This window comes from Haliotis asinina, chromosome 4 (genome assembly GCF_037392515.1).
Source record: "Haliotis asinina isolate JCU_RB_2024 chromosome 4, JCU_Hal_asi_v2, whole genome shotgun sequence".
In the NCBI taxonomy this organism is placed as follows: Eukaryota; Metazoa; Mollusca; class Gastropoda; order Lepetellida; family Haliotidae; genus Haliotis; species Haliotis asinina.
In genome coordinates this window covers 78,600,578-78,744,756 of record NC_090283.1, presented here as the reverse complement: position 1 = coordinate 78,744,756, position 144,179 = coordinate 78,600,578, and the positions used below count along the sequence as shown (strand labels likewise).

At 39.1% G+C, this 144,179-nt stretch overlaps 2 protein-coding genes across 5 annotated transcripts in view; one reads left to right on the top strand and one right to left on the bottom strand.

Moving 5' to 3' along the window:
* Positions 1-20,879, bottom strand: part of LOC137281940 (uncharacterized) — a 23,538-nt gene extending 2,659 nt beyond the window's left edge. Inside the window, exons 1-14 of the mRNA XM_067813669.1 lie at positions 20,504-20,879; positions 18,121-18,208; positions 17,771-17,902; positions 17,319-17,386; positions 15,901-16,034; positions 13,413-13,473; positions 13,023-13,111; positions 12,224-12,358; positions 9,752-9,811; positions 8,910-9,080; positions 7,801-7,868; positions 5,881-5,923; positions 4,762-4,828; positions 2,169-2,248 (exon numbers count right to left, since the gene is read on the bottom strand). Coding sequence (XP_067669770.1) covers positions 2,169-2,248; positions 4,762-4,828; positions 5,881-5,923; positions 7,801-7,868; positions 8,910-9,080; positions 9,752-9,811; positions 12,224-12,358; positions 13,023-13,111; positions 13,413-13,473; positions 15,901-16,034; positions 17,319-17,386; positions 17,771-17,902; positions 18,121-18,208; positions 20,504-20,600 — 1,293 coding nt within the window. The 5' untranslated portion in view covers positions 20,601-20,879. The remainder of the gene's footprint in view (positions 1-2,168; positions 2,249-4,761; positions 4,829-5,880; positions 5,924-7,800; positions 7,869-8,909; positions 9,081-9,751; positions 9,812-12,223; positions 12,359-13,022; positions 13,112-13,412; positions 13,474-15,900; positions 16,035-17,318; positions 17,387-17,770; positions 17,903-18,120; positions 18,209-20,503) is intronic.
* Positions 20,880-35,708: 14,829 nt separating this feature from the next.
* On the top strand, positions 35,709-143,251 carry LOC137281942 (phospholipid-transporting ATPase IF-like). Of its 4 annotated transcripts, none has more exons than XM_067813672.1 (30): positions 35,780-35,927; positions 96,515-96,634; positions 100,676-100,765; positions 101,169-101,249; positions 105,311-105,418; positions 112,911-113,039; positions 114,015-114,234; positions 116,483-116,564; positions 117,493-117,628; positions 120,283-120,364; positions 122,945-123,060; positions 123,466-123,621; positions 124,000-124,184; positions 124,737-124,879; positions 125,716-125,819; positions 126,221-126,334; positions 126,674-126,796; positions 130,596-130,744; positions 131,470-131,623; positions 132,239-132,341; positions 133,060-133,205; positions 133,708-133,767; positions 134,058-134,185; positions 134,778-134,836; positions 135,402-135,481; positions 135,610-135,675; positions 136,038-136,144; positions 136,897-137,062; positions 137,716-137,808; positions 142,291-142,363. In XM_067813672.1, exons 1-29 carry the CDS (start codon positions 35,865-35,867, stop codon positions 137,806-137,808), a joined length of 3,363 nt encoding a protein of 1,120 aa, XP_067669773.1. In that variant the 5' UTR covers positions 35,780-35,864; the 3' UTR covers positions 142,291-142,363. The 4 variants fall into 4 exon arrangements, with proteins under 4 accessions (XP_067669771.1, XP_067669773.1, XP_067669774.1 ...); XM_067813671.1 differs by lacking the exons at positions 35,780-35,927; positions 137,716-137,808 and adding exons at positions 66,682-66,757; positions 71,382-71,442 and having other exon boundaries at positions 142,291-142,560; XM_067813670.1 differs by lacking the exon at positions 137,716-137,808 and having other exon boundaries at positions 35,709-35,927; positions 142,291-143,251.
* Positions 143,252-144,179: the final 928 nt, after the last annotated feature.

Here is a 144,179-nt window from a genome sequence, read left to right as displayed (position 1 = left end):
CGAGACCCTATAACCGCTAGGCTACCCCACCGTCCCCATACGGCGAAGTTTCACACCACCGCAATTTATTTAAGAAAATACTTGCTTTCGGTATGGTCATAGACACTAAAGAAAAGCGACAAAAACATCAATCTATCATAATATATTCGGTAGAGACAGCGTCCAGTCTGTATGAGTATATTTCAAGCAATGTTATGAGTCACAATCAAATACAGATGATACAATTTCATATCAAAACGGCGAGGGCTAACTGCTCCACAAACACAGATCGATATTTCAATGGTTATCAATCATTTGTAATTACCTGAAATATTATCACCACTATCGGTTACCAGCGATTGTGTCCAGAAATACAAACTATAACTCTTAACGCGGTATGAAAACAAAAGAGTAATATATCGCATCGCATACATTGTTGCCAGGTCATCAAAATAGTTTTCAATAGTCACTTAATATCTTCATCTAATACATCATAACGTCATTCTGAAAATAAATTAAACTAAGGAACGTATTAGATATTAAAGTATTTTTATCGAAATGGAATCGGACAAAAATGCCTGCATGAATGTTACTATTTAGCAAATACTACAGTACCTCACAAGACCTATACGTTTCTCTGGTATATTTATTGCACTTAATACACAACGATAACAAAGGTGTTAGTTTGACTTGATTTCAGTCTTGGACAACCAAAATCAACAATCCGTCAAAGACAAGACAGCACTTCCAGGCTATGGGTAACTTGACTTAGGATTGAAATAATTAGGAGATAAACGTACTATGTTGGGAAATTAAATGAATGTTATGCAGAATTGATAATCTCTAAATTTCATTTTGAACCGAAGCTGTTTGGTCTTGTTTGTTTGATCTTGTTTGTTTATGTGTGGACCTGTCAATCGTAATTGAGTTTGAATATTTTTTTATTAGAATGTAATATGATAGTGAGTTTCCCTAATATTACCGGACGAAAAATCACATAACTGAATTTTTCATAACTGAATTTTTCGAATTTTAATAAATGTTTTGTAAACATTAACATCACGTCTGTTGTGTTGATATTAGCCATGTCGGTGGTCAAACTGAAGTAGTGCGGCAGTGTTGTATACGTGCTCAGTGAAGCGCCATGAAATCAGACGCATTTTCAATCCAATAATACTGTCTGATTTTATTAACTGACCAATCAAATTCAAGCATTTCACGTAGCCATAGTAGAATTATGGATATTTCACATTCTACATTAATTTGCTTCGGCGGTGTGTGGACAGAGTGGCAGACAGTGATGAGGAAGGTCTGTGGTTCGATCCTCAGTCATGTTATACCAAAAGGAGTATTTGTAACTAGTGCTCGACATTTCAACAAGGCCTGGTTGGCCGAGAGCCAGTACAGTTCATGTAAAACTAAGATGTCCGAGGCATGCCACTTTATCGGCATTAGTCCGTCCCGTCATGAACATTGCTATTGTAGCCGGGCATGAAGTCATCCCTCATATGACATCCTTACCTGTCAGTGTGGCATGGCGTGAAGTTATCCCACAGAAGCCATCCTTACCTGTCAGTGTGGCAGGGCGTGAAGGTATCCTACAGAAGCCATCCTTACCTGTCAGTGTGGCAGGGCGTGAAGTTATCCTACAGAAGCCATCCTTACCTGTCAGTGTGGCAGGGCGTGAAGGTATCCTACAGAAGACATTCTTACCCTGTCAGTGTAGCAGAGCGTGCATTCATCCCACTTCGGATGTGACCCGGAAATGTTATGGCCGCTGAGTTGGCGCTCAGCGTGGACTGAGCACGTGCATAATGTAGCTGAGTAAAATAGTCCCCAATAACCTGCAATGCCGTCCGGGACGTGAAGGGAGCGTGTCTAACTTTGGTCACATAGACAAAGCGCGCGACTTCGGTTCAGAAGGTCCGTGGTTCGAATTCCAGCTCGGGACTTTGAAATGTTATGGCCGCTACAGTACGATCATGCAATGATCCTAACTGATGTGTTACCCTCCAGTTTACCTCAGTGACTCCAGTCACCGCCATGGGGAGCATAAAGGGTAAAGCGTTCGCTCGTCACGCCAGAGACCAGAGCTCCTCACATGGGCGCAACACGTGAAGTCCATCTGTGGTGTCCCCTACTGCTAAAAGCGGCGTAAAACCATACTCACTCGCTCACTCAAACCTCACCTCTGCGACGCTGAATTCTGTACCGCTGAGAACACCTGTGTTAGCAAGGAAGAATGACAGGTCTATGGGACGAAGTTTTCCTGCAACATTCAAACAAGTATGTGTTGATTTTCGAAGAGTGAGATAGTTCTCGGTTAAAACCACACTGACGACATGAACACCGCTGCACATATTCGATACACACGCACTCAGTCAGGTACGCTTGGAACGAACATTGTTTGTCTCTTCTGAAACGAAGTCAACTATAGGCCTCAGTGGGTGAATAACTCTATCTTAGCGCCCACAGTCCAGGTTCGATTCTTCACTTCAGTACAATGTGTAATGCCATCGAGTGTTCCATGCCATCAAATTGTATAATATTGCTAAAAGTGGTGCAAAGCGATATTCATTCAAACAACATCATACGATTCCGATGAGAGCAACTAAAGACTTATGTTGTCGAGTTGTCGAATAAATATGTATGCAGAATTAACGTCTTCTTCTACTGGCCTTTTGAACTCAGCGACTGTAGAGACGGAATGTTGCGTCAGACGCAAAAACATAATACTTTTGTCTCCCTGCCTGGAGCACGTCATACCTAGCAAGGACCTCTTACCGTCCTTCGTAGTCATTTCTCTGAATGTGATAATCACGATAAACTGATATCTCAGAGGACTCTCACTAGAAAACTAGACAATAGTTCAGAACTGAAGAGAGTAAACACGCACGCATGCACGCACGCACGCACGCACGCACGCACACAGTGTACACACACGCCCACCACGTCGCGGTGTGTATTGAGGGGCTCCTTTTCACGAAGCAACCGTTACTAAGATTAACCTTAACCCTGATGCTTTAACACTGCACGAAGGTTACCTTCGTGACTTATGATCACCTTCGTGCTTTGTTAAAGGAGGATCAGATTAATACTCGATTTTCCGCCGAAAAATGAAAATGATTCCATTCAGAGTGAAAGTCAAAATAGCGGAATTTCTACGACAATACACCATTTCAACCCTCTGGAAAATTTACATGAACACATGACTTATGACTTATGACTTTCTAGTATTCTATACCTGCATACAAAAGACGTCAAACATATTTCTGCTAATAGGTATTTGCTGGTAACCCGAAGCCGGCATAAATGTCATTGGTTCTTGTCTCGTATAAAACGAAAGTTCGAAATCGGCATAACGTTCTGTCCTTTAATCAACACAGGTTATCTAAAACTGGGCAACAGAATCTTGGAAATTATCAAAATGGCAGCACGTCTGTCTTTCTGCTCTTTGACGCAGCGGAGTAACGGCTTCATCAGTAACAACGTTCTCGCGAAGAACAACTCACTCGGCATGAAAGCTAAACGTGGGTGTTCATAATGTATGAATCACTGAAAACCTTTGTAGAACTGGGAAAGGGTAAGCATATTCTTTAGTGAGTGAGTGAGTTTAGTTTTACGCCGCACTCAGCAATATTCCAGTTATATGGCGGCGGTCTGTAAATAATCGAGTCTGGACGAGACAATCCAGTGATCAACAACATGAGCATCAATCTGCGCAATTGGGAACTGATGACATGTGTCAACCAAGTCAGCGAGCCTGACCACTCGATCCCGTTAGTCGCCTCTTCCGACAAGCATAGTCGCCTTTTATGGCAAGCATGGATTGCTGAGGGCCTATTCTACCCCGGGTAGACCTTCACGGGTCGCATATTCTTGAACATATTAACAGTAGTAATACGTTACTGTCAGAGAAAGGAATTCCTTTTACACCAGCGAGACATGCAGCGAGGATAAAACTACAGAGTGAAGAAAACACGACCACATACACATACACACATACACATGTACAGATTGAGAAGGATAAAGCTGCATAAAAAATTGAATGTTTCTTCGCCACATTGTTTTTAAAAGCGACGAGGGTGGTAGGACTTTTTTTTAAATTTTGATAGGAAAGGAGTGACGCGGGAGGAACACATTTTTATTTTTTCCTCTCAGAAATGGAGCTTGGGAAGTTTAGCACGTGCTATTGAGTGGTAGATTCAGTGACACTCGTTCTTACAGACTCTCTGTCTTGTAGTGGACAAATGGATGATCGGGACGAGGCCAAGTAAAACAATTTTTTCCAAATGGCAATAAAAAATTGTCACGCTCACAAATAAGAGTGACGCTACGGTGCCAAAGAAACATTTCACTGTTTTTATTTAGCTTAAACAATGTCTGCTGTAAGAGACTAGTAGACAAATACATTAAAACTGTGACTTGGTCTAACATTCATTTAAACGTTCAACGCTAGCAGGTATAAAAGATGCCTTGGACTAATTTGTGTGAAATTTAGGAATGAGAAATCTACGTCCAGATGGAAAATGTTAAAAACAAGAATGTAAATCATGAGACGGATCGGATAAAATTTTGTTCGCAGACATTAACACATGACTCTGATACACATAACATACAATTCATGCCGACAACATTTTGCAGTTTGTATTTGTTTTGAAGAGACAGGGCACCGAATCAAAATGAACAGATCAGTAAAACAAGCTGGACACATCAGTTGGAAAGACAGCATTAAATCGTGTTGTCAATGGAAAAGGATGGTTGTAACTCTCCACGACCTACCATCAAGTTCCTGGACAACGAAGCCATCTTTCCCAATGCCAAGTATGTTCGCCAAATTTAGTAAATCCTGAAAACATAAAAATAATCTCATTGTATAGTCTTCAAAGCGTTAGTGAGTGAGTTGAATATTAGGCCGCGTTGAAGGATGTTCCCGCCATGTCACAGCGAGTCAGCTTAGAGAGGGACGGACGTATCTCTCTCTCTCTCTCTCTCTCTCTCTCTCTCTCTCTCTCTCTCTCTCTCTCTCTCTCTCTCTCTCTCTCTCTCTCTCTCTCTCTCTCTCTCTCTCTCTCTCTCTCTCTCTCTCTCTCTCTCTCTCTCTCTCTCTCTCTCTCGTGTGTGTGTGTGCACACAATAGCATAGCAATTGCGCCAACATCGTCCTTCTACTCTGGACGAGACAATCCAGCATGTGCTTCGGTCTGCGCAATTGGAAACCGATGACATGTATCAACCAAGTCAGCGAGCCTGACCATCCGATCCCGTCATTCACCTCTTACGACAAGCATAGTCGCATTTTATGGCAACCATGGATTGCTGAAGGTCAGTTCTACCCAGGATCTTTACGGGTCAGGTCAGTATTAAGACTTACTGTGAAGGGATTCGTTTAATTGTATAGTTTCTCGGCAAGATATCAAAATATTGTATGATACATTGACACATACTAGCCTAAAACACTAAACAAAAATAACAAAAACGACTTACTATGACAGGAGCACCTTTAGAACACGCACCTAGCCCCCGGAAAATATGTGGTGATTCGCGGCATTATTTTACTTATGCTGGGGAGCGTCTGTTTGGTCGGTCCTTAGTTTAACATCAAATTTATTCATTATTCCAGCTATGCCATCCTCTTTACTGGTTGATACGCAAAACTCACACCACTGACATCTCTTAAAATATATACGTTTTTACTGACCATTAGAAATATGTAATTTGGTTACGTTGTTGTGTTGAGGGAAGCTAGTGTTCTGGTCGGGCACCAAGTAATGTATCGTTCGACTACGTCACTGGACACATTGACGACAAGTGAACGTATTACGTTACCCTCACCCTAACGCATTTCAACTGATATCATGCTCATGAATGGTGATGTACATAAAATACTGTTGTGGGGTACCTTGGTCTTGCCGATCTTCGAGTCAGTGACAGTCACTACTGATCTGAAAGTACAACAGTATTTCGGTCAGTGGCACTTTAATATGACGGGGACTGGTGAGGACACTGGCTCTGGTGCGTGTGTGTGTGTGCGTGCGTGCGCGCGCGTGCGTGTGTATGTGAGTTCTTGTATCTTTGAGTGATAGGAGATAGAAGAATATGTAGAAATGATTTTACTGATGTATAACGCTGACGGTTACTATGGAAACGAGGGAGCTGGCAGTGCGTGCATGATTCTTTCACGTCGCAACATTGCCAACTATATCATAACCACGCCGTCAAGATGCATGAAGAGTCAAACAGACAACAACACTCTCCCTCGACTTCAGCGCGGACATAAACATTCACTGTCCTATAGAATTACAGTGACTGAATGTTGTTTAACGCCACATCAAAACACTAGCTCTGCCATGGTAACTTGACACAAAGAAACGGAAATGCAGTCCAAACATTCGGTGGACTCCATGTAAACATTCACAGGGCCTGGAGAGACGGCTACTTCATTAATGACTGAGTCGTATTTAGATTTGACTATATATTAGTCCTGAGTTAATTGTATATAATCGTAAGTAATCTCATATGGAACATTCTTTGTTCCGCGTGTTTGTTCAAACCGCACTTAGCGTTGCCCCAGCTGCACGAGTGTAGTCCGTTGATAATAGTGTCTGGAGAACTCCCCCCAGGATCAGTCAGGTCACCGCGTGTAACAACCTTATCGTTAAACTTCTTCTAACCAGCTAAGTGACCAGATCGTGAAACCAAGACCCTGTAGGACACCAGAATAGCATAGGTCACATATATACTGGCGTTCCTAGGCTCATAGCATTTTAATCTCGATAATGTACGATACTTAAAATACAAACTACAGCTTCTTTGCCGAAATATCTAGATCTTTATTTGACAATTCATTGTAATACACTTAACATTTAAGAAACTAAGCTTCTAATTTAGGACGCCCTCTTGAAAACTGAATTTATCAAATTTTGAATTAAAATATCGGCTGAAGTCGTAAGTTACCTGGACTGAACTTTCCGTGTTAACCTGCTGCTGTTTCAGAATACAAGCTGCCATTTTCAAGGCGAGAACATAATGGTTCGTGTCCTCATTGGGCATCCATATATAACGACTGGGTTTGTGGGAAGAGGTGACTATATTGGAACAGGGGTTCCGTCTTGGTTTCTTGGGTTGCACATAACTGTTTGTCGGATAGTGGTGGCAATATGCTTGTATGCCTCATCCTGGCTCAGTTATCACTGTATGCCTCAGGACAAACGCCGTGGTGCAATGATGTTACCCCTGACGATATCATGAGATCAGGCTTGGCGCTTTAGTTGATGCATACCGATCGACCTAGCATACCGATTATGTAGATCGATATTCATGATGTCTGTCATTGGAATGCTGGGTCCAGAATCGATTTTTAACAGATTCCCGCTTAACAGCTAGGATGTGATTGAGTATTGCGATAAAAAATGCCAATATGCAAAGTCGTTTCAATAGAGTGATACAATTACTATTGATTCTGTTAACACCAGTAATGTTGATACCTTCAAATGATATTTTCCACTCAGTCAGATGACGATTTCTCTTTTTGAAACAGCACTTCATTCTGGAATGACTGAGAGTAAGTGAAGTGGTATAGAACAGTCTCCGTTAAGGATCCTAGGCTATAGGGTGATGCTCGAGTGTGGGGGCAGTATGCTGTTGGGAGGATTGTGTATCTGGTTGTCAGGGCTGCGTGATCTGGTACATTGCGTTTTATTGCACCCCAGCTTTGGAGTTGCTCACATCATCGGTCACCGGATTGTCTGGTCCAGACCCGGTTGCCATCATACAGCTAGACTGAGCTGAATATGCGTTTAAACAATGTACAATTACATACCTGAAATCAGCCACTCTGAGGTAAAATAGTCTGTCGTTAAACACAACTTTTATTGAAATGTCCAGTTCCTGAAAAAGTAAAATATGTTTTAAATAAGGACAACGCGGTGAACAATTCTTACGGTAAATTTTAAGAAATATGTCACAGGAAATTCGTCTCTTTTTCTCATCTGACTTATTCCGATTGCCTCTGCGAATACCCTGAACAAACATCTGGATGGATTGCCATGTTGGTAACACTGAATATTGAGGAAGTTGACTTGAAAGCTGTAAGTACAGTGTCGCGAAATGTGCCCGTTATAACAGACCGTTGACGTCAACGTGGTTGTTGCTGCTGCCGTCCCTGCTATATATACCCATGATGGATGCGAGTCAGGATGTATGTCTCATTATAGCAGGTGCCTGTCGTTGCATTTCATGACTCGTTGGTAAAAACATGTTAGTGCAAATATACCATCCTGTTGTCATATCTATTTATCAGACCCATACATACCAGACTACAATTCTGTATATACCGATATATATATAGCTGACCGGGCTGGGAAAAGGTACGTCCGGTGTAAGCAGAAGTCCGGATAAGCGAGGTTATATAGAAAAGGGAATAGGGCATAAAGGTAAGATATAATCAATTAGGTTTTCTGATGGAGTAGGGAACTTAGAGCCCATAGTATAGAGTGATACAATTACTATTGATTCTGTTAACGGTAAGTCCGGTTTAGGCAGAAGTCCAGATAAGCAAGGTTATATAGAGAAAGGGAATATGGCATAAACGTAAGATATATTCAATTAGGTTTTGAGATGGCCTAGGGAACTTAGAGCCCATAGTATTTGAGAAAAAACACCTGAGACATTTACAGAGCGACGTGTTAAGAGCCACAGTGCATTGTGGCTGTTATGAGGCTGGAACATGGTGACCTGAGAGTCGAGCCGCACTGCATGTTAGTGTCTAAAGAAAATCAAGAATACGCAGTACCTGACTACAGGTAATTGATGATAGTATTGTTAGCTGTTCAGTTCCCTACAAAACAAACTACACGCGTAGACAATACTGGTAATAAGGAGTCCGATTTGCTTGCTTTGACGTTTTGCATCCATCAAACCGATTCTTACCACTTCCAGAGAGAAGAGAACATGGTCACCACATGAAGACGAGACTGTGTAATTCATCTTTGCTGCGACTGCTCTTAATATGCCATCTTCCTGCAGTGTTATAGGGCCTGCTGGTTCGTCCATCGTGAAGACACCTGTGTAACCGGTCTCGCCTTGTAGGACTGACGCTGCCTGATAGAAGAACAGAGCTACGTGGTAACATTAAAACTGCACAAACTCCATGGATAACAACTTCTTCCATTTCGTGATGGCTTCGTTTCTATAAAGGTTACTGTACTGTTGTCATGCAGAAATCTGTAACGAAACATCGCCCTCACTGAATTAGAGAAGTTGTTATCCATAAAGTTTGTTCAAAATGGTTCTTCCTGTTAAGGTCAGACAGTTTGTTTAATCCATACCCACTAGTATTCACCGTATCTGAGCTTAACTATCCAGTGTGGACAGGAGAACCTAACCATCATTCTATATTAGGTCGACAAAACCGTAAAGTCTGTAAGCTTACAGCTGGAATATGGCATCAAACAACAGTCCACCCAGCACTTTAAAATGTGTACCTGGGAAGCGGATATATGGAACTGTACACTCGTGCTTAGTAGCAGCTTTGAAAGTAGAGCTCTGTCAGGGTAATAATGCAAGCCCAGAGAGCAGAATTGCGTTGGATTCTTGGCGCGATTACTATTACCAGATACACACACCAAACCTGCCCCACCATCTAGGCAGTTAATGAAGTTCACACCTAGGCTATTAGTTAGATGACCAAGATGACCCAGTCCACCCCAGTAGTAATACAAGTGATTGTGCCACAAAACAATTATTAACCTCTGGCTTTAGTTTAGTCCTACCTTTTCGAAATAGGATCGTAGATTCCGAATGCTGAACCGGAAGTTGATTATTTCAAGAAACTGCAATAAAAAAAGAGTAATCTTTAGTAATGAATACCAAAAAACACACATGAAAGTCTGGGTTTGTACAGGTCTGAAATAACGGGATCGGATTGTCAAGCTCGTTGATTCGTCTTATAGCGAAGACCGATGCTCACGATATCAGTCACTGATTGGATTATTTACAGACCGCCGACATATAGCTGACATCCTACATGTCTATTTAATCTGGGGGCGTTGGGGTAGCCTAGTCGCTAAAGCGTTCGTTCGCAGCGTCGACGAAAAGGGTTCGATTCCCCACATGTGTGAAGCCCATTTCTGGTGTCCCCCGCTACGATGTTGATGGAATATTCCAAAAAGCGACTTAAAACCATATTCACCCACTCACTCTCTATAATCTGGACGCAAACTGTATATTCCAGAAAACATCCTCCCGTCCACCTCGAAAACATGAAATCGGGCTCTTGATCAGCTAACCCGGACAAAGAGTTAATCCAACCCAGCACAGTCGACTCTATATTTACGACTATGCAAATATTGATCAATTACGTTAAGAAAAAGCCCAGACAAATGCACAATATTCGGATAGGATGCAGCCAAGGTTGACAGCGCTCACTTTTCTTTGCCATGTAATAATGTGTTCTGTGTCTCATATGGGTAGACTGTGTGAATAAAGGTGATAACACAATCTAATAATCACATTCACTGACCCCATCTTTTTCTGGTCGGGATATTAGATATCAATTATTCATTTCTTTCACAGGGAACGCGAGCTGAGGGGATCGCGAATGAGAGTATTTGTCTTTTTGCAATTGGAAATTTACACTGAATCATTTAGATTTCAATAAACTATTTTAAAAGGGATACGTGGGAATTACGTTTACGACTGTGGGTCGTAGCATCCAGACACCACCCAAGGAAGAAGGCGACAGACGAAATCGGGATTACAACCACCTGCTCATTAATCACCATTGAGTTGTCATGGAAACATGCTTTGTATGGGAAAACATGCATATGCAGTGGGCTGTGGCTTCGGTCACAACACACGCAAAGACACGTCAACTGTTAACCTGAGAAATGAGTGATTAATATTTCTGGTCACATCGGCAAGTATTTCAGCCACATAGTGACCAAAGCAAGATATGCATTCAAGATACGTAAATCGAGAATATGAAAACATGAAAAAATCACTTTACTTGAAACAAATACGGGGATACGTGGTACAAGAGCAGAAATTCCATACGACATGTTATACACTACAAACTGCATCCCGACACGTCACGAAGAGCCGATTAGCAGGATCGGGTGGTCAGACTCGCTGACGTGGTTGATGCATGTCACTGGTTTCCAGCTGCGTATGTCGATGCTCATGCTGTTGGTGACTGGATTGTCTGGTCCATACAATTATTTACAGACACCATATTGCTGGACTATTGCTGAGTTGCGGCTTAAAAATAAACGCATTCATTCACTGCAAACAACGACGCATGAAGCAGAAGGTTTATGGAAGGAATTTCTTTCTCTTTTCTCATGTTCAAGTCACTACCAATAAAGATGATGATGATGATGATGATGATGACGACGACGACGACGACGACGATGATGATGATGATGATGATTACAGAGACAGGAACAGCATATATTCTAATACTGTCCAAAACAAAGCGAACCCAACATACAAAGTCCAGCTAATCAAATGAATCTGGATTAACTGGTAAAATACACATCTATTTCAATGATGTACTTATGAATTACTGTGATATTTTACGTTCCATCAAATAATGGACACTGTACAAACTTTTTCTGACTTGTGGAGAAGATTGGCGCACTGTCATTCGGAAGCTTTGTGGACCTTTCACATTGGAGGAGGTTATGTTTGGCATGGAGGACTCGTGGAAGTTGGACTGAATGTGTCCAAAAGCGGCATATTTGTAGGGTGCTTCAATCACTTCATTTATCATAGAACATTTTACAGCAGTAGCTTTAGATATCGTACACTCAGAGAAATATTATGCACAAAATAGAGATGATTTCCTAAGTACAGTCCCGCAAAATAGATCCCCTTGAACTACCTGACATGATAACACAGTGATACCGCCATAGGAGACGATCATCGTCATAGGTCGAAGCAGGATTCGGGAGACAGTGATTAACATGATGCGCATCGACGAAATACGATGGCGTGAAATCATCTCACTAACCGAAACTGATCCCATTCATTTTGGATCCAGGACACATTCAGGCTGCTTACAACTCGGGATCCTCACAACCCAAAACGAAATGTCTTGTTTGCTTAGTGACAACTCTTCTCCAGGATGCTCACGAGGCTTAGACGGCAAAGAAACGAAACTTCTTTACAAATACTAGGGATGGAAAATAATGACGAAACTTACAACTTCTTCTTCTTTTGTACATGTATGTATTACTACTTACCCTCGATTGCAGGACTTCGTCAATCACGTGACCAATCGTGTCAAACAGGAAGTCACTGGGGTAGTAAACTGTCAGCATCGAGCTTTCGGGAACTTCCGGTAACACGTTTAAACTCGACAGTGGAGCGGAGCGAGCCTGGTTTTAAACAAATCAGAATTCCGTGTTACAAAGCACATTAAAAGCAAATGTTGGTGTGGGTATTTTCTTCTTGAGTGCAATAGCTAATAGATAGTCAAACTGCAAATGGGTATGTTTTATCCATTTACATGTTCTGTTCTGATTCGGTGTTTCCCTCTCGGTAAGCAGAATTATTGCCTTTGGTTGAGTCAGGATGACGGTAATCGAGATTCCAGTTGACCACGATTCTACACTTGTTTATATGTATACGCATAAAGAAGGCCTGATAGGATATGAATTGAATATTTACTCCAACACCAATAAGCACGACGGTGTATCTTCAAAGTGCAGGAAAAAAAGTCTAAAGGTTGACTGCTTTCGAATTCGATCACCCCATTTGTTGATTCTGGCGCAGCTAAGGGACATACTTCTCTCTAACGACTGAATCATCCTCTGTACAGGGTCAGAACATTTACTAGCATGGTACTGAATGGAATTGTCCCCTGATCAAGGGACGCAACTCTGCATAACGAACCGCGGCGTCTTGTTCGAACCACTTGAGTTTGGTCAATCAGTGTATGAAGATAATTAATGTCCGATCCCTGTGTCATTATGCTTACAGAGGTGTGAAACTACACTGATTCACGTAGCATTCCGCAGGTCCACACTGAATCACCTTTACCTGATATCCTATATATAGATGAGAGTTCCTTATCTCCAGGGCATATGGAACCATGGTGCCTCCTACAGTCATCTCAATTCCAGATTTTTCTAAAAACAAGATATATCATTATTTTTTCATTGACTCCAGTAATGATTAGCGAGATTAAGTGTACAGAGCCATACCCACACTACAGCATCACACATCGCTGTAACCTGAATTTATAACCTTACGTCTTTTGGACATGAACAGTTTCACCCTTCTGGTCGAATGCCTGGTCTATATCAACTGATTTATTCATATTTTAACGTGTAATAGGAAATTGAGAGGAAATCAATTTTCTAACGGTCAGGTTTATCATTCAGTAAATCATTGCAGAGAAATTGTAACATTTTCCTAAATGAAACATACCTTTCACCCCAAACATGAACAATGGGTTCCTTGCGTGAAGTCGTGTCATTCCATTGCATATCTGAAATACGACAACTCGTTTACATTCAGTTACGTCATTTGGAAGGTGAAAGTTGTCAAATTTTAAACGCAGAGCTATGTAACCACTTGTTTCCAAAAGTACACGTGGAGTTAACATGGGTCGGCGTCGCCACCGTTATGGAACAAGTCCTGGCTTACACATGATTGTTGCCAAAACGTTTGGACACGCCCTCAGTACTACCTAAATACATGTATGGAGTGTTGCTACCTCTCAGGCTTACACGAACATTGGCTTCCAACTATTGCGTGTTCGTGCGTGCAAGCTGGATACGCTAGTAATATGACGGATCTGAATATTACGTTTATATGTCACAGGCCTAAATAATCGAGAGAGAAAAATGAAGAAAATATTTTATTACAGTTTAGCACACTTCATAAAAGTATCCGGCCAATATTGACCTACAAGATACTAAATACATGCAGGACATGTTGCATATACAAATATGGTTATTACTGTACAATATCAATAAAGATCAAACATAAAATACAGCACGGCCCAGTGAGGTCGAGTTAAGTGGCTCATTTGTGGACTTTCCTATAGGAGAACATGGGAAAAACACTGCGGCTATGGATTTTATATGACATTCGTTGGACAATATGTCACTTTAGCAACTGAACATACGGCATTGACGGTATATTTATGTCTAAATGTATCATTTATGTCTTGTTTGTTAAAGAGCTCATATCTGATTTCATTATAGAAACTGCATTCAGCCAGAAAATGGACCTCATTCTCGACAGAGTTACTGTTACAAAATGCATGTGCGATTTTCTAATGGAGTTATGGGTCGTGCAAAACGTTCAACTTCCACTCCCAGAGGCAGTGATCTGCATCGTAACGTGCTGAGGATACTTCGATGTGAGCGATTAAGGATAGTTTTTACATAATATTTAACACAGAGGGTGAGCTTGAATAAGCGATAGGTACGCAGTTTGCTGGCAAAGGGGAGGTAACGATCATTCTACAACCCAGCTAGTTGGTCATTGTGGTGCTTCTTTTACACCATAGATGTCAGTACATGTGAACTGCGGGCTGTAGTCTGTTTGCCGTGAAAACATATCGATGAATTTCACTTGAAACAAAGAGGTAAATCGAATATAGTGTAATTAAGATTGAGAATACTCATAATTTTATCTTTGAATCTATGATCGATTGTTAAAGAACTTTCATCCTGATTTGAATAAAATTCTAAGACTTAAATTTTCAATTGGCAAGATAAAATTATGAAGATTCGCAATATATTTGGTTTACTTTATAGTTTAAAGTGAAATTCATCGGTACGTTTCTAATGCAAACAAAGCATAAGTATCAAGTTTTTAATTCTGTTATGCCATGATTTGCGAAATTTACTGGTCGATCGAGTATGGACCAGACAATCCAGTGATTCACACTGTCACCACAAATTAAATGCCGTAAACACATATCACGATGCTACGAAATAGGATATATCACGACAGCCAACTGTGAATTAGGACATGTCACAACTGAGAGGGTACGTAAGTCCACTAACATTCACAGTAAATTTAAGTCTACCGGGTTTTTAATCGTAGTATTCATGTTCTTTTAATTTTGACTAAATTTTCGTACAATCGCCTGCAGCTGAAGGGATGGTGTAAATCCAGCCAAGGTCCATGTAGGTAGCAAAGGTACTGTAAGTCCCCATGGTCCCTAGTGTGGTGATCTACCTTCTGTTGTTGGCGATCTATAGTCTGTTTTTATATTGTATTGTCTAAATAGTGCTATTAGTTTTAACTTTTCATGCTAGGTTTAATTGAAATTGTGATCTTCTAGTTGTTTTACTGTCCTTCGTTGACAGATTTTACCACATGCATATATTTCATTTAAATGTTCTCGTCACGATATGGCTGAGATAATGCCGATGTGACGTAAAATATTAACTCACTCACTCACTCACATGTCACAAACTGTCAATCAGGATAAATCATGATACTGTGAATTAGGATATATCACGATGTTGTGAATTAGGATATATGAAAATCTTGTGAATTAGGGTATATCACTATACTATTAATTAGGACAGATCATGATGTTGTGAATTTGGGTATATCACAGAATTGTGCATTATGACATATCACGATGTTTTGAATAAGGATATGTCTCGATGCTATGAATTAGGATATATCAGGATGTTGTGAATGGGATATATCGCGGTTGTATGAATTGGGATATATTACAATACTGTGAATTAGGATATACCGCGAGGCGGTAAATTGGGATATACGTTAATGCCTTGTATTAGGACATACCACGATCTAGTTAATTAAGATAGGTGACAACGTTGAGAATTAGGATATTTTACGATGTTCTGAATTAGGATATTTGACAATGCTGTGATATATATATACCATGGGAAAGATAATAATAACTAGAGACAATCTATCTTACCGCAGCCGCCGGCATCCGAGCGAACTGTTGCTGAAGCACCGACACAAAGGACTGTAGATTCTGATTACTGAGGATGATGCGGTCGATGATGAAGCTAAAGCCGCATGATGTTGCCCTCAGCAGTCTGTCTTTGTCTAACGAAAGACGTAGCCTTTACTGAATTGCCATTTTGTAGTTATTACCCGTCTGTTAGTCGAAATATTGTTTCCTCTCACTTCTTTGTATCTAACAATTAATGTTAGGGAAATTTCCTGTTTTCAAACAGTGAATGGAATAAGAAAACCACCAGAGACAGTAAGTTATGACAATATCATTATGTATATTGGTATGCATGGTGTATGTGTGTATACAGTGTATGCATGATGTATTTGTGTACACGGGGTATTTTTATGTATTGTGAGGTATATACAGGTACAAGGTATCTGTGATGTAATTAGGAGATATACATACTGTAATGGAAAATCAGAGGTATATAATGAAATTATAATAGCTCTAAATTTGATTTAAAACCGAACGCGTAGCATCGCGTGAGGTTTTAAATACAAAATTTAGAGCTATTATATTTTGATTTAAAACCGAAAGCAAAGCGTGGTGTTTTAAATGCAAAATTTAGAGCTGTTATAACTTCCTTACATACCTCAAACGTATACACAATACGTTAATCTCCATTCTACCATAACCGTGTTATTCAGATTTTTAAAAAATAGATAATGTGTTGGAAAATCAGAGGTATATAGCGTGATTATATACCTCTGAATGACTTTGATTAACCAATCACAATCCAGTATTTACTGGAGTCATCGTAGAATATGCATTGTGTTACGCACGTACATTATATTATATATATATAATTTAAAATATTCCCTTTTTACAAGATGAATACTGCTGACGCCATGCTGCGTAAAGCTAAAGAAAACTTTTTTCATAAAAGAATTGTGTCCACCGTTAAATCAGTAACGCAATGTATTGGAATTATACAGCTACCGGACTAATTGTATTACTGTCAATGTCCATTGTATTTACAGTCTATGTATGTTGTCTTTATATTATGTACAAAATGAAAATTATTTGTTTCGAAGAAGATAATACAAAAAACACTTTATGAGTGAGCATTTAATTGCAACAAGGAAAATTAACTCCAACTGAATGCTGAAATCTTAAATGAAGAAACTTTGGAAATACTCATGTCGGAGCCGTGTCGAAAACATTTCAAAGTCATCTGCAGGACAATTGGGAACGATTTCTTTCTTAATACTGAGTACTAAGTATAGTTATATTATCAGTAAATCTCGATTCAGCAGGAAGGTGGGTGTAGAGTATTTCATAATACAACCAGTTTGAAATCCCACAGTTTGTAGAATGGTCGGAATCGCACTATGTCCTCGTAAGTCGTTGGTGTTTCTATTGGTGTTTCTTACCTATATTGTACTTTAGGAACAGTGTAGAATCCCTTAGGATGATCCGAGAGTCAATCCGAAATTTTAATCTGAAAGATGAGTGAGTGAGTGAGTTTACTAGTAGCCACAAGTCTACTTCGAATCGCGTAAATCAACGCTCATGCTATTGACCACTGGATTGTCTGTTTCAGACTCGGTAATTGAAAGACCGACGCCATATAGCTGTAGTGCGGCGTTAAACCACAAACTAACCAACCGGGTATACAATACACAAACTTCAGTTATAAAAACATGCGAATGAAGGACAGAAAAAATTACGTTCTTATCTATGTTGTAAAATGTTCAGGATAATATAATTTTTAAGTAACCCAAAACTTTCATTTTTTTTTTACTTCGGCGGAATCTTTGAATGAATATCATAGCCACAATTGAGGACAAAAAGATTTGCATATATATGAAATTGCTGCACTCACACCCCAACGGAGGCCTGTCCCCTGACGTCAATCACCATGGACTGTACTCTCCATTCAGCGTTGAACTCTCCATCAGTGACCTTTGACACCTCCACGCGTGACGTCACACCACTGGGGGAATGGAGGTCAACGCTGCAAAGCAACCACTAGAATAAATTCACTTGCGTAATGAACCGACTGTTATAAAATATATATGTGTTGAAAATACATGCTGTTTGTTTGAGTTTAAATCCCAAGCTGTAGAACTGTTTTAATTATAAAAACGGGGTTTTTTTTTTCAAACATATAAAAAAAATATAATTGCTCATTAGACGCCACTGCAACAGAACATGCAAACTCTGCCAACGTACCCATATATCTGCAGCTGTGAGGAGTTTCGGATGAGGTCAGAAAGGTCAAACACACGTTGGGGGTGCGTCTCCACTACTTGTGTGCTGACTGAAAATTATTTATTATCATTATTTTTATGAGATTCTTGAGAGGCATTTAGAAGTTGGTGAATATAATAAGAGTAGTATATGGATGACAACTTCTTTTATATAAACGTTATATAAAAATGATAACCGGGAGATGTAAACACAACTCCTGTCTCTATGACCCGTCGAAGGGGGAAAAAGTAGCCCAGAAACGTCGTGTCAGACAATAACAAGAAGATGTCATCCATATACTCGTCTTATTATATTACTTTGATATTGAAATGAAATACATTTCATGATTTAAATTCCATGAAACAACTAAAGACTGCGGCAAAGTGAACAGTGAAGGCAAGCGACGAGTCTTTCCAGACTGAAAATAGAGATCTTTACCATTTGTAAACAGAAGACGTCCATTTAAATAGCTTTCTTCTCGGTCAACCTAGATAAACTATTTCTGCTGGACCGTTTCTCTATTACCCTTGGGTTCGTGTTTCTCTGTTCCTGCATATGTTTGTGAAACATGGAAGCGAGGAAAAAAACAGAATTACATGTCCATTTGTCTTTCTTGAAAGATTGCCATTTATCTTCTGCAAGGTATTTTGCATATAGATAAGGACGGAGACATAACGACTGGAACAAACCGAACCGAAGAACTGAGGCGAAATGGAGGTAACCATAACATTACAGTGAACTGCACATAATACATCCATGTCCTTGTCTATGTGGCTGCTTGTGTTAGCTACAGTTTAACATGCAAACGTTAAACAGCGGTGTATCCATCAAAAAGGTACACACTGATGGGTGCAGACACTGTTCAACATGGGTCCAACACTCTTCAACATGGGTACACCTCTGTTCAACATGCGTACACCTCTGTTCAACATTGGTACATCTTTGTTCAACAATGATACACCACTTTGGTATGGGTACACATCTCTGATGGGAACACCGTCATTCATTATTGGTCCACCGTTCTGAAAGAAACACCGGTGTTCAACATGTGTACACTTCTCCGATGGGAAATGCGGATGTTCAATATTGGTACACATGAGATGTGTACACCATTGTTCAGATGTGTACACCCCTGTTCAGATGGGTACACCCCTGTTCAGATGGGTACACAATTGTTCAACAATGATACACCACTTTATCATGGGTACACCACTCTGATGGCAACACAGTCATTCAACATTGGTCCACCGTTCTGAAATGCACACCGGTTTTCAACATGGGTACTCTTCTCTGATGAGGCTTACACCGCTAATGAGGTTTACTTATCACATCAGTCTAAGTAAACCTATCCTCAGTACTTTTCGTTACCCTCCACTACTGGAGTGTAACGAATTACAGCGAGACTAAGTTTACTTAGACTGCTTATCACATAGGGTTTAGCATGTCAAAGCCTTTATGGGTGTTATGATGTGGTAACTGGCTCCACTGTAACCAACCCTGTGTATACAAAGCGTATGCATGTGCACCCACGTTACAATCTACATCCTTGTACAAATACCCGTGAACATAAGTCTCCTGTCGGAAGGGCAATTAAAAAGATGCATACATGTCTTGCAACCTCAAATACTAACACAAGAGGAATGCACCGTCATATTTTGTAACACATGTATATCTGCAGAATGGGCAAAGATCCCAAAGCTTATCCAAATTCTATAAGCTAAGTATGAGCAGTTCCTGATACCAGTGGTCAGCTGAGAACGTCAATGGAACCCTATGCATGGTACCGGTACGTTCGATCAGGTCATGTACGCGCAGGCGCGAACGAAGCTATTTTTTTTTGTGTAAGCCCGATAGGTTGCAGAGCTTTATGTTTATTGTGGGCTCTACCCAACTGTCACAGCAAAAGCCAGGGCTTTTTTGTCAAAATGGTAGCTACGCCCCTGATACCGTAAGTTTGAGCACGTTAACCTCTTACAGTCAAACGTTAGATAGTCTAATAGATTAGATAACGACTGGTACTATAAACGAGCCGATAGATATATTTTTCATAAAGCTTATTTTATTGTGTACTACATTTTCAGAAAACGTTCAGTTGGGCCCTGACTGACACCGTGCTTTCTATGGACATTTGTCAACGGGTCGTGTATGAAGAGTTTGATTTAAGGGTAGGCCCCAGTTGGATGTTTTTACAGGTTAGTGAGTGAGATCAAACTTTTATGGGTTAGATCGTACCATATCCTTGATGGTAGTTTAACCGACACGGTAAACACATCAGGCTTTCCCCAAGCAAATCTTTGACGCTGTAATATACCAGACACACTGTTGCACCATTAAACCCGACACACTCCAGCATAAATAAACTTACTTGTGTTGATCCCTTCCTCCGACAACTTCATCCACACCGTCGCCCACGTTCCCCCCATACACCCCAACAGCAACACCACCGACAGCCGGACATCCATCACGGCGACCAGCTCTTCCTGACTTGGCGATCTGTTACAAGTCCCCGCACACTGAACATGAATGACCTCCCAGGACAATCACAAATTCGAGTCTATCATTAGAGGTAAATGAGTCTCACTGTCTTCATTAAAACGCCAAAACACAGTCGTCCCGCCCGAGGTTGTGTCAATAACGAGCTCGGACTAAGCCGTCCTAAAGCTGTCTGAGAGCTGTTCGCATACATGGGCTCGACAGCGCTGAGAGTGATACAGTAACTACTGACAGCTACTCGCTAATTTGGTAACTTGGTAACAAATAAAAGTCTATATTTTCTGTTTCAACGCTTATTTGGAGTTTCCGATTCGACAGGAGTGACGTGAGTGTGTACGAAACAAAGGTTTTGTTATCTTCGTTGAGAAAGTTAATGAACTTGCCAGTATTTGCTCACGTGGCGCATTCTTAGCGTGGGAGAAAATACTTCTAGATGTGCTGCATAATGCGTTTATATTAATCATGTGTGTGTGTGTGTGTCTGTGTGTCTGTGTGTGTGTGTGTCTGTGTGTCTGTGTGTAGTCGCCTCTTAAGACATATATGGGTTATTGAAAACTAAACGAGGCATGGCATGTAGATAAAGAAATAAGATGGCTACTATGTGATGACTGGCGATTCGTGTTGTTTTATTAGCTGCCACTGACCAAGTTGTAGATTTGTAGATTTCATCCTAACTATTTTTCTCTTTGAAATCATGGCAATACCTGTTTCAGTAACAGTTTGCAAGTGATTTAACTGTTGTAACTGTAGCTCATTTACAACAATTATGTTATTTTTTGATATTCCTAAAGCGTTTCTTCCTCAGAGTTTTGTATTTGGTCACTCTAGGTTACTCTTTCCAAGATGGCGGCACTTCCGGTAACCCTGGCGCCTTTCTCCAAGATGGAAGCTTTTCCTGTTAAGGGCCAAGTATATGGTGATCGGTTATTTGACCGGATGCAGGGCCATGTGTACGGGATCTCGCTGGTAGAGACGGGAAACAAGAGGAGTCGGACGGGGGAAAGCGACAGCCAATGGGCGGAAAGAGGAAGTGAGTGAGTGAGTGAGTGCATAGGCAGAGATGATCTGAAAATGCCCTGTGCAGTTGTTAATCTGCCTTTTTATCATTCCCCAGTGTATGCAAACGAAAGACAGGTGGCTGCTGGCACAACATGGAACCTATTGGTACTATTCGCAATGTGGCAACCAGTACTTGCGAGTGAGTGAGTGAGTTAAGTTTTACAGTCACTTGGTAATATTTTAGCCATATAGTGACTAAAACAGGTTTTTAATTCACGATTACTGCATAAATTATAAAAACCCGTTAACGAAGGACAGTAAAAACAAAAAGACCATGAAAGATATCAATAATGTTAACAGTCTAGTTTGTATCTCTAAAATATATGACCACCGACTAATTTGGTATACGTAGTAGTGTAGGGCTCTTGTAATCCCATGGGAATTGCATGTTAATTGTTGGAACCAATACTAACTGTAATTACTGTTGTAGATTGATTTAGAGAAAAAATTGTTCCATTGTTCTGCTATAGGTGAGGGGTGACTGAATATGAGTTCCCCAAAATGCCTGCGATTTCATTTCGAGACAAAAATAACTTCACCAAATTATCAGAACATAGTCATGTAGGATATGTATCAAGGCACAGCTTATGGTACATGATATAGAAACAATATAATATGCTTCTAATTCAATTTGATGACAAAAAATATTGCGTAATCATGTAAAGTAATCAAACATTTCCTTTCCTTCATTGGACTCTCACTTTGTGAGTATTGGCCTCTATTAATGGAAACCATTTATTCAGTTAATGTATTCTCCGATATACTACCATATACTACCATTTTACTGCCCCTTTTACTTAACATTGCGATTATTTTAAAGTATTTCTGTGTATATGTACATTAACAGACAATCTTAAAAAAAACCGTAACGGAACATGTACTTTGGAAATAAGTATAAAACGTTTGTACTCATTATGTCAAATTTAGCATGTTTTGATGGTTGAAAATTGTTGTTGATATGGTGTAGGGCAAACGTAAGCGAAAGAAGCCATGAACGATTTTGAATGGTGTTGTCAGTCATGATTGTTATAATAAGCATGACCGTTATGGTACACAACCAAAATTCTCAATTACTGCTTTTCAGCGACTGCAAAGCGACGAATATCCTACCAGACAGTCAGGAACCGTCTCCAAGAGGCAGGTATGCGAGCCAGACGTCCCCTTCTCTGACACGATTCCATCATCGTCCGCGAGTCAGGTGGCGAACATGGTTCAACCATGGAACCTTGGAAACTGGAGGCACAAAGGATTCGGTGCTGAATGACGAAAGACAACACATCCACAGACACCGCAATGAACGTTTTACACCCAACTGCATCAGGCAAGTGGTCGGAATTTGAGGAATGGTCTCATGATGTGGGCAGAAATCTCATACACCTGCAGATCGGAAATGGTGCCCGTCCAAGGCAATCTAACGTCCGCTCGATATATCGACCAGATTCTTTGTCATCATGGCCTCGTCGATCACCAGAGGGAGCAGTACCAACAGGACAACGCCAGACCTCACACAGCACATGCTACAGTGGACTACCTGGCCAGTAACAACACCAATGTCCTCCTTTGGCCATCCAGATCCCTGAATCTAAGAAAAACAATTGATAATATATGAAATCGTTCAATGTTATTTTTCTTTATTTGCTTTTTGTTTGCTTATCTCTTTGCTTTTCTTTCTCTTTTTGGTTTCACACACACACACACACACACACACACACACACACACACACACACACACACACACACACACACACACACACACACACCATCTGCAACAAACTGTCGGGTTTGCGAGAGGCAGTTATAGTCAAAGTAGTTATTATGCATTCATATGTTACTGAGATTCAGGATAAGTATACTGGTAGTTGTGAAACATCCATCACAAGGCCATTCTGACTCACTACATGCCTATATTGTGATATAAATATGCTTTTCTCGCATTAGTGTCACAGCTCGATTATGGGTACCGGTGTTCAGTTACCCCATAGCAGTCCTTTCTGAATCTATATGTCATACTTGTTTTTCAATAATCAATAATTAAATTTTTATTGTGTTCATTAAAATTCTGGCAATCTGATTATTAACTAGGAACATTTCTTTTGAGTTCATTTCCCAATGAATCTACAAAAAATAAGCCACGCCCACCGAACCGGCCTACTTTCGGACCTGAGGAATGTCGGGGAATACCTCTACACACAGCGGGGGAATTCCCTTGTACTCGGGTACCTTAATGAACTACGCTGATTCATACAGTTTGCACATTGGTTTTTAGTTTCATACGTCAATGCAACGAAAGAAATACACAGTCAATCCTTAAGTGGTTCCCAAAATTAACACGCACTTTCTACGGAAAGCATATCTGCTACGCCAACCCTGCACGTTTTTATTTTACATACGTGTTTGTTTCTGAAAATACACCATAGACAATTTAGTTTATTGCGTCAGTTATTCTGCATATCAACTATCAAGTACAATGCGGTATAAATAGCATCGGTATTGACATTATGAATGAAAACAACCTACTACTCCTCGACCAAATACACCGTGATCAAACGACAGGGCCCAAACAGGGAGCAAATTACTGTTACCCCATGGTCTCAAGGATGCTGACGATCAATAGTCCGTTTTGTATACACCGAAGAGCAAAAGAAACGCAAGCTTCGAAAAAAAGTCTCATAAAGCGTTCGTGTTTGTTTTCTGTTCAAAAACTTAACAAGTAACTTAAAAGTTGTGTTACTTTCGTTTTTCAGAATATGTTGTATTTGGTGTGTAAGTAACAATAAAACACTTCAGACAAATGTTGAAATAACGGTTCAAATAGAATGTTCGCTGTACTGAATGAAACGATGATAAAATATTTCAGCTCAAGGGAGATAATCTCTTACGGACTAATTGCAGAAAAATGTAATTTCTTCTGCTGAAATTTCTGTTTTGCCTCAATAATTCTACTTACCACAACTTCACTAGTTGTACAAAGGTGTTGTCTTGAAACAGTATATAAATTTAATGAAAACTGGGGTAGTGAGTGTAGGTAATATTAACTGATTTGTGAACAAAGGATGATAGAGTGTTTCAACTAGTGGAACGTCAATGTCGTACTGGACACAGATGTAGATGTGTCTGTAAAACCTCCGTGTACGTGTCTCTAACAGAGAATGTCATCCCTCACATGGATCTACCAAACAAGACATGAAAGATTAGCAGAAGTTCTGCATCCTGAACAACTACCATTCTAAACAATTAATATTTAACTATTAACAGTGGGGCAAATGCTCAGATCAAACATAAGACAGGCCATTCTTAGATTCAAAGTAGCTGATCAGGTGGGAGGTAGGGGGCGCAACTGTGTGGAATGAGGTGTACGGTCCTAGTTGGCGGTACAACTTGCCACATTTGTACTTCCATGTGACTACCGATTTTATATCAGTGTCCGTCAAAACCATGACATGTCTCGGTATCGAGTTATAGTTAGGACCAGTTGTCACACCAGGTATGAAAACAGCCCCCAGCAACCAACGCAACCCCGAAGACAAGTCTCCATAGATCGGGCTTTCGGCGCCCCTGGCTTGTGCTGTTGCATTGATTGACACAAGCCAGGTATTCCTGTTGCGTAGACGGGTAGTTATGCCGTTGATCACTGGATTGTCTGGTCCAGACACGATTGTTTAGAGACTGTCGTTATATTGCTAGAATATTTGCTTTTTGTTAAAATCGCAGTAAGTGTAGCAGTAGGATCCGAGATTGAGTCGTGTTGTTCTTTCGTTAGATGCAAACAGGTCCTCGAACAGGTCTGAATATTGATGTATACGTTATCATGGCCGTCCTATAATTGTTGGCGAATGATGATCCGTTTCAGGTAACATTTTGTATATCCGTCATTGAGAGGCTTGTTAAACGACTGTTCGTGTGATTTTACGGGTGCTGAGGCCAGTTTGTGTGGCGTGTCGCGGTCTCACACGGACAATGAGCTGCTGTGTGACGACGTGGTGTGATTCATTAAGTCGGGACAATGCAAACTGGGGTGTGAAAACATGACAAACGACCCGTTACATTAGAACCGGAATGTATACAGTAGTATTTGGGCCATTGTCATACAGTTGACAGATACAGTATCAATTACACGTGGTCACAAAAATTCACTTTCGTATACCGGTAGATGCTATTTTAGATAGGTGACTGAGATAGGTGACTGAGATAGGTGACTGAGATAGGTGACTGAGATAGGTGGCTGTTAGGTGCTGTATATTACTGTGTTGTAACATGAGTTTTGTCTGAATTGTTAGTGGGCACCAGGCAGTGCTGAGTTGCACCTGAATGTCTGTAGGTGCTGTTCCACTGGTCGTTTGTCACCCCTTGATGTGAAGTGTGAAAATAGCGCAATATCACATGTTGGTTTCTTAAACAACTTTTTCCATGATCGATAAAAAAAACGTGAGATTTCAGATCCTGTTGGGTACAGGGTTTTAGGACTATGTGTCTTATTAATGTTTTGTGTACTTACACCAATTTCCAGATATTGAATCATTCATCGTTCTCATCTGAACCCAAACGGACTTAGTCTAAAATATTTTTCCGATATATGTATGGGCTCATTAGTCAACCAAAGCTATGTGACTTCATGCTTCATAGAGATGTGTCTCGTATGTATGGTATGCCTTGGGCGTCTGCAGTATGTGACCTGCCTGCGAAACAATTACAGGTACTGCAAGTGCCAAAAGCCACAAGTATGGTGAGTTGTTGGCACCAAAAAATAGTGCTGGAAAGTATGGTGAGTTGTTTGCACCAAACATAGTGCTGGGACGTATGGTGCAAAGGTAAAGTAACAAAACAATTTTAACCTTTAACACTTGGTTAAAAGACGATCCACACAAAATTAGTTCACGGTCGAACGTATATCTTAAGTTAACGTTTTAGAATATGTGAATCGCACTTAAATACAATAACTCTGAAAGTCGCAGATAATATAGTTCTGTAATTACCTCGATCGTGAAAATCGGTTGAAGCTGAAAGATAAGAACAGTTGTAAGTTAGAGAAGTTATAAAGAGTAAGTTCTTTCTGTATCGACAGAATGGTAAACATCTGGATGAAACATAAATACACAGTCACCTTTCACTTCCATGCAGACGAAACCAATAATAGGTCAAAGTGACATTTCAGTGAAACGTATGTGACAGGTGGCCCACATCATACATTTAGGTTTATGTGTCGGCAGTCTTTGAACTATAATATAGAATTCAAGAAGTCTGTAAACCAGGTCACGTTGACCTACGATACACATCTTGATGACGTCCACATGCCTGGTCACGATGACCCGCACTATACCTCAGGGTAAAACCGATATAGTAGGTCACGACGACCTGCGCCTTCCACCTTGATGGAGTCCACCAAGACAGAGTGACCCATGGTACACGCGTGGAAAAATCACACATTTCAACATGACCTACTATTCAGCGTCTGTTTGTAATGTTTATAGACAGTATATTCAAGCTATACACCACGTCAGTAAGCTACCAGACAAAGCACCTATTCATGTAGGTACAACGCCCCGTACTGCTGATGTACACTGTGACACAAACACCCACTGTCTTCACCTGCTACTGAGTGGCTACGCCGTACATATTTGTCACAATTATATGAGTTTTGCTGCCTGGGAAGTCAGAAACAGACTGCAACCAGATAGGAAATGCTTCTATAAAAGCTTGTTTCAAAGCTTAAGACGTCTCTGCTCTGATAATAATGATGCTGCAAAACTAGCCATTGATGCCTCAGAATCAAAGTCGTCTCATTTCTGTCATTTTCAGTGCTTTTCGTCAACCTGGTATAGCGCGAGTAATGATTGTTATTATTGTTGTTTACAGCCATGATTGTGTGGTTTCAGTAAATTGATAATGTTCACGTCTTTGAACAGTTACCGTCTTTATTCCAGTTTCATGCAGTCTCAACTAGTGTCAGTGAGGGGGCCACCCAGAATATAAGCCTTTCGTAAACTGCTACAATTGCCCCAAAGCCAGATTTAACTCTTTCTTACAAATCCAAACAAAAACAAATCTGCTCGGACAAAATCTCGTTTCCAAAAACTCTGGGGACTCTGCTGTCCAGGGGTGTGTATGGAAATCCCACTACCCTGACTCGGCCATGTATCCCGAACTCTTTCATGAATTACTTCTCATGGAAACATACGAAAAGTAAACAAATAAACGTGAGCGGGTGAGTTTGTTAGCTGCTGTTAGCAATATTCCAGCAATATCACACCAGAAATAGGCTTCACACATGGTACCCACGTAATCAAACCCGGGTCTTCGGTCTGATGAGCGAACGCTTTAACTGCTGGACTAGCAACCATCCCGTGCGTTTGCTGATACAAAACCTATGGCCACCAAAAGCTTCGCACAGATATATTATAGCCATACGTTCTGATCCCATTATAGAATTCTAGTCAAGGTAAGCAGACGAGGGTGATCGTTCGAGTTCTGTTTTTGAGGTTGCAAATATTTTACAAATCTGCTCGAAGGACAAATTCCGCAGTTTCGTAAACATTTGCGGATGTTTGAGGTGGAAAGTTATTATATGTATGCTTCACTGAAATTTTGGGGCCCTTCTGTGTGATGGCATTCTTTAGGTGTCGAGGAGGATCAGGTTTAGGCCCCAGAGTTTCAGAAAATGTTCCTGGACACCTCAACATCAAACACATGCCTGCCCCTTCCCGCTTGGGATAGGCGTACACAACACCTAGGACACTTGAGTTGTATGTCCGCAGAATCTTAGAAGTCTTTCCTCTATCAATACAATATAATACAACATACAATACCAGGCGGCGCTGATGCACACAAGTGCTGTACCAGTAGCACTGGTGTTGCCAGCTCATCATAGGTCGTTCCGAACTTCGCACTCTGAAAGAACGTTGACTGTTTGGTTTATGAGCGAGTGGAACGCTTGTTTCATCCACGTTCTTTAATATTATGATTTGTCATTCAGATCGTGCAAAACCAACTGCTTCTTTTAAACTAATGCACAAAAGAAAGTATACACCTCTTTGATTAGACATTAAATCAAAACAGAAACAAACATCATTGAAATTATTTTGAATTCAAGAAGAGTATTCAGTTGCACATCAAGCGTCCATACATACAGTGCATAAAATAGTGAAGGTTTGGTGTGATGGTCAGTGAAAGAGAACTGTTGTCAAAAGAATATTTAAACATTACTAAAAGTCAAATAAAAACATGTCTCTCTGGAAATGTCATTGAAATCAAGCTCAATAGCGTGTATGGCCTCCATTGGCGTTGATGCAGTCCACAGCACGTCGCCGCATGGACGACGTCAGGGGACGAATGACGTCAGGTGTGATTCGTTGCCATTCCTGTTGGAGACATTGTTCCAGATGTTGTACGGTCACAGGTGGCGCTGGCAGTCTTCTGACTTGTCTATCCAGGTAATCCCATAAGGGATCAATTGGATTGAGGACTGGAGAACATGGTAAGAGATCAATGTTGGCGTGCTGCAGAAACTTGTTCGTCAGTCGCCGCCGTCGATTTTGAGGTGTCAGATGAGCTCCACGGTAAGGTCGACGTGCCCTAATACCGTGTTGACGTAGTCGACGGTAGACGGTGTGTCGACTTATCTGGTGCCCTAGTGCCGTCGCCGCCGTTGACGTAACGAGCCGATTGCGGAGGTGAATGGTCCGGATGTGCCGATCTTCAGGGGTTGTGGTCACGCGTGGTCGACCGCTCCTAGGTCAGTCAGATGTGCTGCCTGTCTGCTCTTGTGCATCCAGAAGTTCTGGCGATGGCAGCGTTGGTCGCTCCTTGCTGCGCCATTCCGACAGCTCTCTCTCGTTGAACTTGGCTCACGTGGCATACCTCTTGTGTTTCTCTGATCACTGTGTCCCTAACGTGTCCCATCGACTGATTTATACCGCCAAAATGCACGTGCATTACGTGTTACACACGAAAATGCCGTTTTTCGATTTTATCCTGCGTTTATGCGAATCGTATTTTTTTGGTACAGTTTGTTCTCTGAAAGGATGGGTCTTTACATCGGTAACATGGCTCAGTATGGATAATTTCTTAAGTTTTCACTTTGCGAAGTTTTTATGTACTTGTTTGGGTGTATACTTTCTTTTGAGCATTAGTTTATATTGAAATATATTTTTGCACACATTTTTCGTTGCAGTTGACAGTGCAGTGGAGTATCTCAGTTTCATCTCCGGGTTTCCTTTCATGAATCCTTTCAAGTCACTCTCTGCCTAGCACGCCATTCTTATTCTTAGTCCGTTGCATTTTCTGACAACTTTAACCAAACGTCGGTGTCTGCAAATACCAAAAATTGTGTTTGTATGTTTACTTGGGAGCGTCGGAGGTGAGTTTAAATCGGGCCACAAGGAGGCATTAGAAGACTGTAATTGAAACGAATAAAACATGCTTTTAACATAATCATTAACCTGTTAAGATATAATGTTCTGACGGCAGAACACGTAGTGTCTAAATCAGAACACTCCGATTGCGTTCTAAATCTGTTACAGGAAGGTTGTCCTCATATTATATTGTGTTCAGTAACAGAACAATTAGGTTTAGAGTGCAGCTGAGTAGAACGAGGTTCAAGCTGTTGATCACTTAACTGTCTAGCCAAGACACAAATATAAACCGCCGCCATATTGCTGGAATATTGCTCAGTGCGGTGTAATACCAAACCCGCTCACTTTTTCAGAAAATGACTCTTCCCAGTGACACGAGTTGCATGGCACATATCCCTTGGCCTATTAGCTGTTACAACGTTAATGTTAAGTCTTTGAATGTCATTTAGAAGTGAAAATACATAAGAATGAAGATTTTTATGGATATCAACTTCTTCTTATGAGAGAACACAACGTTTCGGAGTTAATGCTTACTCCTTCATCAGGTGATTGAGAAAGGGATACAGAGGTGTATTTATATGTACAGGTAAAACAATAACAAAGTAACAAGTGGAATGAGTTAACGAAAGCTAGTATAAACAAGCACTGATAGGAAGCCGATAGTTAAGATAACAATGATGGAAGCCAATGGTAATGCATTACAGTACATGATTGGGGATAAGGATGGAAGCCAATGGTGATACATTACGCATGATAGGATGATGTACATAACACACGATAGGGGGTGAGCATGCTTACATGAGGGTTGGTGATGTACAAACACAAGTATGTACTCGGGTAGATAGGCTATACATGAATTACATAGATAGAATGTACACAGGTAGATGAGATTAATTTATCAATAAGTCCCAGGCACTTGGTAGGTACACTCCTTGGTCGCGGTTGATGGCTGGTTTCTGTCTCCGGATCTCGATGGCCTCTTGCAGTTTCCTTTGGCGCCAGTTGTTGTTGTTGGTAGATAGCATCCTAGTGTCCTCCCATCGAATTGAGTGTTCAGGGTTCTTGAGAATGTGTTCAGAGATGGCCGATTTCTGGTCGAGTTTCCTGACTGAGGTCTGATGTTCCTTCATTCTGGTGTTGATTGGTCTCAGCGTTTCTCCAATGTATAGGTCGCCACAGTTGCAAGGGATCTGGTAGATGCATCCTCTCGGGTAGGGTGTTCACAGCTGGGTCCTTTACCGTTGGCTTTTAGGTAGGTCTTGATGGTCTTGCCACTGGAGAAGGTGACATCGATGCTGGCTTTGGTCTTGATGAGGCGTGATATTTGATGACTGATGGGGCCAAGGTAGGGTATGGTTCACCAAGTTCACCCAGTTACAACGTCCTTCCACCTCCAACATTCCCGAAGCTGACAACAACAACACCAACCTCAAGACAGTCATCAACCTCAGCAGCAAGCCTCTCACACCATCTCAGACATCCCTCCTTGCTAAAGGCCTGAAGTATGTCCCAGTCGCCGCCAAGATCAACACAGATGCCTTCATCACCAGCATTGAAAGTGGACTTCAACAACTGGCTCCCAATGGCAACGTAGACTACCTCCGACACCAGATTATAGACACCATCAAGCAAGCTCCCAAGGCCCGCCCCAACCTCACGCACCAAGAGAGACAGGCCATCACCGAACTCAAGAAGGATGACAGCATCACCATCACCGAAGCTGACAAGGGCAAAGCAGCAGTCATCATGGACACCCCGGAATTCCTCCAGCTCGTCAACAACAGCCTCTCAGACACCACCACCTACCTCAATATCAAGAAAGATCCGACGGCCAGACTGGAAAGACAACACAAGAAAACGCTGAAGGACCTCCATGAGAAGAGAGAAATCAACGACATCATCTTCAACCAGCTGAACCCTATCAACTCCCAAGCCCCATACGGAAGATCCACCATCAAGATCCACAAGAACCCGCCCAAAGCCCGGATCCTAGTCTGCTCAAGAGGTTCAGTTTTCTACAACACCGCCCAGTTCCTCACACGTCTCCTCGCTCCACTTGGCAAAGATGGCAAGTCCTACATCAGCGACTCTTCATCCTTTGTCAACCAGCTGAAAGAATCCAACCCCACAGGCACCATGGTCAGCTACGACGTCGTGGACCTCTTCACCAACATCCCACTAGAAGAAGCCCTGGACATCCTTCGCAGCAAGTTAGCCAACCGGATAGATGACTTGGACACCCAGCTCACCATAGACAGCATCATCAACCTCGCCCGCAGCTGCTTTGACACCTCCTACTTCACATTCAATGGTAAGATATACAAGCAGATCCACGGTCTCCCCATGGGCTCACCTCTTTCTCCTCTCATTACAGAAATCTTCATGACCTCCTTCGAGGAAGCAGCCCTCTCCACAGCTCCGTTCCAGCCCCTCTGTTGGTACCGCAAAGTCGACGACACCTTCACCACCATCGCCCATGACAACGACCCCAATGAGCTCCTCAACCACCTCAACGACCAACATCCAAGAATCAAGTTCACCATGGAGACTGAGACCAACCAACACCTGCCCTTCCTTGATGTATCCCTCCACACCACAGACGATGGACTTAGAATCTCAGTTTACCGCAAGCCGACGCACACCGACCAGTACATCCACTACAACTCCTGCCACCACCCTCAGATCAAGCAAGCTATCATCGCCACCCTTACCAGACGTGCCAAAGCCCTCTGCCACCCCGATGCCCTAAACAATGAACTGGACCACCTCAGAAAGACATTCACCACACTCAACGGTTACCTTCCCCAGCTCGTCACAGCCACCATCAACAAGACCCTCAAGGACCGAGAACCCCGCCCCAAACCTTCTCCATCACCCATCAGAGTAACCATACCCTACCTTGGCCCCATCAGTCATCAAATATCACGCCTCATCAAGACCAAAGCCAGCATCGATGTCACCTTCTCCAGTGGCAAGACCATCAAGACCTACCTAAAAGCCAACGGTAAAGGACCCAGCTGTGAACACCCTACCCGAGAGGATGCATCTACCAGATCCCTTGCAACTGTGGCGACCTATACATTGGAGAAACGCTGAGACCAATCAACACCAGAATGAAGGAACATCAGACCTCAGTCAGGAAACTCGACCAGAAATCGGCCATCTCTGAACACATTCTCAAGAACCCTGAACACTCAATTCGATGGGAGGACACTAGGATGCTATCTACCAACAACAACAACTGGCGCCAAAGGAAACTGCAAGAGGCCATCGAGATCCGGAGACAGAAACCAGCCATCAACCGCGACCAAGGAGTGTACCTACCAAGTGCCTGGGACTTATTGATAAATTAATCTCATCTACCTGTGTACATTCTATCTATGTAATTCATGTATAGCCTATCTACCCGAGTACATACTTGTGTTTGTACATCACCAACCCTCATGTAAACATGCTCACCCCCTATCGTGTGTTATGTACATCATCCTATCATGCGTAATGTATCACCATTGGCTTCCATCCTTATCCCCAATCATGTACTGTAATGCATTACCATTGGCTTCCATCATTGTTATCTTAACTATCGGCTTCCTATCAGTGCTTGTTTATGCTAGCTTTCGTTAACTCATTCCACTTGTTACTTTGTTATTGTTTTACCTGTACATATAAATACACCTCTGTATCCCTTTCTCAATCACCTGATGAAGGAGTAAGCATTAACTCCGAAACGTTGTGTTCTCTCATAAGAAGAATCCATTGATATCCATAAAAATCTTCATTCTAACGTTAATGTTATCTTTTACTTGATCAGATTTGTATACCATCTCAACAATTGTTTAATATTCTTGTGAATCGTTTTGTAATGAATGAAGACTTGAACATTATTTACTTTTTTAGCCTACATCAAGCAGTCCAGGGGACCGCCACCATGGACAGAGAGAGTGAATTAAACTTGAATAAGAATATATTGCTTGCTATGTGAATATGTGATAGAATTGCGAGATTTGTACAGACATTTCAGGGCAGGTATTATAAGAGGTATTGCATGATCGAGGAATCAAACAGATGTTAAACCCATCGTAGGGCCAACATTTGTTTGCAAACGTTGGGCCAATTTAACGTAACTGGTGAAGTTGGGCCAACGTTGGGCCAATGTCAGAATGCTATCTGGGATCGAGGTACTATATCTACGCACTGAACCTAATTCCGCTTACTCCATTAATTGAATCCAAATGATATGTTCTTCATTTTTCTGGCAAGTTAATGTTAAATTACACCAGAAATTGCCTGTGGTAGTTTATGTGAATGTTTCATAAGCACATTTGCAGAAAATAAATTTATGGAACATTTGGAGTTTACAGCGCGTCGAGAATGTAAAAATTATGAATCATTATAACTATTAAATTTAACAACTAGAAGAATTTCTATGATGTAAAATGATATATATGACAGCATGTGCAGCTCTTACAACGGCTCATAGCCAGTGCACACAGCTGGTTCGTTCAACACTCTCACTGTCCGTCATGTGCTTGAGAAATATATAAGGTGTGATTTTTTTCAAAAAACATAAGCCACTGTTTCTACCAGTCTGTGTCGATGAACCCACAATGCAATGATGCAACGATACCCATCGTGTACTTCTCAATATGTGTATATGTGCATACCATGTCTCATAGCTATAATCGAGATATTATATATTACCTTGGATGTCCGAATTCAGTATAGCATGGTCAAATGTATGGGTAACCTTATCTATGTTATCCATGACTCGTTATTTTTTGCACTTGTTTGAGGTCATTTTTCGCAAACGCCACCTTTATAGTGCATGCGCAGCCTTGCAACAAACACTACACTACTAGGTCGGCTAAAATACTTGTCATGCAGGTTCTAACCAAAATCAGCATTGGACAACCTGTAGGTCAGCATCAACTGTACTGCTGGGACTACGGGCAAAAAGGCAAAAAACAAAACAATAACCCTGGAATTAAACAAAATCAACATCAACACAATAGGCATTTATAAAAGCCAAACAAAAACAAAAATACACAAAACTATATACATAAATGTATCTGTGTTTTTGTTTTGGGTTTGGATTTTATGACTCTTATGCTGATACTGTATTTTTTATTTCGGGCTTGTTGTGGGGGATTGGGTTTGGGGATTTTTGTTTCTAATCCAAGCAGCACTGTGGGCCTACTGAGGACAGTAGATACCATTCTGACTGTCCCACTCGTTGTCCAGCATGTTGTTGTGGTTGTCAGCATGGACTAGCTGACTTACTCTTCAAGATCCATGCAGTCATATATCGTTCTCATGCATGGTAGCGGTTAAGCATATTGACTAGACTGTCAATGTTACAACGCATGAGCATGTAGTATACATTCCGTCTTCTCCGTGTGTTCGTGCATGTGCCGAGTCTGTGCCATAGCAGCCGACAAATGTGAAGCACCTGTTGCTGTGTAGTATTTTACTTACAACTAACTAATATTAAGTAAGTAGAGGTATACCTGAAAATTATGCCCTGTGGCGAACGATATGTCAATGTATATGTCAAATTAGCTAAATATTGAACTAAATAAATAGTGACTTTAAACATACTCTTATGTGTCCAGCAATTAGATCTAAATATTGTACAGAGCGAATAGATGTGTTGTTAGTTGTTCATATAATATGTTCTCGGTTAATTGGGACGAAAGTGTGGCGATCTTAGTTCAGTGTAAACGGTAACGTGTGTTCAGCGACAGTGATAATAATTCGGTTTCTACAATCGGTGATGTTCATATTGAATGTGCTGAAGATTCCCTTGAAAGTACAGAACAGAGCAACATGTCTTCCCTGGGTTACCGAAGATTTGGTGGGAGGCCCACTTTCCCCTTTGAGTTTGACTTGGTAGGAAACTTGAATTTCACTACTGTACAAAAAAGCTTAGTCAAGTTGTCACTGCTAAATCGACGAGTTAATTACACTATATTTTTCCATTATTATATTTGTCAAGGAGAACTTATATGCAATGTCTTTGTTCCTTATCGTGTCTTAATTGTGCAACAGTGAGGCGACCTCATTCTACCTGAAGTGTAAACAAGGGGTTAGAATCTAGACGGAGAGTGAGGAGCTTTTCAAAAACACACCGGACTTTACTAAACTTTCTCAAAATGCATGGTCATGTATTAGAATTTCTCACTTTGTTTTGCAATTTCAGCCTGACAACTTGACTGATTGTTCTAGAGGACATGTTTATTCATGACGATTAAGGGATAACCCATGTTTCCTTTTCAAGGTTTCGAGATGACTACCCATATGAATGTTGCAACCAGGATGTGTTTTGATTAGCCAACCATAACGAGATCACCTCAGGGTGTATGAATTAGACCTACTAATGTGCAGCTGCTGTTGTGCAGAGATATGGCTGTAGTGAAATTCCTCCAAGGCATCTGTAGAATTACTCAAGATTCGATTAAGGTTCCTGGCTGGGAAATGTTGTTTCTTTAGTAGACAGAAGGCTTACGGTCAATACATGTATAAGAAAGCAGTGAACCTTTTCTGATGCTTTTCACTCTAATTGAGAGTATTCTTTTTGCATAATGATATTTCTCTAGCAATACTCCCCAACTTTAGGATGTAGAGTATGAGTTGCTTCCCTTATGTGTGCCAGTATTCTATGATTACTGGTTATATCTAGTCTTGCACGAGTCTATAAGGTAAAAATGAATAGTTTAAATTATAATTTCTAAAAAATACTAGATAACTGACTGAGAACTTGAGATACTGTCCACTTATCAAGTGTCAGATTTGGGAGAAATTTTGAGTGGGTCCAAATTGATGAAAATAATGTTTCTGGACCCCTTCCAATGTTAAATAGATGGGCAGATTTAAAATAGAGGGGGTGCTCACTGAATTTGTTGAGTCAAAACACTCCAAAACCCTCTCTTGAGCCAACACTGCTTATCTAGACTTGCGTCTGCCTCTATACATCCGTAGGCTCAGCATTCAGTACTTGGTACATTCAGTGAGCCTTGGTGGAAGGCTAGGATTTGTCATATCTCCATCCCTCCACATCCTACATTAAGGCAATAGTGAAATCATTGACTGTTGTTTGTTATCGCCAGCAACGCGTTTTGCAGGGGGTATTTAAATGCACCTTGTCTGTGCGTGCATGCGTCTGTCCATCCATGCACATTTATCTTTTCCGGAGCAGAACTCTAAAACCATTCAATATTTCTTCACCAAACTTGACATATAGATTGGTCTAATGGTGTAATGGTGCCTTTTGATAGTTTTGGAATTCTGAATAAAATATTTTTGAAGTTTCCATAGCAACAAGATTGACTTTGACTGAAGTTTGAGGTAAAGCGGGGGATATTGATTATTGTGTCTACTTGTTTGTTGTTTTATGCTACTCTTTACAATGCTCCAGCTATATGATGGCAGTCTGTAAATCAGCCAAGACAGGAATATGCAGTCCAGTGACTGATATGATGAGTATTGATCTACTCAGCTGTCTGTATTCATTCTAACTCACAACTAGTCACTCTGCCACCTGAGACTTATGAATCTTGCCAGAATTAGCCATGTATGGTATCAAATAATGTAGTGGTATATTGTATTATCTTGATGAGGCTAAAATGTTTCCTTTGTTGTTTCTAGATGCTATGCTGCAAAATGCCACCAGTAATAGTGTTAAAATATTGCTAAGATGTTAATTTTCATCCTATTAAATTCTTGTAACACTCTGAAATGAATGGCCTATCATAACAAATGAAACCAGGAAGTCTTTTCTTTCCGTCTAAGTTTTTCCTAGTCCCAAATTTGTCTTGTCGAATTGGATACCATATTACACACATATGATTATGATTTTTGGTTTGAACAATTTCAGTTCTGACATTTTATTTCAGTTGTGTTAACCAGGCAATTTCAGTTATCACTGAAGCATGTCGCAAGTAAATATGACATTTGATTTCTTGTACAGTAATGATATATGTTAGAATTTGTCTTTATGAACCCACACCTATAGTAAGAAGTGACTAACGGGATCGGGTTTGCAACTCGATGCACTTGCCTGAGCATGTCATCAAATCCCAATTGTGTAAACTGATGCTCATGATATTGATACTGGATTGTCTGGTCCAGGCATGATAATTTACAGTCTGACGCCATATCAGACCAGACAATCTAGTGATCGCACTTCTTTTGATGAGTAGACTGAATATTTCCATTCATTGTCAAGATAGATTTTAAAGGAGGGGAAAAATGCTCTTTCTGTGAAAAGAGGTTTGTCAGTGATTACACGATGCCATTTAGAAAGTGGTCAAATGCAACATATGTCATATTTGGGATTTCACTTTCTTAGTAAAGTACAAATTCTAGTACTTTTTTCGGTTGAGTCCCATCCGGGATTCGAACCCGCACCCTCAGAGTCAGGCACCTAATCGCCAGCACACAAAGTCAGCCGCCTAGCCCGCTCAGCCACCGCGACTTCCAAGGTGGCTGAGCGGGCTAGGCGGCTGACTCTGAGGGTGCGGGTTCGAATCCCGGATGGGACTCAACCGAAAAAAGTACTAGAATTTGTACTTTACTGAGAAAGTGAAATCCCAAATATGACATAGGTTGGTCAGTAATCATAAAAGAAAACATATGTCCTCACTGAATAAAAATGCAATATCTGATGTACATATGGAATCAACCTACTGTTGTATCCTGCAATATGATATATGTGGTGCACAGATGGCAAGCAATAACGGTCGTGCTGTACTGGATATGTGATACAAAGATACTCCTCAGTGCACTTGTAGTGTTTGGTGGCAATACTGTCTCTCCTAGTGATATTGGTGAGTTCATTGAACACATTTGCTGGTGTCATTCATTTGGAATCAATGCTGATCATGTGTTTTGTCAGGCCATGTGTTGTATGTACACAGTGAACACTGAACAGCTGTCTCTGTCCCAGGGGTTAAAATGTTATCGGTGTATGGACACTGCGGGCGTGGCCCCCTCACTCATGCTCCAGTTGTTGACATTTTGTCCAACATTGTTTAATAGCTTCCATTAGAACTGATGATAATCTTAAAATACATCCTTGATTATCAGATAAAATATATATCCCCATTTTAGTTGAAATTACCTCAGATCATCCCTCTACGATATCCATCACGACTTATTTTTTCGTTACCATGGTAACATTCTGTTTTCGTTCACACACGCACTGACTAGCTTCCATATTGCATTGAAGTCTAATAGAACTTCTGATCCTCGTTTCTTGAAGATACTGTTTTGTTTTGATGCACATGCATTTTTACCACATTTTGTGCTAGGGTGTGCTTGGCGTTGTCACTGCCAGAAGCACTCATAAAATGTCTTAATATTATATGGCTTTGAGTTGCCCTGTGTAGTATTTCTATGGAATGACTGCTGTCTGTAAATATCTGAGCCAGGTCCAGACTATCAGATTCCACTGAACTGCATCATATGCCACTGGGGTACATTGATAAGCATTGAGCCTGATGGCTCATGTTCATGAACCAGATACGAGCATGTGTGAGTTGTCTCTTATTGTCAGCAGAGCGGCAGCAAATGTACTGCTGAAGCAATTATGTTTTGTATCACGGGTATTGGGTGATGAATACACATATTCATTCATGAATACCTTATGTTTTGATTTTAAGGAGTTATGCTACAAAAATGTCTTGAAACTGCTTTGTTTGAAACAATTCAATCATTCAGCACAACAATGTATCTTTTACACAAAAGGTTTCAGAACAAATATTTCAGAAAATCAAGGTTATACGTTCACCGAAGTAAAGACCTCCCATTACTATTTTCAAGGTAATTAGTAACTATAGGAGCTTTATAAGTCCTACAGAAAATAACAGATCATGAAAATTAATGAAATGTCACAGCCTGTTTCATCATTTCTTAGATCACATGCTTTTTATTTTCCTGGTCATGAATTTAATACAGTGAATATTATTGTGCATTTACCAGATGCAGTAAATGCATATTCTGTTTACATATGCACATAGTGGAGGCACAGGTGTGAATGAGAATAAGAAATATTTTGGTTTTTGTCGGTGTAAGTCTTTGAATGGCATGTAGAAGTGATACCCGTAAGGAAGAGACGTTTTCATGTTTGTCAACTTCTTTGTTATGAGGAACAGAATGTTTTGGAGTGTAACCATACTCACAACAGGCATGTGTTCCACGCAGTAAACAAATTGACATCCAGAAAAACACTTTTCTTAGTCACTGTAGTTGGAACTACTTCGATGTCATTGTATGGGTAGTACTGTGTGTCTTGTGTTAAACCTTCTACCTTGTTTGATTGACGACAGTGTTGCTATACAATATTGAAGTTATAAAAATATGTTAACATCTGAGCCTGATCCAAAAGGTCCTTGTTTATGACAGCATAATTGTTTTGTTCAGTATGCATTAGTTCCATGTCCAAGGTATATTTTTCATCAAATGATTTGTCGTGGACACCTCTTGATTGTCCTGTCTTCAATCATTAATCACGTGCATAGTTAGCATAATCAAGGCGGTATTCATCGCAGAGATGAGTGTAGGCGACATGGATGATCTAGTCTTACTCTGCTGTTTACACATACCATGTTTACTATGCGTGTCCCATCTTTTATCTAAGTGGGACATTGTTTCTGTCAATATCGGCAGGTTTCCAAGGTTTCTCACAAAACAACTAGCAAGACATTTTCAATCAATTTTAACCTTTTATGCTGTAATTCCTCTCTTATCAACATTTTTTGTTTTTGAATTTCCAGAAATCTTTTGGTTAATGAAGATATTTTTAGCATGACATGATTGAAGAATAGGTACATACATGTGCTTGGTAGAGGAACATTTTTAATGGTAGTGTTAGTGAAAAATTTTTTCGTAATAGTGGTTAAATTCATTAGAAGAGGGGAATATCAGTTTTATTGACCAGGAGATAATACATGACATTACCATTATGATGCAGAAAGGATTGAGAAGTGCACTGTCTAGTGTGCAAATTCAATTTTGTGCCAGTGAATGTTGTAGAAAATGCAGGGATTGAAATTAATTTATTTTTTTCAAGTGTTGTCTAGTGGGAACTGTCATGATAATTTAAGCAGCCCATTTCAATTTCAAGAGTGTCATAAATTCATGGTCTATTAAACTGAACTTCAAAACATTACATGACTTGAAGTGAATGTAAACGTTGTACTTGTAACATTCAATAATAAATCATGAGTAATAAAACATTGCTAGGTATGTATTTTTGTTTATTTACTGACCTCAAACTTTGGAAAGACATTGATGAGTAGCTGTCTGGCTGACCTGTACACTTTATCATTAGTCATTATTTATAGTGTCACCTTAAGTCATGAGAGATAATAACGATAAAAACATGCTTTAATGCACTTTCGGAAACAAATCAAGTGTGGCGTAAGGGCATGCAGGTAATAATTTAACTGTGCCATGTCAATCTTAGTCGTGCCATATGTACGATGGTACTAGTAATTTTGATCCCTGAAATGTAATGGGAATTCTGCATTTCCTCAAGTAACAAATGCTCACTATTAGTAGGTTTTTTGGACTGACATCCTGAAAGATGCAGTGTGTGCGCATATCTTTAGTAGGAAGAAATTATATTTTTGTCTCTGGTAATGTGTGAAAATGCATGTTGTGATATGATGAATTTTACACAACTCTACCCTTGTCAAGTTAAGTATAATATATAATGGCCGAGATGGGGCACCAGTTGTCAACATGTCATGTTTAAGACCTGAGTTTAAATCCTATGATGGTACAAAAATTGAAGACCATCCTTTCTGTTTTTAGTATATAAATAGTATATGTTATAGCAAAGAAGGATATATATTCCATAGTTTTCAATATCTTTCAGTGGCATTTTAGAAGTGTTGCAGCTATGGCCATAGAGTATATTTAAATTGTATATTTAAAGTTTTGTCACAACCACATGCAGTTTGGGGGTGAATTTACTTGATGTATAGTTTAAGTGATTACATTAGTATGAAATGTTGCATTGAAAGGAAAAATGTTAAAATAATGTCAGCTTTATGTTCTATACTTTTTCAATACAATCATTATCCGGAAGCTCTTGAATGCAACAGACCTTGAGACACGGCTGCAGAACACACTAAGGAACAAGAAGTCAAAAGTGTCCAGTACTGTCAGTAGCAAATGCTGGTTGGGTTTACACAGTGATAAGTAGAAGTATATTTAGGGTGAGACCTAGGGCTGACACACGTGGAAACTAGGGGCCGTTTCATGAATATTGTGGGTCATGTAGTACATGTTCATACTGTGGTAATGTCTGTCATTAAGAAGTGTAGGTTGTCCTCTGCGCTACTTACTGCCCACACCGGACTTCTTTATCATGTTTGTGGTCCCCTTTGACCTCATTCATCCTGTGTTGTATTTTAGCCTGATTTGTTAGTGCTGCATCATGGCTGTTGATTGTCTGTTCTCAATGTGTTGCCTGCCCTCTTTTTGAAATAACTCAATATGGTATTATGATGTGATAGTGTGAAATTTTATGCTGCATGTACATAACATGCCCTGGGGCGAACAGTTATATTAGACATATCTGATATCTAATGGTGCTGAGATTGTGATTCCTAAAATGTGCTGAGGCCAAATGAAGATCCAATTATGGTAGCCGGGCAGTGATTAGTTGCAGCTCCTTAATACAGTGAGAACGGTATTTCGTACTGACAGTCTTGGCAAAGGTATAATGATGTTTACTGATACATCACTGTTCTAGTGCAATAGATAAGTTGTTACCCATGACATTGCATTATTGACACTGGCCACTCAGTACCCGGGCTGAGTGTGGTATTTGAAGTATGTACATCCTGTTCCTGGTGCCCGACACACCTCAGGGTGTTTAGGTCAGTCACTACAGGTAACGCAAAATGGGCCACAGGGGTCTGTGGGTCTATCCATTGAACCTCAGTCATGCAGTCTTGTAGTGTGTCACACACCTGTTAGTGTGTACACTTGTCACTGTAGACACCTGTTAGGGTGTATTCTTGTCACTGTAGACACCTACAGAAATACTAAAATACTAGTACAAGCAGCCACTGCAAACACTTAGTAATGCATGTTGATTGCTAAAAAATGTGCAATAATCATTAATGTCGCCTTCAAATAAAATGTTTCCTTCCAAAACCCCTCCGTCCTGTGCACCAGTTCACCAAAACCAATCACCAACCCATGCCATCCATGAACCATTGCCTCTTCAGTGTTCATAAGTTGAGACCAACGTCTTTTCTTGCAACTTTCTCCATGATTCATCACAACAACTGAGCTTGGGTTTTAATCCATTTTGACATGAGGTGAAAGAGCCTTTTCACCAGAGAGGGTAGAAGGGTCACAAAAAATCCATGTACACCTCATGAAAGTGTCACAGATCCCAGAGTGAATCTTGAGTTTCAAGTTCCAAAATCTATTAGTTATGAATGATTGTGTTGTAATCCTGTCAGTTGTAAGTTCCTGTGACTGTCATCAAATTCTCAGCGGATATCTGTATCTGTCTGTATCTGTATCTGTGTTGTGACACTGAAGAAACCAAAGATGGTATTATTACAGCAGATGAGAGAGAGTAAGATCTTAGTCGCGGGAACCACCTGCATGTTGAAATCCCTTGACGCTTATACTATTGACAGTGTTGTCAGGCAGTTGATTTCAGCTGATGCCAGTTCTTAGAAAGAAAGATTCTCAGTATTGGTCGGTCCTGGAGTTGGTGTTTGTGAGGCTCTATTGTTGTTGCACATGTATCTGTTGATGATGTTGCTGGCATCATTGTCATACAAGGTGGTAGCTTTGACGTTCCGGCCTGGTCTTCTCGGCTTCAGGCATAGTTTGTCAAATGGAATTAAGCTGGTACTAAACCCTCAACAACACTGTACATGCAAGCAAGTATGATGTCAGTATACGCTCAAGTATGAATCATCATGATCATGAGTTTGTGTCCACTGAGATATCGTGCAAGCTATTTATTCTTTCCAGCTGTAGTAGTACAGTGTAGAACTAACTGACAGTGAGGGCTGATAAATCATCAGAAATACTGGTTCACATTGTGACACCACATTGTGTATCGTGCTGCTTTTAAGGTACACCAGCATACCAATTAATGTCACACCTCTAATTCAAGTGGTTTATAGTGAGATAAGATAATGATTTATCTTCTGGACGCAAGGGTAGGTCATTCAGGTACAGACTCAGGTACTACTGTCTGAAAGTGTGGGGATTGACATACCATAATATCTGTATTGTAAGAACTGCATAAGATTCTTCCAGTTTTGAAGTTTTTTATAAATATACAGCTGAAGACAATTTATGTGTGTTCAGAGTAACTTGTCATAAATTGTTTTTGTATTAACATGAATGAAATCATGTGTCAATGGTTACGGTCAGATCAGTAAATCAGGAAGTCAACATGGTTAATACAGAAGATTTTGTCTTTTTTTTTAAATGTTCAAATGTGAAAACCTAACAAAAAGAATATTTGTTTTATATGTAGAATTTATTAATTCTTTATACCTTACAATCCCAAGGTATGAGATTTATTGGGGTAAATAAGGTAGTCCCTGCTCTCATGCATATGTACGGATAATGATAGGTTTCCTGAAAAGGCCCAAATAATGGAATGTATTAGGTTAAATATGGTAGTCCATGCACATTTGTAGACATGTGGATAATGATAGGCTGTCTTTACAAGGCCAAGGTACAGGATTTATTAATGTAAATACAATAGTCCCAACTCACATGTAGACATGTTGATACAAAGATACAGTATAAATAAGGGTCAAAATGGTAATCCCAACTCTCATGCTCATCCAGGGATAATGATAGGCTGTCCTTAAAAGGCCAAGGTTCAGGGTCAAAGTTACTAGTCTAGAATGGTGAAACTGAAGATTGGTTTATCAAGACTTTTAGTGATACCTAATTGAAATATCCTGTACCAGTAGCCATGTGCATGACAATGGACTTTTCACTTCCTTGAAAACTAAATTAAAAATGTATTTTTGAGAATTTTCATAGAATTATTGAAAACAGCATGGTTTCTTTTTTTTCTTTTTTTCTTATTAATTAACATACAGTGGTGTTACTTGGGAGAATAAGGATATGTTTGAAAGTAAATTTTGATTTTTTTTTTCTTTTGCCTTAATTTTTGGTTATTGAACATAGAATGCCTTCATCCCTGTTACAGTTTATAGTTATGACTCTGGAAACTTAAGCATTGTTGGGATTAGGAAAAACTGGTTTTTCTTTTCACATTTATCGCTACAATTTATGTAGTTGATGTATGAAAGTGTGAAATATCTGTTTAGCTGAGTTCAACCTAACCACAGTTCCATCTGGTAGGGAGATAGGAAACACATTAAAGAACAAATAAACTCAATTTTTTGGTACTCTTTTTATCACTGCATATGAAAGACTTCTGGTTAGTCATAAACGGAACACCAGTTTTTAAAAAAAACAACTTGTTAATTAATACCAAGCGCTCAAAAGTTGCTAAAAAGCCGTCTGCTTCTCTCTCGCCCGCAAACGAAACCGCAGACAAGACTTCCTGATTTCTTGACGTCACCAAAGATATGCCGAATTGTTGTGTTGCCATCAATTTTTCCTCGGGGTCAGGTGGTGGTGTCACTATGCACAGATTTCTACCGGACCCTGTTGTTTGTGCTTAAATTGGTTGTTAGTGTGTGCAAAGTGAGTGTTGTGGAAGCCTGTGGTATATACTAAATTTCTTCACTTGCTAAATTTACTTGGTTTGTAACGTTCACTCATCAGTATGTAGACACTTGTCAATATACGTCTTTATACTTGGTCTTATAATCCTGATTACTTTATAATCATAGCTTGTATGCATTTTGAAACTTAATAAAAAGAAGCGATCTGCGAATGTATAACAGGAATGTAATATGTAGACATTTCATAGTTTGCCTATATGAATCATACTTCGCACACACACCCTAGTGTATGTCTGCATTATTACACTTCACGACGAAAACAATGATTCTGTTGAACTTAATAAAAACAAAAATGCAAATATTAAAATCAAAGTTAAAGGAGCATTGTCAGGTTATTTCCTTGTTCGAGGAATGTATCCACCAATATCCACAAAAACGAGTGATAATTATAATCCATCTGCAGATTTCCCAAGTGATGTGTCTTTTAATAGTCTAATATACGAAAATGTGATGTATCGTTTCAGGTTTTTCACATTGCTGTATAGTTTCATTGGTTACCCAAGATAGCACACCTGGCAACTAATTGCATAATGTGCGTCATTCTTTTTAAAAAGTTATTTAGTTAGCCAATAGTGAGCAATCAATCAATATACTGGAGCTTAATCCTTGAAAGAAGGGTGTTGTTTGTACGTAGACACAGACATGACAGAGTGTATTCAGTATAGATTATTAAATTTACATACATAAACACTACCTTTTGACAAATCCTCCATTTAAATCCGCGTAAAACTAATTTATTAATCAACGTGTTATCGGTTAATCCTTTGATCGATCCAGACACAAGAAATGCCAAATGGGGGCCTTTGTCAGGTAATCTAAGTGGCGTTACCACTAATTATACCTGTTATAAATTCATTGACTGAGCATCAAGTGAATGATGACAAATAACATGTAGGTTTATACCACCTAACACAGATTACAAGCTAGCGACACCAAGTGATTTTGACAGAATTGTCTATGAAAACAAGGGTTGTAACTCGAAAACTAGGCAAAGCAGGAGGCAAAACTAAATGATAGATTGTGAGAACATGTAGCTTTCATTTTTCTCAACAGCTTTCACGATTTCAGGTTTGTTCAAACCTGTAAACAAAATAGTTAAACCCCTGAAATGTAGATGAATACTGCACAGACCCTCATTTCTTGACCTACAATAATGTCACATAGACGCACCACTCTGATTGGTTGAAATTTTTCGTTTGCGGCTGAGAATTGTGCATTGTTGACAAAGGTTGATTAAAGTTAATTAAAGATCGAAATGAGTAGTTTTAATGGCGGGTTTCATTTATAGCGATGTCAGCAAGTGATTTTGTGTTTGTACCCTACCAGAGTATATGTGATCTTTAAAACAAACCATATCGAAATTAGACTTAGCTTCATTATAAACGATAGCTGACATAAACAATTTTAACTTTCATGCGGAAACTCATAATTAAGGATTTAGCAACCATGGAGTCTCACTATCACAGAGTTTATAAAAAGAAACAGTCAGGAGGGGTCATCTCAAGAACAAAACCAGGATGGATGTAGGAGACGATGGTTGGGATGAAGATAGACATGTCAGCTAAGATATGACAGTCCTTAAGGGGAATTCCTGGGGAAGTACACAGCAGATAACAATTTACAAATAATATCCAGTCCTGTCTATCTTCTGGTGCTCATGCCATCAGTATGTTTTAAGACGTTATCAGGGTTATCAGGTATCAGACTCTGTAACATATCCCAGCATAAATTTTATTAAAGAATTACTTTTCAGATCTTAATCAATAGGTATATGTCATATTCAACACACATGAAAAAGCACAAAACATCTTTTAGATGACCCCTTGTGCCTGTAGGCAGCAGATGCATCCCAATGAACACCCAGTTAGGCTGAAGTGGGTTATTTTGAAATATGGTATTTGCAGTTGTGTAAATTTTAGGGATGCAGAGTAACAGTCTTAAACAGTTTTTGTTGTTGTTTTTATCTGTTTCTGACAGTACTTTGGTTGGAAAGTTTATCTTAGAAGCAATAATTATTACCCTGGTCAATGAATCCAATGTACAGTATTCAGTTGCCTTTCAGCTCCCTGCAGTATGTGGATTATGGTTCAAAAACTTCAACTCTGTCTGGTCTGGAAAGGTCAGCTGACACTTAAATAAAAAAAATGTTAATTATGTCAAGAGCTCCTTTGAGGGTAATAAACTTTGACGTTTTGATCAATGTCTAACATAAAAGCATATTATTCTTTTCACACTTAATATTAATATTATATGATTGTATGACCTTGGTAACTGTATCAATATGTTTAAAATTAAAATATATACAGGCACTACCTACTATCTGTTTTGTTAATAGTATATAAAACAACACTATAGGGGGTCGGAAGTTGTTGAGGTTAGTTGTGGCATCCCCCAAAGTGGTGTAGGCCTTAAACCTCGCTCCCTCCCTCCCTCCCTGCCTCGCTCGCTCACTCACTCACTCACTCACACTCGCTCACACTCACTCACTCACTCACTCACTCACTCACTCACTCACTCACTCACTCACTCACTCATGCTACAAGAGCAGTGGCCCATTGTGTATGACACAGTGGAGTTCCAGGTTGGAACAGGTCCTCTCTCCAATGCTGGTCGTAAGAGTAGACAACTGGATGTTTAGTCCATGAATGTATAGTCCCTGAATATGTACTTGTGATAGTAACAATTGGATCCATTTTATCTGAAACAGAGTCAAACTAGCCTGGGGATTTCTCTGTATTTGTGTAACTTTGACAATGTAGAAATATTTAATAAGGAAATGTATTTTAGATTTATCGTGGTACAATATTGGTCAACAACAGGAATTTGAAATTTTCAATAACAGGAGTTAATTGTCCTCGATTCCTCCTCAGTGAATATCTGTGTCTTCAACGCAAATCAATAGAATATATATGTTAATGTATCTTTTTATTACTGATGATCATAATGCACATTAAAAGATTTTTGTATAAAATCATCCTATATGTTCATTTGTAGCATCGTCAGTGGAACCCCTTGAACATTGTTTAGCAAATATTTGATATGTCATGCAGTGTGGGCGGCACAATAGTGTGTGAAATTAACCGTCACCAGTTTTAGCCTTGAGTTCCTCAGTGTTTATAAATGTTTGAGTGACATTTCTGTTAGACTTGTTTGTAGATATACAACTCAGAGCTCATCAAGATATACTGGTATCCTGTCACACTGGGTGTTTCGTGCTTGTTCAATGCTGGAAAGGGCAACCAGCAGGCATCCATCAAATGTGAAGTTTCATGCTTTTAATTGAGATTCATTATAAGTCAGTCTGATGTATTGACCAGAAAAAGTTTCACTGACACGTGTCAGTGTAGAATGTCAACACATATCTAGCTGTCCGTCACCAATGGCCATGGCGATAACAGAAGTGTCCAACTTGAGATAAGATTATTGGCTAGATTTAGTATCTGTCTCAGTTAACATCAAAGCATCTTGATGTAAAATAGTCCCATTGAAGTTGTGTCCATGTGAGATTCGGAGCGGACTTAACAAGACATGTGCATCTTGAAGTGCAGTCATGCTACTTCCTGCTTTAACTCGAAGAAGAGAGGCAATGAGTTCGTTTTCCGTAACGTGGTAGGTTTTGATGAGGAGGATGTCTCTTAGACTTTTATTTTGCCTTGTTCTCTATGCTACTGTAGTTTGGTTAGGAAACAAGTGATGTGACTTTGCATGTATTTATGTAAGGTATGGGGGTAGAATACTACTACTGATGTTTACTGTCACTTTCGACAGTGATTCATATACATACTTATTATTTAGTATACTCTGATTTGATATACCTGTGATGATCTGGGTGAGAATTCATCTTTAGCAACCCATGCTTGTATACCAATGTTCATGATATTGATCATTTGAGTGTACAGATTTGATTACTGAAAGACCTCTGCCATATTATTATTGCCAAAGTGTTCCGCGTTGTCATATTATTAGAATAATGCGAAAGGCAGCATAAAACTCACGCAGTAGAAGCTTTGACAAAACAGACAACTTTATTGATAACAGTTTCAGGTTTATTTCATATAATATTGCTCTGAAGTAGATTCTCACCAGCTGGTTTATGTTTTCCTTAAAAAAATCCCTTTAAACATTCAAAACTGTAAACAACAAATATGCAGGCACGTTGTAATTTTGGCTACTAACTTTCATATCACTTCAGTGGTTTCTATCAAATGACAATTAAACATTCCGAACTGAAAGCGGCAGTTTTGAGAATTAGAGTAAAATCTTTTCCACTTTATGTACATATTCTGAAAATCAAGTTAAACGTTTTGACTGGACAGATAGGCTGATATTAGATTTCTTGCTTTCAAGTGTCCTCATGTAGTGATCATCAGGCTACACCTGAAAATTAGGTCACATCAGCAGTCACAGGACCACATTCTGGACATTCAAAATGAAATCTTTGCTAGATAATCTCCTAATTGGGTTCAGTGCTAGATAATCTCCTAATTGGGTTCAGTGCTAGATAATCTCCTAATTGGGTTCAGTGCTAGATAATCTCCTAATTGGGTTCAGTGCTAGATAATCTCCTAATTGGGTTCAGTGCTAGATAATCTCCTAATTGGGTTCAGTGCTAGATTATCTCCTAATTGGGTTCAGTGCTAGATAATCTCCTAATTGGGTTCAGTGCTAGATAATCTCCTAATTGGGTTCAGTGCTAGATAATCTCCTAATTGGGTTCAGTGCTAGATAATCTCCTAATTGGGTTCAGTGCTAGATAATCTCCTAATTGGGTTCAGTGCTAGATAATCTCCTAATTGGGTTCAGTGCTAGATAATCTCCTAATTGGGTTCAGTGCTAGATAATCTCCTAATTGGGTTCAGTGCTAGATAATCTCCTAATTGGGTTCAGTGCTAGATAATCTCCTAATTGGGTTCAGTGCTAGATAATCTCCTAATTGGGTTCAGTGCTAGATAATCTCCTAATTGGTTTCAGTGCTAGATAATCTCCTAATTGGGTTCAGTGCTAGATAATCTCCTAATTGGGTTCAGTGCTAGATAATCTCCTAATTGGGTTCAGTGCTAGATAATCTCCTAATTGGGTTCAGTGCTAGATAATCTCCTAATTGGGTTCAGTGCTAGATAATCTCCTAATTGGGTTCAGTGCTAGATAATCTCCTAATTGGGTTCAGTGCTAGATAATCTCCTAATTGGGTTCAGTGCTAGATAATCTCCTAATTGGTTTCAGTGGGCTATAAAGAGCAAGCTAGGTCAGGGGACAGGTCAAAAGAAAAATGTCAGGAAAAAACAGAATCACTGAACCTTTAGACATTCCCTGGCTCACCTTGATCTATTGTTGAAATAGTGTTGAGATCAACATGAAATTATGTAATATTTACGCTAAAGATAGCATCTGTGCTTAGTTCATACAGAGTGTTGAGATCCAACATGAAAGTCCTTCTGAAATATACTGAACATCATTGAAAACGCACCACCTGTAAATTTTGAAATAAGGCAATAGAATCTTTTGGAAATGGAAAATTAATGGTGGGAATTTTGATAATAACACACTAGATCGTAAATAACGCTCTACAGTAAAAAACGGATCGTTCGAACACATCATCGAACACATCACATGAAAACAACAAAATTCATGCACATCACACACGAAGGGCACAAATTGCATGCAGAAAGCATGCTGTTCAGGGGTATAAATGACCTTCGGCACAAAACCGTTCTCATTTTCGCAGTACTTTCGTAAGTAAAGTTTTTTCGCCATGCCAAGATTGTCACCAGAGGAACGAGAACAGGCCTTGGGTATGTTGCAGGTCGGCGCTTCAAGCAGAAACATTGCACGACGATTTGGGTGTCATCATTCGACCATTCTGAGGCTTGCTAACAGATACCAACAAACAGGAACCAGCAGGGACCGGCAACACCCAGGTCAGGCACGTGTTACCACCCCTCGTCAAGATCGAGACATTGTACGGCGCCATATTCGGGATCGAACCTTGCCCGCTGCCAGAACCGCCAACGCTGTCCAGGGTCGACGTGGTTTGATCAGCGCTTCCACCGTCCGACGCCGTCTCCGTGCGACAGGGTTACGTTGTCGACGCCCTTACGTTGGACCCATCCTGACTGACAGGCATCGCCGTGAACGCCGACAATGGGCTGAACAGCATCGTGTGTGGTTGTTACGACGTTGGCATGGTGTGGTGTTCTCCGACGAGTCGCGTTTTCACTTGCGAAATGCTGACGGGCGTCTACGGGTATGGCGTCGACGGGGTGAACGTTATCATCAGGATTGTGTTGTGCAAACCGATCGGTGGGGTGGAGGCAGCATTATGGTGTGGGGAGGGATAAGTTATCACCACAGAACCGCTCTGATTGTTTGTCGTGGCAGAGTGAATGCCGTTTACTACCGTGACAACATTCTTCAGAACAACGTCGTTCCCTTCTTTCACCAGCATCAAGATCTGCACACATTTCAACATGACAGTGCACGAGCCCACACTGCACGTGTTTCGATACAGTATCTGGCTAACAACAACATTCCTCTACTTCATTGGCCTGCATTGTCACCAGATTTGTCACCCATCGAACACTTGTGGGATTACATCGGCCAACGCCTCGCACGTCGTCCGCAGATCAACAACCTTGGGGAACTCGACAATGCCTTGCAGCAAGAGTGGAATGCAGTGCCTCAGGACTTTATTCAGAGACTTATCCGTTCAATGAGGAGACGTTGCACAGCTTGTGTTGCTGCTAATGGGGGTCATACACGCTACTGACTTTCCATTTTGACCCCATCTTTATTTCATTGTCAGCTGCATTAAATCTTCACTGTTTTGCTTGATTGTTTTTTGCTTCTTTTCTTTATCAAACATTGGTCTACACAAATATGTAAAATTTACATAGATTGCTCACTTCTGCTCTTAGAAATCCAAAATTTTAGGGGTGGTGCGTTTTCAATGATGTTCAGTATATATACGCGAAAGATAGTTGAGTGAGTGAGTGAGTAAATGAGTTTAGTTTTACGCCGCACTCAGCAATATTCCAGCTATATGGCGGTGGTCTGTAAATAATCGAGTCTGGACCAGACAATCTGGTGACCAATAACATGAGCATGGATCTGCGCTATTGGGAACCGATGACATGAGTCAACCATGTCATCGATCCTGACCACCTGATCCCGTTAGTCGCCTCTTACGATAAGCATAGTCGCCTTTTATGGCAAACATGGGTTGCTGAAGGCCTTGAAGGACCTTCACGGGTTACACAAAAGATAGGACTGTGCCTAGTTCATGCATAGTGTTGAGATCCAAAATGAAATTCGTTCTGAAATATAAATGCAACAGTACCATCTGTGCATAGTTCATAGATATTGAGGACAGACAACTCTACTCATTGTGTTTTAGCAGTTGCAGTAGTGTAATGGGGGTCCAGTTTCTCATGTACAATGTAATTATACTTTACCCCACCATGGACTTCTTTGATGGACATTTTAGAAGTTGAGTTGACAAAGAATGAATCTCACTTTCATGTATCTTCTCAATAACGACAAGAGAATCTTTGTCAAAACATCTCTTCCACAGAATATGAGAAGATGTATATACAAAAACATTGTCATCATTCCCCACCTTTGACTTTGAATAACGAGTGTCCTTAAATGTTTTATTGTCTCAGAGAAGTTGTATCTTGGGTGAGTCAGAATGGGCGGGTGAGTCAGGATGGGCAGGTGAGTTAGGCCAGGATATTTTCCCCTGCCATTCATTTAGTGCTGATTGGGGGATATAGTATGAGGCGCTGTCTCTACATACAAATTGGAATATCTTAAGAAACATGGACTGGATTGGTTTCTTTTATTTGGTACCTAGATTCATCACAGTGTAAGAAAGATTCCAGTCGGCTTAGGTGGCCTTGACCTTCATTTCAATGTTACACGAGGTCTTCAGCGTGATATCTCAAGAACCGTTGACAGGATTTTCTTTATGTTCAAGGCCAAGCTTTATCTAGGAAGGGCCTTTACTTAATTTTACGGGTCATGGCGACACTTTGAAGATTTTTGCATGTTAAGCTGCATGTTAGGCTTGTCAGCAAGATATCTCAAAAACTGTTCACTGGATTTTCTTCATATTCAACACCAATTTGTCTTTATCTAGGGAAGGTGCAGGTGTCATATACTTTTTTTTGAATAATGTACCAGCAGAATTACATGGACACCAGGAATTGGCATCACTGATTGTGTCCTCAAGTATTCCTAGCCTCAAGACTACGTTCAAGTACATCACAGCTAGTAAAGTTGTATAAAGATCAGTTTGTGAACCTGGCCAACATGATAAATCATCCCTGATACTGGACCTGATATGTAGCAACATCAGATACATGTTGCATAATACACATGTAGGAGTGGACCTGCGACAGTCAGTCTGATATCTCACCTTGCTGGTGTTGGAGTAGGTAGTGACAGATGCGAGATAGGACTACTTCTGACTGTAGATGTACACAGTTTCATATGGAGACCTGGCCTCATCACATCCATGTGGAGCAAAATATGGATGCATTTAATGCAGAATTTGGCAATTTGTATTATGTCTGTGACAGAAAATGATTAGCTTGGTGTGTTATCTGTTCATTGAGATGAACAATGCCTGAGGCATTTCTAAAAATGAGCATTATGAGGTCAGTTGCAGCAGAAATTGTGAATCCTCTCCATGTGCTCAGGCTTAGTAATTTGTGTACACATGCCTCACCTGTTCTTATGCATAATATGAATTTTCACTGTGGATGTTTTCAAATTCAGCATTACTGCATTGCTAGTGTACATCTCACTGATAACACAAGCGTCCAGACAGTTAATTGGTTATTTATGGATCAAATAGTTTTTTTGTGTTTTTGTTGTAGCAATCAAGACAGTTTACAAAATGAGGGTTATGAGTGTAGTTTTGAAGAGAACGTAGCCCCATTTACCGTGCCATATGATTTACACACGCTTGATGACAGAAACACCCAACATCAGGAAACAAAGGTCTACAAAATGTTATGCAAATCATTTGCATATTTATCAGATAGCTATACCAAATTATGAGATCAGGTTAACCTGGTTATTGCAGAGATAACATCATACATTCTCTCATAATGAAGGCAGTTACCAGTCACATTTTGTGTGTTGACAATGTTTTTCAGTTACTTTTGATATTCGACTGTTGATGTACTCAGATATTACTCCCAACACAAATTTATTATGATTACAGAATCCATATTTCGATATTAGCTTGGTACATAGCTCAAGGACTGGGATCAGGACCATCATGTATCCACATCATGAAACCACACTGACTTGTGGTTACCGTATATCACCAATCCACATCATGTAGACCACACTGACTTGTGGTTACCGTATATCACCATAGATAAGCTGACCTCCTAGATAAGGTGGTGTCCCTTAAAATCAGTATCAAGAAGGTATGTTTCGTACAGAAGCCTAAGTACAGGTTCTAATCGGCCAACTCAGACCAAAGACAACACAGTTACCAGTAATTATACCTTCGGTCTACATAATTATTTCACTGAATTACTGGCTGCTTTTTTAGGGGGTCTTCACCATGCAACCTATCTTCAGTAATATACAGTACTTGTTTCATATCATTTGATGACAACAAGAATACAGGTCCATGGTTGCAACAAAACCTAAAGAGTTTTAACATTAAGAGGTAATCAGGTAGATCCAAGCTTTGTAAACAAAATGAAAATAATTATGATTTGTCCTGAGTAAAGACAACAGCACTAAAACCACTGTTTACAATTGTTAGGGTAATTGATGTCAGGGAAACTGTTTGAAGTTCGTTTTGCCCCGGATCTTTGCAGCAGAACCAGTTCGTTGACAAGGATGACCAGATTAGCCTGGTTGTCCTTGTCTATGTACACCGCTCTTGGTCTGTGTGTTTTGATTGTTATAATGAGCTAATTTGGTGTCTGTGCCAAGCATACAACTTGTGCAGGTACTTGTCAGTGTCCTCACACAGCACCAACGTTTTGTGAATTCTAATGGAACGAGCACAGATGTGAAATCAGTGAGCCAGGGATAGTGAGCAGCATTGTTTTTCACCTGCGTGCATATTGTGTGAGTTGAAATACTTGTATGCTTTGTTTCAGAAGCCATGTGGCTACTGTATCCAGGAAGATGATAGCAGAAAGTATGTTCTCCAATTTCCACCACATCGAGAAACACAGATGTTTCATATGTCTCTGACCACATTTGTTGGCAGCCATGATGTCATGGTGCTGATTCTGTATCAGATGATAAAATGAATGACTGGGATGATACTCAAATAATAAGTCATCATTCCAATTTATCCAGTCTTGAGGTGCTGTCAGTGGGCTGACTATCACATTTTCTGTTGTTAGGTTATTGCTGATGTTTATGTTTTATGACATGATAAAACATATGGATATGGATAAATTCATTGAAATTTTGTGAAGCCTGATGAATTTTATTCTTAAAGAGGGAGAACAAGTATCCAGATTTTCCTTTGGTCAGGGTTCCAGGGAGTCTCCTGCTTGGTGTTAGTGCTGACAAAACGGGATTATTTTGTATATGATGCCCACTTCATAAGAAACACATCCCAATGTCGAGTAGGACACTCTTCCTGTATTCCGTGCCACGTTATACTGCCTCAGGCAAATAGAATGGTCATCTATTCTAGACCTTTGAATGCAGGGGTTAAAAAATATGTTGAAAAGCCACAGGGAAAGGGACTTCAAGAAAGTAACTTGTCCTGACTTATTTTCCACTTGCCCTGATTTTATGACACAATGTGTGATGTTAATGCTGACTGGACTATTTATCGAGGAGTGATACTATTAATCTCTACGTTATTGTCATTGCAAACTTTAGTAGTTTCATTAATTAATTAATTAATTAATTAATTAATTAATAAAATTAAATCCAAGATTATTTGCTGTTTGAAACCATAAGTGGAAATTATCTAGTAGTCCACGTAAGATTACCACTATTTGTTTGCCTGAAATGAAAACTGACTTGTCCTGGGTGCTAGGCGATGGGTTTTTTGAAACCCTGGAATAGTAATGAATGCAAACTTGATTTCATCACTATATGTCTGCAATAATGTCGATGTGACGAAAAAAACGACTCAGCTGAGACAGATAAACATCAATGACGTGAGCATGGTCATGGTCGATGAAAAGGTAAATAAATAGAGAATCTCACCCAAGGGTCTTTTGATATCCAATATGTCGCCATGGGTTGGTAAAGTACAAATATCTGACGCTTGCCAAGGATATTTTTATTTTTATCAAAGAGTTTTGTTACATTGCGTATCAACAGACACTCTGGTTAGATTCTATTTATTTTCAGTTGTGATGTCATTAAGCTGATGACTTCATAGCATTGTCAGGTCAATGTAGTTCTACAAAATCTACTGTCAAAATGAGGAGATATCATTTGATGTCACAGAAGCAGTATCTCCAGTGGAACACAGTTTTGGATGATAATTATTGTTTTGTAGAATTTTGTTAATTTTATTGTAAAAGTTTCAGAGGAATTATCTGTATGTGTTCTTAATACTGTGTTATATTCAGTAATATTTGACTGGATTATAAGCCACATATAATGGTTCTAATGTCTGTGAAATATTTGTCACCTCTACAAGGCAGTAACATTAACAGCAGAAAGCTTCAGCTGTGGGATACTGACATCTGCTGCAGATCTAGGGCCCATGATCAACTTATTGGCAGGCTTGGCTAAACACCTCATACTTGTCATAATTCAACACCTAAGCGAAGACTGCAATCATCAGTGTTTTACAATCATTTTGTTGCATGGGACGCAGATGGTTACAGTGAGCATTGGTGCAGTTGATGAAATAATTGGCCACTTCATCTCCATAATACACAAGTGTGCATGTGTTATAATGCTGTGTCAACACTGCATGTTGCCGAAATAGAATTTAAAGTCTGTGGTGCAGGTCAATAACTGGTCAATAAATGAACTACCAGGAATGTCAGGTTAATGCAGTGGTATATGTAACAACTTGTTTTCTTTCAAGTAGATTGTCAGTGGGGCCGCCTGTGGTAAAAGCATTCTCTTGTCACACTAAGATTTGGGTTAGAATTGATCTGCAGTAATCCATTTTTGTCATAAGGTGCAACTGACTTGATCGAGTGGTAAGGCTTGCCGACTTGGTGGATATATGCGTAGCACAACTGAGTAGATTGATGCTCATGCTATTAATCACTGGATTGTCTGGTCAGTTTTTTACAGACCTGCACCATATAGCTGGAATATTGCTGTGTGTGATGTAAAGCTAAACTCGCTCACTTACATGCCAAAGACCGAGGTTTGATTCCTCACATAGGTACATTGTGTGAAGCCCATTTCTGGTCTCCCCTAGGGAAGATTGATGCAAATATTGTGATCATGTAGAGACATGTTCCCTTGCAAAGATCCTTACTCCATTTTACCACAGGACTGATACATAACCCTAAATTATTCTTCAGAACTAGAAAAGATCTGAGGACAAGTTAGCTTTTATTCAAGATTTTCAGGAACTGAATATTTATAAATCACACCTACCCTTCGCTACCAACCCCATCATGTGCCACCCCTATCCCAGCACTACCCCCACACTCTAGTCCCACCCCATCCCAGCACTACCCCCATACTCCAGTTCTACCCACATCCCAGCACCACCCCAAACTCCAGTCCCACCTATATCCCAGCACTATCCCCACACTCCAGTCCCACCCCCATCCCAGCACTAGCTACCTCCATACTCCAGTCCCACCCCCATCCCAGCACCACCCCAAACTCCAGTCCCACCCCCATCCCAGCACCACCCCAAACTCCAGTAACACCCTCATCCCAGCACCACCTCCACACTCTAGTCCCACCCCCATCCCAGCACTACCCCCAAACTCCAGTCCTACCCACATCCCAGCACCACCCCAAACTCCAGTCCCATCTCTATCCCAGCACTATCCCCACACTCCAGTCCCATCCCCATCCGAGCACCACCCCAAACTCCAGTCCCAGCACCACCCCAAACTCCAGTCCCACCCCCATCCCAGAACCACCCCAAACTCCAGTCCCACCCCAGGAGCAACACCTTCTCACATGTTGCCCTTACCATCCACTACCACCCACTACCACCCTCATACACTACACCTACCAATCACAAATCCAGCACCCTTATATTCCAACCCTTTCACCCGCAGTAACCACCACCCTGACACAACAGCCCCACCAATACAAATGGCCCTTACTTAATTCCAATAAGTTATGATTAATGTACAGCTTAGAAATTCTGTCTGACACATTAGTACTAGTGGCTGTGCCCTCAATAGTGTGAAGATTTTTTACTTTGAAGCCAGGAACACAGTGATTTATTGCCAAGCAAGCAACAGACACTGTACATTCTACAGTAACAGTAGAATCAGAGTACGTCGTTTTAATGGCTCACTTTACCTTTGTAATTAGAAACATTGCTTAAATATTAGTACTATTTACTCGCACAACTGCAGACAGCTTGAGTAGCCTGCAGCCATTTGTCATGTGACAAGTGCGAAGTTCTAGCAGCAAAGAAGATTTATCTTCAAATAGTAATTACTGAGTTGATAATGGAGATTTAGTGAATACTGTTTGGTAGGAATGTTACTGTATGATGTTCCTATTGACAATGGCAAGTGCTCTCACTGCCCAGACCTGCCTGCAGTTGGCTCAACACTGAACAGGGTTAGCTCAAGAGTGTTTTGATTCCTCTTATGAGAAGATTGTGTAGAGCCTATTTCTGAAATCTATGCTATGATATTGCAGAAAATGGTATTAAAGCCATGTAACTCTCTCACTCACTAACATTGAAGTATCACTGGGGATTCCATTTGTGTAGAAGTTTGTATTTTGTGTTGTTTAACGATTCACTCAGTAATATTCCAGCTATATGGTGGCAGTATGTAAAAATAAACTCTGGACTAGATAATCCAGTGATCAAAAGCATGACATCGATCTATATGGTTGGGATACAATGAAATGTGTGAAGCAAGTCCACCCATTTATCACCTCTTATGACAAGTATGGCTTGATGAGGACCAATACTAACCCAGATCTTCATGGATCTTCAATAGAAGTAAAGTCAATGGCTACTAATTTTGCTGGCTACATAAGAGCCTAGGTGAATCTAGCACCAGAACTCCTTATAAGTTTATTCACAATTAGTGCTCACAATTCTTGCACTGTATTGTGGCAGCAGGGGTTACTCATAAATGCCCATCACTGGTTTTTCTGGCACAGATTCCGTTATTTTCAGGTTTTGGGTGGAAATAAATTTGAAATTTCTCATGTATTTTGGTACAGTGACACATGTAAAATCACTTAAGCTAATACTTTTTCAACTACATCAGCCGATTTTGTTGTTGATTTTTTTAATAAACAACATAATTAACTCTGGAAAAATCAACTGGACACCAGTACAGTGTGATTTACTGACAGAAAAAACAAAGGATTTGGACATTAGGCAATCGGTTATTTCCACACTTGCAGGTTTCTGTCATGTAGCTTGAATACTACTGAATTCAGTTTTAACAACAGACTAATGATAGGAGGTTATGATTAATTCAACACCATCATAGCAGAGGACAAGACAGCTTGTAGTCTTAAGTCTGAACAATATTGATCTCTGATGTGTATGGAATGTGTCTGTTGACAGAGCACTCATGAGATGAGAGGATTGTAGCACCTGAACCAATTTAGACAAACTCTGTCAGCAGTGCCGAGCCTGGATTTGATGATCCTTAACAACTTTTTGTGGGAGCAGTTGGGGATTGAGAAGTTGCCTTCAGTAACCGTTTGGGAGTCCAATGTCAGAAGTTCCCTGAGGAACTTAAAGGGATTTTGGTGTCAGATGTGCACCTAGCAACACACTGCTGTTATACGGCATGTAAGTCTTGCAAGGCACTACTTCTGGCAGTTCTAAGCTGGTTCCCAGCTTCCTTGCGATATGCCAAATTGAGATATGTGAGATGATGGCCAGCTTACTTCCAGGACCAGATTTTCAGTGGCATGTGTATGTTCCAGAACCAGTTCTGGTTCCAAATTGAGTGACCACCAAATATGACTTTATTAGGCTGGAAAAAGGGTACAATCATACATGGATGTTAAAGCTGTTGACAGTCGTATTAGTTAGCTATATTGGGGATAGCCTGCAAGGATTATCGGTTCGTTACTGTCAACTGACAGCATGAGACCTTTTGAAAAGGTGTGAAACTTTGTCAGCAGAAGTACTGAACAACTTAAGGTTTTGTGAGGTGCCTTGACCTAATTATGAGCCCACTTATTGGAAAGTATCAAGCAAAGTTTGCCCTCAGATCTTTTCACATGTATTCACCTCTGATAATTTCCATGAAGTATTGCATTCTCAGATATAGACTAATGCTCAGTTTCTGAAAATATGTTTTCCCCAACTGAGATGGGACATTCTGAAGCTGATAGAAATCCCAGACCTGGTTCATTTAGGGCTATAGTGTTAGAGTAAGTTCTGGGTAGAATGGAAAATGATATAGTTCAGGGAAAAAACTTATTTTTAAATAATACAGACAAAATGATACAGTCTCTGATGCTATGGGAAACACATCCTACCACCCTATTTTAAAACAAGTGACAGACAAAATGAGAGGGTCCCTGGAGCTATTGGAAACCCATCCTACCACCCTATTTTAAAACAAGTGACAGACAAAATGAGAGGGTCCCTGAAGCTATTGAAAACACGTCCTAACACCCTATTTTAAAACAAGTGACAGACAAAATGAGAGGGTCCCTGAAGCTGTTGCAAACCCATCCTACCAACCTATCATTATCCTTCCCTGAGAGTGCAGTGAGGTTGCAATGTGGTCAAAGCATTCACTTTTCATGCTGAAGGTCAAAGTTCTATTCCTCGTGTCCCTGACCATGATATTGCTGGAATACTGCTACGAAGGGCGTAAATCACAACTCATTCTCTCCTTCTTTGACAAGCATTTTAGAAGTTGGGAAGTAAAATATTGACAAATGTTATGGATAACAACTACTTATTATTTACAGATTGCGGTCATAACAGTGGTATATTCACTGAGAATAGCTTTGAACACAATTAAACAAACACGATCTTTGAATCTGTGTTTGGAATTGCACAAATGACTCTACTTTTCACATAGATTTCCTATGGTTGTAGACATTGTTTTGTCATGATCACTTTTATTTAAAGTTGATAACAGTGTGGACATTTTATTGTTTTGGTACTACTATCACTTGAAGCTGTGTCTGGGCCATCTACAAGTTTGTTCTGTGGCAAATATTAAGTGGCACATGTGTAGACAAAAAGGGACTTCAGCTGAGGAAACATTACTGAACATCCTCTCTAGACTGGGGCTTTTCCATGCTGTGGATTTTTAAAAATATTTTCTACGTTTTCCATCTCTCTTCCACCCTGAAATTTCCTTCTGATTTCCTCCGTGTGATGAAAAAAATAATCTAACCCATGTACATTCATCTATAAACTTCATTTTTTTTTTGCTTCTACATTTATTAAAACATTATTTCCAAAGCAAAGCGACTCGATCTAATTGAGGAATTGTTTAGAAGACCATCACCAAGTCAATTAAGTTTTACACTTTCATAAAATATACAGCACAATAAGTAAAAGTCATTTTGAAATATTTTTTATTTCTAGTTCAGTGTTTTAGACCACCCAATCTGTTGTTGGTTGAAGTAACCCATAAAAAAGTAGGGGTGGCCTAATGAAAGCTTTTGAGCTGGTGCAGATACATTCATTGACGGTTCTACATAAGGGACATGGCAGGTCCTTGATCCTTCTCTTTACAAGATCACTTGAAAATGGCTATTATTAGTGAAGGCCATTTGTTTGCCGCACCACAACACTTACCTGAACAGTCAAGTTCAGTGATACTGACGGCAATACCTGATGTTTATCTTTCAGTCATGAAGCTGGTTTTCATTCCGAGAGTCAGTCATGCAGATCACTGACACTCGTTAATCTTTGTAAGGTCACCCGAGGTCAAGGTAAACCTACCGTCTCAAGCTGTCTATATTCTCTCAGGTCTCACATGAGAGAAAGAAAAAAATGTTTATCTTGTCTCACAAGGTACATTTACAACATTCAAAATGCAAACTATGAGTGGGTAAAATGTGATAGCCACTATCATGATTATTTACACCAACACAAACCATGAACAATGTATAAATATATTAAACTGGAGCACAATGGAAAAGTCACTTCATCAACCATGACAGTTGTCATTATGATGTTGAAGCATTTAACTCAGAAATAACACTTTACTATTTGTATGTGCGAATGTCAGCATAGATTGACATTTTTTATTGTTTACATTACTTGATCTATCTGTATTTTCACCACTGTCATTGTAACAGAGAGCAACATAGTTAGATGTGTTTTAGAAAATGCTTTTGACTTTGTCTATGTTTGTATGTGTCAAGTTACAAATCATGTAGGTGGTGCAGGCTGAATTCTTCATAATTAATCAGATAAAAACAATTTCCTATGTTCCCTTACAAATTGAGTGAAATGTATTTTCCTAGAATTTACTTCAACATGTTTCATGCATCAGACTGTGCTACATGAATATCATCTATAAGGACTTAAAGATTACTACAGTAATGTTATTCATGACACTTGATATTGGGAGTATGATATGTTTATATACACAACATATTCCTCCTGTCACTCAGTGGATGGAGATGTTGACTACAGCCATTATTTTGATGTACAAATTCATCAAGCCTTCCCATCGTCATTGAACTGTCACCTTTGATGTATTCAAACAACTTTAATTTATACTACAGTTGCCTGCCTTCTAAATCTCCTTTTTGTTTCCATGACAACAAACAATTGAACCTGACAAGGATATAAACTGAAAAATACACACCCTTGAGGCTGATCCAAGGAAACTATATTAAACATTTAAAAAAGTCAAAGGTTTACAAAGACCACAACACATGCATGTTGCTTAACGTCTGCATTGAACTAAATGCAGGAAGGATATCTTATGATGTTACAGGCTGTTGGTTCTTTTGACAGAAGACATTTGCTGTCAGTAGATCTGAAGATAAGCTTTCAGTACATGTGTTTATTTCTTAGCCACTAGGAAGTGCATAGTCAAGGCTGGTCTGTTTGTTGCTAGCAAATAATATGTGTGTGGCTGTATCGTGATGTAATGTTCAACGCTGATCGCTGCTTACAAGACATAGTCAGTCAGCCACTATTTATTCATTTAGTGATGAAGTCAAAGACCTATGGTCACATAGTCGGGATGTTACTTTCTAAGCATGACAGATGAACATTGATACATTTCTTATAACTTCTATACTGTCACATATCATAAATACTTATGAACCAGAACACCCTCTGACTGGCCTGATGAGCTTTGATTTACATATTGGAGATATATTTACTTGCATCAACCATGTCAGCAAGTGCCTGTGCGCAGCATTGAGGCCTGTTGGTTGCCTACTACAGCTAGTAGTCAGATCAGGTAGACACTGGTGAGGGTTTCTGTTGCCAGAAGCCATTATCTCACAGTTGTACAGCATGTGACTTTTTATTTTAGTGAAAAAATAAGCCACATAATTGATCAGCCAGCAGTCAGCTCAGGTACACACCGGGTAGGGTTTGTGTTATCAGAAACCTGCAACTACCCCTTATCTCACAGTCATACAGTGCATGACTCAGATTTTTTTGTGTAAAAAAGTAAGTTCATCAGACTTAATCAATAGATTTAAGATGTTCTTTACCACATTTTATAATTTGAGAACAGGCAGAAAACTGGAATCAACTTTATTATGACTCACAAACTGGGGAATATAATTGAAAATATGTCACAACAGATTTCTATATCAATTTCTCTGTTATGCTAAAACATTTTAACCCAGTCATCAGTGCTTCAATATTGGGGGTAGCCTTATGGTTAAAGCATTCACTCGTTACGCTGAACTCACCAGTTTGATTCCCCACATGGGTACAGTGTGTGAAGCCCATTTCTGGTATACCCTGATTGTATTGTTGCAGGAATATTGCTAAAAGTGATGTAAAACTGAACTCACTCACTCCAATGTTAAAAGAACTCACCAGGAACCAAGGTTGACAGAACATGTATGGGTCAAAACAGTGTCTTGTTCGGGGGTATACTGTACAGACCCAGACGACTGTGGAAGCATTGTTTCTACTAGTCCTTTAGATAAACATTCAAAACAAAATCTCCAGGGCTCAATATTTGTCAACAAATCAGTTAGTCGTATTTACACCACATTGCCACATAAATAATTCTGTTTCCCTTGGTCTTGTTGCGAAACGAGTGAAATAATGCAATCAACATTTCAAGTCTTTGAAGGGCATTTAGAAGTGAGATACATAAGAATGAAGATTTTATGGATAGCAACTTCTTTATTATGAGAACACAACGTTTCGGAGTTAATGCTTACTCCTTCATCAGGTGATGATGTAGGAGTGAGCATTAACTCCGAAACGTTGTGTTCTCATAATAAAGATTAAATTAAATTAAATTATTCATAAACTTGTGTGCACAACCAACCCGACCTAGCAAGATAATAGTTACATGAAACAATGGTGTTCTTAGGTACTTTGCAATCTCTTTGTAGTGCAAATTTCATCCCGAGGACTACTGTCACATTCAAAGCACTGATGATGATGAAGGAGTAAGCATTAACTCCGAAACGTTGTGTTCTCATAATAAAGAAGTTGATATCCATAAAATCTTCATTCTTGATCAATATTTCCATAAAACGTTTATGTTATTCAGTGCTTTGAATGTGACAGTAGTCCTCGGGATGAAATTTGCACTACAAAGAGATTGCAAAGTACCTAAGAACACCATTGTTTCATGTAACTATTATCTTGCTAGGTCGGGTTGGTTGTGCACACAGGTTTATGAATAATTTAATTTTTATGACCAGTTTAGCATACAGCTTATTAACACTGTTCATAGTTAAAGGATTGTTGTTTTATTCTCTAGAGATGATTTTTGTAATTGCCATGTTGTTGTATATCTCAGATTCACCTGTCATTTTAGAAAATAAATTGAATCAGCAGAGACTAGTTCAGTACAACTAAACAAGTCTCAATGGAGTTTTATGTTAAAGTTTGATGTTAAATTTTGATAGTAAAGTTTGATATTAAAGTATTCCAGCTGAATGTGGCATGATTAGTTTCTTCATTTTGGGTGCCCAAGAATTTTCCCAGGAATTTGACTTCTACCAGCACATACAGTGACATTATGCATATATTTAGCTCTTTATATGAACATCAGGATGTAATCACACCTAGTGGAGCTTTCCAGAAAATAATTTGTAACATATGGTCGTGGAGGCCTGATACCAGATTTGACCAGTAGTGTAGTTATTTCTTGTGTTTATGATGTAGGTCAAGTGCACAATGCTTGGAGAACACGCTAGGTGGGTGTGACCCACTGTAATCATTACGCTGGCTAACCACGATGGTTTAATCGCCCAGTTGAAACCGCGCGAATAGTTTGTCAACAGGACTTCTATTGAGAATTCAGCCAATGCAGTGGTAGGGAGGGCCAGCTTGATCAAGGATGCTGAGCGCACGACTAACTAAAACAGAGCTCCACGCATGACAGGCCATCATTTGTGCCTGTTTTAAATTTGTAAATAATTTGTGACGTGTTGTGAATTGGATCCGTTTGGAGTATTTTTGGAGTGTTAGCAATTGACCACACGCCTACCTGTGAGTTCACCTGGCCATATTCGTTAAGGATGTTTATAGGAGGCAGATAAGATCACATACACACAGTGACACGCAGTTGCGGACGTGCGTTAACAGTGGTGGTTGGTTGTAACAGTTGTGTTATTATTCAGCAGGACCTTGTATATGTTCTGCAGGGATATTCTTTACACATTCTTATTTAATGTTCAGTGATTAAGGTAAGAGTTTTGTTAAAGTCATTAATGAAATGTATGGCTAGATTTAGTTTTGTGTAATATGTGGTTAACTGAAATAATATTGTGCCAACTCATGTATGTGTGTTGGATAAAGAGTCATTCAATCATTACACCTTCATATTTACGTATTCTTTCGCTAACTTTCGTCACATATTAAGGTATCTGAATAATATACATTATTTGGTTATGATAGAGGTGTACTTTTAATTTACAATATTTTTTTATGAATATATTTGTGTGATTGTTAAAAAACATTTGAGCCTGCTAGCACAATGTAGTTTCCGTGTATCAGTAATGTTTGGACGCCATAGTGTTAAATTATACACATTTACCGTCTCATAATACAGGCCAGTATTTTAGTGTTGTAATATAGACAAATTTAGTTTCGTAGTTTAGAATTTTTATGGTTCTGATAACAACTATTTGAGTTAAATAAGAGAGAATATTTTAGTTTTTGTCATGAAGACTGTTATGAAGTTATCATGGACTATTTTTGACCGAGCTTGCTGGAGAAAACTGACCTAGGACTGGTGATTAAGACAAAGATACATAATGTAGGAGAGGTTTTCCAGAGATAAATGTAACTGAATTGTTCACAGCATAAGAATTCAATTTCAGTACTGTAGCTTGTAATTCAGGAAAAGTTTCAAAATAGGTGATTATTGTCATGACATCTCTAAAGCATGTGTCTTTGGAAAAAAAATTTCTCAAACTGTCTAACTGTCTAAAAGTCATTATTCAACATTTTAATTCAGTTATTTGGAATTTATCGTGGTTCAGAAGTCTCAGGTTTTAGACTTAATGCATCTTGGCACAACTACCCATTATCTCTGTACAAGAAATGTAATGATTTCGGTTTAAGAATGGTTAACTACCGGGCTTAGTTATCACCTGTGAGACAACATGGGTTCGATTTAATACAGGTGAGAAAAGAGTTCAGCTTAACATAGAGCTTAGCTGAAACTGTTGGTACAATCTGCAATTAGTCTAACACAGGTGATAAAATCAGGGCTTAAACAACACTTGTGATACAACCTAGGGTTACTTATTCAGGAATGGAAAAGGGTGTAGAGTAAGACAGGAATTAGCTACAACTGTTGGGACTCACGACGGGTAGTGAAACACAGATGAGAACAGGGTTTACTTTAACACAAAGGTTAGCTAAACCTGTTGAGACACTCTTGGGACAGTGATAGGGTTCAGTAGTTGCTTTGTTAGCTCATGCAAGACTGATTTAGTTCAACATATTCAGTCAACATGGGGTTAGATAGCTTGGCGTAGGTTTGACAAGACCTTAAGTTAAACTTAATAATAATCCAAACATAGCTGTTTCTGATTCAAAGCAAATCGTAGTCATAGGTAAAGGTCAGAAATTAGTTTCACAAGACATTTTCCAGTTTAGATAAAGCAGGTATGTTTTTATCAATCTTATCAGCACCTTTCCCAAATAGCCACGTCAACTGCAGAAGACAGGTAAAAATCCCACACCAGTAATTGATGGCAGTCAGTTGTAATAGCAGTCCTTGTTATCCAAGTTTAAAGTTATTATGTAAGTATTGATTAAATGCCTGTTAGCTCACTGTGCGGAAGGAAGTATAGTTTGACAGAAAGACAGCTATAATAGCTATCCTGGACTATTTTTGATGGTCAGGTTCGGGTGACATAGTCATCACTTGTGCTGCAAATTGCAGAGTTGCTTACCCTGTTCACATCAGACACCGATAAAAGTTGGATTCGAACCCCCGGTATACCTTGGTTATGTTTCTAGGTTTGTCGACATCTTTGCCTGTTTCTACTAATCTGGTAAATATGTGGGACCAGTATCACCTTGGGGTTTCTTCCTTACGATTAGCTGACATGAATGAGCAAGTTCTGTCACATCAGCAGTTCAGACAATTATCGACGAGGACACACCATGAAACACAGGGAATACTTTTCTAAAGAGCATTGAAATCCAGCTCACTATTTGATAGTAAGTTTCAAACAGTACCTTGCAGTCCTTTTGAAAGATTTAGACAAAACTAAAATGTAGGTCTCATACTTAAACGCTGTGCTCACATGTCTAAGGGATCCTGAAAACCTGACCCATAAATCGCAGACTTACCATTTTTTACCATGTTTACCTAATATTACGCTCTGGCAGACTGGCAGTCTTAAATCAGGCCAATAAACAAAATATGTTCTTCTGCTGACATATGATTACAAAATATATTTGTTTGATAGTTTTATAGAGTTTATGATATAGCACTGTGAGACATTTGTAAGATCACTACCATATTCTCTGCATTACACACCCTGCATCAAAAACTGCCCCTGCCCCTAATCTGTAAGTAATCATGGCTGTATTTTCTGTACATGGCTGCCCCCTGATCAACAACACCAATCTATAAGAAATCATGACCACAAGCTGCCTTCTTCAGGCAAGTATTGTAACTGTGTACATATTGTCCTACATAACAGTAGTGTCAGTGAGCGAGGTCTGTTTTACCCAGCTTCCAGCAGTATCCCAGCAATATCACAGCAGGGGATACCAGAAATTGGCTTCACACATTTTACCCATGTTGGGGATCAAACCTGGGTCTTCACTGGATCAGTGAGCACTTTAACTACTGAACTACCCCACAACCCTCAGCAGAGAAACATAGATGCGTTGAGGCTTAACCAGCTCGGGCAGTTTAACTTGCTAGCAGGATCCTTCAGACCTGGAGTATTTATCCAGTTTATCTGCCCTGAGGAAGTTTACAAAGCCATGCAGTGACTGGGAATAGTTAAGGATGTGATGAAATAGGATGTGTAAATTGTATCACATTTAGGACTTTTTCTTAGAAATGAAACCCTCCTTAGGTAAGCATTCTTGGAAGAGAACTGCTTGAATGAAGTTTCATTCATTCATTTTAAACACACGATGCTGGTCTGCCAGCTCATGTTATGATGTTCATGAAGCTGATGGTTTAATGTCACATATATTGTTTTACAAACTGCTGATGGTGATGCAATAGGAACTATTTACGTTTACAAAATAACATATGTTTGTATGAGCAATTGATAGTTATCACATCAGAACACCTGTGCATTTTTTAATTAATTTTAGAGTGTATGTTTCAGTTTTTGTTATGAAAACCTATGTGTTGCCATATTATGTGAGAATCTTCTGCCAGCAAAACAAACCACACTTGTTTTCCCCCATGACCCAGAAAACTGACATTATCTGTTTTGTGTCACGTGTCACATTTGTCACTGATGAGACGAAGAAACCTAATTTAACAAGGAAAGCCAAATCAAATTATGTTTGCATGTTATTTATGTTTTTCTAAACTGGTTCACTTATTTTCATATGATGTAATTACTAATCAATATATTTACAACTGTTTAAAAAAATCAGTTTATTCTGTAATTGCTAATGTAGACTGATTTTACCGACTTAATTAAGTGAGTCAATAATTTTTGTCACATTTGCCTGAATTTCCATCTTACAGTAAAGATAACTAGCTTTGGATTCAAAATACACATGTTTCATATATATAATGACAGTTTGTCAGATTTGTTTACCTGAGTCAGTATTATATGTTCTGTCTGCCATTTTAGGCAGTAGTCTAAAGGCTGAGACTAGTATAATTTTGTTGGGTCAGCCAGAAGCTCAGCTAATCATAGTCTATTTAATAACACTAAACACTAATGAAAATGTTAAGAGGCATGTTCAGGATAACAGACTGAAGAGTTCCATAATGTCTGCAAAGTTCTGTTTTATCTTCTTATCAGTTGACAATGTAAGAGAATCTTGTACAGTCATGCTATTTGATGGTTATCGTAGGAGGACATCAGGTGTGCAATTAGTGTTGTCTGTTTCCTACATAGCATGAAAACTGACAAATATCATGGGACTGTTATTGAACACAGCTCTAAAGTTCCTGTTTAGAGTAGGTTCATGTGCCTCATGGTTGTTGTAGGAGGCGACTGTGGATGTATCTGTGTCAGATGTGTGACTTCCCTTTACTGCTGAAGGAGCCTTGATCATGTTGTCAACAGTTGTTTGTTGAATAACACAGTGACCATGCTCTCAACAACCAGTTTTGCTGAAGTACTGATGACGCAATGTTGTCAATCACTGAATTCCTGGAAGTTTTGATTGCAGCAGGCTCAGCCATTATTTTGGTTGAGGCGCCAATGGTGCTATGATAAACCCAATCTCTGGTTTGGGTTGAAATGCCAGTCACACCATTTCCATGCTATCAAGTACTGCTGTGGCTAAAGGGCTATGTTGTCAACTACGTGTTTGATAACAGTGATTCCAGGAACTGGTCTGGTGGAAACGCAAATAACTCTGTTACCATGGTATCAACAACTGGTTTGGCTGAAGCGATGATGGCACTGTGATCATGGTATTAGCCACTGGTATAAATAATGATCGAACCATGCTACTGATGACACGTTTGTTTCATCTGATTCTTTACGTACTGATGTTGTGGTAAACTGTATATAGCGGATTCTTATTCAGTGTTGCAATAGACAAACAAATCAATTATAAGTCAATCTTAGTTCTTGTAAACAAATCAATTTTCATCATATGTCATGTGTGTGTAAAGTGGATATATTTTGTGGTTTCTAGCTGCACTGGAATTCATTGTGGAAGTTTTGGTGATCGGTCTACATGATGATTCGAGATGTTTGTAAGTATTTGTCAAGTTACCATGGTTACCGTGCATCTTGCTGATTATTTACCATTGGTTTGCTTGATGTAATCCTGCCAAGTGTTTTTGTTTGGTCAGCTGTATATGCATTGAGTCATGTACCCTGATGGAAAACAAACTGATCATGATTCATAACTGTCATCAGTGTTATGTCACAAACCAAACTGGAGATAAAATTTAGAAAAATCAGTTGTACTTTAAACAAAGAGCTTGTAGCTAATGGCTTTTTATTTTGAATGAAAAGGTGGTGAGGTAATGTGTCAATTCATCATTATTCTAGCTGACAATGAAAAGTTACTTACTGTCCAAATGAGTTCCATTTGCAGGCCTTGAAGCATTGAGATAGTCAACAAATATTTGACCACCTGGCTATTTCTAGCATTTCAAGGTTGATTTATATCTGAGGCAAAGGTTCATGTAAAAAAAAAGGTTGTTTGGTTTGGGTCCACCAAATCAGATGGGTTGGTAACAAATGTGTTAAAATTACTTTAAAATTTATATATCATTTAGTTTTTGGTTCATTTGAAATGTTAAGTTGGAAGGAAATAATATGTGGCATTATTTTGTCGGGGTCAGGATTTTTATTCTTTGTTTCGGGAAAATGTTTGGTTAAATGAGCTGTGGAGTTTCAGGGTGTCCTCATAATAGTTGATTTCTTTCTCATCAAATACCATATACCTAAAGAGATGTGAGTACCAGGACACACCCTGGAGCATGTTGTCCGTAGTGCTTCAGGATGCTTTCACATACATGAAGCTAAATTCATCTTAATGCAGTCTAAGTAAACTTAGTCTCGGTGTATTTCGTTACACTCCAACACTGAGTCTAACAAAACCTAGTAGAAGGTCGCGTCAGGTAACCTTTGAGCGACCAGTCACTGTCCAATTAAACGCGAGATGGTTAAATAGATTTAACCAATCAGACAATGGCTACTATTTAGGGATCGGAGGGACTTTCAAAATATTCAGGTCACTGACACAGATCTCTCCACAAATAAAAATCCACATATAACACAGTTATTTGACCTGCAGTATATACGCTTTGGGGTTTCTGTTGACACGGTTACCATTAGCCAATATTTCCACCAGATAACATCCTTGAATATTGCCAAAAACATTATTTTCAGCGACTGTTTACTCACCGTTGTGATGGTTGTATGTGTGCCGTGTGCCGTGAAGCGAGCGTACGCTAAATAGCATTCGGAATCGTTCGGGTATGAACCTTTTTGAGATAAAAAGTTCAAAAGGTATGTGCGAATGTGCACTTTCGCGATTTGGAATGCTGTGTTCTGATTGGTCAATCTCAAAGGTTACCTGATGCGTCCTCACTTAAGGTTTTGTTAGACTCAGTAGTGGAGTGTAACGAAAAGTACTGAGGATAAGTTTACTTAGACTGCATCTTAACCTGACATTGATCTCTGTGAAGTGAAGCATCCTTGAAATGGATGTTGCATTTAAAATGTTAAACTGATGGTGTTGCTATGCTGTGATGGAAGGCAGCGTCTCTATTGTAAAACTGATGTTGTCTCAGTGTTGTTATCTTTAGTCTTGATGTTGTTGCGTTGTCGTTAGGTTTTCCATGTTTAACTATGCATTTTGTTTCCGTATGCTGTACATGTTGTTTGAATGCTTTTGAATTGTTGTTTTGTTGAAGGGTTCCTATTCAGTGCTGCTACTCATTTGCATGAAACCAAGTATTCTTTTTATGCTGTTGTATCAGTTTGTGTCAGTGTGTCACAAATGTGCCCTGCAAAATAGTGACTATGGCTTGCCTGTTCCCCATGCTCTGAGCAATCTCATTTAGCCATTCTAAAGTTTGAAAGAAATTGTGTCATCACATGTAAGCCAAAGTGTATTTATTATTATGACAAAATATTACTTCAGTTTACAACCTGCTGTATCCATGTGAGCTTTCACCCATGTCCTTGTGTCAGTGAACTACCCTACCTGGGATAGTGTTATTGGAGGGTTCTTGAAGCTGTAGAATAGCAGGTCACCTGTAGTGGAACCAGCTCCCATGTTGTAGAAAGAACAAAATGCCAGTGGGTAAGCTACACTGCCAGGGATAGTGTTATTGGAGGGTTCTTGAACTGTAGAGAAGCAGGTCACCTGTAATTTTATGTGATCAAGAGCAATGTTGTAGCTTGGACACATGGATATAAGTAACATGTTGCATTTCAATTTGTCAAGCCATTTTCTTTTACACAGGGAAACCAGTAAAAGCAGATCACATTTTCTCTAAATGATGTTTTTGCCCATATTCCTATTTGTCTCAAATTCAGAAGTGTTTTTAAGCCATCACATTCAATGCAATGGTGAAATAATATAAAACTTGTTCTGTAGCACATCACTGAATATTTATAATAATAGTTACCTTTTGTATGTAGAATTAGTGGCGTAAAAGATCATCCAAACATGTATTGGGACATCTCTTAGACTTGGTTCTTGTGTTTGTCTACTCATGGTGGACAGTTGACAGCTTTTCTTCAGAATTGATGTGACAAATATGTAATGATTGATGTGATACCAAGGTCTGGGTTAAACCTCTGTAGCATGTCGTAAGGGTCAATAACTTAGGTTCAGGTGTTCTGGCTCGGTGACCTGGTTGATGAATGTCATGTATCTCAGTTGCACAGATTGTTTTTATGATGTCAGTCACAGGATTGTCCGGTCCAGACTTTGTTGTTTATACATTGCCGCCATGTAGCAAGCAACCCATGTCTATCTCTCTCATTAGGTCTGCAGCGATTCACTAAGACCTTGACTTGATTCGATTTTCAAAACTTGACCCTCAAATTCTACCATTTTATCAGATTCGATTTTCCATGAACAAATCCATTGTTGCACCCCAATCTCTTGTACCGACAGTTTGAGACCATTTGACGGCTTGTTCATCACTAGGTATCCACCGTCAATGCATCCTTTAAACTGTAAAGAACCACTAAATCATTTTAAAACTGTTATCGAAGATGAGTCAGGTGATGACATTAATACACCTGAAAGTAGACATTTTGTGTTCCTGGTGGAACATGCAAATTTTATAAGGCTCGTAGTTTACCACTCAATCTCTTGAGGCCTCTCTATTGGGGGCATAGAAGATTTATGACTAAAAGACCTGTGTTGCATTTTCACATGTTTATTGGATCTGAGCTGAGTGTTCAGGTTGCTGGGTGAGACAAGTCGCACAAGATATTTCTGGTTTTTTTAAAGCAAGTTCAAGATAGAGTGATATTCACCTACCTGTAACCTATCAACCTTATGTTCAATATAAAGCCCTCATATCTTTCATGCAATTTAATCTTTAAGAGGACATGATGCAATAATGTAATAGACTACTGTACTATGTGGCAACAACCACAGCTTCTCAGTTTTAGCAAACAGAGAGAGAAGTCAGCAAGTTCTGACATGGAAGCTACTTTTGATAGTTTTTGTATACATTGTATACCTGCCAATTTTCACTAAAAGCTGACAAGTACAAAGAATGTGTGTCAGCAAACAGTACTTTTTGGAATTAGAAAATATGAAAATCAAATGGGATTCTACATGCATATTCCAGAAGCTGTAAGGAAAGAGTCTCTGAACAATTCTTAAACTTGCTTGACATTTCGATTGAGAAGACTGAAAACACTTAAGCATGAATATGTACAGATAACATTAAAGAGTGTGTCTTGTTTGCTATAACACATTGGCTTATAGAATAATTCAGGGAATGTTCTGTTTACCTTACAGCTACAGACTTTGACCGTCACAATTTCAGAAAGAAAAATCAGTTTTAGATGATGGATTGAAAAGGATACATGCAAATTCAGGATTTCTAGCTGTATGATTTGAATTATATAGTTCACAAAGATGTGCCATGTCCAGATGGTGTTTATCTAAAACGAAACCAATTTTATCTGAAGGTTACTATTGGTTGGATGGAGGAACATGTTAGTGTCAAAGTATTTTATGCTATATTATATACTTTTCGTATCAGAATTGATCTCCATCATGTTTTCAGATGTCATACTGAGGCTACTGGTGGTCCCTGTGGAGTGAGTGAGTTTAGTTTTATGCCGCACTCAACAATGTTCCAGCCATGTGGCGGCAGTCTGTAAATAATCAAGTCTGGACCAGACAATCCAATGATCGACATCATGAGCATCAATCTGCGCAATTGGGATGACATGTGTCAACCACATGAGCAAGTCTGACCACCCGATCCCGTTAGTCGCCTCTTACGACAAGCATAGTCACCTCTTATGGCAAGCATGGGTAGCTGAAGGTCTATTCTACCAGGATCTTCACGGGTGGGTCCCTGTGGAAGCTGAAATACTAAGTGTATTTCCAGCCTAATTATTCATTGAAAAATTTGCCTTGAATTGGTCTTCATTCATGCTTCTCTGTCTCAGTAACAATCCAGGTTAGAATTGGTCTGCATGAACTCAAGCGTTGTCTTCCTAAGTAAGACCCAGGTTAGAATAGGTCTGCATCAACTCAAGCGTTGTCTTCCTAAGTAAGACCCAGGTTAGAATTGGTCTGCGTCAACTCAAGCGTTGTCTTCCTAAGTAAGACCCAGGTTAGAATTGGTCTGCATCAACTCAAGCGTTGTCTTCCTTAGTAAAACCCAGGTTAGAATTGGTCTTCAGCAACCCTTCCATTTCTTTCTGAGAGACAATCCAGGATAGAACCAGTCTTCATCAACCTATGCTTGTCTCCCTCAGTGATGACCCAGGTTAAAATTTGTCATCAGCAGCTCATGCTTGTCATAAAAGGTGACAAGTGTTATTGAGAAGTTCTCACTCAACTTGTCTGATGCAATATTAACTCATTAAGGCCGAGAGCTGCATATATGCGGCAAATTAATTAGCTTCTCACAGCGAGAGCCGCGTATTGGGGGTAATAAAAAGCACCTCTTATTCAGCGAGAGCCGCATATTGGGGGTTATGAAAAGCACCTCTCATTCAGCGAGAACCGCATATTGGGGGTTTTACATTTTAAATTCGTACTGTACCTATAATTTCAATCAATTTAGCAGTAATGACCAAAGATTAGCCTTTCTTACGAGAGAGGTTACTTTCTGTGTTAATCAGAAGAACTATTAATGTGTTTTGATAACAATTGCTTGCAATGTCGGGGGCTTATACAGGCAAATGAACACATGTCTGCGAGAAAAGGGATTATGAGATGTTGTTACAGGAGGTAAGTGTTTGTTACTCGTCACTGGGAGTGAATACTAAGATACTATGTTTGCACATTGATTGAATTAACGGTGACAAGGTTACAAAACCTTCTTCTAAATTAAATCATTCATTCATTCGTTGTAATAGTTCATATAATGAATCGTAGACATAAATAGCAATACTGTATTACACTCATGTTCGTGTATGTTTGAAATAAACCAAGTTACTAATTTAGACCTAATTCATTTGCGACTATTGATTTTTAAAGTTGACAATAATACAATAATCGAATATGAAGTGATAACTCTTGCTTCTACTCATAATATACATATATAGTACACATAAACCATACAAAGGTAACTGGGGTATTTTGTTCAAGATGTTTCATGCTTATTTGAAATGTGATTTTTCAATGCAATTTACATAAACATTGTGTAAGAAACGTTTGTATGTGATCTCTGTAATTATGTTATCCAGTGTAATGATCATGTGTATCAGATCCATGGTCAATAAAAGGAGGATAATATATCAGTTACGGAATTGATGTGTATAATCATTCAATCAGACTACACTAAATGAGATATGTGAACACCTCTTTCAACCTCAAAATAATTGACTCTGGTCGAATGCATGTCCAGGTAAACTTTTGTCCCGTGACAAGTGTAAAACACACTTATGCGCTGTTACATCATTGGACAACCTGATTTGTGGAGTCAAGCCCATTGTCAATCTTCTGAACCTCGTTTGTTTTCAAAACAAATATAAGTATGCCCATCTTCATAAATATTTGGGGATATTCAACTTCAAGTGTATACATCACAATAAATCAGTATTGTGTTACTTTTTTAATTCTATAATACATGTACTTGAATTATGATATTTATTCGTAACAATGTGCCGATTATATTGAAATGTTCAGCAAGCCATTATGTTTGATGTACAAGTAGTGTGCACAAAAAGTATATGCAAATAAATACTATCTCTACACAATGGTAACGGATTGGGTTATTGTAGCGCTTTGAGCACTAATTAGCACTAATTAGCCTCGTCGCAGCAATCAGACAGTCAGCGAGGGGTCCCAGGTTTTGGGCAGTGGGCTCCAGGGCTTAATGAGTTAAAGAAACTGTACAGACATGCTCATCATGTCAATCACAGGATTGTCTGGTCTAGACGTTCATTTACAGACAGAGCTAGAGCTAGAATATAGAGCTAGAATATTATATTAACAACAAACATAATAGATTACTTGTCGGCAGTATCAACGTAGATTTGAATCACACAAACTTGCATCTCAGAAATATGTCAAACGGTCACCTCTCTTGATCTCATGATTTCCACCGTCATTTCACTCATACAGTATTGTGCACCCAGAGTGTGACACGTGAGGACGTGTACAGTAAAAAGCGATACACTGATGCATAACATATACCTGGTTTGATGGATTTAATTCCGTCGTTCTCTAACATCGTTCTTTCAGCAGCAACCTTTGATATTTATCCAATGATTGATTAAGTTTTAAGATCAATTTAAGCATAGAACTTCGTCGTGCAAGTTTGAAAAAGCGACTGTATATGTTAATTAGTTGAACTGATGCAAGTCAAGTATCTGAACTGATTCAATACACTCCAGGGAATGCATCAGTGTGTGTAGCACCTCCCATTATGACTTCTCCCAGTTAGATTACTCATGAACATGAGCATATAATGGAGCACCCCAGCACTTAATAATGTACTGTACCTGTCGTGCTGATTAATCCCAGTTTGACTACTCTTTGACATAAACCTGTAAGGGAGATTCCCAGGGCCTCCCTGTAATGATTGGAAGCTAAGGGCATCAGGGATGTTGTGATTACTCATTGTTTATTTTGATATTAAGAGATAGCTCCTCTACGCAGATTAAAACTTTGTAAACTTATAGTACAGGTTGTTTCATAAAAAAAAAATTGGACAATCCCTCCAACTTCCATTCAAACTATTAATTTTGAATATATTCTCAATCATTTTTATACCAAGCATGATTATGTTGTGGAATTCATTGCCTGCTGGAGCTCGGGTAACACTATTTCGCAGAATCAATTTAGAACCATGATAAACCCAACAGAAACTCACAATTAGTTTGACTAAATTTTGGGGGTTATCTAATCATTTGATCTAATCATCCATTGTTGCCTCAATCTCGATTGCAGTGATGTAAACAGAGGCAGATTTTAATCAACATATTTAAGAAACATCCAAGTGTTCAAGGGGTCATTATAACAAAGACGTTATTCACTACCTTTTTACATTTGGAACTATCAAAATTTAAGAACAACGGTGTATTTTTATATTCAAGGATACTATGTGAAAACTACTGTATACAGTAATAGGGTATTGAATAACTCAACAAATGGTGACATAATCAACTCATTACACCATTTCATTTCTAAAAGTAAGCTTTTCCGGTGATTATCACCTCTCTATATATATTTAATTTAAGATGTTCAAGATGTTGTTTATAGGATGTGAAGGAGATCTCAGCAATTTATCTAGACTTTCACAAAAATATACACTTAAATCTGGGTCTATTCAGGGTGGCAGTATATACAGGAGGGTGGTATATCCAGGGTGGCAGTATATACAGGTGAGTGGTGTATCCAGGGTGGCAGTACATCTGTTGGCAGTGTATCCAGAGTGGCAGTATATCCAGGGTGGCAGTGTATCCAGGGTGGTGGTAGATCATGGGTGGCGGAATATTCAGGGTGGCAGTGCATCTGGGTTGATAGTACGTCCAGGGTGGTGGTACATCTGGGATGGCAGTACATCCAGGGAGGCAGTGTATCCAGGGTGGTACATCATGGGTGGCGGTATATCCAGGGTGGTAGTACGTCCAAGGTGGCAGTATATACAGGAGAGTGGTGTATCTAGGGCGGTGGTACATCCAGGGTTTCAGTGTATCCAGTGTGGTGATACATCATGGGTGGCGGTATATTCAGGGAGGCAGTTAACATCTGGGGTGATAGTACGTCCAGGGTGGCAGTACATCATGGTGGCAGTATATACAGGAGAGTGGTGTATCTAGGGCGGTGGTACATCCAGGGTTTCAGTGTATCCAGTGTGGTGATACATCATGGGTGGCGGTATATTCAGGGAGGCAGTTAACATCTGGGGTGATAGTACGTCCAGGGTGGCAGTACATCATGGTGGCAGTATATACAGGAGAGTGGTGTATCTAGGGCGGTGGTACATCCAGGGTTTCAGTGTATCCAGTGTGGTGATACATCATGGGTGGCGGTATATTCAGGGAGGCAGTTAACATCTGGGGTGATAGTACGTCCAGGGTGGCAGTACATCATGGTGGCAGTATATACAGGAGAGTGGTGTATCTAGGGCGGTGGTACATCCAGGGTTTCAGTGTATCCAGTGTGGTGATACATCATGGGTGGCGGTATATTCAGGGAGGCAGTTAACATCTGGGGTGATAGTACATCCAGGGTGGCAGTACATCATGGTGGCAGTATATCCAGGGTTGCCATAGATTCAGGGTAGCCGTATATCCCGGGTACAGTATATCCAAGGTTGTGGTACATCCAGGGTGGCAGTATATCAAGGGTTGCGGTAGATCCAGGGTAGCCGTATATCCAGGGTGGCAGTATATCCAAGGTTGCGGTAGATCCAGGGTATCTGTATTTCCAGGGTGGCAGTATATCCAGGATTGCGGTACATCCAGGGTGGCAGTATATTACTATATAATAGACATATAGACACAAAGAGCACAAAGAGTCACAAAGAGCAAACAGTCAAAAATACCAATCATGATGTGTGTTGCAGTCTAATAACATCATACTTTGTACAGTTTTCTGCTAAGATGGCATAGACAATTCATGACACTTTATCCTCAAGGCTTGACATTGTGGGTGGAAGGAAACGGATTTAGTAGCTTAGTAACCATAGCTGACTGATGGTGAGCTTTACTAGAAATGTGAATTTGATTGGAACTTTTGTTTCTAAAAGTTTTGTGGTGATCGTATATCCAGTTGGGCAGTATATCCAAGGAGTTACATATATATGTTCTGGCAACTCCTGGCATAACCAGTTGGGCGTTATATCCATTGAGTTACATATATGTTCTGGCAACTCCTGGCATAACCAGTAGGGCGTTATATCCAAGGAGTTACATATATGTTCTGGCAACTCCTGGCATAACCAGTAGGGCGTTATATCCAAGGAGTTACATATATGCTCTGGCAACTCCTGGCATAACCAGTAGGGCGTTATATCCAAGGAGTTACATATATGTTCTGGCAACTCCTGGCAAAACCAGTTGGGCGGTATAACCAGATGTGACTGGATGAAGGGAACATGTAATGACATTATCTTTGATCTCACGATGTACAAGTATCTTTACACTTAGTATATGTACATGAGAGTCAACTCAGAGGAAATCTCAGGATGTTATCCTCACCAGGTCAGATACCAATATTTAATAACAGTGACATAAGGACACTTATATACCACTGAATTCCTCACTGCTCAGTGTTTGCTCTGAGTGCATTCAAAAAGATGGATTAACTATTGTCAGTGAATATTAAACAGATGGGTCTCTTGGCGAGATTTAAAAGTGATCAACTGAAGAATGGAATGCATGTGAGCTGAAGGGAAGAGAGTTCTACATCACAGCAGCAGTGCTGGAAGGACTGGGCACCAAATGTCTTCATTTGGCCCAAATCTGCAGCAAACGTCAGTACTCTGTTTTACTGGTGTTGACGTAAAAATTATATCATTATCATTATTATAATGGATACATTTGAAATTTGAAATAAAAGGAGTTCAAAAGAACAACAGTTAGACATATCATATATTTTAATTAAGAGGAGATCAACAAAATTGTGCATGTTTAGGTTTTGCAGTCATTTGGATAGCACATGCTTGAGTTTAAACTCAGAATTTATTGTCTTCATGTAAAGTAGACACACACATGTACACAGAAGTAGTTGTAGATATACATGTGCACAGAATACCACAACATACAGGATGTAAGTGTATCACAATCTACTTCAGCTTGATATATACAGCTGACATGTTGTATCTTCGAGTGGCATTGACAGGATGTAGCATCAATAAACACTGAGGTTATCATGACTTATGATTATGAATTTTTATATTTTCAAAAGTAACTAATGAGGGTCACCATGTTTAACTGACAACTGAGGACATTCCTGGAAATGGGTCACTTGTTTACTCTTGTGTATTTTATGCCAGTGACCGGGCACAATACTATAAATACCGACCAATATGACAAATGTAGCAAATCAGACTGTGAGGCCTCAGGGTTTGGTCAGTAGTTTTGCACATGAACAAAACGATAGTGATGTGGAAAAAGCACTGGACCCTGAAAATTCCAGTTCAGTTGATTTCCACTCACTTGTTGAATATTTCACTGATATCTATCATTATTTGTCTATGAAAGATTTGTAGACAGCCAGAACACCTGACAGTATAAGCCAGTCAGACTACCTGCACTTAGGAACCAGTTAAATTCAGTATGTTTTTAAGTTCACATGACTGAAAATTTGAATGCTCCCAGCTGTGGTATTTCAAAAACCACAGACTTTAGACATTTTGTAGAGTGTCAGGGTAGTCTAATTGTTAAAGTGCTTGCTCAGCCTAGGTTAGATTCCCCACCTGTGAAGACAATTTCTGTTGCCCCCAGTCATGATTATATAAATCCTGAAATATTGCTAAAAGCTGAACTAAAGTAAACTAAACTAAACTCACTCACTCACTCACTCACTCACTCACTCACTCACTCACTCACTCATAATCAATGGCCAGTCGAGCTTCAGAGGCTCTGTCTCTTTTTCAGATGCAACATTATCCTCTCATAAAAACCTTAAGGACAGTATCAAAAGACTTAGTGTATATATAATCAGATGTCATAATTCATATGATAAAATAGCACTTTGTCAGTTCTGATCAGTTTGGATGGTTTTTTTTAAGTGAATCAGCCCCACCTTGTGGTAGGTATCTGAGCATGGCAAGCATGTACAAGGATATGTTGGACAATGCAGGCCCATCAGGTGTTGCCAGGTCAGGTATCACATATAGTATAATGGGCTATAGGCAGGTTCAAATACAGCTGCCCTTTTCATGTATGTGACGCCCTTCATAGATAAAGGAATGTGTCTTTAAAAAGCTTGACATTTTTATATACCTTTTAATTCCATATATGATGTATTCTATCTAGAAATCTGAAAATATTTCATTTTGAAATAGAGATATCAAATTGCAATAACCACATCAGACAATTTGTTAATACAGAACTATTGAAATATTGTGAATGTAAAGCACTTGTTTTTATGTCATTGTTACATTGACATTTGTAAACAATATAACTGTGCAATTCTGGCTTCAGATATACATATTGATAGCAACATCATTATTAAAGGTCTGTGGCAAAACATTTTGTGCAGACAACATAACTGAGAAAGACGGATTGAGTATACTTCCAAGTTTTGATGTAACAAATGAAATGAAATTTGATGGTAATCATTTTGTGACGTTTTGTGTATTTAATTTGTTCATAGCATTGTGAGCAATATGAACTTGTGTTAGTGACGTAGGGAGGAACAAACAAAACCTCACAAGCACTGCTTACTTCAAACTGGCTAACAAACTAGAAATTCTACACATTCTGCCATAGAGAAGAATAAATTATATAGATTGAAAACAGTGTTCAATACGTAAATAGTAGACACAAAAAACTTTCCACACCTATAATAGATCTGTAAATGCAGGATCGACTGTACAATTCCAGCTGTATCAAGAGCGTGTGTTTATGAATCACTACCCAAAAGTCATGATACCAGATGATCTTAGAATATCCTGCCCCACTGGAGCCTGGCCCCTATATAAACACACACAAAGTTGTTCACCTAAAATAAAGCAGGAATGCATGTTAAAAGTCAAAACTGGAAATTGCATCAAATCAAGGTATATTCAGACATCATTTGTTTTCACTGTTGCTTCAAATTTTGAAATTTCCTCCACATGGCTACCATAGAACTTTTGAAAACTTTACTCAAGCTCATATGTTGTGAACTTGATCAAATAACATCTTGACAGAGATCATTATTGGCCAAGCAGCTCTTATTGGTGTTCCCTGTATTGAATCCACCTTTCCCACCTGTACCCTTACCATCTGATATCTCTGATAACACCAAGCAGTTCAATTTTGTCATGGTCGAATGGAGATAAACATACGGAGCACTTCGGTTACAGTTAAGTTCAGCTGAGTTAAATCTACAGGCAGTCCAGCTCCACGCTGGAATCACAGCAGGTTCGTGTCCCAACAGAAATTATATCAACACAACTCTTACAGTCTGTAATTTCTTAGATAGGCAAGTGCCCTGGCCAACAGTCATGCTCTGATTAATATTTTGAATTGAATAAATGGGTTATGATGCAAGGTGATACTCATTTTGGTATGGAGTTGTGTACATACATGATAGCTATGCAGTTGTTAGATACCAGATGTGACCAACCATAGATGCCTGTGAAGATCTGGTTAGAACTGATCTTCTCAACTATGCATGTTGTAGTAGGTGACTAATGGGATCGAGTGGTGAACCTCGCTGACATGTCATTGTAGATCATTGCTTATGATGTTGACCACTGGATTATCCAATCCAGACTTGATTATTTGCAATCCATGGTCATGTAGCTGTAATTTTGTTGTGTGGCATAAAGCTGAACTCACTCGCTCACTGGCTCACTCACTCACATCACCTAAGTGGTCTCTTGTCTTGGAGAATATTCAAGATAGGTCAAGTTTGTTAATATTTTTAAGAGTATGTTTAATGTGTATGTAAATGCTGTTATGTTTTGGGGGAATGATTTGTTTGATTGTTGAAACCTTCGATTCTAATATGGTATTACTGACAGACACAGTAGTCACAGAAACATATACCAATACAAAGAATCATTCCGTTGAAGTGTTTCTTCGAGAAACAAGAGCTACCTCCCTTTTCATATAATTTACTGAAGCGAGACTGATCTTATTCCAATTAGGATATTTTGTGGCAGTGAAAATATGTTCTCTTGGGATAATTTGGGTTACTTTGACATACTGACATACTGGTTACTCTGTCATCCTGTCCTGTGTGGTGTTGTAAACACCCCAGGTGCTGCAAATTGAAGAAAGGGTGTTCATACCATAATCACTAGTTTACTATTATTTTCTCCATCTGTGCAGCTATTTTCAGTCATAAAAGAATGTATTAACAATCTCTCCAGATTAGTTAATTATGGGACTTAATGGATCAAAACCAGTAACTAATTGGTCTTGAAATTGGTAGGGGATATTATTACCCTTTGCCAATCACCTATCGCCATCAGTTAACTGCTGGCATACCTCAGTTGTTAAGCTATCTAATATAAAAATGCTCTCTGCCTTATATCATTCATTCACCTGATTCACGAGCAAGTATATACTCTCAAACGTTGTGTTCCTTATAATAAAGAAGTTGACATCCATAGAACTCTCTTCCTGAAATGTTGAGCATTAACTACAGCAAATTCAATAGCACATATAGTAATAAAAAAATGTTACATTTAGTGAGACTGTATGATAAATGGACAACCTTGAACATTCACTTCTTGCAACATAATCAGTTAAAGCTGCAGACAAATCTACAATTCATTCTACAAAACACACTAAATACACCTTTCAGCTGTCTGCATACAACTGACAAAGTTTGTTTATCATAGCAACATGCTCGTCACATGTAGCAAGGAATGTGACCCACCACCCACTGTTTGCACAGATCAGTTCAACTCGTCTTTGTACATTGCAACATGTGTAGTAAAAACAGGTATTTATAGCCAGGCGGACATGCAGTAACTTAGGTCCAGTAGGAACAATTGACTGGTAAATCAGTGACAGACATGAAACACTATTGTCCCATGTTTACTCAGCTTGGTATAACACAACGTATCACAAGGTGGAGCAGGTGCTTGTATATGTACAGTACAGGAAGGGTATATGTACAAATGGACTGTTGTATTTCTGTCCTGTCTATAAGTGTATAGACTGGTGTATAGATATTTATATTACTGTATGGTTGTTAAATATTTCCTTGTTATCCCTTTCCCGGAAAACCTCGTGATATCTTTCAGTAGATCTTGGCAGATGTATGAGACAAATCTTGAAGTAGTGCCTTTTGCACTTTACAGATATATGGCATTTATGTTTTTCATGATTTCTATGAAAATGATGCAAACTTAATCTAAAAAAAAATCATGTGACTGACAGATGATTTGTTCTTTCCAATATATGGGGGCCAGGGGGATATGTCATCTTCTGATGACCATTGTTTTAAAATTTCTTTATATTTCAAAAGTAACAGAGTTTTTGAGTTTGAGTTTAGTGAAGTCTTCACAAATTCTGTCAGTGTTGGATCTTACCCCATGATATCACTTGTTCGCCCAGTCCTTACACAGTCATTTATCAGACAAGGTCACGTATCACGATTGTGCTTGAATATTGAGAAAAACAAACCCACATGAAATATATTAGGAAGCTCCTTGTGAAAAAACAACAACTTGTATTCTTCATTCGCTCACAGCTTCCAGAAGGTGTATCACACAATTACATGAAATATAGCGTATCGACCATTCTGTAACAAGAGAGCCAAGATATTAATCATTTTCCAATGAACAGTTTTTTGGGGGTATTTTTTATAAAAAGACAGCATGCTGTAAATATATATATCATATTTTATTAATGTTCCCAATGGTTACTCAACTTACTGAAAGACAAGCAAGCTCATATCATGGCATGTTTGTCTGGCATTGGAGTGTCATCTAGCATAGGCATATTCTTAGCATCGGAAGAAGACCAATAAAGTTTAAATGTAAAAAAATGTTTATTAATGACATTCCAGTTTCTTCAACATGTCTGCAACAGCAACCATATTGAATGAGCTTTCAATGGCTAAAGGGGCAGGTCCAATGGCCAATATTGGTAAAATAAGTGACACCTATTTTGTGTGTCTCCTGACACTTCTTAAAAGATTAGTGCTAAAAGCACTGTAAACCCAACACATTCATTCACTTCCAGCAGTGTAAAAACCAACCAACTCACTTCCAGCAGTGTAAAAACCAACCAACTCACTTCCAGCAGTGTAAAACCCAACCAACTCACTTCCAGCAGTGTAAAACCCAACCAACACACTTCCAGCAGTGTAAGACCCAACCAACACACTTCCAGCAGTGTAAGACCCAACCAACACACTTCCAGCAGTGTAAGACCCAACCAACACATCTCCAATAGTGTAAAGCCTTAGTCACTCACTCCTAGCATTTTAAAAGCCAGCTCACTTACATTGTCCTAGCAACAGCCTGCTCGCTAGCTCTCACTCACTCACTCACTCACTCACTCACTCACTCACTCAACTATCATCATGGTGTAAAACCGGTCCCACGTCTAAACCTCTCAATGACAAGACCATAAGCGTTGACTGCAGCTGCCTGTATCCTGTTGATATTTTATGACACTTCAGTCATTACCCATCGCTCAGTGACCCTCACCAATCAATCAAACATTATAACTCAATTTCCAAATCAGATTCTAATTAGTGTGATCATGTAATATTCATAGTGTATTGCTTGTTAGTCATGTTCTTGAATATTTTCAATAATTTAATCAAAATCAAATGGATTGACAAACAAGATGTTTCTGTTCAAGGGGTTATCAATGTGCTTGGTGTCCAAGATAAATAGAAACATAAAATTATGAGAGCCCTTTTTATCCCCCTTGGCATGTGATGTTTACAGATATTTGGCATTTATATGTTTGATTATTTCCATGGAAATGATTCGAACTTAGTCTTAAAAAACAGCAAGTAACTGTCAGATTATTTGTTTTTTCGAATATGTCGAGGCGGGGGAATATGCCATCTTGTGATGGCTTTTGTTTTGTATAACAGAACAAAGGTGAGTATGAGTTTTGCAGTGTTTTTACAACAGGGTAAGACGGTACAACTCAACGTGTCATCAAACTTCATTTCAAAAACTAAAACTGTCCCAAAACAAACTGAAAGAACAGGAGATAAGTTAAAGTGTCATACTTACAGTGTTGTGCATCAATTGCATTTGGTCTTATTTCTGGGAATGTAGGGGTTTTAAAATCCCAACGCACGACACCTCGGACAAGTCAGTTTTCATTTCGAGCAATCAAATAAACTAAATTAACTTGGATTTCATTCCATATCAGCACAAAATGTAGCCCTTAAGTTTCACATTAATAATAAAGTAGGGTATCTACTTTGCTATTTGTCACTTTTCGATAAATAGTTCAGTAGACATTAACACCGTTGCTTTATTCTTTTATAATTTCATCATCATCATTATGTCCTAAAAATCTGGGCTGGTGGAAAATTACCACAAATTAAACTCTTAAAGTCAATTGGGAAAAAAAAATTGAACCCCTGGAACGAAAAAGGCTGCCATTAGAATCTGTCTTGTCAGCAGATCAGGAAATCAGATACAAATTAATCAATATCATTTATCAAAGATGAGGCAAATAGAGCTTTACGTAACTTTGATATTGTCATCAATATGATTTCTGGGAATGAAAAAGGCTGCTCTTAAAATCTATAAAACAAATAGATAATTTCTTTCGTCGGCAGATCACGAAATCAGAAACAAGTAAATGAAATGTTTACCAAAGATGAGGCAAATAGCTTTTCATGTAAAATTGATATTGTCATCAATATACAGCAGAGAATTCCCTAACAACGGCAACGTATGCAGAATGTATTGGAGCATAATGACGTCCTGCTTGCCGGTCGGTTGCCATGGTAGATAACAACACAGACCTGGCCATTGATTACCATTTCATCAGATCTGTGCAGGCAATGGAGGCATGGACCTTCCAGTTGGACAGGACCATTTGTACTTTCCTTTGTAGTATCTGTGAAACAACATGTGGGATGATAAAAAGTCATCTTCCATGGGTCCAAATGTGTAGCATCTTAGTTTATGTCCTGAATGGAATTAGTTCTTCCTGGGCGGCCCATTATCTGTCTCATGTTTCACATAGGCTACACATAACAGGCAGATTCACCAATCTGTTACGGTCTGTAAATAATGGTACCTAGATAACGCAAACCAGTGATAGACATCCTGAGCACCGATCTGTGCGGTTGGGATATGATGGCATGTCAGTCAATTCAGCAAGGCTGACCATATGACTGTGTCATCTCTTGCAACCAACCTGGGTATCTAAAGCGTCGCTCTTATGAAAACATTGTGCCTTGTTCAAATCAATGTGATTTCTATTGCAGTGGATATACAGACCTATACGTTTGCGCTTAGCGCTTCATAGCGGCTTTGAAAGTATAATTTCACCAGGGTAATGATGTAGGGCCAGAGAGAGTTGGATTCTAGACGCAAAAAATACCATTGTAATTATTATTAATAATAATAATAATAATAATAATAATAAGAAGGCTGCAGTGTTGGGGAGCCTTCATATTCTCCGGAAAGTTCTTGGTGGGTTCGACTAGGCAGTGTTTCCTGGGAGAAGTCCCATTCGCTGTCTGGGCTGCGTGTAGAGGGGGCGAGGGCCCTGAGCTGATGATGAGCTTGACCAGCCTGACTGTGCCAGGATCACCCGAACCCTCTCTGCTGCATTTTCATTCTAATCTGTAAAAATAATAATAATATGTGTATTTATAATGTGCTGAATTCCACACATAAAGCATGCTCAAAGCGCTACATATATTTTTCCCTTGATCACCGGATGTCAATCTCAACAGCACATTGTATTTCAATCTCAACTCCCTGGGGAGTATACAACTCATTGCTGCCACTAGGCGCACCGAGTTTATTGTGGCTCTCTCATCCTAACGAGGTACCAAATTGACAGCTGGGTGGACTGGGACACATAGTCACAGCACTTTGTCCAAGTTTACTGCACGTTGCTGTACCTGCAACTAGGTGTATGCACGTGTTCATGTGGCCACCATCTGGTCATATACCAACGGATTCGTGGGTTCTTTTAAGTGCACAGGGTTGTGTACTGTACACTAGGGGTTGTGACAACACTTAAAGAGTCTGCACACAAAGTTGACTCCAAGGTTTTTACACCCGGTCACAGGTGGGCTCGATCCCGAAACCTCAACCTCACTGGATCACTAGCCTGGCGCCTTAGCCAGCTCGCCCACCATGCCCCCATATTAGGCTTGTTCTGCTTGTGCAGATAGCAATGGCCAAGTGAATATGTATACCTTGTTATATTCTGGAAATATAATTACGGCCATATTTGGAAATTCTTTTCACCGTTTTTGCAGTAGGGACAAATTGATGTTGTGCATATTATCCCTGTCTGTATATGTCTGTATGCAAGAGTGGAGCGCTCTACACATGAACCTGGTTAATCATCTGTGTGAAAGTGTACATATAGTACTTGTTAAATACATATGTGGTGTTAATTCATTATAGACAGACAATAGACTTGTAGGAATTTTGTACAGCCTAAGTAGTACATATCTTTATATCATTGCCTGAACATTACTACACTGGCATCCTTGGATGACTATGCTCGTGCAAAAAGATGTGTGGTGTTTGGTCTGGGATATCGAGCTCATTGGTCACAAGTCAGTTGAAGTTAACCAATGTTGGTCACATAAAGTCCTTGGATGGATGACTGTGTTTGGCAGCTTGACCCCTGAGAGTTTTAGGATTTCAGTCCTGCCCCGTACCAAGGCACATGTGATACACATGCGTCTCACCTTGTAGAAAATGGGTACCCGGTGGGATAAGTCATGTAACCATTAACCTTCTAGCGCTTCACAGGCAGCTAGGGCTATCGAGGTAAGGATAATCTGATTGTTTGGGAGCTTCGAGTATGCACTGTGCATGAAGAAATGGACATGATAAATGGATTTTTATCAATTAGATATATATCTAATAGAACAGCTGGGGCCCCTTTTAGATCACCAGTTGTCCAGATGTTGCAGCGTTTGGCAGCAGTGTACAGAATATCATGTGCCTAGTTGATTATGCAAACCTACTCGCCCGTGGAAATACTGCAGTGTAATATTACTAGTGTAATACCGCTAGGCGCACAACGTCATATCACGTCACAGATATGACGTCACAATACTAATGCCATTATAGCATGGTACTAGACCTTAGGTGACTTGCAGAAAGCGAAGAGTCACCACATTATAGGCAGTTTTGCTATAATTTTGCCACAGTTTTTATCAATTAATGATAGAGAGTAATAAACAGAATACTAATAACTCGCTTCCATGATATACCATTTTTATTAAACTCATGAAAGATTTATTATCAATCTCGCTTTCGCTCATTTGATACCAAATCATTAACTCATTTAATAAAAATGGTATTACACTTAAGCCTGTTTAATATCCTTGATATAAGTCATAAAAGACAATGATATTATAAGCATTGATTGGTACTATCTGAATTCTGCTTCAGTTGGCATTTTGGTTACCTGCAACTGAAACCAAGAACAGTTTAAAATTTTTGATGCAATGTGTTAAGGTATCTTATCATTCCAGTCTTCATGTGTTGACTGGTAGGCAATCAAAGTACACAGAATATTTTTCAGAACTTGGCTGGGATTAAAAGAATAACTGAAAAATGTCTCAGAAGGTTGATGAAAATGTTCTGATGCTACTTGTGTTTTTCACCAAATTAAGAGGCAGGAAGGGAAGAGTCTGATAAATATTATATGATGACCTTTGAGAAACTGTATTTCCTTTCTATCAGCAGAGATTCCCATGGCTTTAGATGTGTCTCCTGCATCTATCTCTCCTACTTAAATTTACATTTTGCAAATTATGTATGACCTTTGTTGAAGAACAAGACATCATTTGTTTTCAACATTTAAAGTGACACATGATAATAATTTGTTGAAGTCAAAATGCTCTGACAGCAAAGGTATGATAATGAAAGATTTTCTGGTTTAATGTTTTATGAGGGAACATCACAAGAAACAAGCACCTGTTTCCTCATGATTTATTTAATACCTGGACAGCATTGAGCTTCAGATGAAGAAGTACAGATTATCTGTCCCAAGTGAATGAATGCTTTTTATCTTAATCCCTCGGTTCTCCACTTAAATCATAGACTTTTTATGAGATAGAATACAGAAAGAAATGTGAAATGTGACTCTACAGAGCCTTTGCTGCAGCAGCTTATTGTTCAGGTAACTTATTTAATTTTGTTTACATGCAAAATAGATGACTTTGTGTCATGTGTACTCATGGAAATATATAGGAGAACTCTTGAAACAAGTGATCCTGTATTTTGGAAATAGTGAAAGGAAGACTGGTACTTTCACATGTTCCCTTAATTGTTTCCATGAGTATATTATCTCTGAGACCCATGAGTATATTTTCTCTGTGATGGGTGTAAGCTTCAGTTGTGAAACAAAATGCACATGTACACAGTGGGGGTGTTAAGTGAAAATGTTCCTTCGCTGTCCCTGAGGCTCCAATAACAGTACCAAATGCACATCAGTCAGAATTGGTCAGAATTTAAGATGGTAAGCTGTCATCACCCCTTGGAAACAATGTAAATCAAACACACAAAAAACAGTAAGATTTCTTTGTATGTGAGATTTTCAGCTATCCAGTCAGGATAGCTTTAACACTATATTAATCAAATCTGATTTACAATCAGCTAGCACTTGGCTAGCAGGCCAGTAGCTAAAATAAGGATTGGTCTCTCTTAGATTCTTACTCATATATGATTGTGGGATAATTGAAAAAAGATAAATAGTGATTGCTTTTGTGGTAGACTGTTACGTGATTATGGTAGGTGACTAAGGTGAGACTCTCCCTCTCTCTCTTATGTATGTATGTAAGTGTGATAGTGTGAGAATAATTCAGATTTGTTTGTGAGTGAACACATATCAAATTAGATTTTCACATCTTGAAAGCTAGAGAGCAAAATTAAATGGGTATTATGATGTTATGTTTGGTTTTTTTCAGAATAGCCAGAATTAGTGTATTGGTAAATATATTTGTTTGTGGATATGACGAATTTGAAGACAGAATGTGTTCATGAAGAACATGAACTAACATCATGACAGGCATGTTTTGTTGCAAGTCATGCATAGATCCACCGGATTTATCCCAGCTCTTTAGAAGTTGCCCCGCCTCTTTTGAAGCTGTAGAAGGAGTACAGAATCCTTATTGGTCACACACAAGATGGCATGTTGATCCTCTGTAAGCCTTCACCTCATGCTCAGCCTTCTTTGTTCATTAATTTCAGCTGCTTTGAACGGAGATGTAATGATATTTGTTCAGCTAATAATTAGTTTGCTTAAGCTTGAATGAAGTGTATGGAAATATGCTGTGTAATATGTCATCGGATGATATGTTTAAATCTATTTGCAACTGAAAATTTTGTCAGATCAATTTAGTAGGAATGAATGAATGGGTTTAGTTTTAAGCCACATTTAGCAATATTCTGGCAGTGTCATGGCAGGGAACTTCAGAAACGGGCTTCACACAAACTTAAGTCTTCAGACAAGCAGGCGCTTTAACCACTTCTCCCCTGCCACAGAGTTAAGTAGGAGCTTTAGTCTGACGTTACGTATACTATTACCATGTATGGCATAAACAGGTCCTGTGGTGACGGTATGGACATGTAGAAAAGTGTATAAAATATTCAGCTGTGAGGCAGTTCATATTCCCTACTAAATAATGAGTCAAAAAGGTACACAAAGAACTTAATTAAGCACCCCTGTATTTTCACATTAAGTTTTCAACATGTACATAAAACTTCTCATGGTGACTATGCCCTCTATTAAATCTGATTTTCTGATCCTTTGACTCAGATATGCCCAGATATGCTCCAAAGGATTAAAATCGTGATTCATTTAATCGTGAGATATGTCAGGGTATGCTAAGTTTTTAGTGTATAATGTGACGAATGTTTAAATGGGTTAAACCAGAACTTAAATAAGCCTTAAAGCAATGAAACATCTTCTCCACAACATTTCAAACGAATTCACTACAGTGTGAATGATAGCCAAACTTTGACTACCCAATGTCATTAGTTGCCTTTTCCAACAAGACCAATTCTAACCCTTGATGTCTGGTCAATATTAAACTATGACGTTTCAATACAGGTGCTCCTTACAAACCTTTGTGATGTCCGTCATCCTTTCATCACTGGTGGTAGAGCTTAAAAATCTCGAGCAACACAATCAATTTCTGTACACGTAGTTTGAAATTTATCCTTTTATGCTGACAGTTTCTATCCTTGCTGTACTCAGTTTCAAGACAGCAGATTAAATATATGCTTCTATTTGTTTGGGTGTATTTGTGCTTATTGAAAGATTTGTTGCGAAACTTACTTGCAAAATATTATCAAAACCTATTGCAATAAAATGTGTGAGATGTCATAAATATAAAATCGTTTACTGGAATAAATGTACATATCTTTTTTGTGGATGTAGGAGTTGGGTGGAGGGACAATCAAGTCAGATATTACTTGATGCTGAATGAATGATAGACGTACAGGGCCATAGATCTTGGCACTCATCCGTCAAATGTTTGTGGTGTTACAACCTATGGCAACTGTTTTGTGGATTGGGGGCGGGGGGGAAGCCTGTTGGTTAAACCATACGCTCCTCATGTTGAAGATCTGGGTTTGTTTCCCCACATGGTACAATGTTTGAAGCACATTGCTAGTGTCAACAGTCGTGATATTGCTGGAATATTTGGGATTGGTGGGTTTTCATGTATTGCTCTGTAAGTGTGATGATTGTTGAAGTTGCATGAAAAGAAGAAACAAAAACTATTGTCAGGTATTTCTTGAGAGAGGTAGGACTGTTTTAATTAATGTTTTTATTGAAAACGAAAGTTATGGAGGATGAATTCTATTAAATCTTTTTCCAACAAAAGTACCAACAATCAATAATAGATACATATTGAACGAATGCTCTTTTCTTCTTACACAAAGTATTATGCAAGGTTCTTGTGATTTTGTGTTAGTGAGAAGCAGGGAGACCTGAGTATTGCACTCCATACATTTTACCCATCTAACTCAGATCTTTGACTCAACAAGGTAGTGCTTCAACCACTTGACTAACTGACCACTCCATAACTCCTCGCATTTTACCCATCAAACTCAGGTCTTTGACTCAACAAGTTAGTGCTTCAACCACTTGACTAACACACTATGCCATCCATTCTTTGATCACAAGCAGTTAAACTATTTCCTCAATCCCATCTATACTAAATCTATATGAATTGTTCTACAGTTGTCGTTCATCTATTTGAAATCTACCCCTGAAGATCCATGTTGGAATTGCTTGTCGTAAGAACCAACGAACAGGATTGGATGGTCTGGCTCACTGACTTGGTTGACACTGTGTCCCAATTGTGTAGATAGATCGATGCTTTTGTTGTTGATCACTGGATTGTCTGGTCGAGGCTTATTTATAGACCACTGCCTTATAGCTGGGATATTGCTCTGTGTGGCGTATAAATATTTTCACTCACTCCCCCTTTTGACTCTTCATAATAAGGTATAAAATGTGCGATAAATGGCTCTGAAATTCTCACTTTGATATCCTCATAGATACTTCTTTAAATTTATTAAAAACAATTAATCATTCAGATACGAATTGAAGAGACATTTGACATTTGCATTTTTATTTTATCATATTATGATGGGAGGGTATTTTATCTTTATTGTCTGTTTGTTTTAGGACAGTTTGGATGTCACTGTCCTAATAAATAACCTGACTGTGGGATATCAGATTTTCTGTCAATCAGCTGACTGTAGAGTAGAGTGGAGAGTGACTAGTCTACTAACCCCCTATGTGCTCACAAGCTACACCAATCAATTAGGCTTTAACAAGCTATTGTTACCTACACATTGATCACACTCAACTTGGCTTACGCGGGGTGGATTTCACACCCGGCTTAACAAAATCAATACATGGAATACCACATAAGCTGAGAGCATTTGAAAGAAGGAAATCGTCTATTTATCTTGTGATAAACACTGTCGTCCCTAGTAACCTGGGCCTGTCATAGCGTACAAGGAAACAGTTCACTTCACACTGTGTGTGTGTTCATTACATGAAATACTGGGAGTAATAACAGTTTTCTGCACTCTTTGAAAATTGTCACTGTCATGTGGTATTTGTTTTAAGTTGTTGGGCGGCGACCCAGACTCTCGGTGTCAGGGCGGTTCAAAGAACATGGACGGGATGTTTGGGTCCATGCTGACGGTGGTCTCAGTGTACTGTTATGATATGACAGGGCTCCTCCGTCTCCACTGTCACTGACAGGTGGAACATCTATCCCAGTCAATCATTGATTTGGTATTGGAACTCTACCTGGTCGACATGTTTATTGAATGTTGTCATGGTGTGTTTTGATCGATCAGATTCCACTGACAAGCCAAGCGACTTGATACAGCTAATATGTCTATAGAACTTTAACTTCAACATGATACCAGCGGGACTTTGGATACCAGAATTTGATTCAATTAATTCTCTGAATTTTATGGATTCTTCACGGTATGGACAGAAACTGATTTTAACATGTGGAAAGGAGTGTTTCTGAATGTGAAACAAGGCTCTGTGAAAATTATTTGTGGATCTTGATATAGACGTGGATGATTATGTACATCATGATTAAATGACATGATCTGAGGATTTCAACTAAAATGTATGTAGTTACTCCATGGATATTAAATGACTTAGTGTTTCCTGCAAGGTACTGACATACACAAAGTGATGGCATTATTTAGGAAGTTCCAGTCCCGGGTGCATCCCGAGTCAGTCCCTCAGGGAAGCGGGAAAAATGAGGATTCTAGTTCTGATTCTAAACTGAAATCCCTTTTTTGCTGCCAGGGATGCATGAAGAAAAAGCGTCCTGCAAATCGGACCGTGTTTGTAGGAAACCGGCCCCCGACAACAGAGGATGTGTTTGTTCCGGAAAAATACATCGACAATCGAGTCATCTCTTCCAAGGTAAGAATGAAAACATTGAGTCAGTATGGTTCAGCCATATCTGACTTGTTATTGATGTAACTCCTCATATACTTGTTATCTGCCAACCTGACAGGTCAGAAAGTGATTTATTATGGTTTGATATGCATGCTATTGTAATTTGTTAATTTTGAGTTTTATTAACATCGTATGTTGAATTTGTATTCAACATAGTTACATAAGCCATCTTCCTCTCAATCCGTCGTATTGTCAGTGAAGCATATTGCCTCTGAAAAATCCATGAAGTCAGTTATTAGTAATGACCTTTGAAATATATGTATCCAATTTCAATATGTATTAGGGCATTGATACAGTGTTGGGTTTGATATCAGCCTCAGAACAGATTTAGATAAAGTAGTGTGTCATCACTCACAGTTGGTATTCATACTGAATATGTTTTCCTTCTCATCTTTCATCTAATGGGTATGTTATAAAAAATGAAAACTCATTTTAATAAATAATTGAGAGTAATTTAAAGTCGTAAGTGACTTCTAATCTCCCTCCATTAAAATTGGGCAGGGGGAGAGACTGATGCTTGTTATGAGAGGTGATTCATGGAATCAGTTAAAGAGACAAGGCTTTCAGACAGGGTTCATCCTTGGCAACATATCCCAAAAGCATAGACTGATGTTAATGAGGTCAATCACAGCATTGTCTGGTCCAGTGTTGATAATGTACTGCTATCCCTAAGCTAGAATATGACTGACTTTGATATGAGATATTCTGAACGCCAAATGAAAAAATTCAATTCAATTTAAGCCTGCAGTACTCTGCTTGTGTTGTGAAGGATTTGCCAAATGGTCTCCAATTCATTTTATTCTCACAAAGAATCACCTATGGTGGTACAAGAGAAAGGTTTTCTTAACATAAAAATAATTAGTACTTTATAAGATGTAAGTTGTTGCTTAAGTAATCAGGGACATTAAGATGTTTGGGTTGGAAAGAATTATATAAATAAATACAGAAGCCAGTGTTGAAATTGAACACACACATATAAATATACAATCACACTTAGAGGTACATATGTATTAATACATATGTATTATGAAAGATTCTTGATTTCTTTTACATTTCTGGTACTCAACATTTTTATTTTAGTGTAATTGTTTCGGGGGACTATGCATATTTTTTTTAGCTAAATTTTGGTTTGGATTCATAGCAAGATTCGCATGTAAACAGGTAGTGGAATAAATCAACTTTATTACTGGCCAATAGCCAACATTGACAGGTAGATTTTGATTTCAAGTTCTGTATTCAAGGTTGGATATATAATAGGCAGAAGGAGAAAAGTTTGCAAATGAAGGAATATCTTTTAAATACATATAGTAATGCCCTTTTGATGAAAACCAACATCAAAACATATTATTTACCCAATCAAATCCATATAAGTGATGTATTCCAAAATATCCAGAGCATTTTATTTACATTAGGCAGTAGCTTGTAAAAATATCCTATCAAACATTGACAAAATAATGAAAATGTACTGAGTTAGTTGTCCCCTGTAATCAGTGGATTTGGGGCAACATTGTCCACTGACAATCACCTTGCTTTTGACCACTGATAGATACATTAGTCTGTGGTTTTGTTGAATGGAACAACCCACCTATATTATCATGTGAAAGTGGCCTTAATGCATTACTTCAGCGTCATGTATTCAGCAAGAGGTCAGGTGACCCAGGTTTGGTCATGTGATTGTGTACATTGGTGATCGTGAACACTGACCAGATGGTGTGGGCAGAATGTTTACTTGAGGACTATCGCTAGGGAATGTGCTCATGACTGTTTAGTTGCCATTAACCCAGTTTGGAAGCTGATCACTTTCTCAAAACACAGACTGAGATTGACTCTAGTCTGTCTCAGTCTTTGAACCATATTATTTTCCCTACTGCCAAGCCTTCTCTGATATGTATTGTACCATTTACTGAGTCAGGATACAGTCACACTTGTCAGCATTTTATAAAACAGTCAGTAGAAGTATTACAACCTTCAAAAAATTATTTAAATTGCAAGGGATAAATATCATCAAGAAAATTTATCTTTAGACCATGCATCAGTGCTTCTTATGTGTCTGAAACCAATCTGCATCTTCTCTCAAAGGCACACACACATGCACGCTTGATGGCTCAGATGCTGAAACACAGACACTCACAGACAAGACAGCCTGGAAATTTCACTCACCATTTGGGAAGATCTTAGAATATGGAAAAAATGGATGAAATCATTGAAAAAGCATGGAATAATTTGTGTGTGTGTGTGTGTGTTGTGGGGAGGAGGGGTGTCTAAAATTGATGTTATACTTTTATCATGTTATCTTATCATAAAGAGTTGTGAATGGGCAACAGGAGATGGGAAGCCATATTTAAGTTATTGTACATTTCAGACACAGTATTACATATCTTTAAAGGTATCAAAATACCCTGGGACATATGTTGTGTCCAAACAAAATGGAAGGTTGACTTGAAAAAATGGATTGTTTTCACAACCATGTGGGAACCCTGGCAAACATACTTAACTCACATCCACACAAAACACAGACACTTTTATAGACACTCGTAAAGATAGATACACTCACTCTCTCTCTCTCTCTAACACACACACATACTCTCTCCCTATCTCTGTCTGATACCTTTCCTTATACAGGCCCACCATACCCCTCATCAGACCCACCCCACTCATCAAATCCATCCCACTCCTCATCAGACCCACCCCACTCCTCATCAGACCCACCCCATTCATCAGACCCACCCCGCTCCTTATCAGGCCCACCCCACTCATCAAATCCACCCCACTTATCAGACCCACCCCATTCATCAGGCCCACCCCACTCTTAATCAGATCCACGCCACTCATCAGACCCACCCCAGTCCTCATCAGACCCACCCTACTCCTCTTCAGACCCACCCTACTCCTCTTCAGACCCACCCCCCACTCATCATCAGACCCACCCAACTCCTCTTCAGATCCACCCCACTCATCAGACCCACCCCACTTCTTTTCAAACCCACCCACCCAACATTTAATCCCTGTCGCATGCAACAACATATTCATGTGACTAACAGACAACATTACTGAGCATTGTGGCAAAGAGATTACAAACATGAATTTTGAGAAAGCATTAATTTACAAAACAAAATACATGTGTTATGATGCATCATCTTTTCCACTTTTCGAACTTTGTATGATATTGCGTAACATACAGGTTACACACCTTGACTTTCAAATGTTACTGTGTAAAATGTCACACTGTAGTTATTGTGTAGTGAGTTATCAGTTATGTTAGAGCGTTGAAAGAAGAATGTTCAAGGTTAGTGCCAAAGTTCCCAGTACAGGGGTTGACAAAGGCATATTTTTATCACATCATTGTCGTTTACTCATGATGTCACTGGTGTAGTTGTTAGAGTGATTGCATGGATGGTGGAAGGTTGGTGGTTCCATTCCCTTGATAGTGTCACACCTGAAGAGGTTGAAACATGGTATTTCTTGTTGCCCTGCCTTTGATATGCAGACAGTCACACATGCATGTACATACTCATACTCACACATGTGCAGACATGTTCATATACTCATTCATGCATGTACAGTCACCCCTCGTCATAACATGGTTCTAAGGGTCCATGAATGACCCCCTGTGTTATAGATAACACAGAATATTTATGGAATATGTACATACACAGAGTCACACTTGCATTGTACATATGCATACGGTCACACGTGCATTGTACATACACTCGTGAAAATCCGTGTTGGAACCTGAGTCCTCAGCAACCATGCTTGTCATCCTATAGCTGGAATATTGTTGGGTGCAACAACAACAACAAAGACATAATGTGCCAGGAAGAAGAACAACTTGTTCCAGCTTTTCCTAATTTAGGTAGGAAGGAGCAGGTATTTAAGCCCGCTTGTTTTTCCCATGTTGTTATGGTCACCTGCATGATAGCCTCATCTGATAAGAGACAGTGAAGCATACTTTTATGTCATAAACCATGAAGACTTCTCCATTTTGAAACATTGTTTGTGTTACAGTACACGTTATGGAACTTTCTACCCAAGAACCTGTTCGAGCAGTTCCGACGTGTGGCCAACTTCTACTTCCTGTGTGTCGGTATCATTCAGGTAAGCCATCACCCGTCACCTTCACTTTCTACTTCCTGTGTGTCGGTATCATTCAGGTAAGCCATCACCCATCACCTTCACTTTCATTGTTGATTGGTCAAACTAAAACATACATGTCGGTAATTATGTGTGCGTAATGCCTAGTTAAGGCCGCTGATGGGCACCATACCCATGTGGGGAATGGAACACAGGTCTTCAACAAGTGAATGCTGCTCCAGTATCAAGTAGACAACTAATACTAAAATTAATCCCAGAATCATAACCCAGAATTTCAGATTGTCAACCCATCAAAGGAAAACCAACAGTGATGAAACTGATTTTTTTTCACAAATTTGTCTAGATTACCCTAGAAAATAACCCCGTGCTACAGTAATGTATCTTGAATGTGGTTTTTTTCCTTTAGTTGCTGATAGACACCCCAGTGACACCCATCACAAGCATACTCCCCCTCGTGTTTGTCATCTCGGTCACTGCCATTAAACAGGTAAGTGGTTTTCACTTCATCCCCACCTTGACTGGATTGTGGTATACGTGAAAAGTGGAAAGTGGCTCTTTGGAAGGCCTTAATGAGTGGATTGTTGAACACCTGAATTCCGTAATGAGTGGATTGTGGAGCACCTGAACACCTTAATGAGTGGATTGTGGAGCACCTGAACACCTTAATGAGTGGATTGTGGAACCCCTGAACACCTTCATGAGTGGATTATGGAACCCCTGAACACCTTCATGAGTGGATTGTGGAACCCCTGAACACCTTCATGAGTGGATTGTGGAACACCAGAACACCTTCATGAGTTGATTGTGGAACACCTGAACACCTTAATGACTGCATAATCACACAAAGAAGAAACATGAATTTGCACCCGTATGTAGTTTGATATCAAATGTGTTGACTTGCGTGGATATATTTGATGTCAAACAAAGGGAGTATGACAAATCTGATGTCATCACACCCAAGTTGGGTACATGTCAGTTACTGGATTGTCTGGCACAGACTCCATTGTTTACAAACCACAGTGATCCAGGTGGAACATATCAACATAACACAAACAATCAGACTACATAACTTTCTTGTCTCTCGGTCGCTACAGGCTGTATCGACTGACCGCCTCTAGTGGTACAGACCTCCATCTACCCAGTCCCTAGAGGCACGCACTGTGCTATTATCTTTAATGACTGTCTTGCGCATCTGGGATGGAAAGTCTATAAACCCTTGCATACCTGTAGCAGTGTTGTCAATACAACATGCTCAGTCATTAACTGTATTGGCGAAGACTATAGCTAGTCAAGGGAAGCCTGATTGCCTGTCAGAATATCAATCATATTTAATTCATGATGCAACTGACAGAGATCATCAGCTATATGCTTCCACATTGTGAATGTCATATTCTCGGAATTGTAATATTCTACACCTGGTGTATCATGTTCACAATATGGAAACACACAATGGTAATTTCATCTTTATTCTAATTTAACTTAGTATGTAACACAACTTCTGATTGGTCAGCGCTATACACTTAAGACCATGTAATCAGCATATTATTCTGAGGCAAATTTCACCAAAACTCGTTGAATGTATCCCTACAGTTTTGGGATAACGCTGTTTTTTTCCAGACATTGCCATTTGCAGAAGCCCTAGGTCAATTAACTCCCTTGTCCTGCTAAAATGGATGGAATTTGCGTAAACTTAGTTGTAAGATCAAACATCTTACTACAGCAGGCTGTTGACCCAACATTTTAAGATCATGGAACAAGATGTATGACGTCATTATGGAGTGTGACGTCACCCACTGTGACGTCATTTGACAACAGAACTGTTAATGTTCGGTCGTTAAGGAACCAGATGGTGAATTATCATTTGGAGCTGCATGCTCATTTCTGACCAGGGCAGTTTCATGTTGATAACCATTCATTTTAACTGTAACACTATGATTTATTCATCACTGTCAGATGTAGTCAGAGTGCACATAACAACGTGCTAGAGGGAACTAATTTGTCTGGTGATTGCATAAGTTCAAGAAGTGATGTGATTAACCTCTGACCTAGAGGAACTTTGACCTGATTTAAGTAATGAATTGCTTTCACCATAAACCGAATAAAACAAGTTGAATTAGAATGGGGATGACTGTACTGTGACAAATGGTGGATGTATACCGACGGTTTAATCAGTCTCTTCAATCTTACACTTCGCTGATATGATTAAATTTCCAGCTACATAACCACTGGTATACATCCCCAAACACAGTACACTTATCCCCTAATGGTATACAGAGCTAAAGACGGGGGATGTTACAGGCGTGGGAGTTTAACAGCTGAAAAGTTATAAATAACAAACCACATCACTAGTTTGCTCACACAAAAATATGTCAGTACTCATTAGAGTAGAGTTTAGAATTCTCAGTACACCACCACTTGCAATATGAGATTATAAGTACACACAACACCCCCAAAAGTTATCTAGAACCCAGTACATATGTATACATGCTTTAGGAGTTTGATGATTAATTCAGATTAATGAATCACCAGTCTAAGTAAAGTTATCCTCAGTACTTTTCGTTACACTCCACTACTGAGTCTAACAAAACCTTATGGGAGATGGCGTCAGGTAACCTTTGAGATTGACCAATCAGAACACAGCTTACCTAATCGCAAAAGTGCACATTCGCACATACCTTTTGAACTTTTTATCTCGAAAAGGTTTGTACTCGAACGATTCAAAATGCTATTTAGCATACGCTCGCTTCCGGGTGATGCACACAGCGTATGTACAACCATGACAACGGTGAGTAAACAGTCGCTGAAATTAGTGTTTTTGGCAATATTCAAGGATGTTAACTTGCGGAAATATTAGCTAATGGTAACCATGTCAACAGAAACCCCAAAGCGTATATACTGCAGGTCAAATAACTGTGTTACGTGCAGATTTTTGTTTGTGGAGAGTTCTGTGTAAGTGACGTGAATATTTTGAAAGTCCCTCCGATCCCTAAATAGTAGCCGTTGTCTGATTGGTTAAATCTATTTAACCATCTCACGTTTGATTGGACTGTCATTGGTCGCTGAAAGGTTACCTGACGCGACCTTCTACTAGGTTTTGTTAGACTCAGTGGTGGAGTGTAACGAAATACACTGAGACTAAGTTTACTTAGACTGATGAAGCACAATACCATAAGAAACTGTGTCTTTAAGTCAACCACCCAATTTGTCATATACTGACACAATCACAGTGACACATTGGGAAAGTCAGAAGGAAACCGTCTCTTTAAAGGATATCGGTAATGTTAGTCAATAGTTGACCGAGAAAGAAGACATTACATTGATGTATATATACACGTTGGAAGTGGGTCTTACCAAGTGACCTCATTTGCATATCTACTTGACACCATGTTTGTTGGGTAATTCTATCATGATCATAGCCCTTGTCCGCATTTGATGAAAAGGTCTGGAATGGTTTGGAAGAGACCTAGTTCATGCATGACTGAACGGAATAAAAATGAAACCAAATATGTTTGTAAGGGTTGGTTGTCCTGTAATCCCTTCTGGCGATTGTGATGCTGCCAGTGTTGACTGGTCGTCAGGTGTACGGGCAGACAGCATACAGACTTGGTCGATAGTGCACACATTGCTTCCAATCTCCTCAATTGACCTATGAATGATTGACAATCAATCAATGTGTTTTACATTACCGAGTTCTACCTGTGGAGTCAGACTGAATGCATTTTGATTAACCCATTGAGTGTCAAGTGAAATCTGTAATCATCAGTCAGCAGCTGAAACACCAGCTTAATCGTGAAATAGTTGATGATGATTTCCAAATTAATTGATCATTATAATACGTTTTCATGGGATAATGATGAAGATTATGAATCATGTAAAGAACTAACAAATCTATTATACATAACATTGAATGAAAAAACTGTCTATACTGTTTTTCCCCACTCCATCTCTCTCAAGGTCTCTGTGTTTGTAAGGTTAAAGTCACACCCTACTTCACCCTCAGCCACATATCTTGTTTCTAAGGTTAAAGTCACACCCTTCTTCATCTTCAGCCACATGTCTTGTTTCAAAGGTTAAAGTCACACCCTACTTCACCCTCAGCCACATGTGTTGTTTGTAAGGTTAAAGTCACACCCTACTTCACCCTCAGCCACATATCTTGTTTGTAAGGTTAAAGTCACACCCTTCTTCATCTTCAACCACACGTCTTGTTTCAAAGGTTGAAGTCACACCCTACTTCACCTTCAGCCACATGTCTTGTTTGTAAGGTTAAAGTCACACCCTTCTTCATCTTCAGCCACATGTCTTGTTTGTAAGGTTAAAGTCACACCCTACGTCACCCTCAGCCACATGTCTTGTTTGTAAGGTTAAAGTCACACCCTACTTCACCTTCAGCCGCATGTGTTGTGTATGTTCACATCTCAGTGCCTTCCTTGTCGTTCTCACTGATTATGTTGCACAACAAACAGTAGTTTCTCTTAATATAACTTGCAGTGGTTGTTAATGTTACAAATGAGTGTTCGCAATCATTGATGATGTCTTCCTCCCCAGGGCTATGAAGACTGGCTGCGTCACAAGGCGGACAGAGAGGTCAACAACACGGCTGCCAAGGTTCTGCGTGGGACAGCGACAGAGGAGATTAAATCTATGCACATCAAAGTAAGTATGTAATGTGTTGCTTCTGATTGGCCAGTCAGGGGTAGCTGTTCTGTTATTGGTTTGTCAGTTTTGGTATTTCATTGGTCAATAATAAAAGGTCTCAGATTTATCAGGCTACAATTGGTATTTAATTGGTCAGTTATGAGATGTCTCAGATTTACTAAGCAACAATTAATTGGCAGTTTCTGATTGACCAATCAACAGTAGGGATTTGATTGATTAGTCTTCAGATTTTTCTGACTGGCCAGTGGTCATCAACTAGAAGACTCTGATTGGCCAGTATCAAGCAAAAGAGATATGTTTGTGTTAACTGGTCAAGAATTCTCAGTAATCCTCCCCCTGAGCTTCACATTGTTACAAGCCCTGTGTTATGTTAGAGTTTATTTTGTAGTATTTTGAAAATGGGAAACTTGATAAAGCCCAAAGCAGACATATTAGAAGTAAATAATTTTCCAAATATTATAAAGCATTTTTCTAACAGCAGTTGAATTCTTTTGACTCATTATGTACATTTGTGGAAAGTAATATATTTTCTTATATCTTTTTACAAGTGCTCTTTGCCCAAATTGCATTAGAAAAGGGAGAAAGTTCATGTGTCAGTATGACCAACTCACACACTAACCAGGTCAGACATTGCATCCAGTCAATCCACACACTGACCACATCAGACATCAGATGTGCCACGATAGATAGCCAAGTGGACCGGCACATGTCACTGTGTATTGGATCTGCTCACTCACTCACTCACTTGACTTACACAGCTTCTATACCAACCCTGGTTGTTTCTGAATTGTTTAATGCAAAAGGATCCAACTTTCTTCTCTATCGGTGTTATGACAAACGTCTTGCCATTCATTCATTATTCAAACAGGACTTGTGTTATCATGTTTTACTAGTTTATAATATTTTCTCCAGTGTGTGCTGAACCACATTAACATTCCACAACAGACCTAATGAGTCCAAGTTATGTCCAAATATAAGGCATCTGGTTGTAGAAGTTGCTCGTGTTCCGTCATTGAAGCAGAAAGGAGGATTTGAGAAATATCCTGGTAGATACAAGGATGCCTTTGCAATAGGTTAATGGTTGTACATTTTTGTCAGTATCTTCATACAGCCTCATTCTTTAGTTTGAAAGCATACATTTCTCAATCAGATTGAGCTAGGTTTGCTGTTTCACATAATTCCATCAAATGTCAAACTTCCATTACATCTGTATATTCCTGTTTTGGCTTCATCACATATTAAAATCTTTAGTTCCTCTTCTCTGCCAGTTGTGTAGTTAGCTATGATAATTGATGATCATCTCAGATATCCTATTTCTCATGAGCCTTAAATGTATCAGTAAATATCAGCACAAATTTTTGAAAACCTTTCTGAAAAGTACTATTTGGAAACTACGGTCGTATACATGTTGCAAATAAGTTGTATGTTTGAAGTCAAAACAAAAGTTGTCAAAATGACAACATTAGCTTTATTACGTGTCATGTTCCGAAAATTACAAAATATAATGCAAGGACTTTTTTACAGCTTGGTTTTCTTGGTTGACATGTTGATTACTAGACTGTAATCTAAACTCACTCACTCACAATACTCCAACATCTTGTCTTCTCACTGGCGGAATTAAGTGCATGAAGTTAACATGTTACTGTTTAGCAGTGTGGCAGCATTTTTGATATAGAAAATCCCAGTGGCATACAGGCATTTGAATTAATCAACAGTGTTGATGAAATCCTTTGATATAGTGTGCTTGCTCACTCACTCACTCACTCACCTTAACTACACTACATGACATTGGGCTTGGCTAGGTGTGCATCAACATGCACATCTCTACAATTTTATTCAGACTTAGATTATATTGTTAAGTCGTCTCTGAAAACTATGTTGAATAATTAACCATGGAACTGTTCCAGTTGTCTGTTATGTTCACTGAGCTTTAACATTTCCATTTCCTTATTTATGAGCGTGTTTTTAACATTTTCATCATGCTATATGCTGAAGACATGATATATTACTTAACATTTAGAACAGTATTTTCTTGTTATCTAACACCCTGTTGAAATACCTAAATGCGTGATGTAGTAGTTTCCAAGTTGACAAATGAATGAACAGTATTCATTGAACAGTGATGAATTGTCGTTACTACTTAAGTTTTAGATATTGTCTTAAGATATAGACAGCTGCATTGGGCATGTTCTGTAAAGTATTATTTTCAAATGAAAATATAAGTATTCCTACTCCAGGTATTGTATCTGTTTTACAGCAATTGCATATTTAATGTCTAATCTCTTATAAGGTCACATACAAGGTAAGACACACTTTGCAGATTCAGATAGCTTTCGGTATGCACTTACTGAAGCAAATTATCAAAAATGTCAATTTGACCTATAAAGTTGTAGAAAATGCAATGACAAAAAGCCCGCGAAATGGGAGTTCAGACGATTCACAAGTTTTCCACCAGTGCTTGGGGAAAAAGTGGTTTCAACAGCTGTGCTGCCTGCCTGTCTGTCATAGGCAGACTTTGTCACAGAAAAAACTCAATGTCTGGTTTATTGACACCTATATGTCTGCATATAGTTAAACCCAAGTACAAAATATTGCACTTTGCGATAATATGCTTATAATTCTGTTTATTTGTTTTTTCACAATCACCAATTCATTTTATATATCATCGTAACATAACTAATTATGTTTGATATTTTGATTGCATGTGACCTTTACCATATCACTGAATCACTTAATTACAGTAATCATAAATCCATACTGTCATAGCATGACAACAATATGAACAGTAGATAATGGCAAATATGTCTGCCAATCTAAAAATGTACTCGTGAATAATTTCCTCCTAAAATCAGTAAGGAACAGATATGCATACATATTATTGTAATTTGTATCATATTTCAGCTGACAATGCACGTTATTCAATCTTGCCTTTGAATAATTAAGTGTTAGAAAATAGCATCCGCAATGACATATCTTTTGTTAACTAGTAACAGGAATTTGGTCAGAACTGCATTCAGAAACATCGAAAATCAATGTTAGAAAATAGCATCCGCAATGACATATCTTGTGTTAACTAGTAACAGGAATTTGGTCAGAACTGCATTCAGAAACATCGAAAATCAAATCCAGTTCCTCTGTTGGAAATGAAATATATCTGCCATTTGTCTAAATTTAAATATCTGATGCCGAATCATTGTGGATGAGTGGAGATACTAATCTCCTATGGAACCATTTCCAGGATTTCCCCTGAAGACATAGAAAAATCTTACTTGTCGATGATTTTTCTAAGTAGTGAAATTTGATTGCTGAAAATTTTAACGAGGATTATTTACTGATAATGAAGATTGCATGCCTGCTGTATGATTCCAAGACTAATGGCATGACTTGTACATATAATTGGAATCTGATAAAAATGCTTTGGAAGGATTGATCAAAATGTCTTTGGCTTGTGTTACCAACAAGATTGGCTTGACCATTTTATATGTTCAACCAATGATTGACACAAAAAAACTGTACTTGAAGCCATTGGTTAACAGGTTTAAAATTACAGTTTGACTCCCTTACATTTAAGCATCAAATCTAATCATTTACCAACACGTTATATTGATATGTCTATTGCATTCTGCAACAGAAATTATTAAGAAATTATGAATTCATAAAAGACTGTTTCCTTGTAGTTGGCCAATTGAGAGATAACTTCAATTTCTATGGACTTTTAAAATGAGAATTGAAGAAATAGTTTTCCTACAAGTCTTCACATGTATTTATAAATCACCACTTGACATTGATCAAATCACCTGGCCAAGAGGCAGTAAGACAATCATGCTTCCAATTTTCAACATAGGCTTAAGGAAATCTTAGCGATCATTCACTTTGTTGAAAGTGTGGTTGTTGCAGTGTGGTCGATTTGAGGATGTTTGTTACCCTCACTGTTTGGATTGTTGTTCGAACTTTCAACCACTGGTTTACTGAAAACAGATAGCATGAAGGCTGCTACTGGAACTTTGCTCTCAGTGCTACAAAACAGCATACACTCTCATATAAATAAAAGTGGAATGATGGGATAAGTGTACATGTGATTATGTTTCTGTGAAGTTACAGGTTGGGCACATTATGTTGCCACTATGTTCTAAGGAGTGAGATTGTGTTTCCATGTTTTACAGGTTGGGTACATTGTGTGGCCGCTGTGTTCTAGGAAGTGAGATTGTGTTTCCATGTTTTTACAGGTTGGGCACATTATGTGGCCGCTATGTTCTAAGGAGTGAGATTGTGTTTCCATGTTTTACAGGTTGGGAACATTATGTGGCCGCTATGTTCTAAGGAGTGAGATTGTGTTTCCATGTTTTACATGTTGGGCACATTGTGTGGCCGCTGTGTTCTAGGAAGTGAGATTGTGTTTCCATGTTTTTACAGGTTGGGCACATTATGTGGCCGCTATGTTCTAAGGAGTGAGATTGTGTTTCCATGTTTTACAGGTTGGGAACATTATGTGGCCGCTATGTTCTAAGGAGTGAGATTGTGTTTCCATGTTTTACATGTTGGGCACATTATGTGGCCGCTATGTTCTGTGGAGTGAGATTGTGTTTCCATGTTTTACAGGTTGGTCACATTATGTTGCCGCTATGTTCTAAGGAGTGAGATTGTGTTTCCATGTTTTACAGGTTGGGAACATTATGTGGCCGCTATGTTCTAAGGAGTGAGATTGTGTTTCCATGTTTTACAGGTTGGGTACATTGTGTGGCCGCTGTGTTCTAGGAAGTGAGATTGTGTTTCCATGTTTTTACAGGTTGGGCACATTATGTGGCCGCTATGTTCTAAGGAGTGAGATTGTGTTTCCATGTTTTACAGGTTGGGAACATTATGTGGCCGCTATGTTCTAAGGAGTGAGATTGTGTTTCCATGTTTTACATGTTGGGCACATTATGTGGCCGCTATGTTCTGTGGAGTGAGATTGTGTTTCCATGTTTTACAGGTTGGTCACATTATGTTGCCGCTATGTTCTAAGGAGTGAGATTGTGTTTCCATGTTTTACAGGTTGGGCACATTATGTTGCCGCTATGTTCTAAGGAGTGAGATTGTGTTTCCATGTTTTACAGGTTGGGCACATTATGTGGCCACTATGTTCTAAGGAGTGAGATTGTGTTTCCATGTTTTACAGGTTGGTCACATTATGTGGCCGCTATGTTCTAGGAAGTGAGATTGTGTTTCCTTATTTTTACAGGTTGGTCACATTATGTTGCCGCTATGTTCTAAGGAGTGAGATTGTGTTTCCATGTTTTACAGGTTGGGCACATTATGTTGCCGCTATGTTCTAAGGAGTGAGATTGTGTTTCCATGTTTTACAGGTTGGTCACATTATGTTGACGCTATGTTCTAAGGAGCGAGATTGTGTTTCCATGTTTTTACAGGCTGGGCACATTATGTTGTCGCTATGTTCTAAGGAGTGAGATTGTGTTTCCATGTTTTACAGGTTGGGCACATTATGTGGCCACTATGTTCTAAGGAGTGAGATTGTGTTTCCATGTTTTACAGGTTGGGCACATTATGTGTCCGCTATGTTCTAGGAAGTGAGATTGTGTTTCCTTATTTTTACAGGTTGGTCACATTATGTTGCCGCTATGTTCTAAGGAGTGAGATTGTGTTTCCATGTTTTACAGGTTGGGTACATTATGTGGCCGCTATGTTCTAAGAAGTGAGATTTTGTTTCCTTATTTTTACAGGTTGGTCACATTATGTTGCCGCTATGTTCTAGGGAGTGAGATTGTGTTTCCATGTTTTACAGGTTGGTCACATTATGTGGCCGCTATGTTCTAAGAAGTGAGATTTTGTTTCCTTATTTTTACAGGTTGGGCACATTATGTTGCCGCTATGTTCTAGGGAGTGAGATTGTGTTTCCATGTTTTACAGGTTGGGCACATTATGTGGCTGCTATGTTCTAAGGAGCGAGATTGTGTTTCCATGTTTTACAGGTTGGTCACATTATGTGGCCGCTATGTTCTAGGAAGTGAGATTGTGTTTCCTTATTTTTACAGGTTGGTGACATTGTGTTGCCGCTGCGTTCTAAGGAGTGAGATTGTGTTTCCATGTTTTACAGGTTGGTCACATTATGTGGCCGCTATGTTCTAAGAAGTGAGATTTTGTTTCCTTATTTTTACAGGTTGGGCACATTATGTTGATGCTATGTTCTAAGGAGTGAGATTGTGTTTCCATGTTTTACAGGTTGGGCACATTATGTGGACGCTATGTTCTAGGGAGTGAGATTGTGTTTCCATGTTTTACAGGTTGGGCACATTATGTTGACACTATGTTCTAAGGAGTGAGATTGTGTTTCCATGTTTTACAGGTTGGGCACATTATGTTGACGCTATGTTCTAGGGAGCGAGATTGTGTTTCCATGTTTTACAGGTTGGGCACATTATGTGGCCGCTGTGTTCTAAGGAGTGAGATTGTGTTTCCATGTTTTACATGTTGGGCACATTATGTGGCCGCTATGTTCTAAGGAGCTAGGTTGTGTTTCCATGTTTTACATGTTGGGCACATTATGTGGCTGCTATGTTCTAAGGAGCGAGATTGTGTTTCCATGTTTTACAGGTGGGCACATTGTGTGGCCGCTGTGTTCTAGGAAGTGAGATTGTGTTTCCGTGTTTTTACAGGTTGGTCACATTATGTGGCCGCTATGTTCTAAGGAGCGAGATTGTGTTTCCATGTTTTACAGGTTGGGCACATTATGTGGCCGCTGTGTTCTAAAGAGCGAGATTGTGTTTCCATGTTTTACAGGTTGGGCACATTATGTGGCCGCTATGTTCTAAGGAGTGAGATTGTGTTTCCATGTTTTACATGTTGGGCACATTATGTTGCCGCTGTGTTCTAAGGAGCGAGATTGTGTTTCCATGTTTTACATGTTGGGCACATTATGTGGCCGCTATGTTTTAGGGAGTGAGATTGTGTTTCCAAGTTTCCACAGATGGGACATTGTGTGGCCGCTGTGTTCTAGGAAGTGAGATTGTGTTTCCGTGTTTTTACAGGTTGGTCACATTATGTGGCCGCTATGTTCTAAGGAGCGAGATTGTGTTTCCATGTTTTACAGGTTGGGCACATTATGTGGCCGCTGTGTTCTAAAGAGCGAGATTGTGTTTCCATGTTTTACATGTTGGGCACATTATGTGGCCGCTATGTTCTAAGGAGTGAGATTGTGTTTCCATGTTTTACATGTTGGGCACATTATGTTGCCGCTGTGTTCTAAGGAGCGAGATTGTGTTTCCATGTTTTACATGTTGGGCACATTATGTGGCCGCTATGTTTTAGGGAGTGAGATTGTGTTTCCAAGTTTCCACAGATGGGACATTTTGTGTTTCTAAAATGCACTAGGGCACAATATTGTTTCCATAATTTTCAAAAGAATGAAATTGGGTCTCCATGACTTTCTAGAAAAGAAATGGTGTTTCCATGACATTAAACGGAATGACATTGTGTTTCCATGTTGTTGCAGGTTGGGGATATTGTGAAAGTGGTAGCCAATGAAGACTTCCCATGTGACCTGGTGATGCTGTCCTCCAGCGACCCACAGGGCACCTGCTACATCACAACTGCAAACCTGGATGGAGAGACCAACTTAAAAGTCAGTGTTTATCTTTTCTCACTATGAATCTGTGTAGTTTCAGCTGGGATTGTGAAAACAAATTTTTTGGAGAGATGAAAGGTTGACTATTCAATCATCACTAATGCAACTTAGGTACAATAGTTGAAACAGCATTTTCTACAGAGATTATATCGATGTAAAGTCTCTTGCTGGAATTCACTTTACTATGAATTCTTTCAGACTAGGTCTTCCTACAATATTGATGTGTTGGAGAAACCCAAGGTGTATGTCATTTGCCAGTTTGAATGTCAAGGTTTAGTGAATGTATTGTGAACATGCTTAAGTGTGTGTTTATTACCCGTTATTGTAAAAGCAACCTGATCCTTGTGTATAAAACAGGTCCTCCTCATTAGAGATGTAAAGATTTATCATAATAGTGGTGCTTCGCATATTGAATTTAAGCATAAAGTAAAGACGTCATTTTCATTACACATTTGTTGAAAGATAAGAGTTCTAGCTACCAAAGACCCTGTTAGGTATAAGTGCTACACACAAACATAGCTGTCACAATAACCATGACAAACTAAGAATAGTGTTTATTAGTTTCCTTGGTTATTAAATAATGCAGGTGTTAGATGTCATGACAACAATTTCAGGATACTGTTTACTACATACTTTGACTTAAATAAACACAAAACAGTCATCATCGTACCTTTTCATGGAACTGAAATTGACGTCTTTGTTGAATGTTTTTCACAAAAACCCAGCCATAGTAATTCTTCATGGTAATCATAGTTTGAGTATAGTATATGTGACAAAAATCATGTAGGAAAAATGCAGTTTGCAAATTATGCAATATATGTAGGGGTCATTTTCAAAATTTGTAGTACTTTCTGTCCGTTTCAAATTTAAAAATCTGTCTCATATATATCAGTTTTTTTTCATTTTGAAATTTACACTTAATCTCATTTTGGGTTAAAAATTGGCTTATTTATTGTTTTTCTGTTCTTTCAGACTCACACGTGTGTGCAGGACACTCGGAAGTACCAACAGGAGCAGGATCTTCATGACCTGGAAGCCAGCATCGAGTGTCAGCAGCCCATCCCAGACTTGTACAGGTTTATCGGCAGAATCAACATATTCAAGGGCCCTGGAGGGGGTCATGTCAAACCATTAGGACCTGAAAATGTTCTCCTTCGTGGTGCAAGGTTGAAAAATACTCCCTATATTTATGGTTAGTACTGACCCACAATTTGGTGTTGAAGGAATGAGTGATTGTTGAAGTGACATCATACAGTACCAAGTTCTATTGCTGGAATGAGACCATGTTACGTCGATAAGGACATATTACTACTGTGAGTGAGTTTAGTTTTTACACTCCTTTTAGTAACATTCCAGCAATATCACATTGGACGACACCAGGAATGACATCACACATTGTACCCATGTGGGGAATCAAACCCGGGTCTTCAGATTGACCTATGAACACTTCAACCACTAGGCTGTGGCCCCTGACTACTGTCCTTCCACGACATTGTGACATCATCAGTTAGCTTGATGTCACAGTTAGCTTGATGTCACAGTTAGCTTAATGTCACAGTTAGCTTGATGTCACAGTTAGCTTGATGTCACAGTTTGCTTGATGTGGGTACTGTAACCACTGTATTTTTTTTGAGTGGATATGTTGAGGGGCTATTTCATTTTCCGTTTCCCACTCCTTTCAAATATGTGGGTATTTCAGTGATTTTTCTCAGCTAAGTTTATGTTATTGAGTAAGTTTACAAAGCAGGTATGTTCTTCCTTATGTCATACCTAATCAAAACTACCTTACATGTGATGGAAATAATTTCATAAAAAATCACTCATCCTGTACTGACAGTACAACACTAGTCCTATAATAACAGTACAACTTGATAGCAGTCGATGTCTTTTTCATTATGCAAGTGTTGTTTTTTTTTCAATTTTTTCTGTACACACGTTTTTTAACTTTTTGTGTATCTAACATTTTATATGTGTAATTGGTATACAACAGTTATTTTTCAATGAGTAACTGGAAATTTTGTATACATGTTATACCCAGATACCTATCTTGTCTGGGCCTGTGTTTGAAGGTAACTCTGAATCAGATCTATACTCCTGGCGGTGGGGTAGCCTAATGGTTAAAGTGTCTGTTCATCATGCTGAACACCTGAGTTCATTTCCCAACAAAGATACAATGTGTGAAGCCCATTTCTGCTCAGTCTTGCCATAATATTGCTGTCATAATGCTGAACGTGGTGTAAAACCATACTCACTCACATACCTGATAGAAGTATTGAACTGTGTTACATCGCGTACATCTCAGAACCCATAAAGGAAGGAGACTTTCAGTCCAGCAGTGAGTTGACAGGAAACATAAGAAAATCAGAAGCAGTAACCAAACCAGCTCTTAATAACACATTGTAGAAAGATGAGGAGACAGTTAGTACAAATCTTTATGTTTTGTGCTTGTCACATTTTCAATCAGTAAATCCACAAACCTTGAACTTTGAAGAAACAGCTTGGAAGTTTTGTAACAGTGTCACGTTTGATTATTTGTTCTCTTCTGTTCATGCCCAGGAGTAATCAGAATTAATAATAAATCATACAGAATGGAGCTAGTAGGTCAATGTGGAGAAACATTGATCTGTGTAAACTCAACAGCTGGGTGCATGTATTAATAATAGCTGGATGGATGGATGGATGGATGGATGAACTGGTTCAGTGGTCAGGTGGATGGTTGTATGAACTGGTTCAGTGGTCAGGTGGATGGTTGTTCAGTGGTCAGGTGGATGGTTGGATGAACTGGTTCCAGGGACAGGTGGATGAATTGTTGGATGAACTGGTTCAATGGTCAGGTGGATGAATGAATGGTTGGATGAACTGGTTCATTGGTCAGGTGGATGAATTGTTGGATGAACTGGTTCATTGGTCAGGTGGATGGCTGTATGGTTGGTTGAACTGGTTCATTGATCAGGTGGATGGCTGGATGAACTGGTTCAGTGGTCAGGTGGATGGATGTATTGTTGGATGAACTGTTTCAGTGGTCAGGTGGATGAATTGTTGTATGAACTGGTTCAGTGGTCAGGTGGATGGATGAATGGTAGGATGAACTGGTTCAGTGGTCAGGTGTATAGATGGGTGTATGAGTGGTTGGATGGATGCGTAGTTGGATGAATGTATGGTTGTTTAAAATGAAATGTATTTTGTATCAAGGGTTTTACCCAGTTATGAACAGTAGTTATGTCACAACAGGTCAGATTGATGTAGAAGCAAAGTCTCTCATGGTGCTGATTTTGTCTTTTGGCTTTAAACCACAGCAGAAATTATTGAAATCCTTCCCACCATGATGATACCTGTCTTAAATGGTTCTTGTGAGTAACAGGATTATAAAGGAACATGTTTGTTGTCTAGGAGCTGCAAACATCCCATTCACAGTGAACAACCGATCTTGCCTGTTTCAGGTTGTGCAATATATACAGGCCAGGAGACAAAGATGGCCCTCAATTCCAAGTTCAAGCAAGCCAAATTCTCCAGAGTTGAGAGGTACTTCATCTCATTTACCCTTATGCCAATATGTTTTAACTGATTTTAGCATGTATACATTCCTTTTTGAGGGAATCATTCAATCACCTGAATATCTGGACCTGTGAAGGTCTGAGGTAAAATAGGCCTTCAACAACCCATGCGTGCCATAAAAAGTGACAGTGCTTGTCATAAGAGGCAACTAACAGGATCGGTTGGTTAGGCTTGCTGAGTTGGTTGGCACATGGCATCTGTTCCCAATTGCGCAGATCGATGCTCTTCTGGAATATTGCTGAGTGCTGCGTAAAACTAAACTCACTCACCTGAATATGTGGATATAAAGATTTTTTTGTTTTTGTACACCTCAAGGAAGATCCAAACTGTTTATGGTCATCAAACTTTTGTTGTATAGACATTAAAAGCCATCATCAAAGCAAAACAATCATAGTAATACCTTTTATTCTGTCTTAAAAATATTCTGTCTTATTCTGTCTTAAAAACATCTTTCATTGAAGACTGTTTATACAAATTTTGCAAATTTCCGGAATGCTGAAACCCCATAGCCGTCATACACAGTCACTTTCATGATGTAACAGATTTGGTTGAGTATGTGTGTGAAAATGTACCGGAAGGCAAGGCTTCAATTCTGGGTATCAGGGATCTCACTGGAAATATGTAAAGCACAAAGTGATAAACAGATTGATTGGGCTTAATTGATTGCTTATAATAGTAGCTGGACTTAGCTTACAGTATTCATTTATAAATGGGATTATCTGATCCACACTTGACTAAAAACAAGTGACGACCATTAAGTAGCTAGAACACTTTGGAATGTACATGCACGCGATCACCCATCCACTTACACAGAGTGAGATGCAATATACAACATGGTTTTATGTTAGATTTTATTATTATAAATGAATATTGGGAGCATCTGTGTCTGTTTCAGAGCAATGAACACATTTCTGATAGTGTTCCTACTGCTGCTGTTGTTTGAGTGTATACTGTTGACTGGCCTGAAGTACTGGTACACAGCCACGTACCCCCTGGCCTGGTACATCCCCCCAGGGAAAGATAACCCCACTGTGAGTAGACTAATATACTAACTGCAGTAGACTTACATAGCCTACCTAGAGCAGTACATGTGCTGTTATGTACCGTGTTTAGAGCAGTACACGGGCCGATTCATACCATGTTTAGGGCAGTACACCTGCCTATTCGTACCATGTTTAGAGCAGTACACCTGCCGAATCGTACCATGTTTAGAGCAGTACACCTGCCAATTCGTACCATGTTTAGAGCAGTACACCTACCGATTCGTACCATGTTTAGAGCAGTACACCTGCCTATTCGTACCATGTTTAGAGCAGTACACCTGCCGATTCGTACCATGTTTAGAGCAGTACACCTGCTGATTCGTATCATGTTTAGAGCAGTACACCTACCGATTCGTACCATGTTTAGAGTAGTACACCTGCCTATTCGTACCATGTTTAGAGCAGTACACCTGCTGATTCGTACCATGTTTAGAGCAGTACACCTGCCAATTCGTACCATGTTTAGAGCAGTACACCTGCCAATTCGTACCATGTTTAGAGAAGTACACCTACTATTACATATCACGATGAGAGCTGTACACCTGTTGCATACCATGTTTAGAGCAATACACCTGCCAATTCATACCATGTTTAGAGCAGTACACCTGTCGATTCAGATCATGTTTAGAGCAGTACACCTACTATTACATATCACGATGAGAGCTGTACACCTGTTGCGTACCATGTTTAGAGCAGTGCACCTGCCAATTCATACCATCTTTAGAGCAGTACACCTAACGTTATGTACCATGTTTACAGCTTTACACCTACCATTATCTATCACGTTTAGAGCAATACACCTGGTCATAAGCAAATTTTGCTGTTTATTGCACCTGACCTTCTGGTATGTAATACTCAGTACTGAAATAGCACCTCCATGGTGAGGCGGATCTTAAATCCCATTTCATCCATCTCACGTTGTTTGATGTTGAAGCTGACTACATTGTCTATGTAGTGTGTAAGAAAAGCAACTTCTCTGTAGTGAATAACAAGCTGTTTTGGGATGTATCCATGCTTGATCCTTCATCAGGTGATGAATAGCATTATGTTATTCACACTAAAGGAGTTGACACCCACAAAACTTGCTTTTCTTATACATTCATCTTCTAAATGATATGTAATTCTTCAAGGGCATTTAGAAGTTGGTGAGGTAATACAAGACACTATTATGGATGACAACTTCTTTAATTCTTTTAGCACGACGTTTCAAGGCTAATTCTTGCCCCTTCGTCAGGTGGATAATGAACATAGGGAACATTGCAGAATATATACAGGTATACATGAAGCCAGAGAGGTAAGATGTAAATAAATGTAATTAGGCGTGTACAATCACAGAGGAGAGATGAAAGGAGGAAAGTTTTAACAGTACATAGTTGTTTACACAGCTGATAGATTGAGAGTCTATGAGTCCTTGTTGACACACCAGACAGAGGGTAGGTACACGCCTTGATCTCTATTGATCTGAGGTTCTAATCTTCTGATGTTGATTGCTTCCCAAAGCTTCCTTCTCCGCCAATCACTGATGTTGGAAGCCAGGATCTCGGTGTTTTTCCAGTTGATGGAGTGGTTTGGATAGTTGACGATGTGTTCAGAGAGGGCCGATTTCAGATCTAATTTTCTTACTGAAGTTTGGTGCTCTTTGAGTCTGATGTTGAATGGTCTGCAGGTTTCACCTATGTAGCTGCTGCCGCAATCACAGTTTATCTTGTAGATGCAGCCTCTGGGGTTGGGGTTGGTTTGATCACTGCCTCCTCTTCCATTTGCTCTAAGGATGTTTTTCAATGTCTTATCAGAATAAAAGGTCACATCAACACTGGCAGTTTTTCTGAGGAGTCGGCTGATTTGATGACTTATCTTTCCTTGGTATGGAATGTTGACTCGGATGGGTGCAGGCTCAGGTTTAGGGAGGCGGTCGTTCTGATGCTGGAGAGTTGTGGCTATAGTCTGGTCAACGAGTTGTTTTGGGTATCCATTGAGGGTGATGAAAGTTCTCTTGAGGTGGTCAATTTCGTCTTGGAGGTGGGCTGGGTCACAGATGGCTTTGGCACGTCTGGCTAGGGTGGAGACTATGGCTTGCTTTATTTGTGGATGGTGGTTGGATAGGTAGTGGATATACTGGTCAGTGTGGGTGGGCTTTCGATAGACAGTGGGAACGATTTTTTCAGATGAGTTGTCAAACAGTGATTGGTGGAGAAGGAAGCTTTGGGAAGCAATCAACATCAGAAGATTAGAACCTCAGATCAATAGAGATCAAGGCGTGTACCTACCCTCTGTCTGGTGTGTCAACAAGGACTCATAGACTCTCAATCTATCAGCTGTGTAAACAACTATGTACTGTTAAAACTTTCCTCCTTTCATCTCTCCTCTGTGATTGTACACGCCTAATTACATTTATTTACATCTTACCTCTCTGGCTTCATGTATACCTGTATATATTCTGCAATGTTCCCTATGTTCATTATCCACCTGACGAAGGGGCAAGAATTAGCCTTGAAACGTCGTGCTAAAAGAATTAAAGAAGTTGTCATCCATAATAGTGTCTTGTATTAAATGATATGTAGTTTGTGAGCGTGTTGGCAATGTGCATGTTGATTGTTTCATCGTGATAACTTCAGCCACTTGGCTTTCCTTGTTCTTTTCAGGCGATGCATGTGATAGAAGATTTCCTTGCTTTTATGGTGCTGCTAAACTACATTGTACCTATATCACTCTATGTCACTATTGGTAAGAAATTCTTAACTTCCTCTCTCCTAAACCACTTGCATGCATTTTTCATTGTGTTTCCATGAAAAACAATACATACTTCAGTAGTGCTGCACTACTGCCTTTAACAAATTATTGAAGGAAGGTTTAAAACTATTAACATAACAAACACAATTTTATTTATTCATTCACTTTACAACTGTGTTTTCATTAAATGTGCTCAGAAGTTTCAGGTCCATTGACACTTTTGACTGGTGTTTTCATGACACATAGGCTTCCTTGCGTGATGTTTGGTACATATGCAGATGTGTGGGAAATTATTGATAGCCTCATGTCCTCATTTTTCTGCGATTCCAAGATATGTCCCCTTGTCAGGCAAATCAGTTATTCTTTTGAATTAGTTTCTTTAGTCCTGAGGTTTTTTAGCATTGCATTAACATCATTCATATAAAAATATGCATGAAAGTCTCTACCTCCATATTTTCCTTTATCTGTGAAAACATAACATTAAAAATCCATGACATATGTTAGAAGTTTATTAACATGAATGTGGAAATATGAAATCTAGAGCAAGGGATTTGTCAGTCACTGTAGCCACAGATTGAAAGATTTGACTGTTTTCTCTGTGGCAAATAGTATGGTGTTATTAATTATTAAAGAGGATGTATTTCATGGTTCTGGAGAATGTTAGCACAAATTGTCATGGAAACTGTTCCTCAGAGACTTTACTCAGCATTCCTTGCTAGTCTTGGTTGTTCTTGTGACAGAATGGTGTGCATATCATATCAAGCTTTAATAATAAGTGTGCTAGAGCAAAGGTTATTGTTTACTGAATTTTAAATATCTTGACTGGTGTGCCATGTTGGTAAAAGGCTGTATAATTCATCATGTATCAGGATGATGCTTGCGGTTGTCAGTTTGTGTATTTATGTCAGTTTTTGTGTTTGTGGAACACCTCTTTGTCCTAGGTGATAGTGCACCTGTCAGAGGGGAGAAGGTGATCACATGCTGTGTCATACTAAAAGATGGTGCATATATTTCTACCATGATTGTGCTTGGATGTGAATGACTGGTTAGCTTGATGTGTATTTGAGCAATGGTATCTGAGATGGCACAAGAACACAAGCACTAGTTTAAAGGCACAATGTCACAGATATTCGTCAGTATCTTGGCCTATGTTTTATATGTTGGGGACTTCTGCACTCACTTTAGCTTCCTAGTAATGCAATAAATGACTAAATATTTATACTTATCCTATCTCACGATTTGCACTTCTCTTTCTGGCTTCGACACTGAGTGGAGTGAATGAGAACTTTACCTCTAGACCTTTTTAGAGCATTTACACATGCTTGCTCCCATTGGCTGACAGACAGAACTTGTTATACTTCAACAGAGCATGACCGATCGCCTGACAAACCCCCTGCATTCAACGACCTGTAATAACTGCTTGTTGTTGGAAGGTGATGATTTTTTTGGTATGCGTGGTCAAATGTTTACAGGACATGTTTAAGTACAGTGTCTTCTACTTTTTGGCTGGATCGAGTCCCATGCAGTGAACAGCTCACACCATCTAATTGATACACCACACAAGAATGGTTCAATTCGCTGTAATGGCTCTCTGCACTGAAACAATTCACCTTATTGAACTATCTCACCTCAGTCGGAACATTTCACCTCAATGAATCGGTTCATTCGATTGTTCTAGATTTCTCCATCGGCTGAGATCATTGAAACATTATTGAACCAATCCAAACCACAGCAACTATTCCAATCACAGAATGATCCAGATAACATCAACATTCTGACTCACCATTCTGAATCACATCACTGAGCTGAACTGATTTACCAGCCTGAATTGTTTCACTGTGCCTACTTGATTCACATATGATGTCAGTAGCGCAAACATCTGGACATGTTATGCTTGGCACTTGATGTTTTGATGATCTCATATCTCAAGACTCCTCCGTGACCAGGTTCATCTCATTCTAGATTTAATCTAAAAAATCTTTACTAAGCTAAGTGAGTGCAGAAGCCACCAATATATATAAAACAGAGGCCAAAATACTGACAAATATCTCTGACATTATGCCGTCAAACTAGGATAGAGATAGGATCGGTATATAAATAAACAATTTATAGTTAAAGTTTCAAATTATCTTTACTACTTGCCTGAAATCAATAACTGAAACTTCGAAGCGGACATTTTCCAAACAGAAGACACTTTCCATATATGGAATGTAAACTGTCACAGGGGGTGTTGTTGGTGTTCACCGAACTGACCTCAATCACGTTCCGCTATTGGGTTTCTTTGCTCTCACCCCCATGTATGTTTGTTTGTTTGGGTTTGCCGATTTCCATGTCTCCTTGTTTTGTGAGCAGCCAGATGTTTTAAGGATTCCGCAATTGTCTGTGCAAGTTGTCTCCCTTAGGCATGCCAGTATTCTAAGGTCATTGCTATTAGTTCCAGATTCAGACTTCTTTAGTCATCTCTATTACTTGTTTACCTCCAAGGCCTAAATCACTCTTTAACTCTCATTACTAGAGTGCTGCTTATACTCACTCACTCACAATTATAGCCCTCTTCATTTCTCTATATGGCAGAAGTCCAGAAATTTGTTGGATCCATGTATTTTGGGTGGGACATGCTGATGTATGACGAAGCTACGAATGAGCCTGCTAAAGCTAACACCTCTGATCTTAATGAAGAATTAGGCCAGGTAAGTAAGTCAGCACCCCTCATAATCTATAGGAAATATGTTACAGTTTTCAGAATTTGTCGTTGACCTCGTTCTTACTGTAGATATTTCAGTTCTAAGGCTTCTTGTCTGACAAGTCTTACCCTCATATTTTACAAAGGTGTTATTAACTAGGACATGCACCGTTCAGCTATGGATCTGTGACCAACAATGGATATGTGTCCTATGATCTCATTACAACACTGGATCTTTTTCCAATGATAGATCAATGGTCTACCATTTATCATCTTGTATTTGTAAAGTTGTGAAATTAGTTGTTTCATAACAATCTGAAATAAGTTTGGAAATATAAAAATGTTTAACAGTATACAATCAATGATTGTGATCATTGATCACAATAAGAAATTACTTCTTTTTGTTCACCAGGTGGAGTTCTTGTTCACTGACAAGACAGGCACTCTCACAGAAAATTACATGCAGTTTCGACAATGTTCCATTAATGGTGTCCAGTATGAAGAGGTTGGAGGTCAGCTTTATCACCGGAGTCAAGATGGACAACCTCAAGTCATCCATAGTCTTTCAGTACGTTGAGGCACAGCTGTGGTGAACCTTTGCTGTGGAAATATCTTCTTATTTCTAGAGAATGATGAATGGTTTGTCCAAGCTTACACCATTGCAGCCTCTAATATGGAATCTAGGTCAAGCTTTCAGATTTTTTAATACCATATACTACTCAAAGGAAGATAAGAGTCAACTGATTCTAAGTCTATTCGGGAATTTTTGCCATTTTTAAACATCATTATTTATCTTGTGATGGCGATGGGGTAGCCTGTTGGTGTAGTGTTTGCTGAAGACCAGGCTTCGATTTCCACATGGACACAATGTATGAAGCCCATGCCAGGTGTCCCCTTAAAACTTACTCACTCACTCATAAATGTTATCATTGTATCCTCATTTCAGGGAGAGGTGGAGGAGTTCTTCATGGTGCTGGCTTTATGTCACACAGTACGAGTTGACCGTAAGGAGGGGTCGGGGGTGGATGTGGAGGGCGGGGCTGCGTCCAGCATGTATAGTGACACGGGGGAGGATTATCTGTATCAGGCGTCATCTCCTGATGAGAAGGCATTCGTAGAAGCCTGCAGCAGGTGAGCAGATGTAGTCCTCGTTTGGTTATCATAATGTGCTTTGACTATCAATAACAGGAAAGGTTACTGTGCATTTGTTTGAAATATCAAACAAATTTGAGGTAAGGTTATAGAGAGTGAGCTGAGATGAATAATATACTGATATTATTAAAGGTTCTGATGATGTATACTGTTAAGTACACAGGGGCTTTTAACTCTGAGAACTGCATGATTCTGCTTTTCTTCAATATGCAGCATGTTTTTGCATTCAGCTGAGCAGTTTCTGAAGTCATACACATAGCTGTATATGCCTCAAAAAGTAATTTCCATGGCTCTTCAAGGGGCATTTCAGATGTTGTAGAGGTGAAGAAGTTAACAAGTTTTATGGATAGTGAACTTGATTTCCATGAGTGTGACATTACAGAATACGTACCTGGTACTAACACCATTATCACGCAAGTGAAGTGGTCCTTGATAATGGTGTTAGTAACTACACAAAAACATCACAGTCATAACAATAAAGAAGCTGACTGAGTTTTCCTTACTTCAACAGTTGACATGTGTTTGTTTCAGACACGGTATTATCTACCATGGTATCCATGACGACTGCATGGAAATCACGTTAAATAAGGAGATGAGGCGGTACCGGGTTTTACAAGTTTTAGATTTTGATCCAACCCGCAAAAGAATGAGTGTGATCCTCCAGAGTGAACAAGGTATGTCGCCTATTGTGGAAGACTTGATGGAAAATAATGATTTGTTTAGCCAATTAAATGACACGGAACCACTTATCATATTTGTCTGGGTAGTGTGCATCCCCTTTGTTTCCTAAGTCTTGCAACATATGTCATATTTGGGATTTCACTTTCTTAGTAAATTATGTCATATTTGGGATTTCACTTTCTTAGTAAAGTACAAATTCTAGTACTTTTACGGTTGAGTCCCATCCGGGATTCGAACCCGCACCCTCAGAGTCAGGCACCTAATTGCCAGCACACAAAGTCAGCCGCCTAGCCCGCTCAGCCACCGCGACTTCCACAAAAATGAAAGTCGGACAACTGGTAGTCTAGACTGCGTACTTTGTGTACCCCTCTGATGAGTGTAAGTCTTGATCTTCATCTTGGTCATGAAGGTCTTGAAGGTCATGAAGAGAATACTAGTATACACTGAGGTTTGCATTATCATGCTATCCCATCTGACTGTAAATGTATATTGAGCAAAGTAAACACCTTGTGACACAAAATGTCAGATTTCTATCACTGAGTCCATGAATGAGTGAGTGAGTTGGTTTTTACAGTATTTCAGTAATATCTTGGTGGGGAACACCAAAAATGGACTTTTCACATTGTGTCAGGGAAATCGAACCAGGATCTTTGGCATGACAAGCCTTCACCTTCACCACAAGGCTACCCTTGCCTGACTAAATTTATGAACGCCAACAGCAGAGAACATGAATACAATGTTAATAAGTTGATAAGTTCTCTTTGTCAAAGGTTTAAATTTACACTGAGCAAATGAGTTCTGAATGCATTGTGATACTGTGTTTTTGCAGATAAAATAGTATTATTGTGCAAGGGAGCGGAATCTGCCATATTGGATCGAGTGAAGACTGGGGACAAAGACATTGCACAGAAGCATGTGAATGAATATGCTGTGGTAAGCTGATTATGTGGATGTTCTAACATGTTTGTTTCAGTTTATCATCATGGACATTGACAAACGAATTTGGTACTTTCTTCGTTCATAAACAATATTACCCAGTGTTACGGGTGCAAAATGTTCAGTTTACCGCAACAGAGGCAGAAAGACCAATGAGTAGTCTCTAAAGACACGGAATGTTCCTGATAATTCCATTGAAATTGAAAATTAGCCCCAGAGAGTTTGGGCATTCAAGACATGAGGAAATCTAGACTTGCTCCATTATTAGGGCTTTTGCATTGCAGAAAGGGCTGGGTGAAAGGGACAATAATGTGTTATTGTCTTGACTATCCTCAAAAATGAAGAATAATTCTTGATGTGTGCATGGTAAGAAATGTATTGCATCATTATTTTTTCAGCTTGGTTTGAGAACCCTGGCAGTTGTCAAACGAGATCTTTCTGTGGAGGAATACAAAGTCTTCGAAGAAAAGCTCCATGAAGCTAGAACAGCTCTTCAAGGCAGGGAAGAGAAAGTGAGTTTGAATTTGTAATGATTGAGTGAATGGTGTGCGTGCGTGCGTGCGTGCGTGCGTGCGTGCGTGCGTGCGTGCGTGCGTGCGTGCGTGCGTGCGTGCGTGCGTGCGTGCGTGCGTGCGTACGTGCCTTCGTACCCATGATCATGATGTCTGTCACTTGATGGTCTGGTCTTGATTGTTTACAAGCCACTGTAACAGTGCTGGAATATTGCTGAATATGGCGTTGAGCAATTACCACACAAACATATCCATGTTTGAGATTGATGAGCATCAGTTGTATAGGCCTTTGTCCTAGTGTTGTGCCCTTTCTACAGGTGCTTTGTTTGTATCCTACAGCTGGCCAGAGTTTTTGACCTGATTGAGCAGGACTTCCAGCTACTGGGCACTACAGCTGTGGAAGACAAGCTTCAGGAGGACGTCCCCAGAACCATCCAGTCTCTACGCAGGGCAGGCATTAAGGTGACGTCATACACATGTAGCTCTCTACTTGATTTCCTGGCTCAGAATCATGGAAATAGCTGACATGATATGTACAACTAGCCTGAGCAATGGTCTAATAAACTGATACGCAATGGAAGCTCTCTAAACTGGCATTCTTTGGGGTGTGCCCAGTTTCAGAGTATGGCATATTGGAGGGCTACTGGTTTTGACAGCTTCCATTGTATAATGATTTGGTGAACTGGTCTCAGACCTTCTGCATTACACATTTGTTTTGTCGAACTGAGGGATATGTCAACATGAAACCAGAACATCATAATATACCGGTAATCACTGACTTTGACACCGGTGCAAACTTTAATGTGAAAATCGGATAATTACTGTGAGTACTGTATTTCAAAAATAGTATAGTAATGATCACTGATATCAAGTTTTCATGTAACCAGTAATGATAATTCTGAAACGTCGCAGATGAACCCAGAATCGGTGGGGATGTTTACGAAAATACACTTACACGAACGCTGAAGTGCGCTAATTCCACCATACTGAATAGTGTTTACAAAATCACGTTTCAAGAAGACCGGTATTGAAATGCCAATTACATCACGTATATTTCATATTCAGCTGCGACAAATGCATCATTGAATTCCCCACACATCTTAGAATCAAATTACAAATGGTCTTTGTCCAATCGAAAGATACATGGCATGAAAACGAACGCTGTGCTCGAAAGACAGCGCTTGTTTGAAATGTAAACAAAGAAAAATTCTGATTTTCACTGCGTAGCATTTTGGGAAAATTTCCAACATCCATCTGTGTAATGATTGCTTACAATGGCTCAATACGCTTAGTATGTTCAGGGGAAGAGCATCGTAGCAAGAAATAGCAAATTAAAAATAGATACAGTGCAATCATTTGATAATTCATAAGAAACTGGCAAACTATTAGTGCAGCGTGACGCCATGACTGACGCAAAATCACGCAGAACGACAACCGTACTTGTCGGCATTTCTGGTCTCTTCCTTCATTTACAATGTAAACGAAAAAAAACATATAACAATACACAGATAGTCAGAATAATTCTGATTACTTACATCTCACATTTATGCACAAAAGATCCCTAATCAAGGAAAACGTCCTCACAAAATCCTGTGTACCCTTGTCAGCGAAGCCGCCATTTTGAAAGAAATCGGTCATCGGTAGTGATGTCACACATCAACATTGTTGCACATATTAGGCAATTTCTTGAGGTGAAGGTCGGTTGAACAAGAGTGTACACAATGGTCATATTCCGATTGCATTTTCAGTATTCTGATGTATATTTTGCGTATCAATCAGATATTTTTTTCATGAAACTGATTTCAGTATCTACATATATCCATGTTCAACACCATATCATATGTGGATAGACGGTATGCGTTTGTATTCTTTGAAAGCTTTTGATTGTTTGAATGACACTTACTTGGGAAATTGACTCAGTCAGTGTATTATACCACATTTTAAGCCTCTACACAAGTATTGGATGATCACACATAGCCATTACGGCAACATGTGCTTTAGTTAACTTTACAATATTCAATACGTTGGGATAAATATTGAATTTTCATATGAACAGGTTATTAAACAGTGATTTAATTCAACCTTGCAGGTAAAACTGACAATATTAATGAAAATGATTTGTACATTTTATGAAATGTAGAGGCACACATATTTAAAGGAATTGTCGAGTTCATTGCATTGATCTGTGTCGTTTTTATAGACAAAACAGTTATGAATATTGATTGACCAGGTGCGAGTATGTTAAAAACGTTTTATAATTCATTATCATTTTTTAGATAATAAAGTCAATTCAAATTTCATTAAAGTATATCTGATGGCAGAATATCTAACTCAAACAATACTTAAAAATATATAAACCAGGTAATGTCCTAGTTTGGACAAACCTTACGTCCATATTCTACTAGTTCGATACTGGAAAAGCAATCTCTTTGTACCTTTCATTGCATACTTATGAAGTGAAATAATTACAAAATCATAAGAAGAAAAGTTTGCATCCTAAATGAATATTCAGTGATTATTCAGGTGTTGTGAAATTTTCATTTACGCTAAATTGATGCCAGACAGGTGCGCATGTTACTCACAATAAGATACGCAGTAAAACCGTCTAACTGTAGACATATTCAGGGCAATATTTCATTGGCAAAACCATTCATTTTATGTTTTGTCTAAAAGCGTTGACTTCTGTCACAGAAGTCGAGACCTTTTACACATTCAGTGGGAATTAGGTTAGATATATATATCCTAATCAGCAAACCAGTGTCTTTTTTTCCGACGTCACAAAATGCACAAAACATACCATGACGTCAACTAAAATGTCGCATTATTTTCAGTTATTTCATTACATTTGAAAATGTGGCTGTTGCTCCGTTAATAATGATGCAAAATTAATCAAAATACATCTACATTAAAAGGAGAATATGGGAATCTCAGAACTGAATTATGTACCGGATAGGGCCATCCACATCGCTATTGTCTGCTTTCTGATGTAGTGCATCGGCATCTTTTCTTACAGATTGTGAAAAAACATAAAGGTATCCTTCCACATTGGAGGACTTTGTATTGGAATAGTTTAGTCTCCGTGTGACCTAAATTACATTGACCTAATGTAAACCATAGCAGAGTTATGCCCCCTTATCTTTATACGTGCATGACTTCTCTGTCGACATTGACGTCATAGAAGAAAATCGATTTTTGACATTTATTGCGGGTCATTTTTTATTTTGTGAGTATGATGTTATGCATTAGCACATACATCCATTTCATATACACTTATGTCGTTCAGATATCAAGCTGTATTTTCTTTGCTCACTCTTTCCGTAAAGATGCCAAATTAAAAATATCGTAGCAGGGTGCTTTTATTGGTGCACGATAAAAAACGGAGAAATTTACTGTTTTTCAACACACACAAAAGTTTTGGACAACTTTTAGTAGTGTCTATTTCTCAACCCCCTGAGGTAGCTGCAGTTATATTTATACCAATGGATAGGAAATTAAATATTCTACATTTCTGTGGAATTTTATGGCCGTACGTGAGCGCAAATCTCGCACAACGTTCACTTTTCAAACCTTACGAAAATTTGCGCCTGAAAAAAACTCGGCATCCTGGGGGTTAAGTCTGGTCAACAGCCATATATTACTGTAGATGTATGTTTTGGACATAAGCTGACCCCCCACGATGTGGTCCTAATATGGGCAACTCAGACCATAAGACAACTTGTAGCTACCGAAAATTATAACCTCAGTCCACTTTCACAATCTTAAGGCATCAGTTTAATTGGGAAAGTAAAACTTATTTCCTAGCTGTAATAATTTTGATTATGTCATTCAGCAATGTCACAGGGAGATGAGATATGTTAGTTTGTGAGTTCTGTAAGGTCAGTGAATATTGGGACAGTAAGGTCAGTGAGTAATGGGATATCTGTCAGCGATAGCTGATAACCTTATTGGTGATGTTGAGAAAAGGTTCTTGCGTGTAGATCTAGACCTTCACTAGTTCATTTCCTTGTTTGTCGCTATCATAAACAAGTGATAAAAGTGAAAAGAATCTTTGACTTTGGGCACAGTGTCTAAAAAATGTTCTTTCAATTCAACACAGTGAATGATGAAGCTATTTGTATAACACCTGAAAATTGCTTTAAAAAAGATTTTTGAGAGACTGAAGTGAGCTTAAAAGTTTCAGTATAGAATCATAGTATTAGGTTTATGTGACATCTTGTGGTAGAGTGATTTATAGTTGTTGTGCTGCCATATGCTTACACAGGTGTGGGTGTTGACTGGGGACAAGCAGGAGACTGCAGTCAATATCAGCCACTCTGCAGGTCACTTTCAGGCACAGATGAATGAGTTGGAGCTGACTAAGATGACAAAGAGTGATGACTGCAGGGTGAAGATACAGCACTACTTGCAACAGTAAGTCATATCCATGATCTACATAGGTTTTAAAGGTCTGGGTTTGAATCCTTACATGAGTACAGTGTGTGGAGCCCATTCTTGGTGACCCCCCGTAATATTGCTGGATCATTGCTGAAAGCAGTGTAAAGCTACACTCGTTCACTCACTCACTCACTCACTCACTCACTCACTCACTCACTCACTCAGACATTGAACCATCGCTTATGGTTATCTTACTGTTACAGAGTGAAATAGGTGGGAAAATGCTGTGGAAAAGGCAAATTATGTTTTTATCCCCGCAGCATGTAATGCGGGGGATATAGTCGATGCCTTGTCTGTCTGTCTGTCCGTCTGTCCATCCGTAATCATTTTGTTTCTGGGGCATAACTCAGAAACCATTCAATATTTTTAGACCAAACTTGATACTTAATGTCAACCTATGGTTGTGCCTTTTACTATTTACATAAGTTTGGCATTTTTATTTATTTATTTTTTTGCTGTTCCATGGAACATTTTGATGTTAGTCTAACAGTGGGGTGGGCTTCGTTCCCGGAGCAGAACTCAAAAAACATTCAATATTTTTCTGCACAACTTGGTAGATAAATTTATGGCTAGTAGGGGTGATGATGATTTTTATGGAGAAGCATGTACAATGTCATTGACAAACCAGAGTTTGTATCTGTAGTTTATTGAACCAAACAATGGAGAGAGAACTCTGACCTACTGACTGACCTGTATTACAGGATTGAGAGAGTCCCGGACCAGCAGTATGTGTTGATCATTGACGGGCAGAGTCTGTCTGTGATGATTGCAGAGCTGGAGGGCCTGCTGATGGAGCTGTGTCTACACTGTGTAGCCGTACTCTGCTGTAGGATGTCGCCAATACAGAAAGCACAGGTATCTCATACACACAAACTGTCTGTATGTCCTTTATACATTGTCATGCTGGCACTATAGCTTCATTAAGTATTGTCATCTCACGGTCACTGTTGTCCCACCTGTCAGTTTTAATACCTGAGATGTCCAAATAATCCCCCATTAACATCCATTAATGATTTTATGTTTACTATTTATTATTTATAAGTAAGTAGCCTTTTATCATGGATAGATATTTTGGACATATATATCCTGGTAGTGTTTTGTTTTGTTTACGTTTTGGGGTATTCTTTTCATTCCACACTGACAGTAACATACTGCTGTTAGACTAGCCATAGCTCATGGAACTACTCGACATCTTTTGTCTTCCGAGGCCTCTCTTAGATCACTATAAAACTACAACTACCTGAAAAAACTGAAATCTGACTCTTCATTTGAATCTTTCAAGTCACACTTTCAGGTTGTTCTCCTTCTCCCAGCTATCACTTGCTCTCAGAGTGTGAGACTGTGAATGGTGTGCAACAGAAATTCATGAATTTCTATTCTTTACAAAAAGAATTAAATAAAATGTAATTCCTTATTTTAGACAATCACAACTGAGCATTCTTCAATGTGGGATGTATATTGTTGTCTCAGGTCGTGCGAATGATCAAGATGTCTCCCACTAAACCTGTGACAGCTGCCATCGGGGATGGAGCAAATGATGTCAGCATGATTCAAGAAGCTGATGTCGGAATTGGTGAGTGGGTCCTGGCATCAGCCATCTCTTGATGAGGATTACATACTGTTATTATGTGTACTACTGCCAAAATGGTGGACCATATGCAGTATAGCTGGAGACTTCTCTAATAGTAGCTCCCCTAATGTAAACAACACAGCTCAACCTCTTCCTCCAAGGTCAAGGCCAGTCACCCCACTCTAAGCCACACTCATAGTTATCAACATGTCCCTTCAGCCCCACTGCCTCATGACCCGTGAAGGCCCCGGGGTAGAATAGGCCTTCAGTAACCCATGCTTGCCATAAAAGGCGACTATGCTTTTTGTAAGAGGCAACTAACAGGATCAGGTGGTCAGGCTTGCTGACTTGGTTGACATGTGTCATCGGTTCCCAGTTGTGCAGATCAATGCTCATGTTGTTGATCACTGGATTGTCCAGTCCAGACTCGATTATTTACAGACCACACCCATATAGCTGGAATATTGCTGAGTGCTGCATGAAACTAAACTCACTCACTCACTCACCACTGCCTCACTGCCTTCACTACTCTCCCTTGAGTAAGCAGCAGTCCAACACTGGAGCTCAGAATCAATCTTGATCATCCTCATGTCATGTACATGGTCATTGCTGAGTAGCTTTTGCTCATGTCCCTAAGATGAAATGTGTATGTTTGGTTTGATGCTTGGAAAACTGAATATGTTCTCTAGACGTTTATAAATCTGATCACTTCCTGTTGCAGGAATTATGGGAAAAGAAGGGAGACAAGCTGTGCGGAGTTCTGACTATGCCTTCGCAAAGTTCAAGTTCCTGATGCGGGCATTCCTTATCCATGGGCACTACTTCTACGTTCGTATCGCCACCCTTGTACAGTATTTCTTTTATAAAGTAAGTTATTGTCCTGTGTGCATTGTTGACTTGCTGCCATTTTGTTTCTATGTGTAAATGTTAATCCTTCATAAAATAAACTGCATGTATAATCAAATCGTTTCAAAGTTTAATGTAAATCCAAGTCCATTATCTTCATATATTTAGCAGTACATACTTCTACATGTATCTCCCATGACAAGGTTTGCGTTATGCATTAACAAAGCATTCCATGTCAACCCTAAATAAGGTGAATCTGGGATTGTCATAAGAGGCCACTGACGGGATTCAGGTGGTCACTGACTTGTTTGACACATATCATCCATCGTATCACAGTACGTAGATCGATGCTTGTGCTGTTCATCACTGGATTGTCTGGTCAAGTCTTGATTATTTACAGACCACCACCATATAGGCGTCCTACTGCTAAGTGCAGTTTGAAACTAAAGTCACTCATTCACCCTTGAATAAGTTTTGATTCATGAAGTGTGTCCAGGTGTAATTCTTCCTGATTGTGTTTCAGAATGTAGCCTTCATCACCTGCCAATTGTATTACACATTCTTCTCAGCCTTCTCGGAACAGGTGAGCCAGTATATTGCTGATTGTCAAAATAATATAAGCCTACATTTGAAAAATAGATACTGCTGCTTTTGTTGCTATTGCTGCTATTGGTTCCTTGATTATTGTTTATGCTGTGATTTCAGCATGAGCACGTGTGGTCACATAATGTCCCATTGCTCCAAAACCTAACTTACAATGCAGTCATACTTAGTTTAGCTGTGGTAATATGATCACTGGGATATATTTCTCAGCATTTCTCTCTACAGAAAGAACTGATACTTGTAACCTGGCCATGTTTGCCTTTCTTTCAGCCAGTGTACGAATCCTTGTACCTCCTGTTGTATAACATCACATTCACATCTTTACCTATTCTCATCTATGGACTGTTCGAGAAGCACCTCTCTCAGGAAACATTGCTCAATAGGCCAGAGCTGTACAGGTCAGTTACACTACAGATACTAATGAATGAATGAAACTTTAAGCAACTCTAAGCAATATTCCAACATTATTATGGTGGGGGACACCTGACTAGGGCTTCACACATTATACCCATGTGGAGAATGAACTCAGGTCTCAGGTGTGAAGAGTAAAAGCTTTACCCACGAGGCTATCAGACTATCACACTACAAATACCAACTTACCGGCCAGAGGTTGTTGGTAGTCTTAAGTGCCAGCTTGTTAGCCCTGTGGTGAAAATGAGAACACTGCAGACCTGGGTGTGATACACATCATTTTCGAGTAGCACAAACACAGTGTGAAGCCCATACTTGGATGTCTTTCTTGAGACTCACGTCTCTGTAATCCCTCACTAATCCCTGGCCAGTCCCATGCTTCTCATAATCTCTTAATATTTCTCTGAAATTGGTTAGCATTAGGCTGTCAAGTAGGATTTCCTCACATTTGGTTTGCAGTAATGAACATATATATCTGATGTTATTATGAAAAGTATGCAAAAATTATAAATAAATGTGATGAAAGACGTTAAACACACAAAAAGTTTTGTGATTATTTCTTGTATATTTGTGTTGCAGGAGGATTACCAGAAACAGAAAGTTGTCTTGGAGACGCTTTCTGTTGTGGAATACTTTAGGTAAGTATTACAGTTACTAAACTGAAAACCTGTGATTCTGGGAAACAATCAGTTCTCAACACTTCATTGTTACTTGTACACAGGGACTAAATTGACATTCAGGGCCAGAATTTAATTAAATAATTTCCTAATTTTGCTTCCCTTTGAGGCTGGCTATGCCTGAAGAAGTTCCTTTCTGCAACATGAATGGAGACACGGGTTCATCGTTAAGGTGCTAATATGAACATATTTCTCAGCTCATGATTTAGAAGTGTGTTATCACTCAACAAGTTGGAGAGAGTGATATATTTATACAATCACCCATGACAATTCACTAACTAGTTTGACCAGTGATTGTGGACATATGTTAGCCTGACTGGATTTTTACTAGCCATTTGCAAGCTTGTAAGTGGCTGTTTCGCACACTGAATTGTTGTAAGAAGCAGCTAAATTCAGGTGCTGTTCAGGGTCAGTGACCATATATATCTATGTAAGATAAAATCCAGAACATATTTATGTAGGATGTATAGGTCTTGCACTACCCATGAACTGAAAGCCCAAGCATACCTGTTGTTTTTTGTTGCAGGCCTCTGGCAGAGTGTTGTAATATTCTTCGGCACCTACCTTCTGTTTAACAACGATGTCTCGCTGTGGCCTTCGGGAAAGGTAGGTGTCTGCCTATCAGTATTCACTATCTGTAATATCTGACACTAACATTGTGTACCCCATCACATATATTACCGGTACTTCATGCTGAGATACTGCAGAGAGTTCATATTGTGTTTCTATTTCAGAGTATGGGTATATGGAGTTACGGGTCGGTCATGGTGCTGTGCTGTGTGTTTATTGTCAATATCAAGGTAACAAACAAATTTATCTCTCAGACACTTTATTTATTCTTACATTGTACTGTTGGAACCTTTAGTAAACATACTACTTGTTTTATCAAACATACTTGATATGTAAGCTATGGAAACGTACAGGGTACATGATCTCTTTATCGTTTGTCATTCTTAAAGTGATTGACTGTTTTTGTTATGAAAATGTTTATACTGAACTGAAAGATATAGCCAACCAATTTGCTTTAGCGTTTAGTAGAAATGTTTACATGGTGAGCTGAGTTTACTGTGAAATAGAAGTAAAGGTTTTGTAACTGTTAAATCAGAATGTCAGGTGACGGATGATATGTTGTTGTCTGATGTGAGTCTACTGTCTGTTTCAGTTGGCCCTTGAGACATACTGCTGGTCGGTACCCATCATGCTCTCTTTTGGAATAACTTTCGCTGGTTTTTTCCTGGTAGTCATCGTGTACAACTTTGTGTTTTGGCCGTAAGTATTCATAGCAGTGAGCTGAGAGGGAGAGTGCTTTCACGCCACTTCTAGTAATATTCCTGTGTTATCACATCTTGCCCTCCATAAACTGGGTTAACACATTTTACCCATGTGTCAAAACCAGGTCTTCAGTATAGTGGGTGGGTGATTTACCCACTATGCCACCAGACCAACCCAGCAGTGCGGTGTGAATTTGGACTAAAATGTGGTTCTGTTGGTAGGATGTTTGTTTGATGCCACTTTCAGCAATATTCAAGCTCTCAGATGGTGGTCTGTGAGTGATTATTATCAATACACCAGACATGCACAAAGGATGCATGGAACAACCTTTAATGACAGGCATAGTGTCTTATTGAGATATGCATGGACCAGTTCTAGAGTATTACTGAAATACACATTCAACACAATTTACTAGTAGTATTGCAAGTAATCTATTGACATCAAAAATGACATTTTTTTAGCATTTGGCTTTTTCTAGTATCTATGAATGTTTCGCATTTTCATCTTTTTTCATACTCCAATGTGTGGGAATCAGGGCCTAGATTCACAAAGTTCTCTTAGCTAAGATAGTCGGAAGTGCCATACATTAACATTATCTTACGACTATCATAGCAGTAAGAGAGCTTTGAAAATCTGTGCCCTGTTTTATACACAAAGTTGTAAGAACGTCTGGTTTCTAATCTATGTTGTAAGAATGTCTGATTTATAAAATAAGTTGTAAAAAAAGGTGTCGGTCCACTGTGTTTCAGATCATGGGCCATGGACCACCCATATCTACTACAGGTGTTCACGACGCTGTTAGCATGTGGCACAGCATGGTTGGCCATCCTTCTGTTGTGTGTGACGGCCCTCCTGCCTGACGTCTGCCTCAGGGTGTGGCATGACACATTCAAGGTGCAGCCCGCTGAGATGGAGGTAGGTACTTACACTGCAACCCATTGTCATGGTGCTTACAATGTTGGAATCTATTTACGTGAAATTATATAACTTGTAATGATCATCTTACATGTAACAGATATGTAGCATGTGATCTTCAGCACAGCCACATTCCATAAAGTGACCTAAGTCGCAGATAATTGTAGCTCCATTATTATATAGATTACGACTCATACAGCTCTACAATTGCTATGTGGAATGGGACTCTGATATTTAACATAGAATGCCTTGATCAATTAGTAGTAGTAGTTCAATATTGATACTTTTCATGAAACAATGACGAAATGATTACAGATGTCACAGAGTGTTATCAGAATATTTATCCACAATTGGAAGTACATGTAATTGTACTGATATATACCCTCATCTGTTTCATAATGTTCCTTGTTCAACCCAAGGTAATATATTTTATAGTAATTATGGAACATTTTCTGCAGATACAACAAGTTGACCTAAAATCTGAGTATGTCAGTTACACATTGCAGTACAATAGCTGATCATAATTTCTCAGGACATCCATTTTAAAGCAACAAAGTTTGGTTTCAAATTAGACATATATCTGTTGATTGCTTTTTAAGTTCATATATGTTAATATGTCCATGTTTTACTTTCTCTGCTTCAACCCACACCAGGAGGAACAAGAGGACAGTGACAAAATGTCCATATCTTTTACAAAGCGCTCTGGCAAATTGACAATATCTCAAACAAATCTTATAGAGGACTAGGTAAACGTTATCTCTCTCCTGGTGAACTGTTTCCCTTGTGTCAGCTTATTTCATCGTACGCTCACCTGCCAGACACAGATTCACGGCCAGCCAACAGACAACATCTAGACAGACCTCTCTAGACACAGATTCACGTCTGGCCAACAGACAGCATTTATAGGGGCCTTGTCTTCTTTAGCATATCAGAATCTAATGCGAGACTGGTGTCCAGAAGCTAGAATCTACTCCTGACATACATGGGTCAAGGGGTTGACCAATACTTCTTAAATCTGTGGTACAAAAGTACACTGACGTACGTACACAGACGTAATGCTCCCTAAAATCTGTTGGAGATCTTTGAAGGTCTCTTACATCTCAAATAGACACTGCAGTACACAGATGTGGGAGGAAACTTACTATTTAACACCTGTAATTCAAACACTTTTTTATGGAGGCAGTTACACTAGTCTGTTTAGCTTGATCCCCTAACAGTGAGCAAGACACTCAGTGAGATAATCAAACGACAGGGATTGTCAGGTAGAGGTTAATCCCACCTGATGCTCTGATGAGTAAGTGAATTACAGCCCCTAGAATCTAACTTTATACATTACCATTATTCAAGCCCCAAAGTTGAATTTATCTTAACACATTACCATAATTAGAGCCCCTTGAATATAAGTTGAGACATTAAGGTAGTTAGAGCCAGGGAGCTTCAATTTGTGACTGTGGTAACAGACCCTCAACTTTATTTATAGACATTACAGTAATGAGAGCCTTCGTCTTATAGTGGCGACACAGTAACAATAATAGGCCATTTGTAGAGCACCTGTCCATGGCACAGGGATATACTCAAAGTGTAATCAAGTTAAGCTGGGACGCTGCAGCCAGTCATTATCAAAACAGATGTAGGTATGAAGTTGGAAGATGCAATGCCATACCTGTTCAACAGAGAGGGCCTTTCTTTAAACAGAGTCTGGAGGTACAGTTGGTCTGGCCTCTGTGTCTGGCACATTTCTTCTTTCACTGCATGTATACAACATAGCTTTGATTTGGAGAACAGCCACTAGTTTTAGACTGCACTCAGGTGCAAATATACCAACTCCCTTGCATTATTCTTAGCTGAGCATGTGCTGGTATATTAAGTCACTACACATGCGATTATGTGTCATTTTAAATGTTAAAAATGTTCAAATTTCCTCATCCAGATATCACCTAGTTTTGACAGTCAGGGGTAAATATAATTAAAAGTTCATGTGCATTGTTTTTAGATCGAACAAATTAATTATCTCTAAATTCCATGTTTATGACTCATTTGAATTTCTGAGACGTCTTTTAGCAGCTGTCTATTCTTCCCTGCCTCTGTACTGTTGTAAAGTTACTGTTCGTTGTGTGTTGTCTTCACTCTCCTCCATCAGCTCCTAAATATCTGTGTATTTCTTGCTGCAAGTAGGCAGTGAAAGTCCAGGAATTCTGTTTTAGGATTTTCACAAGTAAGGACATTTTAATTTACTTACCTCTAGAGGTGTTTGTATGACATTTTCATTACTGTAGTTATTAATTCATAACCAAAGGTTATGTCACTTCTTGTCTGATTAACCTTTTCGGTCTTCTAAAATGAATAAAAATTATTTAATATTTCTAAGTATATGTATGAAAATTTAATGTGGTCTGAAAGGTAAATTTTAAGTATCTATTTCTGTACTGAGGTGCTATACTGGCTTTTGCTGTATGTGAATGTCTGTAAATATTTGGTAGACCGTATGAATATGATGTGGGAGTTGAATTCTTTCCAAAGGCATATATCAGTTTTATATTTAGTAAGGTTAGCCCTACCTCTAGCTGATTTCATTACCACTCACAGATGAATGTCATCCCTCCCTAATCTTTGTGCCGTTTATCACAGTAAATGTTCTTGCTTCTGTGTCTGTGTTCATCTGCTGTTGGAGACTTGCTAAGCCATGTTATTACGGACCCAATGATGAGCTATGGAAAGTTGTTGACCGTCAGACCAATTTCAATTCAGTATTTCAGAATTTGTATTTTGAAGTAGAGGAGATTTATCTGAGGCAATGTCTAGAGTATAATTTTGATTAAATTCTATCCATCTTGATAATGTTACAAGAAGCTACATTGAGATGTTACTTAATACCAGACATTAATATTGTTAGCAATTAATTAATTAATTAATTAATTTCATATATGAATGTTTCATGTTTGAAAATTGTTCATATGAGAGTATACCTGTTTTCTGAAGATGATTTGATAATTCCTAGTGATAGTCCCCAATTACTGAGAGTTCTGGCAGTGTACACCAAGTGCACCTCATGGTCAAGTGGCATGTCTCCTGCTTCTTTGAAAGACATGTTAGAAGTTGTATAGATGAAGGAAAACCAAGTTTTAGTCGGGTAGTTGGGAAGTCAACTTCCATACTGTAATGGGCACGACATTTCGGTGTAGGTGCTCACTTGCTTGATAACAGTGTTAGTACCTACACTGAAATGTCACACCCGTTGCAGTAAAGAAGTTGACTATCCATAGAACTTGGTTTTCCTTCATGTCTCCTATTGTTGTTGTGTCTGTCGCCTCTATATGTCAGTAGTGTGTGTCTGTAGATAGTGAATCTCTGATACAATTAACACCTGGTTTCCTGTAGGTTCAAATGTATACTGACCAGATCATTTGATATGACATCACTCTGGTAGACCACCTGAGGACACCTCCTTAAAAATGTTCAGAATTCTTGGTAGAATTTTGCAGAACAAAGCATTCAGACCAAAAAATCAAGCATATTTCATTTCCAATTGCAAATGATAAGACATCCTAGCATGTTTTTGTGTTTCCGAGTGCCATACCAACTACACCAGAAGTTATGTTTTATCAAGCATATATGTGGATTCTTTATGGGTTTTCTTTAGGTTAAGTTACATCAAAGCTGAATTTTAGATTTGTCTGTCTCCGCTTACTCAGTATTAACCTTTATTTGTGTGGAGGTGAACACGTGGAGGTGTTCTCAGGTGTCGAGAGCCATCAGAGTGGAGTGTTTATTTTAATCAGATAAAAAATAACTGTCCTGTTGTTCTCGGGCCCTCTGTCTCAAACTGGTTAAGGCTCTAGGACTTGAGACTCAGTATATTTTTACAAGTCTTAGAGCATTGTAACAGTCTTTGTACTGAGATTGCTTCATGAAACAGAACCCTGTATATATAGTGACACGAGGTGTAGACTACCCTGTCGACAGTGGTTCCACTATTTTATTTTATTATTTTTTTTTTATTTAAATATTGGGTTCTCTTTCTGTATATACCCAGCATTTCCCTTGTACATTCAAATGTGTTACGTTTTCTTTCAATGTCTGTCACTTAACAAAGTAGTCTGACAATATTGCACATATTACACAAGTGATGAGAGGGTGGTGGCTAGGATACCTGGAGGTTGCACACGTTGCACTTGTGTCACATGGTTCAAGTGTCATAAGGTATTGTTTGATTTCTGACAGTCATTCAGGTGACATGTCAGATATTTTCCTCAGCTTGATTCTTGATGGAAGAAGAATTTGAGTGAAATCAGACCAGTCACATGTTTGCTCACGATCAGAATCATGCACTGGCTCTGCAGAAATATTACAGAAATATTGTTTTAAATATCAGCAGTTACACAACAGAAATGTTGCTTTGATTAATGCTGTTGCATGTGTCACTCTTGGAACGCCAATTTTTAACTTCATGATGTGAAAGTAGTATATACATTGTGAATGACAGAGACAATCTTTAACCTCACGATGTGAAGATGTGAAAGTCAGTTACATACATTGTGAATGACAGAGACAATCTTTAACCTCACGATGTGAAGATGTAAAAGTCAGTTACATACATTGTGAATGACAGAGACAATCTTTAACCTCACGATGTGAAGATGTGAAAGCAGTTACATACATTGTGAATGACAGAGACAATCTTTAACCTCACGATGTGAAGATGTGAAAGCAGTTACATACATTGTGAATGACAGAGACAATCTTTAACCTCACGATGTGAAGATGTGAAAGCAGTTACATACATTGTGAATGATAGTGAGAAAGATTGTAAATATTTGGATAGCTTTCAAACATGCCTGATTGTAGATAAGTATGCATGCAAGTGAGTGGTTGATTTCAACTTGGACTATCATAGTTATGCCACACGTCATGTGTCAGGAGACATGAAAGTGATAAAATTCTTTAACTGTTTCCACTTTGGTGAAGTACATTAGTATCGGTCTGTGCTGACAAATAGGGAATCATAAGCTGTGAGAGTCTTTGATTCAAATTGTGATCAGTAGGGCCTTCCATAGCTAAGGGGCATAACTCTGAATGGTAAATTTAGTTAATGTGTGTGTACCTTGGTGTTTTTGTTTTTTTTAATTACATATGTTTCAGTGTGATGCACAAATTCTGCAGATATAAATCTTGACAGACTTGGAATACTTACAGAATGCTTATCAACTCACATGCTTCTTCTATTGCAGGCATCACAAAAGAAACTGAGAAAGGTAAAGCCGGTCTGCCAATCAAATGGGGTGGCGACCTCCGACTCCAAGGTCACAAAACTCCTTGAATCATCTCAGAAGGAGATCCTGGAACTACAATCACTAGAACATCTTGATTCCGTCAATATGTGACTTCATCCTTTTCAAGTGCATGACATGAGGATTGAAGCCCGAGTGTTGGAAGAGTTTCCTTCTTGCAGGATTGATCAATGATGTTCTTGATATCAATGACCACTATACCAAAACAAATATTTGAGGTACTTGGCCAAGTGGTTTGTCTGCATTTTGTGATAGTCATGTGAGAATGGCATCTCAGCTGTTATTTTTCATTAATTATGTCCATATGTCTGATAGAATCAGAATTCATCAGTGGAACCATAGCTGCCTCTAAAGAAGACATTTTCAAGATTTTGAAGTGAAAGAACAGTCTACAAGTTGTCCTACATATCATATCTATAGTATGTTGAGGAAGGCAATATGCAGCAAACATAATCTATGTACATAAGAATCATCCATTGTTTATTTATACAATTCTTCATCCGTCACGTTACATATCATTATCACCTCTCTCAAAGTGCCTAAAATTGTTGTCATATCATAGCAACATGATGACCAGATTCATTGTGATGACGATATAAAGTAGTTGCACAATGTGTAGAGACCTCAATCCCAAAGGATAAAGGTAGGCCTCTACAGCTGTCTGTTTGACTCCAATCATTGCATCTCTTGGAGAAACATTGATGGCTGACCAAGTTTTGAAAGGACCTTCTGCTGGTGGATGATAGGCAGGGCTGGTTTCAAGGACTGCGATGCCAGAATTCACTTGCATTTATCATGTTGGATAAAGGTCTTTAGCTAATCTGACCATTAGAATATATATGTTTTTAACTTTTATACAATCGAGCACCCTTGCCTCGATATTCATGGGACCAAGAAAAAATATCCGAACTTCAAGACATCTGACCAGTGCATATCATCAGATATCATTAAGAAACAACTCAACAGAAAACCCTTAGTGTGTGAATTAGCCATTATCAGTAGTGTTTAGTCATAACTGTGAGTACTCCCTGATTAATTCCTTCTTATTTAATCCTAATTAAACAACAAACCAATGGTACCTTCAACTCAGTTAGCCCTAATTAGGTTAATCTACTGCATCCCTTTGATTCATAGGGATATATACTTGTCTGAGACAACCAAGATTCATGGACACTGTCAGATTGTGGACAAAGGTTTTGGTCTAAAGACCATGCAGGGTTTGATTCCTGCCAAAGGTACAATGTGTGAAGCTCATGTCCAGTGCCCCTGCCCTAATATTGCTAAAAGTTTGCAAACAGCAGCTTAAAACCATACTCACTCACTTACTCACTCAAATGAAGGTCAGTCAGTAATGTTCCTGCAGCCATTGCAGGAATGGCTATATTTCTGGAAGAAAGCTATTATTGAGGGACAGGATCTTTACAATTGAGAAGAAACCCCCACAGACAAACACAAGCTATAAACTGGGCATTCCTTCAGAAATCAGGACACACCATTCGATATTCGATAGTTGGTCTCGAATTACATATCTAAACTAGATAATTTTCCTTACTAAATACTGACAAAAGCTGCAATATCAATTATCAACCTTTGTTTTTTTAGTCTTTATTGTTTTTATAGTCCAAAGGATAAAATATATGTCAAAAATTAGAGGAGGCAGTTTAGTATATAATAAAATTACACCACAGTTGGAGAATGACACCAATCTAGCCTTTCAAGAAGTTTGTACCAAGTGGTTACAAGTGATAGTTACCTAACAGATAGTGGTGCAACACCACTATCTTTTTGTGAGTTGCAAGGGGCTTGAAATCCCTGTTTGGAAGTGGGCC

Coding starts and splice junctions, on each gene's coding strand:
- LOC137281942 (XM_067813670.1), top strand. CDS start 35,865: ATGTCTTCCCTGGGTTACCGAAGATTTGGTGGGAGGCCCACTTTCCCC. Junction 125,820..126,220: donor ATGTGAATGAATATGCTGTG/GTAAGCTGATTA, acceptor TTATTTTTTCAG/CTTGGTTTGAGAACCCTGGC. Junction 126,335..126,673: donor TTCAAGGCAGGGAAGAGAAA/GTGAGTTTGAAT, acceptor TGTATCCTACAG/CTGGCCAGAGTTTTTGACCT.